General features: G+C 34.7%; 2 protein-coding genes and 1 long non-coding RNA gene across 7 annotated transcripts in view; 2 read left to right on the top strand and 1 right to left on the bottom strand.

Moving 5' to 3' along the window:
- The window catches only part of LOC127877884 (putative phosphatidate phosphatase), an 87647-nt gene extending 37421 nt beyond the window's left edge, over positions 1 to 50226 (bottom strand). Inside the window, exons 1-7 of one of the 3 annotated variants that reach the window (XM_052424202.1) lie at positions 49909 to 50226; positions 29438 to 29589; positions 17977 to 18187; positions 12916 to 12973; positions 12005 to 12062; positions 7046 to 7222; positions 6127 to 6237 (exon numbers count right to left, since the gene is read on the bottom strand). In XM_052424202.1, coding sequence (XP_052280162.1) covers positions 6127 to 6237; positions 7046 to 7222; positions 12005 to 12062; positions 12916 to 12973; positions 17977 to 18187; positions 29438 to 29589; positions 49909 to 50029 — 888 coding nt within the window. In that variant the 5' untranslated portion in view covers positions 50030 to 50226. Of the gene's footprint in view, positions 1 to 3738; positions 6238 to 7045; positions 7223 to 12004; positions 12063 to 12915; positions 12974 to 17976; positions 18188 to 29437; positions 29590 to 42683; positions 42801 to 49908 lie in introns of those variants that run through there. The other 2 variants (XM_052424201.1, XM_052424203.1) reach the window with 2 other exon arrangements.
- Positions 50227 to 73184: 22958 nt separating this feature from the next.
- Positions 73185 to 143355, top strand: LOC127877876 (sushi, von Willebrand factor type A, EGF and pentraxin domain-containing protein 1-like). Of its 3 annotated transcripts, none has more exons than XM_052424187.1 (2): positions 73185 to 73419; positions 132495 to 143355. In XM_052424187.1, exons 1-2 carry the CDS (start codon positions 73362 to 73364, stop codon positions 133961 to 133963), a joined length of 1527 nt encoding a protein of 508 aa, XP_052280147.1. In that variant the 5' UTR covers positions 73185 to 73361; the 3' UTR covers positions 133964 to 143355. The 3 variants fall into 3 exon arrangements, with proteins under 3 accessions (XP_052280147.1, XP_052280148.1, XP_052280146.1); XM_052424188.1 differs by lacking the exon at positions 73185 to 73419 and adding an exon at positions 89333 to 89897 and having other exon boundaries at positions 133063 to 143355; XM_052424186.1 differs by lacking the exon at positions 73185 to 73419 and adding an exon at positions 121278 to 121545.
- LOC127877896 (uncharacterized) lies at positions 73629 to 74797 on the top strand. The gene is made up of 2 exons (XR_008048655.1): positions 73629 to 74060; positions 74621 to 74797. It is a non-coding gene; the product is annotated as an uncharacterized LOC127877896 (long non-coding RNA).
- Positions 143356 to 144179: the final 824 nt, after the last annotated feature.

Genomic DNA, 144179 nt, shown 5'->3' with positions numbered 1-144179 from the left:
TTTTATTTGTTTTTTGACCTTTGACCTTGAAGGATTACCTTTACCTTGAAGGATGACCTTGAACTTCCACCACTCAAAATGTGCAGCTTCATTAGAACGCCACTTTGAATTTTTTAATTTTTTTTACCTTGAAGGATGACTTTGACGTTGAACTTCCACCACTCAAAATGTGCAGCTTCATGAGATACACATGCATGCCAAATATCAAGTTGCTATCTTCAATAGTAAAAAAGTTATGGCCAATGTTAAAGTTTTCGGACGGACAGACGCCATATATTTGACATTTGACCTTGAAGGATGACCATCACCTTCATCTTTCACCACTCAAAATGTTCAGCTCCATGAGATACACATGCATGCCAAATATCAAGTTGCTATCTTCCATATTGAAAAAGTTATGGTCAATGTTAAAGTTTTCGGACGGACAGACACCATAAATTTGACATTTGACCTTGAAGGATGACCTTGACCTTTCACCACTCAAAATGTGCATCTCCATGAGATACACATGCATGCCAAATATCAAGTTGCTATCTTAAAAAGTGAAAAAGTTATGGCCAAATTTTAAAGTTTTTTTCGGACTGACAGACAGACTGACTGACATACTGACGGACAGTTCAACTGCTATATGCCACCCTGGGGGGGGGGGGGGGTATAGTGTGAGGGTGTGGTGGTCATTTATTAGATGATCTTTAATTAAAAAAATAATAATGGGGGGGATTGAGGGGGGGATTCGGGGCGGGGGGGGGGGATTTGGGGGGGGCGTGGGGGACGGTTTGGACGGAGTCAATTGTCGTATGTCAGGTAAGAGTTGTTTTGTCAAAGTATCAATCGAATCTAATCATAAATAAAGAAGTTATGGCAATTTTAGCACAATTTAATAATTTGACCTTGAGAGTCAAGGTCATTCAAAGGTCAAGGTAAAATTCAACTTGCCAGGTACAGTTCCCTCATGATAGCATGAAAGTATTTAAAGTTTAAAAGCAATAGCCTTGATACTTTAGAAGTAAGTGAATCTTAACACAAAATGTAACCATATATTCAAAGTTACTAAGTCAAAAAAGGGCCATAATTTGGTAAAAATGACAACCAGAGTTATGCAACTTGTCCTTTACTGTCCCCTTATGATAGTTTGAGAGTGTTCCAAGTATGAAAGCAATATCTATGATACTTTAAGGGTAAAGTGGACCAAAACACAAAACTTAACAAAATTTTCAAGTATAAAGGGCCCATCATTCCGTCAAAATGCCAGTCAGAGTTACATAACTTTGCCTGCACAGTCCCCTTACAATAGTTAGTAAGTGTTGCAAGTATGAAAGCAATGGTTTTGATACTTTAGGAAAAAAGTGGACCTAAACACAAAACTAAACCAAATTTTCAATTTTCTAAGTATAAAAAGGGCACATTATTCTGTCAAAATGCCAGTCAGCGTTACATAACTTTGCCTGCACAGTCCCCTTACAATAGTTAGTAAGTGTTGCAAGTATGAAAGCAATGGCTTTGATACTTTAGGTAAAAAGTGGACCTAAACACAAAACTTAACCAAATTTTCAATTTTCTAAGTATAAAAAGGGCACATAATTCTGTCAAAATGCCAGTCAGAGTTACATAACTTTGCCTGCACAGTCCCCTTATAATAGTCAGTAAGTGTTGCAAGTATGAAAGCAATAGCTTTGATACTTAAGGAATGAAATGTACCTAAACACAAAACTTAACCAAAATTTTCAATTTTCTAAGTATAAAAAGGGCACACAATTCTGTCAAAATGCAAGCCAGAATTATCTAACTTTGCCTGCCCAGTCCCCTCTTGATGATATTAAGTAAGTGTACCAAGTTTGAATGCAATAGCATTGATACTTTATGAGAAAAGTGTACCTAAACGCAAAACTTAACCGGACGCCGAGGCCAAGGTAATGACAATAGCTCATAATTTTTTTTCAAAAAATAGATGAGCTAATAATAAAAATATGTAAAATTTTACAAATCAACACTATATATATACATAAATCACAACTAATTACATTTTTCTTTTTCTAGGTTATGCAAACAAATGACCAGTTTGACAATATATGATTGACTGTTTTTACATGAACAAACAATAAATATGTAAAATAATAAAAGTTACAGTCCAGTTGAAGATTTTTTATTCCCAATTCACTTGAAGAAAATAATCAGCTGAAAAGTATTTTCAACCTGATCAAATTCAATTCAGATTGTCATTGAATCAGGTGCTTTAAAGTTCAACATGATCAAGGTCAAATCAAGTGAAATTGCCTAATTTAAAAGGTACATGCCATCTAAATCTGTTTAACTCAAGAAACTGAGCAATAATTGGTAAAAAGATCAAGGAATGTTAGAGATATCATCTTTAAATACAGACTAGATACATACATTAAATTACACTCAATGTAAATGGTTGGCTAGCCATGTTATTTTAAAAGACAAACAAATAATGGTCAAGTTAATATAATAAATATGATTTAAAGAAATTGAGGTAAAAAATATAGCAATATTCATTCAAGTAGGGCATGTATAACCCTTTGCATGCTGGGAAATTTGTCGTCTGCTAAAGTTGTCTGCTGAATTTTTAAAATTAGCATTTTCTTCTCTTTTTTTTCAAAGAATACTTTCAGAATAGCAAACAGTTTGGAGCCTGATGAGATGCCACATTCTGTGGCGTCTCATCTGGATCCAAACTGTTTGCAAAGGCCTTCAAAATTCGGTTCAAGCACTGAAAGAGTTCATTGCGTTGCTTGTTTCCATAAGGCCAACAGCTGAAGTGTACAATATTTTACTTAAATCTTTACATGCCAATATTATATGCACACAAATGATATGTTTGCTTGATTGTAAACTGTAAAAAACATTGTAACTTACAATAAACAAAAATTACCTGAGACGAAAAACTAAATGTTTGTAAAAACAATTTGATTAGCAACTACATCTCATTGATTGTAGCAGTCTTATTAGCTTAAAGCACATACACACATTTGTCAAATAAAGCACATACTCACAGGAATTTCATTGTTAATATGATGCAACTGGTGTGTTCACTTCAAATAGAAAAATGTAATACAATATTAATAATTTCTATTTGGAGGCCAGTTAGCATTGTTGTCAAATTACCAGAAAGTAATGCCTTACGGCTCACACAATACACTATTGTCCTCATGAGCACATTACTTATTTAAATTTACCAAAAGCATTCTCTTTAAAAGCTCAACAAAAAATGCTCTTTCATAACAATTTAGTTCTCTCCATGTCAACTGTAATTGACATGTCTGTAGCAACATATAAGAGGCAAGCAACATCGCTAATGTGACATATAAAAAATGACCTGCTGCAGATTATATTCATCATTAAGAGAATGAGAAGAAATAAATAATAGCATGAATATGTTAAACAAGAGCACCGCCTTGCAGGTGCAGACCGCTCATCTATTTTTCTTTTTAAAGGTGAAGGGACCTATCTCAATACTTCAATAAAAAAAAGATGGAGGGGGGAGAGGGGGGGGGGGATTCTTGGGTAGGATAGTTGGACGGTCTTTCAAAAATAAAATAATAAAAATATTTTTGTTTTTTTAACCATGTTTAAAAAAAAAATGGGAGGGGGGGGGGGGGGGTCGCGGGGGTATAGTGTGAGGGTGTGGTCATTTAGAAGATGATCTTTAAAATAAAAAAAAATAAAAAAAATACTTTTGGGGGGGGGGGGGGGGATTCTAGGGGGGGGGGGGGGGGGGGAAATGAGGGATGGTTTGGGTGGAGTCTGATGTAGTATGTCAGGTAAGAGTTGTTTTGTCAAAGTATCAATCAAATTTGATCATAAATAACGAAGTCATGGCAATTTTAGCAAAATTTAATTATTTGACCTTGAGAGTCAAGGTCATTCAAGGGTCAAGGTAAAATTCAACTTGCCAGGACAGTACCCTCATGATAGTATGAAAGTATTTGAAGTTTGAAAGCAATAGCCTTGATACTTTAGAAGTAAAGTGGATGTAAACACAAAATTTAACCATATATTAAAAGTTACTAAGTCAAAAAAGGGCCATAATTTCGTCAAAATGACAACCAGAGTTATGCAGCTTGTCATGTACAGTCCCCTTTTGATAGTTTGCGAGTGGTCCAAGTCTGAAAGCAATAGCTATGATACTTTAGGAGTAAAGTGGACAAAAACACAAAATTTAATGACATTTTCAATTTTCTAAGTATAAAGGGGCCATAATTCTGTCAAAATGCCAGTCAGAGTTACATAACTTAGCCTGCACAGTCCCCTTATGAAAGTTAGTAAGTGGCGCAAGTATGAGGGCAATAGCTTTGATACTTAGGGAATAAAGTGGACCTAAACACAAAACTTTACCAAATTTTCAATTTTCTAAGTATAAAAAGGGCACACAATTCTGTCAAAATGCACGCCAGAGTTATCTTACTTTGACTGCCCAATCCCCTCATGATAGTAAGTAACTGTACCAAGTTTGAATGCAATAGTTTTGATACTTTATGAGAAAAGAGGACCTAAACACAAAACTTAACCGGACAACGACGCAGACGCCGACGCTTAGGTGATGACAATAGCTCATTTTTTTTTTTTAAATAAATGAGCTAAAAATAATACTAAACAAGCAAATTTGTTGAATTGATTTCCCCCACCAATATGCTTCTGGACACAAAAATGTTATATTTGACACTCAAAAAAGCATTTTTTCAAGATACAAAGGGCCATAACTCTTTTATTAACAGACGGTGTACAATGCCATTTGATTTGGTGTGCATCATCCCCTTATCCCTATATATACTCATACCAAGTTTCAATGAAATCCGCCAAAGCACTTCCAAGATATGGCTCCAGACGAACAGAAGGACGGATGGAAAGACGGACGGACGGACAACCCCAAAACAATATCCCTCTGTCGATGGCTGGGGATAATAAAATATTGATGTGACCAGTTAACATATTAGTTATATATTAACAGGAACATTAATTTAAATAGCTATATTCCGTGTTTGCTTAATAAGCATAATCTTTTTCTTCTAGTAAATGGGTCCATGAACTTGACCTATCAAACCCCATAAACAACAATGTCTCACTGTACGATATGAGTCACATTCTGAGAAAACTGGGCTTAATGCATGAGCGTAATGTGTTGTTCCAGATTAGCCTGTGCAGTCCGCACAGGCTAATCAGGGACGACACTTTCCGCTTTTATGGTATTTTTAGTTTCAATGAAGTCCCTTCTTACCAAAAATCAAGTTAAGGCGGAAAGTGTCGTCCCTGATAAGTCTGTACAGGCTAATCTGGGACGACACTTTACGCACATGCATTATGCCCAGTTTAGGTCAACAACATTTATTTAATAATTAGTAATGAAATCACTGACCCCATCTAATCCATATTTTAAGGGGCAAGGTCCTGATATAAAGGCCTTCAAAATTTGGTTCAAGCACTGAAAGAGTTAACACTGTTTGGTCGACAAAACGAAGTAGGATTAATCCCACTGCTTGCTGTTTACCAGCTGAAAGTTACATGAAATTGTTTAGGAAATTCAAAACAACATCTGCAGATAAAGTGCATGAGACAGCAGAACTCAAACACTCCATAAAATGCCATTAAATTAAGTTATCACTGGTATGCTTGATTTGTAGAAAATAACATTTTTGTAGAATGTGAAAAAAAAAACATATGGAAAACAAAAGGGCTTCAAATAACAACAGAGAGCTGCATCCACAAGGCCTCAAAGAAAATCTTGAATTATCAGGGCTCAGCCAACTTTCAAATTTGAGGAAGAAGTGACTTCTCTGCTTATTCTCTATGTAAGAGAAACATCTAAATTTCATTCTAAAGTAAGAAACTTATTTCTTGTTTGAGAAACACATTTATCAAGAAATGGAAAAATGATGTTTAAGTTTTTTTAAATTAAACTATTCAAGACAAAATTATATTTAAGTGACCTAACAAAATGCTTATTAATAATTAATATTAATTATTTTAAGGAACTATTATTTTAAGGTTTTTACTACCCTGTTACGTGGATATGAGCCCTTAAATCCCGTCAGCACTGACATTTCTAGCTCTCCACTACAGGCTGCTCTCCCTTATGGGAGGATGTCAAAGGTTTTGTATGTTTGAGACCTGGGACACTGTTGTCGAGCCCTTGTTGGGCGTAGTGTACAAAGGGAGATCACTGCTGCAGTCTTGACACTTGTTGCGACGCCAAGGCAATATATTGGACATGAAGAAAACCTGAAGAAGAAATAATTTTAACATAAAAAAAGTCTGAAATTAAAAAAATGTCTACACACAAATCAGGTAAATTCACTTGTTGCAAAGTCCTAGAAATATATTGGACATAAACAAAACCTGAAATCATTACAAAACAGATTATAAATACTTTTAAGATGACAAAAGTTTTCAATGACCAAGAACCTCATAAAAATCAAGTTTTTTCACTACATGCATTGTTAATTTACAATAAACGTCTTATTAATAAGATGCAGTGTTAAAAACCAGCAGAAGCTTTGTAAATATTGATTCATGTGCCCATTTAAACAATACTAGTCCGAAAGCAGGTCAATATCAAGGTGGAAATGCATTGCTTGCATTATGTGCCTCAGCCCCGCCAAAAAACTTGGAAAATCTCACCCAACCTAGCAACATAACTTGCATAACGCTCCCCGGCCTAGCAAAATACTTGTATATCAATTGTAAAACACTTCAGCCCTGTCATGAAATAATTTCAAGAGACAATAATGAAACAAGAGATTGCCAAGCAATATTGTCCCTTACCGGTGAAAATTCACCCTTGTCAGTAATTTTTTAATTTATTTTTATATTTTTTGCCATAGAAACCACAATTTTTGAAATTGGAACAAAATGAATTGACGTGTATAATCTCCATTTTGCCATCTGTCCATGTTTCAAGTTTCATGAAAAAATATGAAGAACTTTTTAAGTTATCACAGGATCCAGAAAAGTGTGATGGCCAGACTGACACACGGAGGGCAAACCACTGGTGGGGACAATAGGCTAACATAACCAAACCACTACTTACATCCAGTAAAGCCACAACAATGCCTATGACAGCTCCAGAGAGGACATCGCTCCAGTGGTGCATGTAGTCTGAGATGCGAGACAGTGCCGTGTAGTAGGCCAGGTAGAATGCTATCGCCTGCAGGACGGGCCGTACCAGCCAGTACCGCTTCCATGTGAACTTGTATTGCAGGAATACCTGCACAAACATGTATACAACTCTGCACATACATGTATACAACTCACGCATTCAACCTAAACACATGTATGAAGCTTCAATTGAATACTAGAAATATAAATACAGAGTTTTTGTGCATTGTTACTACAGTATTGTGCTGATGGTGACAAAAGCTTAAATAGATTTGTTTAAGTTATGCTCAAACAGCATGTATTCAATTAATAACTACATGATTGACTTTTCAATTGCGAGCAGTTCAAGAGGGTATAGTTGTTATTGAGTCATTCAAGCTATCCAAAGTTTTCATGTTCAGTCACCTTTCTAGGAGCATTCTCAGGCTAGTCTTTTAAGACAAAAAAATACTGGTTATAACCAGCAAACTGACTAGAGAGGATTTCAATAAGCCCACGATATAGGTTAAATATACAAAATTAAACTATTGACGTTTTAAAATGGCTATAAAGTTAGAATCCTGCACAGATTTTAGTCTGACACAAAAATATAAACAAATGCATTGTCTGCTGTTTGTTCATTTGCATTTCTGTGTTTATCTTAGACAATGCAGATCTAAAAAGAAACTAAAAATCACATTGGCGTAGATTATATTACCGGGTACATAACAAGAATGTGTGTGATTGGGGTTGTTAAATTTTAATATTATCTCACAGTTGACTAGAAGAACAGCTGCATTGAATGTGATTCACCGGCTTAAAAATGTTTTTTACTTACACATTTTTAAAATAATTATTTTGTTTTTCATCAGTATATGAATAGCAATAATGTAAGGTTCATTAAATGCACACAGAATAATATTATTTGCATGGCTTTCATTTATATTTGATCCATAACTTTCTATGATGGACCCTTCCTAAATTGTATTTAAATGGGTGCTTCTGACAATACACATTAACTTGATGATAATATTCTTACATGTTTATGTTGAAAATGTCTATCCTGAATGACATTACATAAAACAAGGGAGAGCATTCAAATGAATCAGTTTAAAATTAAGCACATAATTCTGTCCCTTTACATTCTGCAATGTAGAATTACTTCTGTAGTCCTGCTTGTCTAATCAAAGATCTTGCTAATACTTTTACTTAACAATAACTTTTATTTAGTTTTTACTATATACAGGAAGGATAACAAGTTACTTACTGCAAGGGCTTTTAGAACTCTATACAATGTAACATATCAAATACCAAACTTCTAGTTAGTTGAAGTTTCAATGCAGTTGATGTTAAAGGTCCTTTATCTATTAAAGTCTAAATATACCATTTGATCCATGGGTTGTAGTCAGTTTTGATTTGTGGGTCATAATTTTAACAAATTATTTAAGGACTATTAATAGTTAAGGACCACTTCAAGTTGCTAAACATCAAATATATTGGCTATTGACTTCATAGTTATCCCCATGCTTTTCGAAGAAAGCGTGGGGATTATGTGATTATATCCGCCATCTGTCCCTCCGTCCTGGCCACTATCTCCTCCTACACTATTAGCACTAGAACCTTCAAACTTACACACATGATAGCTATTAGCATATGTGCGACAGTGCACTATTAGGAATATTGATCTGACCCCTGGGTCAAAAGTTATGGGGGTTTGGGTGGGGCCGGGTCAGAGATTTTTACTAATTTTTCTAACAACATTTGGCGTGGGGATACGCGTCTGCCTCTGCCAAGCCATTTCTAGATTAGAATATTTTTTCATATAAAAATACATTTAACAAGCAAATTCATTGTTTTGATATCCCCCGCCAAATAAAGTTTGTTGCAAATGCCTTGATAAATGGTAAAATCCTAAAAAATACTTAAGTGAAGGGCAATTGTTTGTATGCATAGCAATTCTCCTTATGGATATCTATACACCCATCCAGTCTCATATTGAAATATATAGCTCAGATATAGCCCTAACAAGAGATGTGTTTGTCAGAAACACAATGCCCCCTATTGCGCCACTTTGAAAAAAAAAAAATTGTTTTGTTTTTTTTACCTTTGACCTTGAAGGATGACCTTGACCTTGAACTTCCACCACTCAAAATGTGCGAATTTCATGAGAACGCCGCTTTGAAAAAAAATAAATTGACCTTTGACCTTGAAGGATGACCTTGACCTTGAACTTCCACCGCTCAAAATGTGCAGCTTCATGAGAATGCCGCTTTGAATTTTTTTATTTCTTTTACCTTTGACCTTTGACCTTGAAGGATGACCTTGACCTTGAACTTCCATCACTAAAAATGTGCAGCTTCATGAGATTCACATGCATGCCAAATATCAAGTTGCTATCTTCAATATTGAAAAAGTTATGACCAATGTTAAAGTTTTCGGATGGACAGACGCCATATATTGACATTTGACCTTGAAGGATGACCTTGACCTTCACCTTTCACCACTCAAAATGTGCAGCTCCATGAGATACACATGCATGCCACATATCAAGTTGCTATCTTCAATATTGAAAAAGTTATGGCCAATGTTAAAGTTTTCGGACGGACAGACGCCATATATTTGACATTTGACCTTGAAGGATGACCTTGACCTTTCACCACTCAAAATGTTCAGCTCCATGAGATACACATGCATGCCAAATATCAAGTTGCTATCTTCAATAGTGAAAAAGTTATGGCCAATGTTAATTTTTTTTTTGACAGACGGACAGACTGACTGACATACTGACTGACGGACAGTTCAACTGCTATATGCCACCCTACCGCGGGCATAAAAAGTTACACAATACAAAAACAACAAAGGGCAATAACTCTTATCTTAAAGAAAGTGTAGGGTTATGTTTATTGTGCATGGCACTACTCATCATTCATATCAATACATCCACAAAGTTTTATGTTGAAGTCTTGTATTTTATCTGAGATATATCTCTCACAAGTTATATCATACAAAAACAAAAAAGGGCAACTAGAGTTTTGTCACAGACGTGATGAATACCCCCACATGCCGCGCTGACACAGAATATTTTGCATGTTGTCTACACACAAAAACGGGGACAACAAGCTGGATGTTTAAAACACACTAAGTGACACCCTGACCTAGTTTTTGACCCGGCATGACCCATATTCAAACTTGACTTAGACATCATCTAGATACAACTTCTGACCAAGTTTGGTGAAGATGGGATGAAGACTACTTGAATTAATAAGCGGACACCATGCTCAATGTTTAAAACGAACTAAGTGACCCTGTGACCTAGTTTTTGACCCAGCATGACCCATATTCAAACTTGACCTAGACATCATCTAGATTAAGATACAACATCTGACCAAGTTTGGTGAAGATCGAGGAAAACAACTTGAATTAGAGACCCCCTAAACTTCGTTTGTGTGGGTATAATAAGTCTTATTTATGTGTGGGGTTATGGCTCATGTGCATGGCACTTCTCTTCTTTGATATCTATACACCAATAAAGTTTCATGTTGATATCTTATATAGTTTCTGATGTATAGAGATGAAAAGTTTTGTGACAGACGAACAGACTGACAGAATGACAGATTGACGTATGCACAGATGGACAAAACTAATTTGATATCTCTATGGCCGGGGTTAACAATTTACACACAGGAAACAAGTTACCCCAAGTTCATGGCCAATTTTGACCTCAGGGGCATGATGTCGACAAACTTGGAAGAAACCATCATATGTTGCTTACAACAAGAAAATATACTCTGATGCCCAGAGTGGGAACCTTGTCAGTATTGATTCATTAGCCCATTTGAATAAGTCTAACACAAAATTTAGTCAATGTAAAGGTCAAATTGAAGTCAATTTGGATTACCCAACCACTGGTTTACAACGGAAATGGGTATATTTTGCAAAAGCCCTCCACCAAAAAAATCTCTTTGTTCTTAGGTGAGCTCACAACAAGGAAATACATAATAATCATACATGGATTTTAATAACCAATGATGTAAGAATAAAGCATTAAGGCTTCTTTGAAAATGGTATTGTAATGTTAATTATATAATATTCCATAATGTATAATAAAACCAAAGGTACCAAAACAAAATGTTATTAATTGTTTTATAATTTACATTCTCCATTAAAGGGGCCTTTTCACAGATTTTGGCATTTTTTTAACATATTCATTAAATGCTTTATATTGATAAATGTAAACATTGGATCATAAAAGCTCCAGTAAAAAATCAAGAAAAAAATTTAAAAAAGGAAAAGAACATTGCCCGGAGCAGGTTTCGAACCAGTGACCCCTGGAGTCCTGCCAGAGTCCTGAAGTAAAAACGCTTTAGCCTACTGAGCTATTCTGCCGAGTACACATTCTTGACGTATTTTATACCTTATATAAGCAATCTTCGTAGTTTTACAAAATTTAACGACAAAAACAGAACTCTCCAAATTATTCAATCGTTTCGCGTTGCAACGCTTTATAATTTTTAGGTTTTAAAATCGTCAAAAGATGCATATAATGGCTATATTAGAGCATGGTTAATGTTCAGTATTACTGTTTCCTCACAAATATCATAACCAAAACGAAAACTTACGAATCTGAAACAACTTTTTTCAATTTTGTCAATTTACCAAAGCGTGAAAAGATCCCTTTAAGTCCCAATCAATAACTTGCAACAAGTTCTGGTTAACTTTAAACTTATACTGGCAGAATTCCAATTAAGTGGCCTGTTAAAAACGAATGATTATATGACCTCAATTTTAACTGACTATTAATGGTTAGTATTGTGGTACATGGAACTATTTATGGACCTCATTGGATTTTGTATACAGGCTGATGGAACTTTTGCAAAGACTGTGGGTTTATAGGAGACAATATTTTACTTACCATGAGCCAGATCATGCAGTAGAAGGACATGGAAGAGTGGCCTGAGGGAAATGACAGTCTGAAATACAACAGTTTACATACCTTTACACTTATATTGGCCTTATACAAGGTTGCCAGATATATTGTTTAAATCAGGTTAGTAAGTGATTATATCAGTCAATGTTAAGAGGTAGGTCATATTACCCATGACAAACTATGAAGTCATAATTTTCAGAAAATACGAACATGTAACATATTTTTTACCTCAAAAACAACGAAAAAAGCCACAGGCCTGTTGTCGCTCATCCGAAACGGTAAGTAACTGAACAATTTTGATGTTTTTAAAACCATTTTCGAAATCATCCCAGATATCATAATAAGAAATGCTCCGAGCAGTGCCGTGATGTTTGGACAAAGAAATGCTCGAAGCAGTGTCATAATGTTTGGACAAAGAAATGCTCGGAGCAGTGTCATGATGTTTGGACAAAGAAATGCTCGGAGCAGTGTCATGATGTTTGGACAAAGAAATGCTCGGAGCAGTGTCATGATGTTTGGACAAAGAAATGCTCGGAGCAGTGTCGTGATGTTTGGACAAAGAAATGCTCCGAGCAGTGTCATGATGTTTGGACAAAGAAATGCTCGGAGCAGTGTCATGATGTTTGGACAAAGAAATCCTCGGAGCAGTGTAATGATGTTTGGACAAAGAAATGCTCGGAGCAGTGTCATGATGTTTGGACAAAAAAATGCTCGGAGCAGTGTCATGATGTTTGGACAAAGAAATTCTCGGAGCAGTGTCATGATGTTTGGACAAAAATATAATGCCTAGAGTGTTCACAAGGTATACAAGTCCAGAATAATTATTTGTATTATTATTTTTTTATTCAAATATAAGCTACATGTATTGTTTTATCCAAAAAGTATGGTGAGCTTACCTGGCCTCTTCAATGGCTGCTGTGTCTTTCCCTGTGCAGATATCTTCAGTTATGTAGCCTGCAACACATGGTGAACAGTAAAGAATAGTAAATGAACATCCACCTACAAACTTTAGAATGATTAAATAATGTTTGCTGAAATTGAGAATATTTAATAAATATTCACGGACACCAACAAACTTCAAAATTATTTTATGGCACATCAATTTCAACTATTTCTGAAGAACAAACTTATATTCAAAGATAGAACCTTTGTAGAACAAATGAATAGAAACAGGATTATAGGGATAATACACATTTTCGAGGGCATGATCATCTGCGGGCACTCGAAAATCCGTTTCGGATTTTGAGTACGCCCGCAGATGATCATATCAGAAAATGTGTATTTTTGCTATTATTGCATAAACAAATTACACATATGTATACCAAAATTAATTAAAATAACATTGAAAAAAATATGTCTTGTTCATTCGACATCGACAAAATAATTTGATTATTTCAAAATGATGTCACACAGTTCAAGGTTGTGTTTTACATATGCGTCACTCGGTAATCATCAGAAATGACGAGGCTTTACCTTCAGATAGGCAGTTTTCGATTCAAAATGTGTTTAAACAGTGGATTAATGCAAAGTTAAAATGCAGCCGCGCAAAGTAAGAAATGAGGAATTATTTTGGAATTTACAAAAGGAATGTTGAAGGTACATAAACACTTAAATTTACAGCATAGTCTTTTGAAAGTGTTGAGTAAAAAACCTTAACTTCATTGACGTTGCCAATAAAATAAAGCTGTTGTCAAGAGAGTGCAGATGGTATAATTTAACAAGAGGGACATGATCGCCCTGAATCGCTCACCTGACTAACCAAATACAATCCCAACCCAGTTTTCATCAAGATAAACATTCTGACCAAATTTCATAAAGATTGGATGAAAACTAAGACCTCTATTGACTACACAATGTTTTTCTAATATTTGACCTTGTGACCTAGTTTTTGACCCCAGGTGACCCAAATACAATGCCAACACAGGTTTCATCAAAATAAACATTCTGATCAAATTTTATAAAGATTGGATGAAAACTGTGACCAGTCTATTGTCTACACAAGGTTTTTCTATTATTTGACCTAGTGACCTAGTTTTTGACCCCAGATGACCAAAATACAATCCCAACCCAGATTTCATTAAGACAAACATTCTGACCAAATTTCATGAAGATTGGATGAAAACTGTGACCTCTATTGTCTACACAAGGTTTTTCTATTATTTGACCTAGTGACCTAGTTGTTGACCCAAGATGACCCAAATACAATCCCAACCCAGATTTCATCAAGATAAACATTTTGACCAAATTTCATAAAGATTGGATGAAAACTGCAACCTCTATTGTCTATACAAGGTTTTTCTATATTTTCACCTTGTGACCTAGTTTTTGATATAGTGACCTAGTTTTTGACCCAAGATGGCCCAGATACAATCCCAACCCAGATTTCATCAAGATAAACATTTTGACCAAATTTCATAAAGATTGGATGAAAACTGTGACCTCTACTGTCTACACAAACAAATTGTTGACGGTTTTTCTATTATTTGGCCTAGTGACCTAGTTTTTGACCTCAGATGACCCAAATACAATCCCAACCCAGATTTCATCAAGATAAACATTGTGACCAAATTTCATTAAGATTGGATGAAAACTGCAACCTCTATTGTTTAAACAAGGTTTTTCTATTATTTGACCTAGTTTTTGATCTAGTGACCTAGTTTTTGACCCCAGATGACCCAAATACATTCCCAAGCCAGATTTCATCAAGATAAACATTCTGACCAAATTTCATAAAGATTGGATGAAAACTGCGACATCTGTTGTCTACACAAGGTTTTTCTATTATTTGACCTAGTTTTTGATCTAGTGACCTAGTTTTTGACCCCAGATGACCCAAATACATTCCCAAGCCAGATTTCATCAAGATAAACATTCTGACCAAATTTCATAAAGATTGGATGAAAACTGCGACATCTGTTGTCTACACAAGGTTTCTCTATTATTTGACCTATTTTTTGACCTAGTGACCTAGTTTTTGATCCAGATGACCCAAATACAATCCAAACCCAGATTTCATCAAGATGAACATTCTGACCAAATTTCATAAACATTGGATGAAAACTGTGACCTTTAATGTCAAAACAAACAAATTGTTGATGATATTTCAATTATTTGACCTAGTGATCTAGTTTTTGACCCCAAATGACTCAAATACAATCCCAACCCAGATTTTATCAAGATAAACATTCTGACCAAATTTTATAAAGATTGGATGAAAACTGCGACCTCTATTGTCTACACAAGGTTTTTCTATTATTTGACCTATTATGTGACCTAGTTTTTGACCTAGGGACCTAGTTTTTGACCCCAGATGACCCAAATACAATCCCAACCCAGATTTTATCAAGATAAACATTCTGACTAAATTTCATAAAGATTGGATGAAAACTGTGACCTCTACTGTCTACACAAACAAATTGTTGACAGACGCACGCACATACGGACACCGGACATCACATGGTCACATAAGCTAACCATGTCACTTCGTGACAGGTGAGCTAAAAAGTGGATTGAAATATTCATTGCCATTATCCCTGCATGCATGAGGAAACTGGTGCTTATTCAGTTCCCCATTTATGCTTGGAAAGTCGTCAAGGGCTGGAGAAGGGAAGTAACTGCGCGGGACCCAGTTTATGGATATGAAAAACACATAACACTGGCTTGAACAGCAAGTGAATCGCCTTGTTCATACACGATTTCTCCCGTTAAAGCCCTCCATTTGCCAAGTTTCTGCACCCCGCCAGAGGGCATTATAGATAAGAGTTTATGCAAAAATGAAAGATGCAGACCGGTTTATTTACCCAAGACTTCCTTTGGGATAAATTATAGTTCAGATCTTATAGATCAATAGATCAATTTATCTCATGAAATATAACCTATGACATTGTCAGACAGGCAGATCTAATTTAAGTGTAGTTGTTGTTTTTCATAAACCTGTCACATTTTCTTTAACCAGGTATGGGTTATGACAAGAACCCATTTACACATTTACTTGTATGCAAAGCTATGTCCCTGGACGAAAAGATCACAAGTTTTTATTCAACAACTCTGCAGCTTGAGGGAGACTGTGTGGATGCATTAGCCAGCTCTGTGATGGATGATAATAGTGTGTGACATGTGTCCATAAGGCATGCATGCTCCCACACTCCACTTTTAATGTTTCAAACTCAACTTACATGTACAGCAAAGTAGAAATTTTTAAAGTCATCAATTTATAGCATAAATATGAGTGAGAAAAGAGTTTTCAAGCTGTTTAATGGCAAAATGTAACTTTAAACCTTTAAGTCTGACCTTAACCTTTGAGGACAAAAGGGAAGCAACAAGGGGTCTCATTATGGTGGTCAATTGTGGTAAGTTAATTTTAAATTGCATGGTGAATGATAGTTACAGCTTATGCTAGTTTTTCATAGCCAAATTTTAACTTTGACCACTAAATCTTCTTTATATTGACCTTTCAGGTAGGGAGACAGGTGCTTAATGCAAAACATGGTATTATATTTGTCTAAATTGTTACCAAGTTAATATATAAATCCATCAATGTATGGCACAATTATGGATAAGACAGGAATTTTCAAAGGATTCATTATGAAATTTTACCTTTAATCTCTTAAGTTTTACATTGACAGTACTTCTTACTGTCACACAGTATTTAAAAGCAAGTACGGGTATACACTATTTAATGTCAGCATGTCAGCATTATACATTCACAATCTTAAAGCATGAATATAACAAGGGACAAAATTGTCACAAAACCAGGTTTTCATTGTGAAAAAAAAATCTGATAAAGGGAGAAAACTCAAACTGAACTTTTAAAATGAACAAACAAAATTAACCCCCTTTGTAAGTTTGTTTTTAAAAAAAATCTATTTTTAGTCGTGGCGACCTTGACATTGGAGATATTGACGTGATTCTTTCGTGCGACACACGATGGTGAACAAATGTGCCAAATGATTTTAAAATCTCACAATGAATGACATAGTTATGGCCAGGACAAGCTCATTTATGACCATTTTTGACCTTTGAACTCAAAGTGTGACCTTGACCTTGGAGATATCGACGTTATTATTTCGCGCGACACACAGTCCAATGATGGTGAACAAATGTGCCAAATGATTTTAAAATCTGACAATGAATGACATAGTTATGGCCCGGACAAGCTTGTTCCGCCCGCCCGCCAGCCTGCCAGCCCGCCAGCCAGCCAGCCAGCCAGCCGGCCCGCATTCGCCAATCTAATAACCAGTTTTTTCCTTCGGAAAACCTGGTTAAAAAATGCATGATAAATTAAGTATCTTAACTATCTTCTACTATAATAAATCAAATGTTGCTTACTTCAATAAACTTGAAACTACCAAGTTTATGCTGAAACTGACAAGATAACTCTTATATGTTGTTCATCTAGAAATTGTATCTATGTGTTGTATAAATAAGTCTGCACAGACAAATGTGATTTTCAGAATAGTGTACACAACATGTTTTTGTACAGCAATGAGTTTTGGACTTTTAAAGAAAACTATTTGCAATTGTAGAAAAGTCCAATTTATTTGATTTTTTACCACTTTTTCTAAGTTTTTTTATCTAAATATTTATTCATCAACATTTTGTTTGTCTTGAAAATAATATTAATAAGATATCATGTACTCCCTTTTAGATAGTGGTCTTTAGCCTGCATACCAGATGTGATTTAACAACAAAAAACTTATTAATAGCGTTAAGAGGGCTACTTCTTCAGTATGTTATTTTGTAACATGGAAAATGTGACCTTGGGGGTTTTACTGACCAAATTTTCCTAAATCAAATATCTTAAAATGTAGGTTTGAACAAATCCTATCCTAAAATTGGCATCAAAGTGGCCACAGGATAAAGCTACATAAAGCAAGCTATATACAAGTTAAAAAGCCACTTACAGCTTGAAAATAGTTAGTTTCCCAAATGGTGTAGAATAAGGCATATGAAATTACCTGTAGAGGCAGCACATTTGGCTGGGTCAGGTACACAGACTGTCAAGAAGTGGGGCCGTAGCCTCCCAATGGTGTACTTTCCAATGTCCGTCGTCAACTGGGTCAACCCAGCCCCAAAGAAGAACGGGATAACCAGTTGGTAGACAATGCCGATGTAAGTCACCATCTTCAACTCAGCTTTGTGTGCCTTGATGCCTTCTATGGTAAGGATCTGAAATAAATGTGAAAGACAGGTGTAAGGTTATCAGCAAGGTCAAGGAACAAATATAATAAATCACATAGCATGTACTTGCATTAAAATGTATTTATAATAAGCATCAAAAATAATAAATCAATTACAACAAGACAGTTCAAGAGACAGTTTTATCCACTAGTGACATTGACCATGCGCCAGCATGTTGGACCAATGCTTTCAGTAAAAATTTTAAAGGACATTAACTGTTCATCAAAACCCATCAAAGAGTACAAGGAATGAAAATCATACAAGAAAACATAGGTTCAAACATTTGACATATTAGTTTTCTCTTGATTTTGAGTCAGCATGATTAACTTATGCTGACTCAAAGTCAGATGATCAGAATATTTCAGCAAAGTTTCAGGAAAATCTTGAAGATACTATTTTTGACCACAAAGTTTCAGGAAAACCTTGAAGATACTATTATAACAACAAAATTTCAGAAAAACCTTGAAGATACTATTATTCAGCACAAAGTTTCAGGAAAACCTTAACAATACTATTATTAAGCACAAAATTTCAGGACAACCTTGAAGAAGATACTATTATTGACCACAAAGTTTCAGGAAAACCTTGAAGATACTATTATTGACCACAGAGTTTCAGAGAAACCTTGAAGATACTATTATTGATCACAAAATTTCAGGACAACCTTGAAGATACTATTATTGACCACAAAGTTTCAGGAAAACCTTGAAGATACTATTATTAAGCACAAAGTTTCAAGACAACCTTGAAGATACTATTATTGCCACAAAGTTTCAGGAAAACCTTGAAGATACTTTTATGGACAACAAAGTTTCGGGAAAACCTTGAAGATACTATTATTGACCACAATTTTTAAGTTTCAGGTAAACCTTGAAGATACTTTTATTGCCCACCATATTTCATGACAACCTTGAATATACTATTATTGACTACAAAGTTTCAGAAAAACCTTGACGACGCTATTATTGACCACCCTTCTCAAAATAAAATGCACTTTTTAACAAAATACGCTTTAAAAAGTGTATTTTTCTGCATTTTTACCAAAAAGTGTATTTTTTCTGCACTTTTTTCATAATTAAGTGAACTAAAGTGCATTTTTTCTGTATTTTCATTATCTTTAAGTGTATTTTACTGTACTTTTAGTGAATCTTCTCTAGACAAAGTGCATCTTTTTATGCAATAAGTGCATTTTTTTTAATGAAGTGCATTTTTTGTGCATATTAGTGTATCTTCTGATTTGCAAAGAAAATATTCTTTCTGTACAAGTGTAGTTTTAGTGCATCTTCATAAAAAAGAGCAACACTATAGCAACTAACTGAAGTTAAAGGACAGAGATGTAGTGTTTAATAGGAGGATTGTACTGAATTCTTTTTTATCTTCACATAATGTTTATGGTCTTATTGTTGCAATTTGTCTGCTCATAAAATATGTGAATCAGTAGAGCAGCTTTTAAAGGGAAAAGTACAACTAAATCAGGCTGTGGGTAACTAATTAAAAATAATGAAAGTGTCAAAAATATTATGTGGGCGTGCCAGAATCAATTATATCTCCACAACATAAAAAATAAGTATTTGAACTTTCTTACACTGATATTTAACCCAAATTCAATTAATGTCTACCACATTGACTATTAACATACATTTTAAAAGACAATTTAAATAATTTTTATAATATTATTATTATTTGCTTACACCATTCAGTATGTTATATTGAAATATTAACAATTAAATATAATGTGCTAAGTGTGCTGTGTATTATTCAATATTATTATTATTCAATAAATATCAGATAAGATCAGGATCAGATAAGAGATCCATTAGCATCATAAACACTAATCCCTATCAGTGCTCCATCTAGCCCAAACAAAGGGGTGTTTATAGACTTTTGATTGGTTCTGGCACCATCTATTTTAAAACAAACCACTTTTGATTGGTTGGAGCTCAGCAAGTTATTTGGAGCACAGAAAGTTATTTTTTGTAAACATGTGTATATCAACAATAAGTTTGTTGCAAAGAAAATTCAAAGTGGGTGGTTAAAGTGATATGGTCTCATAGTTCAACAACTGCCGTTTGTTTGGAATACTGAAGAACAGCTGTAACAGGTTTGTATTTTCATTTCTGCATATCTTTTTAATTTAATTAATTATGATCATTATCATATTTATGTATTGTCACTGGGAAATGTAAATGGATAAGTAAATGTAATGCAGTTTTAAGGAAAAAAACACCATTTGAATTATTATGGCTGTATTTTATGGTTATTGTCATCTTAAAATTTATTTATACCTATTTCTTGTCATTAATTCTTTCCCCCATATTTAATAAGAACTTTTATATTTTATATTTGAAGGTTAAACCCCAAGGTGAAATTTACATTGATCGGAAGATCCATAGGACAGAATGTGCATCATCGCCTGCCAAAAAAGGGAGCAAAAGGGGGACTACCTGATGTATGGACATTTATACCAGGTTTTACCCTGCACGAGCAGGCCAACTTGAGGGGAACAGGAGTGGGAAACCGCGCCCTGTAGCTTGTCCTTGACCAAGAAAAGATGGATTTGTTGAGAGGTAAAACTATATAATAAAGGTTATTGCATTGTAAAGACGTCACACTTCCGACCAGTTCACACAGCCAAAGGAGACCACATATATTAGTACATTTATAAACAGTATTTTCTACCAAACGTTATTTCTTTAAATTATTTATGAAAAGCGTTAAGTCACATATGATCACGAGATTAAAATTGCAAAAATAAACAAACAAAAACAACAAGCCAACAAACTTGTTTTGATTTAAATTTATGATATTTATAGCAACTGTTGAACAAGATTACCATAACAGCAATATTTAACACTTAAGTATTCAGATCTGATCAGCTGGTGAACTGCTCTATAAAGGGTGGTTTATGAATGCATTCTTTGTAAGGAACAGTGTATAACAACAAATATAGTGACAGGGGCTAAGCTGCTAAATATTGTCAGCATGTATGCAGTGATTTTCCTTGGAAATTCAAAACAACCTGTATATACTGGCTCTCAGAAGGGCATATTTTAGCCCAATAATGAACAAAAAAGGAAGATCTTAAAAATAAGGTATAGATTTATATAAATTTCATGAATACGGTTCATTTATCATATATAAGGATCCAGAATATGATTGAATTGAATGTGCTGCTTTTGTCCATATTAAAAAGGGATTTGGAATTAATGTAATATATAAAAATCTAGTAAATGATAGGGAAAACATTTCAGCTTAAGGAGGGGAAAACTTTAATATTTTTGAAGCGAAAACCACCTGTATTTGGCTGTTAATCAGTAACCGGTAATCAGAGGGGAGAAAAATCACTGGTTTGAGCTTGATATTTAAAGTTGTTAATTCCAGATAGGCAATAGCCCGTTTGAATCCTCTCTTATGTAGATATGTAACCTTTGTTTTTGCTTTTAAAGGTTTAACATTCTAATAAAGTGTGTACTTATCTATTGAATTGTACTTTTTGTTTTTTATGTATGTGTTTACACAAACCTTTCATTTAAAGAATGAATGCTGGCTTCAAAATGCTGGGATTTTTTAAAAATTTGGTAAATTTTTAAGCATACTAATTTGAAGTGATGAAAAGTACACTTGAGCGAATAATGCGCTTAAAAAATTCACTTCCAACCAGGGCTCAGCCTAGGTTCAAACTTGAGGGAGAAGTGACTTCTCCCTGAGCTGAAATTAGGGAGAAGTGAGGCCACTAGAAGGAGAAGTGATTTCTGTTTGGCGTTTAATAAAATTTTCGCTTGTTTTATACCTCTCATTACACCAAGCCTAAGTATCATCATAAATGACAAACAAATACTATTTTCAAATTCAATAAATCCTTACATATTAAGTCACATAAATCAATTCATACAAATAAAACGTGTGATTTCCATGTGCATCATAAAAATAAACAGTACTTTAATTATGCAATGACAATCCAAACCCTATTTACATCATAATGTACATGATAATTAGTAAGTGATAACATGATAATTAGTTAGTGATTTTTTTCACCCAATTGGGAACAGGTCCGGTACCAATGCCATTGGAAATTCTTCGCGTCATGAAATCACCAAATTGTGGTAAAAACAAGTCAACAAAACACAATCTTAATGCATGGGACATATAGTATATCTATTACTGTTTATCCGAATGTATACATATCCGAAATATGTACACTTGAGAATGCCTTACCTGTTTCATTTAATAATCCAAATACTCCTTGTTGTTATCTGGTTTAACAAACCTTATTACACGTACATGTTTGTTAAATCCAGTTAATGCTTTCTCCATTATTAAATCACCATTACTTGTAATTTGAATCGCCAGCTTTGAATTGAACGCGGGTTAAATGTTACAATACATCTGCCATTTGCAATGTCGAAGGTCATTCATGAGTCATGACGTAGCAATTTTATTCTACTCGGATAATTTATATCTAATCGAGGAAATGTGTTTTCTCAATGTCTATTGTGTAGTATTAGGACTTGTTAGTATAAAAATGAACTGTGATTCCAGTTTATATAAGATGGGTGTTACTCGTAATTATCGGTGGATTAACAAACGGACAAAACTCGCTGGACTTTTACAGTAGTGGATCTACGTAATTAATAGACCTTTGATCAATTTTGTTTTTCTTTAATAAGTTTTCCGACTTTCTTTAACCGTGCCGTCTGCCAAAAACCTGTAATTATCGAATGGTCAATGAATTATCACGAAATCATTAGACAACTTACAGCACGCGCAAAAAGGTTGCGGTATATAAAATAAAGTCGTTTACGTATGGATACTGTAGATAAAATTATGGAAATTAGCACTACAGTTTGCACGGGTGGGTTGTTAGTTTTCGTTTATATGGTTATAAATTAATGTCTGACAAAATGAATTGCACATCGACTGGATAATTAGTGTCTATGAGTTTTGAAACACGAAACAAGTAAACAGTAGAACATACTAGAATAAATCGTATTCATATTTACTGTTGGGAATGTGTTGCGCGTGTAAACTTTTTTTTGCGTAAATACATGTCTATAACGACGTCATTTCATCGCTCAGATAAACTACTGCATATGTATATACAATGCGCGCGTTCTCATTAGTAACTATCATGTTAATGTACCGCTTAACTCCGCCTACAAGGCGTGTACTAATTGGGCTTGCAGAACAGAGAACTATCCAAACTGTCGGCGAAATGACACTCGCTATGATCTTTTGATCGAAACCGTTATTGTTTGGAGTGAATGCCCATGTATGCTAGTTGCCTGGATAAGCTTTCACAGCAGTCGATCTTTTGCTGTGATAATAAACTGATAACATAACAAGCGTCATCGGTGACTTTATGACATGTGAAAATATAGAATTTTTAGATGAAAAAGTTGAGAGAAAAAAACGTCGATGTTGTAAAAAAGGAGGCGAAGTCAACTTCTCCTTCATGTAATTTAAGGGCGACATTATTATGTCCCAGGCGAAGATGTCGCCCACGTCGCCCTCACGGCCGAGCCCTGCCAACACTTCATAAAGTGCATCATTTGTATGACTGAAAATGCACTCAAGTGTATTAATGCGCTTAAAAATTCACTTTTAATACTGTAAGGTGTATTATTTGTATGACTGGGAATGCACTCAAGTGTATTAATGCGCTTACAATAATTCACTTTCAATTTTGTAAGGTGTATTATTTGTATCAGTGGAAATGCACTCAAGTGTATTAATGCGCTTACAAAAATTCACTTTGAAAACTCAATGAAGAGTTTTATTTGTATGTCTGGAAATGCACTCAAGTGTATTAATGCGCTTAAAAAATTAACTTTGAATACTCCATGAAGTGTATTATTTGTATGAGTGTATTAATGGGCATTAAAAAATTTACTTTGACCATGAAGTGTATTATTTGTATGTCTTAAAATACACTCAAGTGTATGAATGCACTTAAAAATAAACTTAAGCGCACTTATTATCATAATAAACGCACTTTAGTGTATTATTTCGTGGAAAAAATACACTTATATGTGTAAACACACTAGTAAAAAGTGTTTTTTTTAACAGAATAAAATGCACTTGTTAAGCAAAAAATACGGTGCCAATAACATGCGCATTAAATGCGCATTTAGTGCACTTTTTCGAGAAAGGCAGTCACAAAAATGAAGGCTCAACTTTGTGACATTCCAGACCTTAAGCAAGTATGACTGACTAATGCCCTTTGCGCATTGTCTGAATAACCATAATATTCTAACTAAGAGTTTATGAGATATTGATTTGACATTAAAATAAAACGAGGGCTTACACTTTGACCTCAAAAGTATGACCTTTACCTTTAGCCAGCTTGAATGACTCTAAATTTCAGCACATGGTCGAAAAGAGGCAAACTTGAGGAAGTTTTAATGCTTATAAAATTATAGCACATAATGACTGGAGACAAGTGCTACAGACTATCTGAATAATGGACATATTAAGATCATTGCTATTATTCCACTCCCACTTTGTGATGGGGGATAAATAAGGTAGCATTTGCTATGGACTTATTCCACAAACACATTTTTTTCCTAACTACATGTAGTAAATTAATAATTCATCAAAACTATTGGCAAAAACCATGTGTTTATATTATGGATATTATTTAACAAGAGCCCCCTGAATCGCTCTACTGCTATAAACACTGTGCAAGTTTGGAAAAAATCAGATGGAAACTGTGTACTTAAAGTAATAATTACTATTCAAATAAATGAAAATGTCGTACAATTGTTCGTAAAATAAACTTAACGAATTAAAAATCAGTGTTCCTTATGGCAATTGCCGAAATTTCAACGTCAGATGTGGTCTGGTAAAATAGATGTTTGAAGAAACAAAATGATCCTTTTCATTATTGTTTTGCATATCTATTCATACGACACATGGACACTAAAATGGTGTTTGTGTGTCGTATGAATTGATATATTCGCGGGAAATATAAATGGAATTAAGACTTATTAATTTCTAAATATAAATTAATAATATTTATTTTCGTGGAAACGAATGTTGTTTACTGGTTTCTATAGATACGATTACGGATGTAACGTTATGTACGGAATGCTTCGGTTGAGTTCGTTAAAACAATGAAATTACGCATTTCCGTACCACGTGATATTACGTCATTCCACCTTTTGCAAACTGCCTGTGCTTTTGTTCGGATCGTCAACAATCTTAATTTAATTTAAATCTCAAATCATCTAAAATAATGCAGTGTGGAACAAAGCGGAAATTACAGGAAAATGTGGAGGAGGTTAGAGAGGACGATACCCGGCTCTTACAGCCGGACCCAGGTAGAGGCTTTATTGATTTTGAGAAGATAATAAGGGCATCTAAAATCGTGTACCCTATTAATACACGTAACGTTAAGGGGTGCGGTGCTAGCGGGGAATCAGCGTCAACTCTAAGTTACCCGGTAATCGAAAATACACAAGTTCAATCTCTTGCTTCGGCTATTAATCGGGGTCAAAACATGATCAGTTGTCAGGAATTAACGCGCTTATCAAATGATGACTTGGCTGCGCACGTGCCAACCGCATTGAAACAACAAATTTCTAGAGGCGAATATGTCAATTTGGCTTTACTGTTAAAAGGTGCCTTCGAATTATCCGCTTTTTGTAATGTTAGTGTTTTGCAACTTTCGGCAGAGGGCACTCTTGAACAGCACCCTAAGGAGTGTAGGGATAAAATCCATAACATCGAACGGTGGTCGGACGCTTTCTTGATTTATGCCTCAATCTACCTTAGCACGCGACCCGATAAAGTGCAGGAGATTTTGCATTACATGTGGACAATTCCAAGTGTGCGTCACGTCAGGGGGGATTTGCATGGCGAGAGTATGATGAACAGTTTTGTCTGCGCCAGGCCTTGCACCCCAAGTCTTGGGCGTCAATCAATAATGATCTTTGGTGGCGATGCGTGCAAACACGGCCCCTGAGCGACAGGGGACGCCAAAAGCTAATAACTTGTGTCACCACTTTAACGAGGGACACTGCATGTGGCCCAATTGTCGGTTTACACACGCATGTTCAGAATGCGGATCTCAAAATCCAGTCATTAACTGTCCTTTGCGCCTCCGCCCTATCAGTGTCGCGGGGGCGCCTCGTTTTCAAAGGGGACGGGGATTTCATCGATTTAGACCATGGCCCCAATGGCTCGGGAACAACCGTGGCACCCCAAATAGGTTCTAAATCGATCGCTAATTTTCCCTGTAATCATGACCTACTTAATCTCGCACCATCTCCGGTGAATATCAAAATATTACGTGAATATTTAACATCGTATAATTCTACAGATAGAAATGACCTTTTAAATGGTTTTACAAATGGGTTTTCAATGCATTATAACGGACCCAGAGTCAGTAGATTTAGTAAAAACTTGAAGTCTGCAATCGCAAATGCGGACATAATTCAAGATAAGATAAATAAGGAGATTTTGGCTGGGAGGTTGGCTGGGCCTTTTAGCGAACAACCTTTTTCTAATTTCATGGTTTCCCCAGTTGGCCTGGTGCCAAAAAAGACACCAGGTGATTTGAGGATGATTCATCACCTTTCTTTTCCTGAGGGTTACTCAGTTAATGTCTTCATTGATAAAAAAGACTCATCCTCTCAGTACACAAATTTCGATGAGGCGGTTCACATGGTTCAAGATTTAGGGCGACACTGTAAACTTTTCAAAATGGATCTTAAGAATGCATTTCGCCAACTACCAGTTCAGCGAGAAGATTTCAAAATACTTGGCATACAGTTTAATTGCATGTTTTATGTGGAAAAAGCCTTACCATTCGGAGCTTCAGTCAGTTGCAAAACATTTGAACAGTTTTCCTCATTCAATGAATTCTGCCTTAAGAGTAAAATGTCATCGGGCAAGCTTATACACTATTTAGACGAAATTCTGGGTGGCGATAAATTTGAGCTAGGTTGCCGCATAAATTTGTGAAATTTATTGTGGCAGAAAATTCTGTTTGCCGGGGGTCAGACGGGCATGCGCATTTATTCTAAAACATTTATCTGAATGGACTCTGTGACTACTTGCGTAGTTTATAATCCTTGTCCTTTCGGGTAATTCCAAGTTCTTAAAGTTTAAGCTTAAAAAATAGTAGCAATACCATAGGGTAAAAACATTAAGGTGTCAAATCGCTGGTTGAGCGATAAGTTGTATTTTAATGTCCCATTAAGTATGTAAAAAGGTACAAGTAATATTATCACAAGTGTGGCAATAAAAGTGTGATCACAAGTGTAGTGATCAAGTAAAAGTATTATCTCAAGTGCAAAAAAAGTGTGATCACAAGTGTAGTGATCAATGTCCAATTAAGTATGTAAAAGGTTCAAGTAAAAGTATTTGATCACAAGTGTAGTGATCAAGTAAAAGTATTATCGCAAGTGCGAAAAAAGTGTGATCACAAGTGTAGTGATCAATGTCCGATTAAGTATTGAAAAAGGTACAAGTAAAAGTGTTATCGCATCACAAGTGTAGTGATCAAGTAAAAGTATTTTCGCAAGTGCGAAAAAAGTGTGATCACAAGTGTAGTGATCAAGTAAAAGTATTAGTGTGTCATTAAAGGTGTCATTTAAAAGTGTGATAGCGCAAGTGTAGCGATTATCATGTAAAAGTGTGATCCAATGGTCAAGCGATTGGTAGAATTAGGTTTAGCCCAGCAAAGCATATGGTTCTTCCTAGTTTGGTCGCTTGATGAGCAATAGCATTTTTTATTTTGGGCACGCGGTGTTGCTACTATAACGGTGTTACTTCACATTTGGTAATTTTAACGTGTGCTCATCCACCTCCAGTAGGCATATTTTCAAAGTAGCAGGTTTCCACGAGTGAGTAGCCGATCTTTCGGGGCTCGTGGTTACCACCGGCTGTTTTTTCTTTGTGTAACGCTGCGGGCTTTTATATCCCACTTTTTACTCGTATAATATATTAAAGAGATCTGTTAGTGAATACTTTATGCATTCTATTACCTTTTTTGTGATGTTTATTGGGAGGTAAAATATATTGGAATCGGGTCATTAAACTAGTTAACTGGAGTAATGTGTTGTTTTATCGTTGCACTAGTCATAAAATAATTGTGGCCACAAATAAATAAAAATGAGCATTTTGTATCTACAAAAATCTATGTTATCATACCACATCTAGCCTTGAAATTTTGGCTATTGCTATAAGAAACACTGATTAATAAGGTGTTAACTTTATTTTTCGAAATACTTAACGAAATTTTCGTTGATTTTGAGCGTTATTGAGTCTTTAATCGCGCAAACAAGAAGAATTTTCTCAAATTCAAGGGGAGATTTTTATGTATTTCTTTCTCCGATACTGCTCATATTCAATAGGGTTCAAGTCCTCATTGATATAAAGAAATTGTGCAAATTTGGAAATAATTGGATGAAAACTGTGGAATTAATTGCGTAAACAAGCGGGATTTAAAAATTTTCTCATATTCAAGGGGAAGTCATTCTGGACGTATTGCTTCAATATTGCTCTTTTTAAAAAAGGGTTTGAGTCCTCATTGATATAAAGACACTGTGCAAGTTTGCCAAGAATTGGATGAAAATTATGGACTTAATCACATAAAAAAAAATGAATTTTCATTTTTTTCTCAAATTCAAGGGGAGATCAATCTGGACTCCGATATTGCTCATTTTCAATAGGGTTTGACCCATCATTCAGATAAAGACACTGTGCAAGTTGGGAAATGAAGCACGCACACACGACGGAAACCACGCCATGACATAAGCTCTTCAGGGCTTCGGCCAGTAGAGCTAAAAACTGGAAAGTCGAAATCTAAGTTTTCAGTTGTATGTGAAAAAATATGACAGTCGATTACAGCCATACAATGACAAAAGTCACTTACAGCAACAATAGGGCAAAAGTCACTTACAGCCATACAACTTCAAAATCTACTTAAAACTTTACAAGGTCAAAAGTCATTTACAGTCTTTCAAAGTCAAAAGCTAATTACAGTCACAAAAGAACACAAGCAACTTTCAGCCATACAAGGTAACAAGCAACTTTCAGCTAAACAAGGTTAAAAGCCACTTACAGCTTTATAAGGTCAAAAGTCATTAATAGCTATTAAAGCTCAAAAACCGCTTAAAGATATACAACATCAAAAGCCATTTACAGCTAAAACAATGTAAACAGCCACTAACAGCTACAAACAGTCAAAAGCCACTTACAACCATACCTTGTACAAGGTTAAAAGCCACTTACAGCTATACACGGTAGAATGATGCCCACAAACCCTGCCACCCATGTTGGTACTGTGTTCGAGAGGTAGGGGTGCATCAATGTCTCGTCATTGCAGTAGAAGCCTCGGTGGTACGGCTTGGCATAATAGTACAGGATCAGCACAGGCAAGGCAACTGGGACACCACAAATACAAGGAGTTTAATTGAAGCATTATTCTACATTTTGGGACAAGCATTTAAATTGCACAAAGTTTTGACTCTTGCAATTTACCTTCCTTCTATCATGTTTAAGCAACTGTTGCAAAATATACACAAAGGGTACCTTCAATAACATCAAAATATACTTTATATCATACTATATTTGTGTTTGCATGGTTAAAAACTAAAATTTATGCATATTAGTATTGACAGGGCTTTTAACAAATATGCAAAAACAAAAGAACTATGTAGTTGACAGATGTTAAGTAATGCTGTTTACAATGTTATGTAGATAACCGATGTTAAATAATCATGTTCACGGTGCCTAACCAATACGGATAATACTGGAAACATTTGTACTATTCCGGATAATACGCAAAATGGCAACGGATCACATCGGAAAATAAACAAGGTAAAAAGCAGGATGCACCTAGTATTGGAAGCAAAATTGGCCACAAAACCACATTAAAATGCCAAATACTATTGCTCATGAAACATTATGGTATTTCAGCTAATGATGTACTTCAAAATTCATTATGTAAATAAAACATTTTATCAAAACGAACAAAAACAAATGAACCATACCAACCTCATAGTCATGAAATAGTTTTAAATACTTGTTTTTTTGTTACTGGAGAGAAAAAACATATGATACTACTACATGTACTTTACATTGTTGATATAATCATTAAGAAGTTTAATGAAGTTGTAGGAAATTACTGGCAACTTCGAAAACGTGAGTATTTGCATTTTAAAAGGATCGCATATTAATTTCACAGGCACAACACACGAAACCACAAAATACTGGCACCGGATAATGTCCGGAAACACAACACTGTATAATACACGAAATCAATTGATACATGTGCAGATTATTACGTGCTTTCCAGCATGTTTTATAAACAACATGTTCACATCGTAGGTTCAACGTTTAATATAGTAATGAAGTTGGTGACGAATTTTGAACTTAACCAGTATGGCTGCAATTTCCAGCCATGTGCTTGAAACTCAAATATATTCATAACGACATGTGTATATAGGTTTCTACATTGTGTGAGACAAAAATCGTACCGTAATCATTAAACGCAGATATTTGTTACGCGTATTATTTCTTGTAAGAAAAGCTTATGATCTTAACTTCCAGGTATTGCGCAATAGACATTAAAGCACCCATGAAATGTCATTTCACTAGTACCTCCTGTTGTATATTTAAATTCAAATTAACCGCTAGATTAATTTACATTTTACTCTGATTTTTAGCAGATGGCTGCATTAATGTAATTTGTTTGGGTGTGTATTTCTTTGTTTACAGAAATCATGCATTTATTTCACCATCGAAGCGCGAAAAGCAGAAACTAAAATCTAAATGGTCCGATATAAGTAAACCGAATGAAGTCTCAAGGGGCTGTTTGCCATTACGCTGCAACCACAAATGTGATGAATCGAAGATTCTGCCGCCAACCACTCGTCTAGGCAAAACATTGCAGGACAATAGGATAGTGTACATTTTATTCTGTCAACCTAAAAAGAGACATTGAAGCTAACTTAATTAGGTTGAGTCAGTGTTCTAACCTGCAACTACCACATTAAGACACCAAACTGTTCAACACATTATAGAACGAACTATATTTGACACTGTAAAAAACAATTTTATTCAGTACAATGATTTTGGTTCATTCATGCTTGCATGGTTTATACCAAAAGTTCATTACTTTACAAACACTTCAAGAATGTTAATTAAATATATAGAGAAATTAATACGCCTTTATTAAAATATTTCAGAGTTCATAACATTAATTTTAAAATTATGTCATTTAAAATTAAAAAATATCTGAAATGGTAACAATTATGTACATTGTAAACATGACAAGTTAAGGGATGTCATCTATTTATGTTGATATATTTTTTATCGATATGAACACTGTCTACTAACAGTATTAAGAAAATAATTATGAAACTAGACAAATACAGGATTCCAATAAGTAGTACACTGTATACGACTGTCTGCACAGCTTCACTATTTTCATAAGAGTGATAAATGATTCGGTGTCATACATGCCAGAATTTTTTAGGTCCAAAGCAGGACATTCCAAAAAAAATTGTCGGGACATTTGACCAAAAAGCAGGAAACCTAAAACGATCTATCATTCCACCTTTACTGTAGTCAGTATAGTACTAACAAAAACTCTTGATACTTTTATTCAAGACATAAAACATCTGATATGAAGCATGAAATCTAAAACCTAACAATAACAGTTTTATTAAATAAGACAATAGCAAAAAACGAAGATAATATTCATCTTTTTAGAGTACAAAATCTGGAACATTACGACAAGAATACTCATTATATTACTTTCAATGGCAAACATTAACGCAGGGGAGGTTATCCAGTACACTGAAAGTACGGGTTACAGTACTATCTAACGAACTGTTACATCAGCTTGACACGGAATGCGCGGCCGTACACATTTCCGAGGTAGGATTTTGGTGGAAGCAAACCGTCTTTGTGTTCATTTTAACTGCCAACAACTTAATTGGAGTAGGGTCAAACTGTCATGCATAGCACCTCGTTGTTTTTATTACAATTACACCCAATTACTCTAGACAGGATGGGTATCACTTATTGGACTGTTTGTTGCGATTTTGGTATATTGCACATTCGGATTATCCCGCTATTTTGGAACTAAACATTGAATGTAAAAGACTCATTAATGACGTAGAGTTAATTTTACAAAACAATTTGTTAAACGTTTCAAACAAAGACAAAAACAAACACATTTTTAACATTTATTTCATTATAATACAACTATCGAAAGCAATAAGCGACCACTATCTTGAAGACCACCATGGTCTGAATGCCTGATAAAATCAATAATTAGCCGATAAATCGCTGATAAGGTGTCATAAACAACACAGGTACACACGAGAAGTAGAATCGGATTGTTAATTGGGGGCAATAAAGGGATTAGCAGTGGCAAGTGTTAGCGAAACAGAGCTTGAATAGCGCATTTTATTGGGAACCTATAGACCTTACATCGTTTTTTAACGAATGTCGGGACAAATCGTCTCATATCGGGACGCCGGGACAAAGGGCCCAAAAGTGGAACTGTCCCGCCGAGATCGGGATGTCTGGCATGTATGTTCGGTGTACCCACATGCACATAATCAATTACATATTTCCAAACATAATTGAACTACCGGTAAATCTCTATAACTTCAGTAACATTGGCCATGACAGACTTCAACAAAATCTATAGACAATAACAATACACAACAAGAATTAAAATTATGTTTTTTGGTATCTACAACAAACCTTAAATTTTGATGCAAACAAGAAATGTGTTTGTCGGAAACACTATGTCCCCTTCTGTGCCGCTTTGAATTTTTTTTTTCCTTTGACCTTGAAGGATAACCTTGACCTTTCACCACTCAAAATGTGCAGCTCCATGGGATACACATGCATGCCAAATATGAAGTTGCTATCTTCAATATTGCAAGTTATGGCAAAATGTTAAAGTTGGAGCAAACAAACCAACAGACAGACCAACAGACAGACCAACAGACAGGGCAAAAACAATATGTCCCACACTATAGTGGTGGGGGGCATAAAAATGTTTTTACAAGCTAAAACAAATATCTTCCAAATATTTGGCTAACTAAATATCGTTTGTAGCAAGTTTTTTTCCTATATTTGTTGTCACATATTTTGCACTCATATAACTATTATTGTCGACAACAATTTCAACTGAACATTCTACATGTAAACAGCTATCTAATGGTTGCTTGGTGGCCTTTTCATGTTCATGATTGTTGCAGTCCACCTCAAACAATAAATTATCAACTCCAGACTCGACATTGTGAGGGAACAGTTACAGATAAAAACACACAACTTTCCTGCTTCTTTTCAGTCTCTGCAGTTTCAAACCCGTAAAAAACATCAGTCGGTCGTGTCATTCTGAAATAAATTATCATAATTATAGCAATTGACATGTGCTTGTGTTCCGACGTCATGGGTTTGAGCTTATCAATTGGCACACTTTCCTCCGTGGTTACTTTACACATGCCATGGGCATAGCAGTTAATCAAAGCAGGATAAATTGTTCCAATAAAGTTTAAAGTTAATGATACTCAGAAATTGTACAATTACTCAGTCCACTGCTATATCCAATCCAAGAAATATCGAACAGTAACCATGAGTCCATTTAAGTAACTTATCAACTGAGACTATACTTACCATATTCTATCTCAAACTTCAAAGTAAGATGCCAGGGCACTGAAGTCTGAAACAAAAAGAATACAGTAATGAGTGAATTATGAAATGAAAACTTGTGTATGTTAAACATACATTGTGTACAAATAAAAGAGATACTAACTATAAATGTTGATAATGAATTACATGTAATCCAAAAATGACAAATACCTAACTTTGTGTGCACTTGAAGAGTACAATTGTAAACAAGTATCATGATTGGGGAAGTATCTCTAAATCTTAAACTGTAGGTTACACAAAACTTATTTCCCCTAATATTAAATATAATAATCAATTATAATTATAATCCCACAAAAGTAAACAAAAATGGTTAAAAAAGACTTATTATACAACAATCATATTTTACAATTAACTCGGCTAAACTGGTCTTTAAACTTTCTTTTTCAAATTGTTATCGAATCGTGTATATAAATTTTATATTTAAACAATCAACAGGTTCTTATATCTTATAAATATTATTGCTGAATCGGTCTTTCAACAATAGCACGCGTTCTACATCAGATTTTTTAAGAACCAATACCATGTGTAACCTTAAATGCCTAGTTTTAATAACCTTTTTTAGTGTAGGGTCAAGACATCTTTCATGCGTTCAGACAATGGTCAGGGCAGAGGGAGGAAAAGTAACAGACCCATTTAATTTAACAATATAAAATCAAGAAATTCTTAAAATGATTACCATATCAGCAGAATCCAATACATTCTATAAACGTGCTATACATGTACTTCAATTCATTAGTCTCGGCTATTATCCGGTGCCTACTTCATGCATTATCCGGTGCCAGCAATCGACACATAAAATAGATGTTTTTTCTACAAACTAAACTGTCACTCATAATGGCAATGATTTAACAATAATTATGCTGCCGTTTCATCAGAAAACTAGCTCCGAAATTTGAATTTCATTGTTAATATGGACCAATATCTTCATTTTACTTCTGTTTCCACAGGTTTTGTTCATAAACTGTTGGACAATATAGGTTCCCACTGCATACTTACGTTTTTGATACTGAGCACGAGTATAAAATTTACTGAATGAATGTCTTAGTTGTTCCATGGAATATTGGTTTGGTATAAAATGTTACAGTAAAAAGAGAATACTGAAATAAAAGAACACACTTACCTCAAAACAGTCAATATATTTCTGATATGATCCGGTGCCGTTTCGGGTATTATCCGGAAACGTTCAAATGTTTCCGATATTATCCGTATTGGTTAGGCACCATGATGTTAACAATGTTATGTGTTGCCATTAACTGAAGTAAAGTGATGCTGTTAGCTGATGTCAAATGATGCTTTAAACTGATGTAAAGTGAGGATGTTGACTGATGTAAAGTGATGCTGTTAACTGATGTAAAGTGATGCTGTTAACTGATATAAGTGATGCTATTAACTGATGTAAAGTGATGCCATTAAGTAAACAGATGTAAAATGATGCTGTTAACTGATGTCACGTGAGGATGTTAATTGATGTAAAGTAATGCTGTTAAATGATGTAAAATGATGCTGTTAACTGATGTAATGTAAGGATGTTAACTGATATAAAAATGATGCCGTTAACTTATGCAACATGAGGATGTTAACTGATGCAACATGAGGATGTTAACTGATGTAAAATGATGCTGTTAACTGATGCAAATTTATGCTGTTAACTATGTAACGTGAGGATGTTAACTGATGTTAAATGAGGCTGCTAACTGATGAAACATGAGGATGTTAACTGATGTAAAGTGATGCTGTTAACTGATGCAACATGAGGATGTTAACTGATGCAACATGAGGATGTTAACTGATATAAAATTATGCTGTTAACTAATGTAAAGTTATGCTGTAAACTGATGTAATGGGAGGATGTTAACTGATGTAAAATGAGGCTGTTAACTGATGTAAAATGAGGATGTTAACTGATGTAAAGTGATGCTGCTAACTGATGTAAAGTGATGCTGTTAACTGATGTAAAATGATGCTGTTACTGATGTAACGTGAGGATGTTAACTGATGTAATGTGAGGATGTTAACTGATGTAAAGTGATGCTGTTAACCCATGTAAAATGATGCTGTTAACTGATGTAACATGAGGATGTTAACTAATGTTAAATGAGGATGTTAACCAGTGTCCGACAAATCGGTTGCCCGGAGCCCGGGGGCTACCGAAATTTTTCATCGGGCTACTGAAATTTTCCAGCTCACGCCCGCTGGGCTACTATAAATCTATAAGAGCGGGAGCCCGGTTTTTTGACAGACAAAAGTAGAATAAACAAGCTGACCATGTGTTTGTACACTGTGTATTGCTTATAATCCATTAACAAAGTGCAATCAATTATCTAATCAGTCACTGATCACTTGTGGTAATGTCGATTGTAAACAGTAACTGTGTATTTTAATCATCCAATCAGAATCAACATTGTCGTCTGCTAATAATATAATGAGAGCCGGTTAGATAGTTTGTGCACACGATGCAACGTCATTTCGCAATTTAGAATTCTTTGTTAACAGCAACAATGAGTAATAGCGACAATGTTTTTGATGTCGTTAAATATTCAAGGACGCCGAACATTAAATAAATCAAAACAATTGCGGATTCTTCAAAACGTCAAAAAAAACGAAAATGAATATTAATTACAACGGTGTGAACGAACGCTGCTAATTAGTGTGCATTGTCAATTAATGATTGGATTAAAGGAGCGCCTGTTAATCGTTAATCCTATATATGCCCAATTTATATTTTTAAAACCAAATTATGGGTGGGTAATATAGACGATAAGATTTATAAACACAAAAGTTTGAAATTTTCGAAAGTGTCAAATGAATTTTGGCCTATGGTTCTATTTAAAGATATGATGAAATAAGCTCCCAATCAGGACCGTTGTATTGCAACATGCGTAAATCACCTGACACGGTTTGTACGCGTCGTGTACAGCTATTTTAGGTTGCAAATTCTACATTAAATAAATGAATTTCTTTGTCCAGATAAAAAGCGCGCGAAAATTGGCGTGGGTGTATTTATTTGTAAATAAAAATTTCGTAGCGGGTACAACATTGAGATCATTTAAGTTCCATTAAAAGTTTCGTTGTGAATTTCAACTAAAGTACCGGGGTATCTCGCGAATTATTTGGCATTGACATTTCCTCTTGATAAAATATAATGTAAACATGCTGTATCGTTACCGTTACGCTCTATCAGTTCTTTCATTATTGAAACAATTATTGTATTGTATACTGACTGCACACTAGTGTCGTAACATACAGATGCAATACATTAATTCAGACAGTACTTAAAGTCAGACACAAGTAAATAAATGATTTAATATTCTCTTGATTTCTTTGAAACTCTGTATTTATTGTTAAAAAGGGCAATTGCATTGATTAACACCATAAGAGTCATTGTATTGATCGTCTAAACGCTTTATTTACGTTTCCGACTTTACGTACTGTCCGAATTTAAGTACCCCCCCCCTACCCATCAGGAAAAGTGAACACCGCGGACAGACGTTTTTGTTTAAGTACACGGTGCCTGTACTGTAACATTAATTTATGATATTGACATATTATGTATATGTAAATGAAGAAATAAAATAACAAGAGCACCGCCTTGCGGGTGCAGACCGCTCATCTATTTTCTTTTTAAAGGAGAAGGGACTCTCATTTTCAATCACAAAGGAGGGAGGGGTGGAGTGAAGAGGGGTGCATTGTGTGGGGGTGTGGACATTTATTACATTATGTTCCAAAAATGCAAAAAAAAAGGAAAAAAAAAAATTCGGGGGGTGGTGGGGGGGGTGGGGGGGTGGGGGTGGGGATTCTTGGGTGCGATGGTTGTAGGGTATTTCAAACATAAAATAATAAAAATAAATATTTGTGTTTTTTAACAGTTTCAAAAATAAATTGGGGGGGGGGAGGTGGGGGGTATAGTGTGAGGGTGTGGTGGTAATTTGTGAGATGATTTAAAAAAAAAAATAAAAAAATAAATAAAAAAAATTAGGGGGGGGATTCGGGTGGGGGGAGGGGGGGTGGGGGGGGATTCTTGGGTGCGATGGTTGGACGATATTTCAAACATAAAATAATCAAAATAAATAGTTTTGTTTTTAACCGTTTAAAAAAAAAAAATTGGGGGAGGGGGTGGGGTGGGGGGGGGGTATAGTGTGAGAGTGTGGTGGTCATTTGTGAGATGATCTTAAAAAAAAAAAAAAAAAAATAGGGGGGGGGATTCGGAGGGGGGGGGGGGGGGAAGGGGGGGGGGCACAGGCGATGGTTTGGGTGGAGTCTATTGTGGTATGTCAGGTAAGAGTAGTTTTGTCAAAGTATCAATCAAATCTAATCATAAATAAAGAAGTTATGGCAATTTTAGCAAAATTTAATAATTTGACCTTGAGAGTCAAGGTCATTCAAAGGTCAAGGTAAAATTCAACTTGCCAGGTACAGTAACCTCATGATAGCATGAAAGTATTTGAAGTTTGAAAGCAATAGCCTTGATACTTAAGAAGTAAAGTGGATCGAAACACAAAATTTAACCATATATTCAAAGTTACTAAGTCAAAAAAGGGCTATAATTCCGTAAAAATGACATCCAGAGTTATGCAACTTGTCCTTTACTGTACCCTTATGACAGTTTGCGAGTGTTCCAAGTATGAAAGCAATATCTATGATACTTTAGGGGTAAAGTGGACCAAAACACAAAACTTAACCAAACTTTCAATTTTCTAAGTATAAAGGGCCCATAATTCCGTCCAAATGCCAGTCAGAGTTACATAACTTTGCCTGCACAGTCCCCTTACGATAGTTAATAAGTGTTGCAAGTTTGAAAGCAATAGCTTGGATACTGTAGGAATAAAGTGGACCTAAACACAAAACATAACCAAATTTTCAATTTTCTAAGTATAAAAAGGGCACATAATTCTGTCAAAATGCCAGTCAGAGTTACATTACTTTGCCTGCACAGTCCCCTTATGATAGTTAGTAAGTGTTTCAAGTATGAAAGCAATAGCTTTGATACTTAAGGAATAAAATGGACCTAAACACAAAACTTAACCAAAATTTTCAATTTTCTAAGTATAAAAAGGGCACATAATTCTGTCAAAATGCACGCCAGAGTTATCTAACTTTGCCTGCCCAGTCCCCTCATGATAGTAAGTAAGTGTACCAAGTTTGAATGCAATAGCATTGATACTTTCTGAAAAAAGTGGACCTAAACGCAAAACTTAACCAAAATTTTCAATTTTCTAAGTATAAAAAGGGCACATAATTCAGTCAAAATGCACGCCAGAGTTATCTAACTTTGCCTGCCCAGTCCCCTCATGATAGTAAGTAAGTGTACCAAGTTTGAATGCAATAGCATTGATACTTTCTGAGAAAAGTGGACCTATTAAACGCAAAACTTAACCGGACGCCAACGCCGACGCCGACCAGACGCCGACGCCAAGGTGATGACAATAGCTCATATTTTTTTTCAAAAAATAGATGAGCTAAAAATGAAAACTTGTCTCCTATCATTTTGTAGGTAAATTTTATGGGCTACCAAATATTTTTATTGGTAGCCCAGTGGGCTACCTGAAAAATAAGAAATTTTTAGGACACTGTGTTAACTGATGTAAAATGATGCTGTTAACTTATGTAAAATGATGATGCGTAAAATGATGATGTTAATTGGTGTGCTTAATTAAGTGATGCTGTTGAAATATCTAAAGTGAGACTGCCAGCACATGAAAGACTTAAAGCTATATATAATGCTCCAATCTTTCACTATGTCACTTTCATTTGTATAAACAATAATTCAGCAGTCTGTTCATTGAGTGCACTTCAATTTTGATGAAAAAATTGTTTTCTATTTAAAGCATCAACACAAAAATGAACAACAAGTTTTTAGGTGTTTCAATTACTCAAATACCAATACTTCATTTTTAATATGCACTTAAGCTCTATATATATTTACTGTTAATAAAAAGCAAAATGCCTGAGGGCTTTATCGGTAGGTCAGGCAATATTAAACATGTTCAGCTGTAAATATTTATAGATAGACCTAACATAAAATGTCTAAATTGGTATACAAGTAACCTTTCAATCTTATCATTAAATAAATCAAATTATATAAATTTCAATACAGAAAAAGGTTTTACTCTTTTTATCCCCTCATTTTAACAGTTATTTACGTTCAGTGTCTTTAAAAAAGGTGTGCTCAATAAGGTTTAAAATCATTACTACTGGTATCTGTATGTTATATTCAAACAGTATACCATTTTAAAATTAAACAATTGGCTTTTTATAAAAAAATTACATTTAAAAAAACTTTTCTAAAAAATATCATAATATATTAATTTTTATTGAAAAAAAGAAATGCACTAAATGTTTAAAATATAACATTTTTAGGAAATTAAATTCCTAAATTTAAAAATAGTTATTTCAATACACTTTGTCCTTTATAGCATAGTGATTATGCCTGGTACATTGTATATTGTTAGGTTGAATTTTTTTAAACTTGACACAAACAGGATAATATTATGTTACAAATGTTTGGCTTGTAAACCATTGAAATTGTTTATAAATGATATAATAATATGGTGGGAGAATAATTCTCATTTCGCTCTATCTTTTTATCCCATATTTAGCTTGCAGTAATAAGTGACCTGTTTATGCACCGACAGAAATATTTAACAATTTAAACACAATTTAAAGACTGATTGTGACAACTTGAGATGCCATGTTCTAAATGAGGCTTTCAATGCACCATTTGATTAATTGTTAAGATACAATTTAAAGATGCCAATATATACTTATTAATTTCCATAACAATAAAAAATGTAAACAAGGGCTGTTTGTAAAACATGCATGCCCCCTCCTATGGGCTGTCAGTTGTAGTGGCAGCCATTGTGTGAATATGTTTTTTGTCACTGTGACCTTGACCTTTGACTTAGTGACCTGAAAGTCAATAGGAGTCATCTGCCAGTCATGATCAATTTACCTATTAAGTTTCATGATCCTAGGCCTCATTATTCTTGAGTTATCATCAGAAAACCATTTTACTGTTTCGAGTCACTGTGACCTTGACCTTTGACCTAGTGACCTGAAAAATAATAGGGGTCATCTGCCAGTCATGATCAATGGGCCTATGAAGTTTCATGATCCTAGGTGTAAGCATTCTTGAGTTATCATCCGGAAACCATTTTACTATTTCGAGTCACTGTAACCTTGACCTTTGACCTAGTGACCTGAAAATCTATAGGGGTCATCTGCCAGTCATGATCAATGCACCTATGAAGTTTCATGATCCTAGGCGTAAGCATTCTTGAGTTATCATCCGGAAACCATTTTACTGTTCGAGTCACTGTGACCTTGACCTTTGACCTAGTGACCTGAAAATCAATAGGGGTCATCTACCAGTCATGATCAATGTTCCTATAAAGTTTCATGATCCTAGGTGTAAGCATTCTTGAGTTATCATCCGGAAACCATTTTACTATTTCGAGTCACTGTAACCTTGACCTTTGACCTAGTGACCTGAAAATCAATAGGGGTCATCTGCTAGTCATGATCAATGTACCTATGAAGTTTCATGATCCTAGGCCTAAGCATTCTTGAGTTATCATCCGGAAACCATTTTACTATTTCAAGTCACTGTGACTTTGACCTTCAACCTAGTGACCTGTAAATCAATAGGGGTCATCTGCTAGTAATGATCAAGTACCTATAAAGTTTTATGATCCTAGGCCTAAGCTTTCTTGAGTTATCATCCGGAAACCATCTGGTGGACGGACCAACCGACGGACGGACTGACCGACATGTGCAAAACAATATACCCCCTCTTCTTCGAAGGGGGGCATAAAAATACTCAATTATAAACATTTGATGCGTGATATATTTTATTAAAAAGGATTTCACTATATGTTACATTGAAAGAAGATGAATTATTTATTGTGGCACTTCTTTTAACAAATACATTTTTAATTTCACTAAAACTAATGTTCTAATTTTAATGATGCTATTTATCTGTTGTTTTCTTTTTTATAAGAGAATTAAAATAGCAAATGATCTATTGTTTTTACGACACTTAATATTAATGCACCTTTGACCTAGTGACCTGAAAATCAATAGGGGTCATCTACCAGTCATGATCAATGTTCCTATAAAGTTTCATGATCCTAGGTGTAAGCATTCTTGAGTTATCATCCGGAAACCATTTTACTATTTCGAGTCACTGTAACCTTGACCTTTGACCTAGTGACCTGAAAATCAATAGGGGTCATCTGCTAGTCATGATCAATGTACCTATGAAGTTTCATGATCCTAGGCCTAAGCATTCTTGAGTTATCATCCGGAAACCATTTTACTATTTCAAGTCACTGTGACTTTGACCTTCAACCTAGTGACCTGTAAATCAATAGGGGTCATCTGCTAGTAATGATCAAGTACCTATAAAGTTTTATGATCCTAGGCCTAAGCTTTCTTGAGTTATCATCCGGAAACCATCTGGTGGACGGACCAACCGACGGACGGACTGACCGACATGTGCAAAACAATATACCCCCTCTTCTTCGAAGGGGGGCATAAAAATACTCAATTATAAACATTTGATGCGTGATATATTTTATTAAAAAGGATTTCACTATATGTTACATTGAAAGAAGATGAATTATTTATTGTGGCACTTCTTTTAACAAATACATTTTTAATTTCACTAAAACTAATGTTCTAATTTTAATGATGCTATTTATCTGTTGTTTTCTTTTTTATAAGAGAATTAAAATAGCAAATGATCTATTGTTTTTACGACACTTAATATTAATGCACTCCAAATGTAGACAATGATGATTACCGCATAGAATGGAGAGCAAATCCACCACCACCCGAACACCAGCCCTTTTCCGACTGACCAACATCTTGTTGAATCCTTAACACTTACTTTGATACACTCAGTACAAGTTTTACACACCAAATGCACAATGCTGTTACTTTATTTGCAACAAATTGTAGAAATGTCTGTCTTCATTTAGAATTTAACCTATATAATAGCCAGTTAATTAATTTTTTCCTGTCAAAATGTCGAGGAAAATGCAGAACAATTGCACGTTGTTAATTTCCTGTGAAAAGTTAGAGTAATTGTTCTCTGTGATGCATTATATGTCAAGTTTCTATTGTTATTCTTAATAATTAACATACATTTTATGTATTTACACTTTAATAATAACGTGATCATGCATAACTTATTTATGTTGTCATCTCTGCAAAAATTGGCTCAGGAGAACAACATTGCTAACACTTTTGTTAAACTAAACCATCACAAAACATCATTATTATTGAATGCAACCATATTTAAAATGTACATTATTCTATCCATGTTCCTTTGATTTCCAGAATCTATGTTGTATTTCTTCATTTATTTTTTCGCATCAAATAAAGCTAATAAATGTGTTACTTTTTTAACATTTGAACACTAGTACATGTAGCTGTTAACACAGATTGTGTCTACATGTATCTCTGAAAATACTGAATTCACAACTGCTAGATCCACATACTGGATTTAAAGTGTCAACGGATATTTATGATAAAGGAAGTATGAAACATTGATTGATACAAAGTAAATATAAGTGTTATTTCCTTCGCAACTTTGTCAATAAATATATGGTCAACAATAAGATAGATGGCATCAGGTCATATTGTGGTATTATATTTTGAGCCTGATAAGGGCTGATCGAAGGGTTATACACATGGGTTCTCTTTAAATGTTCCTGATCAATATTAATGACTAGCTCTCACTTTTGACATTTTGGTGGCATATGTACATTGATTTATTGTAATTCTGTTTTTTGGCATATGTAAAATATTTACGAAATTAATAGACTTACTTTTTTGCAGATTTTCTAAAAGGCCACTAATATGTGGAAAAAAGCTACAATCTTTGCAGTTTCAAAATCACATACCATATCAAACGTTATCATTGAAATGCATTGGATAAAATGGGTCAGTGTTGTTTGTATCTACGGATTATATACCAGTAGATGTTTTTTCCCCATAACTGCGGAAATCCCAATAACTCCTGTTGACCCTTCCACACATTTAAGTCAGTAATTTAAATTTAAATTAAATTGTACTGTTAGACAATTATTGCTTCTGGAAATTATGTGTTCAGAGGTTCACGTTTTCATGTTTTTAATACGAAATTGCATATGAGTTTGTGTGATTTCAAAAAGAGCATTTGGTGATGTTTGTGATTTGGGGCGAATAGAAATCTATTCTTAAACAAAAGCTGCAGTGAGCACTGGGTAACTTGTCAAAAAAGAATTGATGTACATTTCTTATTTCTTTGAGTGTATGCAGTGTTCTCATCACATCCTTAGCATATTCACTCCGTTAATACTGCAATCCCTAGCTCTGCGCTCACATGGCAATCATTTGTGACCCCCCCCCAGTGTCCACACTAAATTGCTGGCGTGTTTACACAAATACAAATGCCATTTGCTGTGCACTCACACCATACAAAATATGCATGAGAGCACAAGAGGTGATTTATCTTTTAATGATGCAAATCATGTTTGACAAGTTCTTTATGTTAATTTTCTAAATAAATCCCAAAGATGCAGCACATTAACAACTGACCATCAGAACTTTCATTGCACGCCCCATTTAAAAGGGCTATAGTGCATGACACACAGGGTCTGCTGCACACTAGTCCATATGGTAGGTGTCAACAATAATCTGACTATTATTGAAAAAAAATTAGTTTCATAACACATAAATAAAAACAAGAGGCCCATGAGGGCCTATATTGCTCTACTGCTATAAACACTGTGCAAGTTTGGAAAGAATGAGATAGAAACTGTGTACTTAATCGCGCAAACAAGGAGAATTTTCTCAAATTAAAAGGGAGATTATTGTGTACTTATTTCTCTGATACTGCTCATATTCAATAGGGTTCAAGTCCTCATTGATATAAAGATACTGTGCGAATTTGGAAATAATTGGATGAAAACTGTGGAATTAATTGCGTAAACAAGCTGGATTTCAAAAAAAATTCATATCCAAGGGGATGTCATTCTGGACTTAGTGCTTTGATATTGCTCTTGTTAAACAAGGGCTGTTTGTAAAGCATGCATGCCCCCCATATGGGCTGTCAGTTGTAGTGGCAGCCATTGTGTGAATACGTTTTTTGTCACTGTGATCTTGACCTTTGACCTAGTGAGCTGAAAATCAATAGGGGTCATCTGCCAGTCATGATCAATGTACCTATGAAGATTCATGATCCTAGGCCTTATTATTTTTGAGTTATCATCAGGAAACCATTTTACTGTTTTTGAGTCACTGTGACCTTGACCTTTGACTTAGTGACCTGAAAATCAATGGGGATCATCTGCCAGTCATGATCAATGTACCTATGAAGTTTCATGATCCTAGGCCTAAGCGTTCTTGAGTTATCATCCGGAAACCATATGGTGGACGGACCGATGGGCCCACATGTGCAAAAGAATATACCCTCTCTTCTTTGAAGGGGGGCATAAAAAGGGTTTGAATCCTCATTGATAAAAAGACCTTGTGCAAGTTTGCCAAGAATTGGATGAAAATTATGGACTTTATCACATAAAAAAACTGAATTTTCATTTTTTTCTCAAATTCAAGGGTAGATTATTCTGGACTTATAACTCCCATATTGCTCATTTTCAATAGGGTTTGACTCATCATTCAGGTAAAGACACTGTGCAATTTGGGAAATAATTGGATGAAAACTGTGGACTTTATTGCGTAAACAAGCCTTATTTCACAATTTTCTCAAATTCAAGGGGATATAATTCTGGACTTTTTACTCTGATGTAACCCATTTGCAATAGGGTTCGAGTCCTCATTAATATAAAGAAACTGAACAAGTTTGAACGAATCGGATGAAAACTGTGGACTTTATCGCGTAAACAAAAAAGTCTAACGCACGCACGGACTAACGACAGAAACCACGCCATGAAATAAGCTCTTCAGGTCTTCGGCCAGTTTACAGCTAAAAAGGATAAATACCTCAACAAATGTGTAAAATTTTAACAGTAACAAAAAACTGTAATCACTAAAAATCTGTTAACAATCAGTATATTGCTATTGTGCATATTGTCAGCCTTGGGTAACAAATAAATGTGAAAACAAATTAGAAAAATTTAAGCATACATGTACTATTTCATTAATGTTTACATAAAGACTCACACGTTCCACCTGGTCTTTGTTGCAAACATATTGTTAAATTACTTATTATTTTATGTTATGTTCAATATGGACATTTAACCCTAGTCCAATTGGACTATGCAGTTGCCAGCCATGGCCACTCTGTGTTATTTTGTAAAATAAATTATGTTCATTTAAATGTCATTTTAATGTCAATATTTTGTAAAATGGACTTAATACACATTTATTATTGAAATTCATACTCAAAAAAAGAATGTTGAGGCAGCTAGATTTTGTAAAAGAATTTTCTTTTGTATTCTGAAGCGCATTTTATAGCAGTCTTATTGGCAAGGTAAGTTTTATTATATTTTCAATACCCAGGATACATTTAAGTGTACGTAAGAGTACCAGGGATACATTTAAGTAGTACCCAAGCCGACAATTACCAATCGAGCCCTTATGACGGTAAGTCTCTTATAGATGCTGCTGGTTGAGGACGTTGTGTCTTTGTCTTCAGTGTCTTGCCTTACATTCCTTTCACGTTGCTAGCGGGTCAAAAGCAATGTAGCAAATCATGATGTTATAGTATGTTAATTTAATATGCTGTAATGACCAATAATGGTGAGAATACCTTGAACCCTGTAACGACCCTGTTATTATCCTGAAGGAGCACAACCAGGATATTGTAAGGATCTTCTGAGGATGCAATGAGAGCTCCATGGAATACCAATTAAATATTTTGTTAACATCATGTTGACAGAAATGTGGAAATCCAATGTGACAGCCCCATTAACAAGTAAAATATAAGAGATCGCAAAAATATGTTAGTATTATGAGTAAGTCCATTTATCCTCTATTCCTATAACTTCGTGCAACCTTATAAGATCGTGTACTTTTTTATGATGTAAACTTCTAAGCAACATTCGAACGCATGAGCCCGAAAACTTTCACTTTTGTAACGCGAGAATTTACACAGCCGATAAGACAACAATCATGAGGAATGTTTAAAGATACGTAACTCCATTATTATTCAGGGGTTTCACTGGCCCCAAAAAAGTTGTCGCCACTTTTTCGCGGCGTGAAAACTGTCCGTTATTCCAACACTATTCATAAGAACAATCATTTTAAGAAAGCTTACTGCATTAATGTCATTGACTATATTATCACTTTCAAAAGTATGTTATTATATAAAAAACAATAAGTACCTTGAATAAGTCATACGTTCATAACTCTTAATAATCTTTATTTGTTTTTTCAACTTGATAAACATCACAGATAACCAAAATAATATAATAATGTTAACATCAATGTATTTAAACAGTATGCTGCACAAGTGTTTCAAAATTAATTAGTTCAACATAGAATCACACTAATGCACATCATTTGAAAGGGAAAAAGAAATATAAAACATCAGAAAATAAATCATCTAACTTCAAATTGTTAAGCAGTTATATTTGGTCATTTGGACATGATATACATCAGCTTCTGGTGTTAAAACGTTTTCTGTTAGTGGTGGATGATTTCCAGGTTCAATTAAATGAATGTTTTTCACGCCAATAGCGATCAACAGCGAAACACCTGATTATTACCTGACAACCAACAGTTTTCACTTGTTATTTGTTAAACAAAAGATAAATCATAAAGTATACATCAAATTTAGTTCTAGTCTAATGATTTTTCATGAAAGATATGCCTTTGAAGTTTAAAGGGACTGGCAACCACGACGACGAAGAAAAGAAAAGTTGTAAAATACAGTATTTTTTTACATTTATTAGTTTATATTGATTAAAATATCACGACTGGTATATTACATTACTTGAAAAAAGTTGTTAAGTTTTCATATTTTGAGTATATTTGGTAATAAATTTTACTGGGTATTTCTACCAGGTACATGTAACTACCAGTTAACTATCAATAACGCCAGTAAATTGATCATCATCGTCACGTGGTAAACCCAGGAATGCAATTTGTGCATGCGTAGTGAATTGTATATATTTTATATATAAAATGATCTATCTACTTGCGTTATTTACAGTACAGCCAACGCGACACAAACATAATCCGCGGCTACGCCACGGCCAGATTATTAGTATGTGGTGGACGAATCGTGTTCATGCGGCGTATCGCCGTGGCACTCGGCATCGATCCCCGCAACGACGCCGAGTCTGAATAAGTAAATCCGCCGCATACGTACGCTGCGGATCGAGTGAAAAGATATCCACCTACATGTACATACATGTATGTGTAGCGTAGAAACTAAGATTTACGCTGGTTTCATAATTATTATTTCCATGTTTTAATAAGCAAAATGGCATGTAATGCGCTTTAACAAATTATCGTTAAATTAATTACGTGAAACTGTTAATGTTTCGTTCGATTATCAAATTATCATTATTAAATTTGTAATCCGAAACGCACTTCTGAATTTAATGCTAACGTGACCTTTGGCAAATTCTAGTGTCAAATAAACAGTGCTCAAATATCCTTTGTTTCATAAAAAGCGTGCGAAAATTATGCAGACATGTAGAACGTCGTTTGGAAAGTGTGGGTGTATTTTGTGTTGTAAAAATACATGAACATCACGTCAGGCGTAAATCGTGTGTTCAGTGAAAAAAACCCGCCCCGATTAGATGTTATTTCATCATCTCTTTAAATAGTAACAAATGCCAAAATGTTTTTGATACTTAAGGAAATATGGAGAATGTTTATGTATCGTAAATATTTACCAGCATTTGCTTTAAAATTGGAATATACGGGATTATCGGGTAATTAGTAGCGATATAAACTGTATAATATGAACAAAATAAAATGTGTTTATATATACGCATATTCAAACAATAGTTATAATAAGCTGATAATTGACAAAACAACAAATACGTCTTCACCGTCTTGATTATTGATGTGGCTTCAAACTGCTAATTTTCTCAGCTTAAATATAGTAGCAAAATCAACATGCAATTAATTTATAAATCCATCATATGCTGGAGCCTTAACCACTTGTATGTGCGAAAACATAATTATGTGACCTTGTTTATGTGTGAAATACATACGCTACGGGCGGGAAACAAACTTAATTGGCCAGACACATTAACTATACTTACATGTATATGCTAATACAATCCGCGCACAATAAATTTATTATGATTTTAATTATTATTATAATTGTTCTTTCAAAACTTGTTAACTACATGTTACTAATAATAAGATTGTTTATTTCATGATGCGCATCGACTCGGCATCATGTCGCGGATCGCGGCATGCCTCGGCGGACAGATGCGAAGCTTCGCGGCGAAATGCGACTTGCCGCCGCATACTGACGCGGCTTCAACGACTGCCGCGGCATCGACTCTTTTCGCCTTGCCAACGCGGATCGCGAAATACGTTTGTTCCGCGTGGCTGTACTGTATAGTGTGTATATCGTTATGTCACCTATTTTCGCGATGTACTTTCGATTTCACATCACAAATTTTTTTACCAAATATACTGAAAATATGAACTTTTTTCAAGTAATGTAATATACTAGTCGTGATATTTTTAATCAATTTAAACTTACAATTGTAAAAACAACGGTATTTTAGAACTTTTCTTTTTTTCGTCATTCGTGGTTGAGGTGCACAAACTTATAGGTTTAGAGGCTACATGTCAACAAATGTATACATAAGATTTAATTGATATACAATCTTTTATTTTCGTTTGGTTGGGAAAAAAAATGAAGTTGTCAGAACAAATGTCTGACCATTTTGTTGAACTCTTGGAAGGTTTAGTAAAATTTATTCTTGTAAGTAAATTACCAATTTATTGATATAATAATCACATGTGTCAGATGCACATATGCAAATACATATAAAACTAATAAGGTTTTATGATTTTATTTTTAATGTTACAAACTAAGTACAACTTACCACATGCAACTGAAATGACATCTAAGACCACTCTCAGAATCACTTTCCTCTTGTCTGGTGTCATTGTCGCCTCTTCAGAGACCAAAATGTAGTGATAGCTATATGTTCTGATACCTCGCATGTAAGATAAGTCCTAATTTTTTGCACTATCAATGGCCTGCTTTTTACAAAGAACTGACTGCTTTTTCAATTTCATTGACTTGTGTATAACACTTTTTAACAGGTTTAGGAATTAGCATTTTTGACACACCTGTAATTTCGGTAATCGTTTCAAAATGCCCTACTCCTATAAATATGAGGTCGATTTACATCGACGCGGGGTAGCTTACGTCTAATTATTTGGACTACAAAATGCCCATGAAATGTGAAATCATGATCTAATTATTTGGCATGGAGAGCCTAATTTAATTATCTGAGAGTTTAAATAAATAATTTATTATAAAACTCAAATTAGTAATCATTAATAAATCGATAATTAATTTTATTTTGACAGTTCTCTCCGTGTTTGATAGTTTCTTTTTGACCGAAAGAAATTTCACTAACTGAAAGACTTATCTATTTAACCAAAGCGTATATGGAAGAAAGAAAGTTTGCATTTGTTAATGAAAATTCTGATTTAACATCGTTTATTCCAATTTAAAGCATAACTATTATTTCTATACAAAATGTGATTAAATCATTGTTGATTTTGGTCGTTTTTGAAAGATTTTGGTACGTTTGTGTAAATTTTGCCACCGGAAAGATAACCGTTTACTGTTTACTGTACGAAAATCACAAACGTTGCTAAAGAGTGCAAGGGTTATTCCTCTTCCATTAGCAATATTCCGTGTATCGGTCAGTATTTTTTTTCTGTCTCTATTAAAAGCATCATATTTCAACTGCATTCAACTATATATTTTTTTAAGTTGTTCAGAAAGGTTTCATTAAAATATATATCAATTTTCAAATTTATCATAAATTAATGATGTTGTTTTCTATTCGGCCGATTGTTATTAAATTGAACGATATAATAGAGCTTTATTCTATTAAAAAAGATTTTGTCGTGTTGACCTTTGCGATTTCTGCTTTTCCATTAGCGCAGAGGTGGTATACTCTAGCTTAAATTCTGTTTGACAAAGTTTAAAGTTTCTGTCTCCCGACGAGTTTGTTTTGTTGCCACTTTCCCGGAAACGGTTACTCATGTGCTTCTTCCGTGCACCCCATAACAGAATACATTAAGTACTTTATATATGCATTTCATTCATATTTTATAGCAGATAAATCAAACTATGAAAACTATTCTCAACATACGTGAATATATGTTGGTGCGTGGGAAACTACCAAATTTGCCGCGAATTCTGTACATACAATCAGACAGACGTTGACTCTTGTATCTTTAAAACATGCGTTATATGTTATTTTGTATCAACATTATGTACTTTATTAGCTGCTATGATAGAATAAATGGCGATTCGCAATACATTTTCACAAACTTGAAACACGTTTCTGTTTGAGATTCTTAATTCCAAATAAACGTTTCGAAAATTGAAAGGTGTGGGTAAATGATGCAGTGCATCAATAGCGAACTTTATTGTTGGAAATATATGAAAGTTCCGCGCTTTTTAGATTTCGATTTTTATGAAATGTTTTATGGCGATGTTGGCATTGTTTTTTCGCGGAAAGTGAAAGTTCCGCGAAAAATAAAAATCCCGATAGTTACTATATAAGTATATGTATTTTAGCGAGGGTCCCCGAAGGCTTTCCATCATAAAATTAGACTGTTTTTCAGCGTTTGAAAGTCAAACTCAAATCATACTAGTTGCAATAATCCAACTCCACGCTATTGATTCTCCGCGTCGATTGGAATTGTACGTATATGTATTCATAAAATCGTTGAGCATTCTAGAAGAACTAATAAGAATAAAAGCATATTTTGATTTGGAGTACTGAATCTGGTGTCGATTGCGGGTCGGTTAGCGCTGTGCTCAGCAGTATAGGCGTTTCTAACTTAGGTGGAGTTTACTCCGGGTACATCGGTCTCCATACAAAAACCCAAGACCACGTCCAAACTTAATATATTTCAGTAAAATTTAAATAACAGGAAATGGCACATATATTTTACAAATCGTTCAAACCTTCGTGAGTCTCTGGGTCATCATATAAAGCAGTGTTTTGCACAGAATGACCGCATAACCTACAATAACAATCACATACATATAACAAGCGTTGTTTTTTCGGCATAGCTGTTTAAGCAAGCTTTTCACCTGACCTGACCTTTGTAAGTGTCCAATAAAATTCAAATAAAATTTCCCGCGGCTAGATCCGAGTGAATACACTTCATTTATTCCATTGGCTGATTTGAGAATAATTCCCCATAACATCGGCAACACGACCGCGTCTTTGTAACGATGTTAAATGCGTGTTCAGCATGAATCTACTTTATCTCTAAAAAAAGGCTCGAGGGATAGAACAGTTTCACACTTAACTATACATATCAATACAGCTTGTGTGTGGCCCTTTGAATTTAGAAGATTGTCAGCGCCATAGCGTCTGTACTTAAAGGCTGTGTTCTCATATTTAGTTATTACTACCATATTGCATTTTGTGATCACGTATATTTTAGATCATATAAATATTGTTGTTCCCTATCCTGATATTCGTTTTTGCTCAAAATATGTCGCGTTGTTTTCAAAACACTGAAAAAAACATGTGAGGGTATAAAACTTTTTATCTCATCATAAGACGTGCATTGTCGAAATAAAACACCGTGGAATAAATTTTCCTCTATTTCGGCAGTGCTGAAATATAGCTGTCACGCGCGGCGGAGAATGGTCATATTACTCGGAATCAACTATAAAGTAATCATTTTTAGTAAAATCGAATCAGATTCAACAAAACAAACAATTTGATACCAAGATGCAATATATTTTTAACAAAAATGCAACTCAAAAAGCAAAATAACATTAGATTCTATATAAATTTACAAATATTAAGTGCGCGTACTCGTGACGTCATTATTTACACCTCATACGACACAATGCATGTTCTTTCCCGGTTCTTTCACGCTAAAGCTGCAGTAGTTTAGTGTTTTTTTTTATTATTTCTTAAAAATCGGGGACGTAGAGGTATGATAAACAGAAAAACAGGTTAGTTACTGATCTTTTTGTTGTGTATTAGGCTCGGCACGATTAAAATAATAAGACAATGTTTGCTTAAAATAACTTTGGGATTTTCCGTGTAGTTCAATTTTCCAATTCTATTTTTAAAGAAATAATTTTCGACTAAGAAAATTGATGGGATAAATCGAATACTAGGTCGGTGCCGAATAAAGCAAAGTTTATTTTGCTCGACACGAAAATCTGAACCAAGGCTCGTGGTTCAGATTTTCTAAGCCTCGCTAAATAAACTTTGCTTTATTCGGCACCGACCTAGTATTCTCTATAAACAAACCGTCGTTCCAGCAGTGGAATCGTGACCTCACTTTAATGCACTGCATTCCATCTCGCAAGGTATAAAGTTCAGTTCGCGGTCAGTACAAGACTCATTATATAAACTCTATCTCGTTAACCCGGTGAACATGCCCAGAAATATCTTTATTGCAGATATTCGGCGATATAATTAAAGTATGTAAATAAGACATTTTTGTTCAATAATTCCATGATAAGTACTAGTTTTGATTAATTTAATAATAATTCTTCCAGCATAGCGACCAATTTATTAAGCATGAGCGCGATGATTCGCGATACTATTAACAATCGAATCAAATAACTATGTTCTTGTGTATTTTTGTTCTATATCTATGAATATATGGTCAATAATATCTAATAATGCGAACTAAGCCACGAAATCTGGCGAAACGTTATTGATTTGCATGTGATGCTGCTAAGAACAGCACAGAAAAAGTCATTTGCTGTCTCATTGATATAACCTTTTATCTTACATCAACCACAACCACAATCAACGCCGTATACCTTTTTAGCTCACCTGATTGCTCAGGTGAGCTTTTGTGACCGGTCTTTGTCCGTCGTATGTCCATCCGTCCGTCCGTTACCATTTGCTCGTAAACACTCTAGAGGCCACATTTCTTGTCCCATCTTCATGAAACTTGGTCAGAAGCTTTGTCCCAATGAAATCTCGGCCGAGTTCGAAGCTGGGTTGTGCACGGTCAAAAACTAGGTCACTGGGTCAAAAAAAGAAAAACCTTGTAAACACTGTAGAAGTCACTTTTCATGCCCAATTTTCATGTAACTTTGTCAAAATGTTTGTCTTAATGATATCTTGGTTGAGTTCAAAAGTGGTTCCGATCCGTTGAAAAACATGGCCGCCAGTGGGCGAGGCAGTTTTCCTTATTTGGCTATAGAGAAACCTTGTAAACACTCTAGAAGTCACAATTTTTGCCCAATCACCATGAAAGTTGGTCAAAACATTGGTTCGATTGATGTCTCGGACGAGTTCGAAAATGGTCCAGATCGGTGAAAAAACATGGCCGCCAGTGGGCGGGGCATTTTTTTCTATATGTACATAGTGGCAGTTTTCCCTATTTTGCTAAAGAACAACCTTGTAAACACTCTAGAAGTCACAATTTTTGGCCAATCATCATGAAAGTTGGTCAAAACATTGGTTTTATTGATATCTCGGACGAGTTTGAAAATGGTCGGGATTGGTGAAAAAACATGGCTGCCAGTGAGCGGGGATTTTTTCTCTATATGTATATAGTGAAAACATGTGAACACAGTAGAAGTCACATTTTTGGCCCAATTTCCATGAAATTTGCTCAGAACATGTGTTGCCTTGATACGAGAGTTGAGTTCAAAAATGGTTCTGGTCAGTTGAGTAACATGGATGCTGGGAGAGGGGCAGTTTTTTCATTATGCCCCCCCCCCTTTCGAAGAAGAGGGGGTATATTGTTTTGCTCATGTCGGTCCGTCCGTCCACCAGATGGTTTCCGGATGACAACTCAAGAGCGCTTATGCCAAGGATCATGAAGCTTCACAGGTACATTGATCATGACTCGCAGATGACCCCTATTGATTTTTAGGTCACTAGGTCAAAGGTCAAGGTGACCCAAAGCAGTAAAATGGTTTCCGGATGATAATTCTAGATCGCTTATGCCTAGGATCATGAAACTTCATAAGTATATTGATCATGACTCGCAGATAACCCCTATTGATTTTCAGGTCACTAGGTCAAAGTTCAAGGTCACAATGACCCGAAATAGTAAAATGGTTTCCGGATGATAACTCAAGAACGCTTATGCCTAGGATCATGAAACTTCATAGCTACATTGATCATGACTCGCAGATAACCTCTATTGATTTTCAGGTCACTAGGTCAAAGGTCAAGGTCACGATGACCCGAAATAGTAAAATGGTTTCCAGATGATAACTCAAGAACGCTCATGCCTAGGATCATGAAACTTCATAGGTACATTGATCATGACTCGAAGATGACCCCTATTGATTTTGAGGTCACTAGGTCAAAGGTCAAGGTCACCGTGACCCGAAATAGTAAAATGTTTTTTGAATGATAACTCAAGAATGCATACGCGGCCAACAGGGCGAACTCTGAACAATATAACTGAAGCAACTGGTCTGTAATCCTTAATCTATAATTATCTGTCCAATGAAACATCATCATTTGAGTAAAATAAAGTGGATCAGTAAAAATATTATCAGAATATGAGATTTTTTGTATATTTTTTATATTAAATATTGCGTTAATGTTTACTTTGTTGATTAATATAAATATAAGCAGGACAGGGGAGGTAATACACTAGTATATCTTTCTTATATACAGGGGAAACAAATGCAATAAGTTTAAATTTCATGTTTAATAAATAGAGGATATTTGTTCATGTCAGTGTGAGATCATTTGTTATTTTTTATGATCACATTTTATTATTACTTTGACAAAACAACACTTGAATAACTCAATGGATTCCACCCAAACAATACCCCACGCCCCTACCAGAATCCCTCCCCCCCCCCAACCTCGACCCCCCCCCATTTTTCTTTAAACATCATCTAATAAATTACCCCACATTATACCCCCCCCCTCTCACCCCCTACCCCCCACCCCAATTTTTTTTTAAACATCTAATCAATTAACACACCCCACATTATACCCCCCTCTAACTGTTCTAAAAAAAAAATTATGCCCCCATTTCGAAGAAAAGGGGGTATATAGTTTTCGCACTGTCCGTCGGTCGGTCTGTCGGTCACACTTCGTGTCTGCTCTCTAATTCAAATAGTTTTCATCCGATCTTTACCAAACTTGGTCAGAAGTTGTATCCAGACAATATCTAGGTCAAGTTCGAACATGGGTCATGCCGGGTAAAAAACTAGGTTACGGGGTTACTTAGTGCATTTCAAGGATTTAGCATGGTGTCCGCTCTCTAATTGAAGTAGTTTTCATCTGATCTTTACTAAACTTGGTCAGAAGTTGTATCAAGACAATATCTAGGTCAAGTCCGAATATGGGTCATGCCGGGTCAAAAACTAGGTCACTGGGTCACTTAGTGCATTTCAAGGATTAAGCATGGTGTCCGCTCTCTAATTGAAGTAGTTTTCATCTGATCTTTACTAAACTTGGTAAGAAGTTGTATTAAGACAATATCTAGGTCAAGTTCGAATATGGGTCATGCCGGGTCAAAAACTAGGTCACGGGGTCACTTAGTGCATTTCAAGGACTAAGCATGTTGTCCGCTCTCTAGTTTATGTGGCTTTCTGATTTATTTTGATATTCTAAGACTTTTTTATGCCCCCTAAGGAGGGCATATAGTGATCGGACTGTCCGTTCGTCTGTCCGTCCGTCTGTCCGTCACACTTTGCGTTTAGATTTCGAAAAATGCTCATAAGTTCTATGTCGCTTCAGATAGCAATTTCATATTTGGCATGCATGTGTATATGGACAAGGCCTTTCCATACGCACACAAATTTTGACCCCTGTGACCTTGACCTTGAACTTAGGGTCCGCGTTTAGGTTCGAAATCTGCGTTTCGGATTTGAAAAAAGCAAATAACTTCTACCAAACGTTTACACAGTTATACTTTTATGTAGTGACAAAGTTACTGTTGGGGGCATCCGTGTCCTGTGGACACATTTCTTGTTTTAAACATCTAATAAATTACCACACCCCACATTATACCCCACTCTCACTCCCCCATACCCCCACCCCCCAAAAAAAAACAATTTTTTTAAACATCTAATAAATTACCCCACCCCACATTATACCCCCACTTACCCCCCACCCCCCCTACCCTCCCCCACCCCACATTATACCCCCCCCTCTCACCCCCCACCCCGCTACCCCCCCAAAAAAAAAACAATTTTAAAACATCTAATAATTTACCACACCCCACATTATACCCCCCTCTTACTCCCCCCTATCCCCCAACCCCGATTTTTTTTAAACATCTAATAAATTACCACAACCCACATTATATCCCCCTCTCGACCCCCCCCCCTACCCCCCCCCCCCCCAAAAAAAAAAAACACCTTTTTTTATTTTTGAAAGATCGTCTAATAAATTATTGAATATGAACAATTTCCCCATGATGGCTTACTTTATACTGTCAAGCACTCGAATAGTCGAGTGCGCTGTCCTCTGACAGCTCTTGTTAGGTCACAAGGTCAAAGGTCAAGGTCACATTGACTTGAAATAGTAATATGGTTTCCGGATGATAACTCAAGAATGCTTACGCCTAGGATCATGAAACTTCATAGGTACATTGATCATGACCCCTATTGATTTTCAGGTCACTAGGTCTAAGGTCAAGGTCACAGTGACTCGAAATAGTACAATGGTTTCCGGATGATAACTTACATTAGGTCAAAGGTCAAGGTCACAGTGACAAAAAACGTATTCACTCAATGGCTGCCACTACAACTGACAGCCCATATGGGGGGCATGCATGTTTTTCAAACAGCCCTTGTTAAAAATGAGTCTTCTTGGAAAACTTGGCATAAATTTTGTGTGCACATGTTGAAGACAAATATCTAGGCAGTGATCGAATTCACAGTCACGTGCGTCCAAGAACTAGGTACTTGGTCAAATCTTACCCCTCTAGAAGCGACATTTATGTGTCAATCTTGATACACCATGGTTGGAAAAGTTATCTTGACAATACCAAGACAAAGTTAAAATATATGTTTAGTGTGGTAACAAACAAGGTAGGCAGATGAAGTCTTCAACAACTGGTGTAGCCTTAACTCATGGGTGCGCTTTATGGCCATGATGGCCGTTTTGGTTAGTATCTCACAGTAAGTCAAGAGGTCTGTAATACCAGTTGTAAATAATACGTATGATGGCCTTCTTGGTTAGTATCTCACAGTAAGTCGCGAGGTCTGTAAAACCGGAAGTATAATATACGTATGATGGCCTTCTTGGTTAGTATCTTACAGTAAGTCGCAAGGTCTGTAAAACCTGAAGTTTAATATACATATGATTGCCTTCTTGGTTAGTATCTTACAGTAAGTCGCAAGGTCTGTAAAACCTTAAGTATGATATACATATGATTGCCGTCTTGGATAGTACTGTGAAACCATTATTAATCGGCAGGCATTAATTTTCATAAATTTCGTCAGTCGACCGATCGGCGAATTTAAGATCCTAACGAACAATCATGCTCTATGTTTGAACAAAAACAAACACTAAGTTGAACAATATTTTAAAACTTTACCGTATACATTAGGCATTAAATTCCAACATAATCTATGCACACATTCACTGCTGTATCGTAATCAAGATTAATCCGGTTTTGACACAAAGGGATGTAGATTACACAAGGTACTTAACTGACACGTTACACTTCTTTAAAACGCGTGTGCAGTAATGCGTTGACTTCGTTTATGTAGAATGGTAATGCATTAGCGCTAATTGTTTATAACTTTATTACCAATTAGGTGCATTGTGTTTTTCAGGGGTGTTGCATATTAGCCATTACGCAGCGAATGCCGATGAAAGACAATAAACCAAATGAAAAGATGACGATGTGTGATCAACATGCCTATTTATCACAAATTAATAAAGAATATTTTAATTGCTGTTTGTTGTTTGATTGTTTGCCCATAACCACACTTATTACTATTTTATATGTATCAATTTATTTATTTTTAAATAATTGACATTTTGATTTATATACCGGTAGTTTACTTTTTAAGAACAAACACACACATAGAGTTTATAATTTTAATGTTGATATCAGAATAAAAAAGCATTTTATTTGAAAAAAAAACAGTGACATTTGAGACCAATTACTGTTCTTAAAATTATCAAAAATGTACGTTGCAAAACGCTTGAAACTTTATTGAAAAGTGACAAAATAATTTCTTAACACTAGTTATAACCCATATTGTTCGCACCTTCCCTAATTGGTGCCGATAAAGGTACGATTGTTATCAGTATGGCAATTACAATAATAGAATAAGACTAATTGGCAATTGGCTTCGTTGTTACAAACACTCGTTAACGGTTAATCGATCCCACTTGTCCGCTAATCATAACAATGAACGTGTGAATGGCATACATTAAGAGGGTCCATTACTGTCCCTTGAAAACAAAACTAGTTAATTGGCATGTGACAAACAGGCCCCACCTCCTGAAGTGATTCTCAAGTGTGCTCCCGCATTCGAACCACGATTTTTCGCAACTGCGATTGATCGCGAATATGTATTACACACAAATCGGATATTGACTGACGCATTTTTTTAAATTCAAAATCAGAAATCGGCGAATTTAAGTGCTGACGAAATCGTAATTTTTATAAAAATGACGAAATTTTGTGCTGTCGAAAATAAATGGTTTCACAGTATCTTACAGTAAGTCTAGAGGTCTGTAATACCGGTTGTAAATGATACATATGATGGCCTTCTTGTTTAGTATCTTACAGTAAGTCAAGAGGTCTGTAATATCGGTTGTAAATATTACATATGACTGCCTTCTTGGTAAGTTTCTTACAGTAAGTCAAGAGGCCTGTAATACCGGTTGTAAATAATACATATGATTGCCTTCTTGGTAAGTTTCTTACAGTAAGTCAAGAGGTCTGTAATACCGGTTGTAAATAATACATATGATGGCCTTCTTGGTTAGTATCTTACAGTAAGTCAAGAGGTCTGTAATGCCGGTTGTAAATAATACATATGATTGCCTTCTTGGTAAGTTTCTTACAGTAAGTCAAGAGGTCTGTAATACCGGTTGTAAATAATACATATGATGGCATTCTTAGTTAGTATCTCACAGTAAGTCGCGAGGTCTGTAAAACCGGAAGTATAATATACATATGATGGCCTTCTTGGTTAGTATCTTACAGTAAGTCGCGAGGTCTGTAAAACTGAAGTATAATATACGTATGATGGCCTTCTTGGTTAGTTTCTTACAGTTAGTCGAGCGGTCTGAATTACTAGTAGATAATTATTCGTATGATCGCCTTCTTGGTTAGTATCTAAGAGTTAGTGGAGAGGTCTGTAATACTGGTTGTAAATTATACTTCATAAGCAGCACTGGTGCCATATTGTGTAAGTTTGTTTAGAATTGAAATGCATATTGTAATCAATAATAAAGAACTTGTATTAGTTATAGTATCAGGTATATAATTACATTTAACAATAGTGTGAGTGAACAATATTTACTTTAAGAAACAAAATAAAGTTTTATATTATATAAACATTATTACTTGTAAAGCATATAATGCAAATTCATTGTTCATTGTGCATTAATTTTGATAAATCTCTCGGAGATGTAGTAGTAGCATGTAAGTATTATCATGATGATTCTTAAAGCTACCTGTAAATATAAACATTCTTGACTCTACAATGGTTCAAGGAGACAAGGAAACTTAAAACTGTCAGATTTAAGTTTTTAAGTGTTTCTGGGTACATTATATATAAAACATGAAACAAGTTGAGAGTTTTTTTATGCAGTTTAAGAGTTTCCATGAGATCACAGGAAACAGAATTTTGTAAAATTTTACATTCACTACAATCCCCACCTAAATACGACTCTGTTGCAGGATTTTGTATAGAGAGAAGTCAACGTTAATCTTGCAGCATTTTTGTACTCAAACACATTTAATTGAAATAAAGTAGCTGAAAAGCGGCTCTATATTTTTTCAATTCTTTTGTTGTGATCCCAATCGGTGACATAGCAGCTTTAACATAAAAGATGGAGGTCAGAAAATGTGGTTCATTCTTTTGAATTTTACACATATAAATACATGTATTAGGGTTACATGGATAAAAAAAATTAATTCCTGACCAGCTTTTGGTAGAGGATTAATTTCCAATCATCCAAAATCACAAACAATGCAATGTCAATGCTAAAAAAGGCGACTTGTCACCCAATTGTAAACATGATTACTAACTGTACAAAATACCTCTTTTTCTAATATTAATTATATCAAACAAATAATTTAGATATAATAGCAAAATACAAACAAAATATTTGTTTGCCTATTTGCGGTTTCATCTGCATTAAAGGGGACACCTTTTACTGTGGCAGCTGTTTTTTTCTGGATGTCTGAAACAGATATGGTGACATGCTCAACATGCTTGTAAGTACGTATACAGAAGGTGGTTGTTTACTATAAAAAGCAATCAGATATAAATGCAGTCTTTAGAAGTATTATTGTTATATTAAAGGTAAATATTTAATTATTAGCAACTACATTTATGACCATTTATAGTAAGCTTTGTACGTACATGTATATAATATATTTCATAGTAAATGTTCAAGATTTACCGGTAATAAACCTTTATAAAACACATGCAATTTTATTTTGTTAATGTTGTTATGATATATTGTTAATGTGATTGAGATTACAAACTTTGGATTTAAAGAGGAACTGAAGAACTTAGTTACAGAGCCATACACCCTGCAAATTTATCTGCTCGCTCTAATTTTGTTATAATGAAAAAATACACTTTGTTCTAGATGATAAGCAGCCATGACCTTTTTAGTGAAAACACTCTTTGAATAAAAAAAGAGTAAATTTTAGACAGTATGATTAGCATAAATTATCTGTTTCCATTAATAATAAAACATATTTGTAAAGATACAAACATACAGAACTTTAATTAAACTAGTTACAGGCAAAAGAGAATGTGGACGTATTTTCCTAAACATATAACAGTTTACGTTGAGTTACCGAAAAATCTACTGAGAGAGTGACTCCAATATATGCCCTCTCAAAAAGTTTGGTGTAAAGCAATATTCAAACTCAACAAGCAGTACTTGTAACTTCTTTACAGTGGAAGTCCCCAATGAGCTGCCTTCCTCTGATATGGTGTCAATCGCACGGCGGTGTTTGTACTTGCTTCAGTTAAATTCACACATTTATTACTTCCTATATAAGAAACACTGTTTACATGTGTGCAAAATGTGTGTTTACATTAAATGTGTTATTTAAAATTGCATTTAAGAAGACAATTAAAATAAATAATACTTAAACTCAAATATCGCAAAAACAGCAAATTAAAAATATGATAACAAAATAAAATAGTTATATATACATACAACATTATATTATCAGGATGTATTTACTAGTTTAAAAGAGCATACATCACTAGTATAATTATTCAAAAGACAGCTATTAACATTTGGGGAATTCCTTAACAAGAATAACACAGCTCAGGGAAGGTAAAATAATAAAATTAGGTTTTCATGTGCAGACGATTTGGCATATGATATTAAGACTTCATCAATCGCCAAAAACCAAAGACCAGGATGTAAACGCAAGCCCTGATGTACAGTGTGGGTCATGAGATTGTGACGTACAGTTTTTATAAATATATGCAAGCCCTGACAAACAGTGTTGGTTAGTAATTAAGACATATAGTCCCAATATGTATACAGTGTATACAATTTTCGGAACTATTTTCAAACACATCCACAATATAATTAGAACAAATGTTCTGACCAAGTTTCATGAAGATTGGATAATAAATGTGACTTAAATTATTACAATTTTTTACTATAGCCATATAAGGAAAAATGTCCAGCCCCCTGGAGGCTATGTTTTTCAACCAACTGGAAATATTTTTAAAACTTGTCCAAGATATAATTGGGACAAATTTACAAACCAAGTTTTCACGAAGACCGGACAAAAATATATGGCCTATATACATATAGTGTTAACGAAGTGTTTCTATAGCCATATTAGGAACAATGCACCGCTCCCTGGTGACCATGTTTTTTAAGCAACCGGAACCATTTTCGAAATCATCCAAGATATAAATAGGTCAAACCTTCTGACCAACGTTTTTTGAAGATCGGACAATAAATTCGCCTCTAGAGTGTTAACAAGGTTTTACTAAAGCCATATAAAGCCATTTAAGGAAATGACCTGCGCCTGGCGGCAATGTTGTTCAAGCAACCGGAACCATTTTCGAACTCGTCCAAGATATCATGGGGACAAATCTTCTGACCAAATTTCATGAACATCGGACAATAAATGTGGCCTCTAGTTTGGTAACAAGAGCTAATTATAGTCATAAAACCCAACTGTCTTTCCACAATGTATAAACTTTGAGACTTGCAGAAACACAAACACAAAACTCACTCTCACAGTAGAATATGATTGTATCCGACATCAAAGAAGCACACATGTTGGAACTAAATGTGGTCGATTTAAGATTCACTGAAACCCACACAACTAGCAATCGCGTATTCCAAGTCACTAATAGTTATATCCAATAAAAAAAATGCCCTCTTTATATTTCAAGACAGTCCTTATTATTACTTTGCAAACAGCATTGTTGTCTGGTTGAGCGTGTTACCTTATTTATTCTTTAATCACGCCAAACTGTGATACCGTATGTCTTATTAATTAATCTGTGACCAGACAATCAAAGCATGCCGGCATAATTATTTTTGTCAATTCACACGTTTTCAAAACATAACTGACACATTATTCCATTATTCTTCAATTAAACCAAACTATCATACAGTATGTCTAACTAAAAAATCTTTAAACAGAAGATGAAAGCATGCAGTCAAAATAAAAGTTTAAGCACGTTTTCAAAACAAGACGGACTAAATGGCTCTTATTTTAATAAACACAATTATAAAAAAGCTAATAACAATTTCTTACTAAAAGCAATCCGGTATGTAAACAATTAATTAATTACAAAGTTTTACTGTATTAAATGAAAAAAACAGATCATACAACTACATTTCCTTCACAACAATCACGAATATAATACGGGCAAAAGCCCGCGAAGCGGGCGTTGACCGTTCATACATATGGAAATTTAGACCATACAATTACATAAGAATACCATATAGGGATGCGTCTCAAAAAAATTTGCCACGCGACATATATATGATGGATTATACTTTGTAGTGGTCAGACGTGTTTTGGGGGAGCGGGCTAAATTTAGGATATCAAAACATTGGATTAACCAAATAACGTATATTTTATATCATAAGAAAGTGAATTTAATGAGCATTATTGTGACATAAAATGGAAATATAATGACTGGTAGAAATAGAAGAGAAAAGAAGAAAAGGAGGAAAAGTGATTCGGATTCAAGTGAAAATAAACGAACACATATTAAAAAAACGCCCGAGGGATTAAATTCAATTAGCCAGGTTCTCAGCGAGGCGAGTGCAGTTTTGCATGACGAGGGGATTAACGTTTCAATCAGCAACCTATTCGAGCAACTTGATAACGTGAGCGATACTTACCATGATCCAGTCATAACTATGGCAGGGCGTTCGAGCCATGACGAACCAACAAACTCGGACATTGTAGCAATGTTGGGGAGAATTGATTTAAAACTTAAGAATATGGATAAAAGTTTGAAGTGTATTGAGTCACTCGAGAAAAAAAGTGGATAACTTTGACAAGGAGCTGAAAAAGGTATGGTTACACCTCGACAAGTTTACGAATGAGATCAGTGATCAAGTAAACAGAGTTGAACATAAGGTGGACTCAGTAGATATAGAGTTAGAGGGTGCCAGGAGAAGGATAGCAGATCTTGAACGGGATAAAGATAAGCTCAAAGAAGACATGAATTATGTGCAGTCTCAAAGCATGAGGAACAATTTAATTTTTGGAAATATACCGGAAGTGCAAGACGAAACACCTGCTAAGACAGAGCAAATTGTGCGAGAATTTATTGTGAGTAATCTCAAGGTGACAAAGGAATAAGCGGACGGTATGCGGTTCGAGAGGGTGCACAGAATGGGCCAGAAGCAAAATCAATCAGCAGGGCAGGGTCCCACCCGGGAAGAAAATAACCAGCGCCACCGCAGCATTGTGTGCAAATTTTGTTTTTTCGGCGATAGGGAGAAGGTTCGTGGTAACAGCAAGAACTTAAAAGGTTCACAGTTCTACGTCACAGAACAATTCCCACAGGAATTTGCGCCGAGGAGGCGATTATTCAAGTGGGTCAAGGAGGAGAAACAGGCCTGACGAAGAGCTTGGGTGTCTTACGACACTCTGTACATTGAGGGTAGACCAGTAAAAGACGCGTAGGGCGGGCCGGATGGGCTAAATTGTTAAGTTTGGAACTGCAATGGTTTAAGTACTTCCAAGAGAAAGGCCCCACGTTTTATTTCATTTATAACAAAGTATGATGTAATAGTTTTAACTGAATCTTGGACTGGTAAAAATAGCAAAATTGATCTTTCAGGATATCACTGTCATAATTTGTATAGAAAATATAGACACAGGAATGCTAAACGAAACAGTGGTGGAATAGTAATTTATGTGCGTGATAGCATCAAGGACGTAATATCGATTGTAAAAAATACACATGACACAATTATATGGTTTAAGTTGGATAAGCACTTCTTTAATAATGACAACGACATATATTTTTCTGCAGTTTATATGTGGAGTGACAATTCACCTATTGCTAATTTGTTTGATGCAGACTTATTTACGATTCTTTTAGAGGATATTACCAATATCAATCATTAGGCATAGTCATGATAGCTGGAGATTTTAATGCTAGAACTGCTTGTAAATCAGACGGTATCATTTATGATTTATATATACCTGATATTGATTCCGAAGACTATATAATTGACACCCCATTACAAAGATATTCGATGGACAGCGGTAATAACTCTTACGGGAATAAGTTGTTAGATATGTGTAGAGGTACCAGTTTAAGGATTGCAAATGGCCGACTAGGATCAGTCTTTGGACTAGGTAAATATACATGTTTTAATAGGAACGGATCTAGCGTGATCGACTACTTAATTCTAAGTGAGAGTAGTATTAAGGTTGTTCAAAATTTCTCTGTTAATGACTTCATGAACTTCAGTGATCATGCCCATTGTCATTTGCTATTGTTTTTAATAGGCATGTTGTTAAAGAAGACCCTTATACAATTGAATGTTTTAAGTGGAGCGATGATGAAAAAAATACGTTTCGCGAGGGACTGAAAAGTAAAATGGCAGATTTTGACAATGTAGGTGATAATGCTGATGAACACTGCGATAATAAGGCTGATTTTATGGTAAATAGATTTTCGGAAATTGTACGTGAGGTGGCAGATCCATTATTCGTTAAGCACACTGTATAGTACCCACAGTTTCAAAAATGTGTGATATCTGACTCAGATAAATGGTTCGACCATGACTGTAGAGAGGCTAAGCTTTTGTATAAAAATGCCCTATATGTGTATAATAATTTGCATAGTGATATAGATAGAGTTGAACTATGTAGATTAAAATGTCTGTATAAAAAAAACATTGTTTAAAAAAATCGCAGAGCTTTTAAATTCAAACGTTTTAAGGAATTTGAAAATTTGAAACATAGTAGACCATAAGATGTTTTGAAATATTTTCGGTCACAAAAAACAAATAATAACGATAGTAATATACGTCTTGAAGATTTCAAGAACCATTTTGAACAAATGTTTGCTGATATAAACCAGGCTTCAAATGTTGAAGCTGAGGATTTTAATAGTAATTACGATTTTAATGATTTTTCGCATACATATGGAGAGCTAAATAATCCAATCACATATGACGAAGTTTGTAAAGCTATTAAATTAATTAAAACAAGGAAATCGACAGGTACAGATAAATTATTAAATGAATATTTCATAGAAGCTAGTGATATTTTAGCTGGTCATATTACAGTAATATTAAATTTTATTTTGAACACGGGAAATTTCCCAATTGCATGGACCAAGGGTATAATTGTTCCCTTTCATAAAAAGGGCGACAAGTCTGATATAAAAATTATAGAGGTATCACTGTAACTGCCAAGACGAAAAACGAGTGCAGTTAACCCTTTATTCAACTGCATATTGAATGTTGTATGTTTGGTAAAAAGCTGAAAATATACAAAGAGAAAAGAAATACATTAAAACCTTATTATTAAATTCTAAACCATACAATGATAGTGCAGATATGCATCATATTATGAAAATAAAGTAGCGAAAACGATGAGTACATTAAAACCTTATTATTAAATTCTAAACGATACAATGATATTCAAGTAATGCATCACATTATTAAAAATAAAGGAGCGGAACGATGGGTACGAAATCAGGGTACGAAACATTTTTGGTACTGCAATATTTGTACTGCACTCAATTATTGAAAATTATGTTACTTCGAATAAACGTTTGTATTGCTGTTTCGTAGACATGAAGCGTTGTTTTGATTCGATTTATCTCAATGCCCTATGGTTAAAATTGTGTAAAGCTAACGTGGATGGTAAAGTGTTGCGTATAATACGCAGCATGTATCAAGCTGTTAAGTCATGTGTTAGACATTGCGAAAACTATTCTGATTACTTTAATATAGCAGTTAGCTTGAGGCAAGGGGAGATAATCTCCCCGATCTTGTTTTCTCTTTTCGTAGAAGATCTAGAGATGTATTTGCAAAATAGAAATAGCAAAGGTATAGTTATACAGGATATGTGTTTGATTCTTTTGTTATTCGCAGATGACATGGTTGTTATTGGTGAAACCCCAGAAGATTTACAATTGTCAAAAGATCATTTGCATAATTACTGTGAAACATGGGGATTAGAAGTAAACACTGCGAAGACAAAAGTTGTAGTATTTCGCAAACGAGGTGGTTTAAAATATAATGAAAAATGGATATATGCTGATGAATACTTGGATGTTGTTAATGACTTTAACTATTTAGGTGTTACATTGAACTACACTGGTAATTTTAATCTTAATTCTCAGACGTTATATGGAAAAGGCTTAAAAGCATTGAATAATTTATTGTCAAATCTGAAAAATACGAATGTAAACCAAGAGTAGCACTGCAGTTATTTGGTGCTTTTGTTTCTCCTATTATTACGTATGGGTTTGAAGTATGGGGGTTTACCAAATCATCACAGTTAGAAAGGCTGCATTTAAAATTTTGCAAAGCTACGCTTGGTGTTAGACAATCTACAGCTAATGTAGATGTATACGGTGAACTGGGTAGATTGTATATAAACCGATATGTACGTATTATAAAATACTGGTTAAAGTTAAAGGATAGTGATAAAATTATTACCAAGTCAGTTTTTAAAGATGCTGTGTGCGATGTTAGTATAAATAGAACGAATTGGTTTAGTAAAGTTAAGAACCTTCTTACACGTTACGGTTTTTACTATGTTTGATGTAGTGACATACCTATAAATACCAACCAGTTTATTTGTACATTTCGGCAAAGGCTAATTGATGAATATTTGCAACAATGGCAAGATAATGTTACAGATAGTGGAGTTTTAACTTTGTATAAAACACTTAACTTGTCACATGGATTTGAATCTTATCTAGATCTCATTGTGTCGAGAGATCTCAGAGTTGTATTTACGAAATTACGTATATGTTCCCATAACTTGAGAATACACACTGGTAGATACGAAAAATTGGATAGACATTTACGTATTTGTCAAATCTTCCCTACCAATGAGATCGAGGACGAATTTCATTTGATGTTTAAATGTACAGCATATGCTTATTTAAGACCAATTTATTTGAAATATTATTATAGAAATAGACCTAGTATGTTTAAGTTGATACAACTGTTTAATACAAACAACAAATCTGAATTGTTTATGTTAAGTTAATATATATCTGAAGCTTTTAAAATTCGCAACGTAGCATTGACGGATTTATAACACTGGTATATAGACACCGTATACAAGACTCAAGACTAGTCATTGAAAGAATACATTACAATAACAGCTAGTTATTTGATTATAAGCTATTTTTGTTCCAACAATACATATTTATTACCATATGAAATTAATCATTGTACCAAATAAGCATGAATATTGATTGTATATAAGTTCATCCTGTTAAATAGATTTGTTAAATAATGACCCATACTTCATTGTATAATCTTGTTGTATTAATTATTATATGTATGCATACATATATAACACAAAAAACTGTAAAGTTTACGTGAATAAAATATGTTCTGTTCTGTTCTATATTTTCGCGATGCTATTTATGACCTTGAACAAATCAAAAACACTTTGACATATGCTAAATCACATGTAAATACATACCTCAGGAAAAAAAATATCAATGACATCATAATTGTGTAGCGAATTGCACTAAATATTCTTGCATTGTTTGTTTTTCTTCGCAACCGTTCCAGAATTAAGTCATTACTCAATTATCTCCCCTGAATGCTCTTCTTCAGTGGGTATAAGCCGAAGACTGGTTCACTACATATAGTGACAGTCTTTACCAAACACAAATTAGGTGAATATAACGCGTCTTTAATATAAATATACTGTCCGAAAACTTAGAGACATTAATTATGAACAAAAACTCGTGTGTCCGAAAATTAAGAGTCACAAAAAATAATTATTTTTGCTAAAAAAGGGGGTGTCCCAAAACTTAGAGTGTCCGAAAACATAGAGTTATTACGGTATTGCCGAATCTCAGATTTCTGTCGAATTTATTTGCTTTGATCTTTTCGATATCTTATTGTTATTATTATCCTGACAAATCACAAACGCTTGTTAAAAAATTATTTGTTTTAAACATTATAGTTGGCATCTCTATTCTTTCAGTATTCTCGCGGTATTTCAATAACGACACCCTACTGTTTATTTGTCAGAATTTGTGACGCATTTTCCATTCGCTCTCAGAAAGAAGTTTTACGTGTGATCATGAGCAATATTCTGGTAAGTTGTCGTTGTTATCCACCAGAAACACATTTATTCACAAAATTTAAAGATATATTCCGATCTAACTTTTTAGTCTTTTAGCTTTAATTTTTAACGTATGTACACCTCGTCTGCTCGCACTTTACCGATATCCCGAAAGGTTACATATCACTATAATTAGTTTAGGCCTAAAACCACAAAATCCGATACCGTTGGATTTTCGTACCACAATCTTACGTATAAAATCTTCGAGATTCGAAATCAACAAAAAACAAGACATTTATAAATTGTCTGCATTATTGATCAAATTTTAAGATATTTGTTGGTTTTCCGTTTTTAGAAGCTGTTCTGCCAAGGCAAGAGCTGGGCATCATACAAGCCATTCTATCCAGCAAAACTGACAGTTTTGGTTTACAGAAATCAACAAAGGAGGGATTCCTGAACTATCAAAATTTCCAAGCTATACACACAGTTATTTTCTGTGGTGATCTTTATTGGTTCTGTTTGTTTACTTGGATGGAACATGTGTGAACTTTTATAGAACTTTGAAAGGTCTATATATGTCTATCTTTATCTATAAACAAAAATCAGCTATGGTATAATAAGATCAGATGTGCAAACAATGTCAAAGAGTTGTTAAATTAACAATTTGAAGGCAATTATGCTGAAAAAATATGAAAGTTCCCATGCAAATTTTGTCTGTATATCGACAAGTGTCTGCCGATAATTGTCAAACTAGTAATACAAAACTTACCACAAGTATGTAAAAGCACTAAGTACCTGTGATCATGTTTAGTAAGATAGTTTAATTCTAAACAGTAGCAAATAGCTTGTTTAGTAAATGCATAATGCAAATAATATAATTTCCGTTCTATTGTGTAATTAATAAATTGGTTGTTACTTGTTAATCCATGATAAATGTTTTATGGCTAGTACAAAACCAGCAATGTTAATTTTGTAAAAGGTAATACAATAACACCACTTTGTAATTTCATATACGTAAATATTCTTGAAATGGAGGTTGATGACAGTGTTTTAGTTTTACTTATTTTGTAACTATTATTTTATGTGCAAATAAATGATGTGAAGTGTTTTGTATCTCCACACAATACCACATACCTTTTTATATATGTACTGTGTTATGTGTTATTTGAATGTTTAAATAAAAAAAATATGGATGATATAAAATGATGCATTCTAATATTTGCATTCAAATTGTAACTATAGAACTAAGTGTATGCAGTTTAGACTGTGATTTTAGAATTGCTACACAATGGCTAGTTTTTTAGTGGCGACAAAATTTAAACTATTCAACAATAATTTGCGAAAGAAAATTAGAAACCTGCAAGATACCTGTATTTATTAAATATTTTAATTGAGAAACAAGTATGTTGTTATGCTGTTACACATAATTATACATTGATAATAAATAAGAAGACAATTAGTGGTGTTAACGTTTCCCAACAGTAGAAATCATTCTTCTGATGAAGTCAGTGATATACAGACGAAAGCTCCAGGTATGGCTTTCAATACGTAGTGTGTGTTATTTGACAGTCTAAAACTTATTGGATTAAAAAAATCCTGTCAAATTTGTCAATCAAAATTGATTTGACACATCACATGATTTTGATTATGTTAAATCAGTGTACTGTATGCTAAATGCAACTGCTTTAGCAAGCTGTCAAGTTGAATTGAGACATTTGATGAAACAAACTGTTTCCTGGGTAGGACCAGTACTTAGTGTCTATATGACGTACCATGACGTCGAAAGTCTACAAGACCTACTAGGTAGAACGAGAAATGTACTTCGACGTACAATTTTCACCGACCCTTAAGTGTTAGCCAATCAGAAGACACCTTACGTCTGTTGCTTTTAGAGATAGTTGACATTGAACATTATTATTATTATTATGTATACCGAATTATGCGACTATCGACCGCTTACTCATAGATATTGTGCGTATTTATTAAACATTTTTATTATTATAATTTATACCAAATTATGCGACTATCGACCGCTAACTCATAGATAGTGTGCGTATTTATTGACCTGGCGTGGCGGAATTAAATTCTGACTTATGCAAGTTATGGTTATCACAAAATACGACCAACGGGGAGGTTATAATACATTATTTATCCCGTTAATGCTTGGTAACTGTTTGGTTACCGTTGGGAATTTCATACACAGTAATGCGTTGGACGGTCGTGATACTCCGCCCCGCATGATCAATAAATACTCACAATATGCTGAATAATTTTAATTTTAAAAAGGTAACAATTGAATCTTCTTCAAATTTGTATATAATCTATTTCAATGCATTAAATAATTAAAACTTCTATGTGTTTTTTTTGTTGCCATTCTGATATTTTTATTCATTTTGTCCTCAATTAAAAAAGAGATTTTAAACATTTATTATGAATAAATCTGAAGGAAAAGCGGCTCAAGAGACTAGTGTTTTGATTGGCTGTTCAGAAAATGTGTACCTAGAAGTACAAACATGTATGTCGAATTACAAATTGTACTTTGATGTACAAATATATACTTCGAAGTGTATTTTATATTTATGTCGACGTACAATTATTGTACTTCGACGTACATTTCTCTTTTTAACTTGTAGGTCTTCTTGACTTTCAACCCAAATGGTACGCCATAGTATGTCTTTAGGGTTATCTAAAGAATGCTCCCACTTAAGGGATCAATACAGAGACATCCCACTGACTAAGCCAGTTAGCAGACACCCCATCCACTATACCACAGACACCGAACCAGCTATAAATTCCTGTGGCTAGAAAACAAAAAAAATAAGATGCTAGCTCTTTAAGCTTGGAACATGTAACTCGTTTTAAGATTGATTTTTTTTTTGGATGCATTACTTAAATATTGCAACAATTATAATATTTTGAACACAATCATGTCCATATATTTATTAAAAATATATGGTTATCAAAAAAAACTTAAAAAGCTTTTGCCCGTAAATTAGGTAGCACCTATAATCATATTACATCAAACTTAACAAAAAAATATTTCATTAACAAAATACTCAAGATAAAATATATTAGAAACACATTTTGGGCGAGTTTTATTTTGGTTGGGACGAGTTGACCGATATAATTGGGGTGAGTTAACCAGAATTTTGGGGCGAATTGTCTTTGGGGTGAATTGTCTGGCTACGTCTGGCTCCCGTAATGACGCAGGTGCGCATGAAGTCACGCGTCAAATTCCCAGAAATCTGATCAAATTGAAATATATGTTTCAGTGTTTCGTAAAAAATATAGATACAAGGAATGTAAACTTCTGATTTTCTAAAAAATGAATCCAATCAATGTTTAAATCGGGATCCCATTGGGTCCGAATTACTAATTGTTGCCAGTTTCGATTTAACGGATGTCAACCAAATCAACAAAAATGGACTTAATGGTCGCTTTTGCTTTTCATTGTGCTTGTGAGTATCTAAAATTTGTATTCATATTGAATATTTACATTAAAATTAACAATGTTTTTTGGCGCAAATTCTTGTATTTGTGCGTTGAGACCTTTCAAATATTCCACATTAGTAACAGTTTCCTAACCCAGCTTTTTCGCCCAAAGTTATTTCGTCTCTGGTCGGTTCGCGCCAACTACAGTCGATTGGTGTATAACGGATAGCCAGGGTTCCCGCTGTCGATCGCCATTGGCGCCAATTGCGACAAAATAAAAAATCTGGCGACAAAATTTCGTAAATGGCGATTTTAAAAAAATCGGCATTTTTCTGCGTTCATATTTTCTTAAAATGACAAAAGACGCTGTGTTTACCAGCCGCTTTACGGCAGTCGTAATACTATAGATTTCCATGGTGTAAGCGATACAGCTGTAATCAATGGAGCGTGGTGCTGACTGCCGACTACCGCAAAGTGGAATGTTATGGTGATAATTGCGATTATTTGGGGTGTTGTTGCAAGTTATCTTAATTGGTCGGCAGTTTTATTGCTTCAGAGATAAGGCAATATTGAAATATACCGACTTTGCGCTTAAATGTGAAGTGTTTGTCACAGTGTTCGAAGCAGATTCAAGACCGTTAAATTGACAACAATGACAATCAAAAAGGTAAGTATCGATTGTTTTTAGAAAAATCGGTGTAATTATAGAAAATAGTAAAACATTTTACATCTATTGGTTCTATTTAAACGGTGACATATTGCTGTTTCACTCGTCAAAATGGCAAGTTCAGAGTGTAAAACGACTTTTAGAAAGTGAACATTAGATGCTGCTTATTTTGAGACTCATTCAAAATGCAAACGTTCCCACCGCTATTGTTCACCAGCTAACAAACAAAAACCAAACAAAGACAGTTGTTTATCAGAATTTCATTTCCTTCAATATGATTTCCAACACACAATCTATGCTGTGTGAACTCTTTATATCCTCAACACTTATCAATTCATTCACTACCGGATGTACCTTAAAAAAAAGGTAAACATAGTTTAGCACATGGAAATCAATTTGACATTTGATATACACAAATGCTTATTTTATTTGACTGTTGTGTTAAGGGCTCTATGTAGTAGATCATATGCTACCACACATTTATATTATTTATATACTTCACATTCATTGATTATTATTAGTATTATATTAATATTATATTTCCCTTTTTGTATTTTCAGAATACCACAAAGCTTCTGAAGCACCAAAACTGTGGCAACATATTCAGGCTGCTAAGAAGGTGTCAATCAACAAGAGTTACAACTGATTGAATGTGCCTTTATTTAATTAACAATGTTAAATGTGTTGTTATTATTAATACTACTGTTATTAAATCAATTCCTTTAACATACTGTAAATGCTCAGTTTTTGTTTGTATTATAATAACATGATCTTCATTGCCCAAATGTAGCCCCAGTGTGGCGACAACTTTTTAAATTTGGCGAAAGTAAGTGGCGACAACTTTTGAAAGCCCAGAGGGAACCCTGGGATAGCTAAGGACTTCGAGTCTCATTTCAACGTGAAAACCATGCATTCAGAAATTAAACCATAAAACCTAGATAGACACATGTTTTTCCTATTGAAAAATGCCAGCGGTTTTACATTTCCGAAAAAATATTATTTGTCTTGAATTCTGCTTTTCATTTGAAAGTAGGTAATGTTTATTCCAGGCCAATATTATGATTAGCATGTCTATCCATGGTAGCTTTCGGCCCTCTAAATGAATACATAAGAATTTTGCAAGTGAACAAATACAAAGACATGCTTGTGTTATTTGTCAATCTTTACAGGGGTGTCAATTTTCCAGATTATTCTGGAAATCCGGATTTGAGCCGTCAAGGGTTGATTTTGAGGTGAATGTAAATCGGATGAGTTTGTTTAAGGCGGGTGGGGGTAGGGACAAAATTATTTTAGTGCGGGATCATTTCAGAACGAATATTGTTATAGCATCGTCGGCATTCCGGACATTTGCGCTTGGTACTGATTTTATTAATGGATTTCTGATTGGTAAGCGGCTGGCACTGACATGAGCATTGACTGGCTAAGTAAAACACTGCAATATCATATTTTAAAACAATATGTTAATCAAATTATATATTGACTGCGTAATTGTTAGGTTACTGGTTACTGGTTTTCATTTTCTGCAGTCAAACGATATGCATATTTTATTTCATTTGCAAATGATGTTTTGCGACATGTTTTCGGACAGTCGTTTTCGGATACGCTGGTTTGTCGATTTTTATTTAATTTCGAAGTTCTTAATATCATTTGTTTAGAATGACAAATACACCTGCGGTGTTACGGATGGTTTGGTTTATAATATTTCGCATTGTACTCACCAGAAATTGCACTTAGAAAGACTATAAAAAAAGAACAATAAGCTAGGGCTCGGGGGGTTGAGCCCTCTCTTCCCTTTATCCTACGGCTTTATTTTCTGGATTTCAAATTTGGGAAAATTGACACCCCTGCTTTAGTCAATTGTGTATTCTTGGACATAACGACGAAAACTGCATTTACATTTGCAATGTTTTGACTAAATACTGGCTAGACCTAGAAACTATTAATAAAAAAAAGAGCATGCGCATAGTAACAAACCTTAGCAACCAATCAGAAGGGCCGATACTATGATAAACAGTGTATATGATAAGGATTACTACATGGGGCTTAGTCTTGTCTGTATTTTGGCAAAACATAACCGATTTTAATGCAGTTTTTGTGGTAATGTCCAAGAAAACACATTAAACTAAAGATTGTCATACATGTACATGTATGTTTTTCAATCTTTTCATTTGAATGTTTAGATGTTTTTATGCTCCCCTAAAATTTATTTTAGGGGGAGCATATAGACTAGTCGTCGCTTCGTCTGTCCGTGTATGCGTCTGTCTGTCCGTCCTTGCACAATTTTTGTCCGGGCTATTTCTCAGCAACTGATTACCGGAATTCAATGAAACTTTATGGGAAGCTTCATTACCAAGAGGAGATGTGCATATTATCGCGGGTTCTGGTCGGATGATTTATCACAGAGTTATGGCCCTTTGAAAATTTTTAAATTTTTCATAAACTGTACATTTAGTGCAATTCTTGTCCGGGCTATTTCTCAGCAACTAATGACCGGAATTCAATGAAACTTTATGGGAAGCTTCACTACCAAGAGGAGATGTGCATATTATCATTGGGTTCTGGTCGGATGATTTTTCACAGAGTAATGACCCTTTGAAATTGTCTATAAAAAAATTCTTGTCTATGTCCCCCCAACATCTGTTGCATCAAGATGTTTCCTTTTATCTGAATATATAGTGCAATATTGTGGAAAAAAAAACTTTGGGGAGCATCACCTGTCTCCGACGGTTTCTTGTTATTAAAAGGGCCGATAGAGTTTGTTTTTTTCTCAGCAAAATATGTTCACTTTACCTTGTTTACCTATTTGTATGGCCCCGTTAGTGTGGCATATAGCAGTTGAACTGTCCATCAGTCTGTGTGTCCGTCCCAAAACTTTAGCATTGCCCATAACTTTTGCAATATTGAAGATAGCAACTTGATATTTAGCATGCATGTGTATCTCATCAACCTGCACATTTTGAGTGGTGAAAGGTCAAGGTCATCCTTAAAGGTCAAAGGTCAAATATATGGCTTCAAAGCGGTGCAATACGGGGCATTGTGTCACTGACAAGACATAAAACTCCAAATCAATATTGAAGATAGCAACTTGATATTTGCAGTGTTGGCACGAAAAACCCGCCCCCGGGAAAACCCGTTTTTTCCCGCCCTGGGCAATACTCTGAAAGTGGGCAATACTGGGCAATACTATTTTTTCTTCATTAAACATGCAGTTGTAATTGTTTTTTATCATCCTTACTTCTCTGCTAGCCTCTATTGTAAAGAAAAAATTATTAGCAAATGCTGTAGAATTGTTGGCAATAATATTGAAATAAAAGTAACATATAGTTACTGTATGATATCAGGGTTTTTTTTCCTTCTTTGGGACCCGCCGAAAATCGGCCCTTTCCCCTCGGATTTTTTTTTCCCCTCAGCTGGTAAAATTTCCCCTAGATTTCATTTTCCCCTAAAAAAAAAAAAAAAAAAAAATTTTTTTTTTTTTTTTTTTTTCCTTTAAATATATAAGTTATCCTGATCCACTGTAGAAACTAAAAAAATCTTGCATAATTAAATTATCTGTTGCCTTGAATTTGTTTTAAAAACAGTAAAATATGTTAAATTGATTATTTTAGACTTTGCTTATTTTCCCCAAGATCCAGCTTTTCGCACAATTTTTTCCCCCAAAATTCGACGTTTCGCGCGATTTTTTTCCCCTCAAAAAAGGCCAGGCCCTTTCCCCAAAATCAGATAAAAACCCCTGGATATATAAAATTTTACTGCAGACTTCAAAGTGACTGTTGTTTTATAAATTACAATATCTAGTCACAGTTTCTAAGAAAAAAACATGATGTAAATAACGTAAAGCAATCTGAAATTGATAAATGGACTTTAATCATGATTTTAACCTAACAATATGAAAATAAATATAGTCTCTTCCTATTATTAACACAATAATATGTATTATTTATAGACATTCCTTAAACAGACTCTGGCATCTTTCTTACATTGACTCATATATTTGGTCTGTGTTCATCATAAAACTTTTTGTTTGCATCAGTTACATAATGGGAGGGCCCTAATTGGCACTAGTCTGTGTATCTTTTATGGCCACAAATAAACAGTTAGAGGGCCTTTGTCTGGCCCTTATAGGGCACTTATGTGGCCCAAATAGGTCCAATGTTTATCTAAGTGGCCCAGTGTTATTGTTAGTTGTACAAACTGTGTGAGTGTCATAAATGATGACACAAAACTGTGTCAATAATTTAAAACACTAAATTGGGGCATGAGTCTTAATGCAACATGAGATCAACTAAATTATTTGAATGATAACAAAAAGATATATTACTTGTATAATCCCTCATGTCTCTACCCATTTCCCTTTTCCTTCGTAAATACCATTCTGTTACATATCATATATTTTTAGAAAAATAATGTGAGTTAATAAAATGTGAATCAGATAAAGCAAAGACACACATGCCAGAATTTTTTAGGTCCAAAGCGGGACATTCCATAAAAAATTGTCGGGACATTTGACCAAAAAGCAGGACACCTAAAACGATTTATCATTCCACCTTTACTGTAGTCAGTATAGTACTAACAATACTCTTGATACTTTTATTCAAGACATAAAACATCTGATATGAAGCATGAAATCTAAAACATAACAATAACAGTTTCATTAAATAAGACAATAGCAAACAACAATCTTCGTCTTTTTAGAGTACAAAATCTGGAACATTACGACAACAATACTCATTATATTACTTTCAATGGCAAACATTAACGCAGGGGAGGCTATCCAGTACACTGAAAGTACGGGTTACAGTAAACTATCTACCGAACATTTTTTTAAGCATGTATCCATGCGCAGTTTGTTACTTGTCAATTGTCGCGGCTTAATTGGAGTAGGGTCAAACTGTCATGCATAGCACCTCGTTGTTTTTAGCTTAATTGGAGTAGGGTCAAACTGTCATGCATAGCACCTCGTTGTTTTTATTACAATTACACCCAATTACACAAGACAGGATGGGTATCACTTATTGGACTGTTTGTTGCGAATTTGGTATATTGCACATTCGGATTAACCCGCTATTTTGGAACTAAACATTGAATGTAAAAGACTCATTAATGACGTAGAGTTAATTTTACAAAACAACAATTGTTTTGTAAACCGTTTCAAACAAAGACAAAAACAAACACATTTTTCAACATTTATTTCATTATAATACATTTATCGATAGCAATAAGGGACCACTATCTTGAAGACCACCATGGTGTGAATGCCTGATAAAATCAATAATTAGCCAATAAATCGCTGATCAGGTGTCATAAACAACACTGGTACACACAGAAGTAGAATCGGATTGTTAATCGGGGGCAATAAAGGGATTAGCGGCAGTGTTTTTTTTCTTCAGTTTTGGGGGAAGGGGGTCGGGTCCCCTGAGGGGGGGGGGGAAATTCGCGCTTAAAAGGGGAAAAGGGGGAAATTTCTATGCTTAGCTAGTAACAGTACAAAATCAAGTTTTAACACTATAATTCACCATACAGAGGGAGAAAAACATAATTCAAACTCTTTTATTCATAAACATGTTCATGTTCAAAGTTCAACATTTCTGGGCTTTTCAGCGAATTTATCAATTATTCTGGTGACCTCCTTTTCACCAAGTCTCTCAGTGTGCAGACAAAGTCTGATCAGGGACTCCAGTGTAGCTTCCCCAAGCCTGTTTCTCTGTGGCGTGCAAAGCAGGTTGAGAAAACTAAACAGTCTTTCAACACTCTGTTGACCGGACGTTTCTGGCGTTTCACTGCCGGTATTTGAAGAAGACTGACTTCTAAGTTGTACTTGTTTGAAAAAAATATCAATTTAAAACAGATTTGTCAATTTTTTTACGATAGCTTTTGTTGTTGTGCGACATGTTGGAATATGTATGGTTTGTAGTAGATGTCGTAAAGCGAAAGTCGTGATAGTGAACTACGTACGGTTTGCGGTAAAGGCTAAAATAAAGTAAACATGCGGATGCAGTTCAGGAAAATTGTAGTAAATTCGTAACGAAAGACGTATTTAAATCATAATGAGGTATTGATTAAAATTGAATAACACTTCCGAGAGGGGAATTTTAAAAATATTTGGGGGAAAAATATATACTCTAAAGATGGGGGAATGGGGCCGAATAACGCCAAATATTTCATCCTAAAAAAACACTGAGCGGTGGTAAGTGTTAGCGAAACAGAGCTTGAATAGTGAATTTTATTGGGAACCTATAGACCTTACATCGTTTTTTTACGAATGTCGGGACAAATTGTCTCATATCGGGACGCCGGGACAAAGGACCCAAAAGCAGGACTGTCCCGCCGAGATCGGACGTCTGGCATGTATGAGCAAAGATACCAAGTTATACCCAGTATTGTCCATAAAGACCATTAAATTGAATTTCATTTATGTAAAAATACGAAAGTAATAATTAAGATTCCAAACTTTCCACATGATGTAGTTGGTTAAAATGTAACAAATAGTTTCTAAATATTAATAATTAATGGATATGTTTTTATAGAGACTAATAATTATATAAGTTATATGATTGTGTAATATCTTTATTACCCGTAAAGCCCATCCAAACCATCCAAAACAAACACAAAATAAATTGCACTTTTTTTGCAGAAAAAAGTAATCATTAATATGCATCCACATGAAGTAGAAATTAACAGTGTAAATAATAGAATAGAATTGCTAAAATTAATAGTTATTATGCCCCCCTTCGAAGAAGAGGGGGAATATTGCTTTGCACATGTCGGTCGGTCTGTCGGTCCGTCCACCAGGTGGTTTCCGGATGATAACTCAAGAACGCTTGGGCCTAGGATCATGAAACTTCATAGGTTCATTGATCATGACTCGCAGATGACCCCTATCGATTTTGAGGTCACTAGGTCAAAGGTCAGGGTCATGGTGACCTGAAATAGTAAAATGGTTTCCGGATGATAACTCAAGAACGCATACGCCTAGGATCATGAAACTTCATCGTTAGATAGATCATGACTCGCAGACGACCCCTATCGATTTTGAGGTCACTAGGTCAAAGGTCAAGGTCACGGTGACCCGAAATAGTAAAATGGTTTTCGGATGATAACTCAAGAACCCTTATGCCTAGGATCATGAAACTTGATAGCAGGGGGTTTTTTTAGAAAGAGGGGAAGACGCTGGACGCTGGGAAAAAGGGGAAAATCGAGCGCGAAAGAGACATATTTGGGGAAAAAATAAAAACTGTTAATTTCAATGTCTATAACTCACCTACAGACTTCAGGTTTTTTTTTAAGAAAAAGAGGCATGTCTCTGGCCTTTTTGTTCTTAAACACATGAACAAGTATGATATTAAAGTCAAAGTCCTAAATAAAGTTGCAGGTGTAGATCTAATAATAGGAAATGTTTTCAACTGGGACCGGGGAACGATGTCAATATTATGATTTCAATTTCATGATGAATGGGTTGACGATCTAGATCAGCTACAGTATTGGAAGGGAAAGGTGCGGCAGCTGCCGATTGTCTACTTTCACTTTCACAATAATCCGACAGTATTAATCGATGTTGATTACATGTACCTCCGAATCCTGCTGGGTTTCAACGGTTTTTGATGATTCATTCTTAAAAAATGCGTCAACTCAATTAATATTTTCCGAGTCCGAACGTTTTATTTTGTTCGTGTATCAACGCCAATTGTGAGACTTTTTTCTGTTTTAACGTTTATATCTTGGCTTTCACATAACCCGGATAAAAATTCGACTGGTTTCCGGTAATTAATTGACGAAACAACCTTCTCGCGCAAGACAGGAATCCAGTAAAATAGTCACATGATTAATACGATTAGTTGCCCGGTTTCCATGACGTAATTTAAGAGCTATATATAGAATCACTGGGATTCCCAGATTTGAGTGTTCGTCGGGAGAGTGCGAGAGAGAGAGCGAGATCGTTGTACATGTACATAGTACAAATTGGATAAGTGTCGACTTCCCAAAAGAAAAAAAAACATTTCTTTGAGGGTAAAATATTATATTTTGGTGAAAAATTATATTTTTGGAGGGGAAATGGTATGTTTAGGGGGAAAATTCTGGTAGGGGAAGACGCCGAATATCGGCGTTACTTTCTTAGTAAAAACAAGAAATATCTTTAAAAAAGATATACGGCGTTGATTGTGGTCGATGTTTATGAACGATCAAAAGTTATCTCTATGAGATAAAAAGTAGCGGATGCCTTTTTTTCTGCGCAGTTCTTAGCTACATCACAAGCAAATCAATTACGGGGTGTTGCGCCAGATTTCGTGGCTTATTTTGCTTTATGTGATATTATTACTCAGATATCTATATTTACAGAATAGAAAAACACAAGAAACATGAAAATAAACGAGTGCATATAGGTCAACCGGCAATACTCGAATCTTAATTTAATTGCATAATTATAGTATAGTGAATTATTGTGCTCATGCTTAATAAACTGGTCTAAATGGATAAATATTTCTAATTGATTTTATCAAAATTGGTCCTTATCATGCAAATGTTGAAAACATATTAAAAATCGATGATTGACATACCACAATAATATCGCCGAATATCTTTATTTAGTATCTTTCTGATCAAAACAGACTTCAAGTGCACAAAGTTTACGAGACGGCGTTTATATAAAGATTTCTGCAACTGACCGCAAACTGACCTTGATACCTTGCGGATTGGAATGCAATGCATTAAAGTTAGGTAACAATGCTGAACGACGGCTTGTTTACGCCAACTGTACACGACCAAGGCAACAGCTGTGCCTAAAATATTGATATATCGACAAAGCGACTAAACGAACTATTTACTCCATCAGACAAAAATAGCATAGATTCCAATTTTTTCCTTCAATGAAAAGATCGCAACCCCTTCTGCGAACTCCGGTGATGAACTGTATATAAACTCTGACTTTCACACACTGGCCGCGAATTGACCCGAAACCTCGCGGGTTGAAATGCAATGCAAGTAAGTACTAAATATGAGAATATAGCCTTTAGTATAAACGCTTTTGCGCTGGTAATTCTCTGAAAATAAAAGGTGAACGCACAAACTGTATTTATGTCGAAAATTGATTGTAAAACTGTTCTATCTATTGAGCCTTTTCGTTAGAGATAAAATTGTTTCATGCAGTAAAACAGTGTTACAAAGACGCGGATATGTTTCCAATGTTCTGGTGTTAAACTCAAATCAGCCAATTGAATAAATGAAGTGTATTCATTCGTACCTAGCCGCGGGAAATTTTATTTGAATATTATTGGACACTTACAAAGGTCAAGTCAGGGTGAAAAGCTGGCTTAATACAGCTTACGCCGAAAAACCCCTGGATAGGTAGTTTGATCATTACTGGCAGATGACCCCTATTGATTTTCAGGTCACTAGGTCAAAGGTCAAGGTCACGGTGACCCGAAATAGTAAAATGGTTTCCAGATGATAACTCAAGAACGCTTATGCCTAGGATCATGAAACTTCATAGGTACATTGATCATGACTGGCAGATGACCCCTATTGATTTTCAGGTCAAAGGTCAAAGTCACGGTGACCCGAAATAGTAAAATGGTTTCTGGATGATAACTCAAGAATGCTTATGCCTAGGATCATGAAACTTGATAGGTAGATTGATCATGACTCGCAGATGACCCCTATTGATTTTGAGGTCACTCGGTCAAAGGTTAAGGTCACGGTGACCCGAAATAGTAAAATGGTTTCCGGATGATAACTCAAGAACGCTTATGCCTAGGATCATGAAACTTGATAGGTACATTGGTCATGACTGGCAGATGACCCCTATTGATTTTCAGGTCACTAGGTCAAATGTCAAGGTCACAGTGACCCAAAATAGTAAAATGGTTTCCCGATGATAACTCAAGAAAGCTTATGGCTAGGATCATGAAACTTCATCGGTACATTGATCATGACTCGCAGATGACCCCTATTGATTTTCAGGTCACTCAAAGGTCAAGGTCACAGTGACAAAAAACATATTTACAAAATGGCTGTCACTACAACTGAGAGCCCATATGGGGGGCATGCATGTTTTACAAACAGCCCTTGTTTCATCAAACTTGATACATGGATAGATGGCAATATGGACATTATGCACGTCATTTCATTTTGTTCCTACGTCAAAAATTCTGGTTGCTATGACAACAAATAGACTAGAAATACTGCTGAAAATGGTGGTTTTCTGGATCCTGCGATAACTTAAAAAGTTCTTGATATTTTTTCATAAAACTTGAACATGGATAGATGGCAATATGGACATTATGCACGTCATTTCAGTTTGTTCCAACGTCAAAAATTTTGGTTGCTATGGCAACAAATTGACTAGAAATACTGCTGAGAATGGTGGTTTTCTGGATCTTGCTATAACTTTAAATGTTCTTCATATTTTTAGCACACCTGAGCTGTGCTCATGGTGAGCTTTTGTGATCACCTTTTGTCCATTGTGCAGCGTGCGGCGTCAACATTTGCCTTGTGAACACTCCAGAGGCCACATTTATTGTCCGATCTAAATGAAACTTGGTCAGTTCATTTGTCCCATTGATACCTCGACTGAGTTTGAAACTGGGTCATGCTGGGTAAAAAACTAAGTCACTTGGTCAAAAAAAGAAAAACCTTGTGAACACTGTAGAAGTCACATTTGATGCCCAATCTTCATGTAACTTTGTCAAAATGTTTGTCTAAATGAAATGTTGGTTGAGTTCAAAAATGGTTCCGGTCCGTTGAAAAACATGGCCCCCTGGGGGCGGGGCAGTATTCCTTATATGGCTATAGAGAAACCTTGTGAACACTCTAGAAGTCACAATTTTTGCCCAATTATCATGAAACTTGGTCAAAACATTGGTTTCATTGATATCTCGGACGAGTTCGAAAATGGTCCAGATCGGTGGAAAAAAATGAACGCCAGGGGGCGGGGCACTCTTTATGTATATAGTGAAAACATGTGAACACTCTAGAAGTCACATTTTTGGTCCAATCTTCATGAAATTTGGTCAGAACATGTGTTTTCTGGATATGGCGGTTGAGTTCGGAAATGGTCCAGATCGGTTGAAAAACTTGGCTGCCAGGGGTGGGGCAGTTTTCTCTATATGTATATAGTGAAAGCATTTGAACAGTCTAGTTGTGATAAGCCATAATGTTAAAGAAAGATAACCTGTACATACTTTCCAATAGTTAACTAATAGTTAACTCCCTTGTATAAACCTGGGACTTCTTTCATACAATGTGTTGTACATAAAGACATAAAAACAACTGTACATGTACTAATGCACTGTAGAGCCTTATCTTTGATCTTTACTGATAAGCCAAGTTAACCTACTGTGTTTTGGTGTATTTAGCAGACTACTGTGCTATGAAACTGTTTCCATGGCAACCTTGTTATTTGGCATTTTCTAAATTAGAAAGACTCTTTTGATTGAAATAACTGTAAATTCTTCATTTTTTTACATTTGAGTCACTGGAGTTTTCCACTCTCAATAAATTGTTATCTTTAGATTAAGTTAGACTTTTTTATAAACAAAATTTTTGAAGCAACTTCTAGACTAACAGTAACTAATATTTATATCAGTTTTTTTGACAGATTGTGAACTTCTTTTTACATTCATTAAGGTATTTGCTGTATTTGTTCATTTTTAACGATGCATAGATTCTTTAGACTAAAGTTAGTTATTTTCATTAAAGCTGCCCTGGTTTTCACTTAAAGATTATTTCTTTGAGTGTATTCAGGCGTATCTGACTGGACGCCTTAAGTTAATTGAATTACAACAAGTAAGTGTGTTAGAAATAAGCGTTCTTTAATTAGATTTGATAAATATTTCCGTATTACTTAAGTGCTCACACAGTTACATAACTCGTAACCGTCCCGTGACCGGTTCACTTGCGTAAGCGAACGAGACCGCACAACCACAGTTGTTTTTAGTAAAACATTGTGAATACTTTAAGTCACATTTTTAGTTCAATCTGAATGACACATGCTGATCTTCACACATGGTGACAATCTTTATGTGCATAATATTTTTTGCTCATGGTGAACTTTTGTGATCACCTTTTGTCAATTGTCTGTCTTCCGTTGTGCGTCATGAGTATTTGCCTTGTTAACACTGTAGAGGCCACATTTATTGTTGGATCTTCATGAAACTTTTTCAGAAGATTTGTCCCAATAATATCTTGGACGAGTTCAAAAATGTTTCTAGTCTGTTGAAAAACATTTCCACCATGGGGCCATTTGTTATTCATTCTTCATGAAACTTGGTTAGAACATTTGTTCTATTGATATCTTGGGCTGCAAAGAACAGGTCATTTCTTTTTATGTCCCCCACTATAGTAGTGGGGGACATATTGTTTTTGCCCTGTCTGTTGGTTGGTCTGTTGGTTGGTTTGCGCCAACTTTAACATTTTGCAATAACTTTTGCTATATTGAATATAGCAACTTGATATTAGGCATGCATGTGTATCTCATGGAGCTGCACATTTTGAGTGGTGAAAGGTCAAGGTCATCCCTCAAGGTCAGAGGTCAAATATATGTGGCCAAAATCGCTCATTTTATTAATACTTTTGCAATATTGAAGATAGCAACTTGATATTTGGCATGCATGTGTATCTCATAGGGCTGCACATTTTGAGTGGTGAAAGGTCAAGGTCATCCTTCAAGGTCAGAGGTCAAATATATGTGGCCCAAATCGCTTATTTTATGAATACTTTTGCAATATTGAAGATAGCAACTTGATATTTGGCATGCATGTGTAACTTATGGAGCTGCACATTTTGAGTGGTGAAAGGTCAAGGTCATCCTTCAAGGTCAGAGGTCAAATATATGTGGCCCAAATCGCTTATTTTATGAATACTTTTGCAATATTGAAGATAGCAACTTGATATTTGGCATGCATGTGTATCTCATGGAGCTGCACATTTTGAGCGGTGAAAGGTCAAGGTCTAGGTCATCCTTCTAGGTCAAATATATGGGTTAAAATTGCTCATGTAATGTTACTTCTGCAATATTGAAGCTAGCAATTTTATATTTGACATGCATGTGTATCTCATGGAGCTGCACATTTTGAGTGGTGAAGGGTCAAGGTCATCCTTCAAGGTCAAACGTCATATAGGGGGACATTGTGTTCCACAAACACATCTTGTTATCTCTTCTTTTTATCTCAGGTGAACGACTTTGGGCCTTTCAGGCCCTCTTTTTTCATGAAACTTGAAACATGGATAGATAGAAATACAGGGCTAAGCCTAGGTTCAAACTTGAGGGAGAAGTGACTTTTCCCTGAGCTGAAATTAGGGAGAAGTGAGGCCACTAGAAGGAGAAGTGGTTTCTGTTCGGTGTTTAATAAAATCTTCACTTGTTTTATACCCCTCATTACACCAAGCCTATCATCATCAATGACAAACAAATAATATTTTCAAATTCAATAAATCCTGACAAAATTAAGTCACATAAATCAATTCATACAAATAAAACTTGTGTTTCCATGTGCATCATAAAAATAAACAGTACTATAATAATGCAATAAAATCCAAACCCTATTTACATCATAATGTACATGATAGTTAGTCAGTGATTTTTTTCACCCAATTGGGAACGGGTCCGATACCCATGCAATTGGGAATTTTTCAGGTCGTGAAATCACCAAATTGGGGAAAAAAACGAGTCGTAACAAAACACAATCTAAATGCATGGGAAATACAATATATCTATTATTGTTTATCCGAATTTTATACATGTCAGAAATATGCATTATACTGTAAAGCACTGAAATAGTCAAGCGTGCTGCCTTCTGACAGCTCTTGTTGAAAGATCTAATTAATGACCACACCCCATCATGATACCCGCCCCACAACCCAAAAAGATTTTTTTTGAAACATAGTAAAAAAAGACACAAATATTTATTTTATTTTTTGAAGGACTGTCAAACCATCCCACCCAAGCTATTGCTATCAGACTTGAAGTAAAATATTATTAGTTTGTTTTGTGTCTTAACAAATGTTCAATAGATTGTGGAAAATATACCTGAATCATCTATTAAGTACAACTTCTTTAAAACATAAGCGATTAATATATTTCAATTATGGTCCTCTTCCACTAAGAATATGACAATATTACCTTGACCTTCAGGGCTATCCTTTGTCCCGAGCTCCTGGCGCTTGGAAAATAACAGAAGACCCTTGTTTGACTAGTGAGAAAAGGTCCTTATTGAATATTAACAATTTCCCCATGATGGCTTACGTTATATACTGTCAAGCATTTAAATAGTTGAGCACACTGTCTTCTGACAGCTCTTGATATGCTGCTTATGGCAATGTGAAATACATCAGAATTACTGTATTTAATAAGCATATGTCATGTACGTTGTACACAGTTAATGGCCGGATATGTTTCACGCAACGTAAAGTTGTCACCGATTTTAAACATTATTAATTCAAGGATGTTTTCTCATATCTTAAGATATCGGCACAAACTGTACTATGCACTGTAGATTTTTGCAAATGTATTTCATTACTTGAGATATTTGGAAAAATATAGTTCTTAACGGTGTGATTGCATTTTGTCCAGCCCGTATTTAAACCCCTAAAAACCCATTGATTCTGCACCATGAATATTTCACATGGTCTTTACCAATCTGTTCAATACTTATTTTCCTCAAACATTTAGTTCATTTACATACATGTAAATTGTAATTCAATGTATAGAAGTATATCTTGATATTGTCATTATTTTTAAATACTGATATTCGATATTTTACATGACTGTCCCAGTCCTCTAAGCCGAGCGGAACTGTCTTTTTTATATATAAGGATTGGAGTAAGTGTTCGTTTGTCGTATGAATAGATATCGTTTCAGGAAATTAAAATGATTCGTAAAACAAAATTGTGTCAGTGTCATATGAACGAATCTGCACTAAAACTACATTAAGATTCACATCGTACATGCATGATCAGTTGTCAAACGAAAGTACGGTTGAAATTCAAATGCATTATTTTTCTTTTTCCGGGATATTGCTTTAGTATGTTGATGCTGAATTTACAAATTTAAGTGTATATGAAGTGAAAACAATAAAATTAAACAACGGTTGCCATAGACAGCTGTAAACATTTAGCAGATGCGTCTTATATAACTTTAAACATCAATGTTCTTTTTCTTTTGAAGATCTGCCTTGAAGTTGAGTAAACATGTTTTATAATTCATAAATATATACAGCACATTCAAAAGAAATTGCCTTTCTTCGTACGAATTTCTAAATTTTTCATTTGTTTTATAGGTTTAGCATTAGCTCTTGCGGACTGTCCTCCTCCTGCGGTCCAGAATGCCGCCTTCACTCCAGTCCAGTCATCATACACTGATGGTGCAAACGTTACATTCACCTGTAACACTGGTTATGGACTTCAAGGTAGTCGGATACATTATTGCAGGGGAAGCAGTTGGGAAGGATCCCTCACATGCTATGAACAGTTTTGTGAGACAATGAATAATCCTAGAAATGGTATAATTGTTGGAAACCCATCCTACAAAATTGGCACTTACATCACATTTCAATGTAATACAGGCTACACATTGAAAGGAAACAGCCAGTTGCTGTGTCGTGTTGATTTGAAGTTTGATAGGAACCCACCAACATGTGATGTCAATATGTGTCCAGATTTTGGGGCTATAGATCATGCACGCATTTTCCAAGCCACAGATGGAGGAATAGAAAATGATTATGGAAGTGTAGTTAAAGTAACCTGTGAAGACTCATATGTCCTGGATGGTCATGTGTCCGTGTTTTGCCAGGGAGACGGAACTTGGGGCCCTAAACCGACCTGCAAACCTTTAGATTGTGGTAGGTTCGATGGGATGAATTCAAACTGCGTGAAAGACTTTGTACTGCTTAATACTCTGTATTACATGGAATGTATGAGTGATGTCCCAAATACAAGAATTGGAGCGGACAGCACCAGTGCACCTAATGAATGTGAGGAAAGATCTCAGAAATGGATGTATTCACAGTTTGGATGCTTTTGCCATTGTAAAGTTATGTACAATAAAATCATTGTGGGAACATATAACCTTGATCCAAATGATTATCTGCCTCACAACACTGATTTGAGATGGAATTGCACGAGGAAGGGTTGCACGAAAAACCAAACTAATCCTCTGAGATGCATGGACGGACAGATGGAAATGCCATCTTGCACCTGCAATGCAAACGTACATACTGGTGAACCTCACACGACTGACATTACTACTAAATCAAGCCCTAACGGTCAAACAGGTGAATCTTACACAACTTACAGCACTACTAATCCAAGCCCTAAGCCCGATCACTTTATCATTTTAGCCGTAGTTTTGGCATTGTTAGTTGCGGTAGCCTTAATAATTGTGATATACATGTGCAAGAAGAAGAGATGGTGTTGTGTGTCTGTTCAAAATGTGGAAGCCCCACTTCCCATGATTAAACCAACTCATGAGAAAGGAGGCAATCCTTTCAACGGGAACACTTCTAAACCAAATGATGATAACAATATGAAACATATTGAAGAGATAGAGAAGTTATTGTCTGAAAACAAATAATTAGGTCAGGACAAACAGTTTCCTTGAGAATTTCCATGCTTTAACTTATACATGTATTGGAACTAGTATAATGTCAGAGAAAACATTGTAGTTAACAGTTTTCTTGAGAATTACCGTGCTTTGACTCAGCATGTTTCAAGCAAAGTATGAGAAGGTAGCCAGAACATGTACAAACAATTTTCTTGTTTAGTGCCGTGATTTTACTTAAAGTGTAACTAGTAAAATGATACAAATATATGAATGAAGTCTGATAAAAACAGCGAAACAATCCAACTAAACAAAAAAGTTCTGTGCACTTGGACTTACACTACGTGGCCCGCAATTTTTGCCTAAATCATCAATCACCGCATTTGGGTAAACGTGGCAAATCGCGATGATTCGCCGCAAATCACGGTGATTCACTGTGATAACACTCTACTTTACTAATTATTGAAAACATGTCGAAATAAACAATATTGATTTACTTAAACTTAAAGGCATATAATGACAAATTGAACAACATTTTATTGCTATATTGAACATATTCTCATCAGAACATTGTAGTGCCTCTATAAAAGAACTCTGAACGTTCACATTGTCAGCCTCGTTCTGGAGTCGTTTTATCAGAAGAGGAGGATCCTGCAGGACTCAGCGTCAGGATCAAAGAATATTAAATATATTGGCTTGACACCGGCTTATAGTAGGCTGTACAAAAATAAAATTGATTGGCATCAAGCTTACATTATCCTTCCATGTGTCATGTACATGTACATGTAGTATGACAGGAAACTTTTTTTTGATACATCTGATTAACATGAAAAGGGAAATCCTGCCAATGTACAGTCATGGTTTGTTTATGGTTATTGATGTTTCTGAATGGTGTGAGTCACGCCACTTCCGCAATATAAGTGGATCATTGTACAATAGGATAGATGTTGTGAACATAAACTATATTGTCACTGTGCAAACGTTTATCATTTAACTTACAAGTTTATTTTATGTACATGTACATAAGTTATAAATGTCTTGAAATCCCTTGTTACAAATAAATAGTTCTTATTTCAAAAGTTAAATCCTGGTTTTAATGTACAGAGTAAACATTTTGTAATAATGATCCATTAAATGAGAGAAATAAATATTAATAATACCTCCGGTGGCATTTATACTACAGCCTGCCAATAGGATCATGCACATATGTTAGAAGCAATTAGAAGATTGGTTTGATCTCATGCAGTCAGCCATTTCCTAGTTGCTTGTAATTTTGCAAACTAATCTTTAATGTTGAATAGCCTTTTAATGTGTATATTTTATGTATTAAGGTGTTTATATAATGCAATATGGACTAACTTTTGGCACCTAAAATTTGGCTGTGAGCAACATATACAGATTATTTTTGCGTTTAATTTCAGTGCTACATGTACATGTATCTTTAATCTAAATTAAACAAAGATTATTGTTAAGTCAAAGAATAAAGGTATGTGTGGCTAACTTGACTTAGTATCATGGTATTTGGAACATATGTAATTCATTCAAATATATAAAAGCTGAATTACTTACCAGGCTTGAAATGATTACATTTTATCCTTTAATTTTATAATAAAATTTGTTTTGTGTTTTCTCCCAAATTAACAAATCAACCTAGAACATTAGCTGAATATTGCTTTAGAAAATTATTGATTACTTGAATTTACTTCTCTATTTTGCAGTATAATGTTTCAGTGCCATTCACTGTTTTGTTTGTTTGGCTTGGAGTGTTTTATTTAGTACTGTGTGTTTCATTGAATTGCTGCAATATATGATTTATATATTTTGTTCTGTATGACTATGATATTCACGTTAAATGTCATTTGTTGTAAGTCTTGTGACCATAAGGAAAAGGTCAAAGAATGCTTCAAGTGGCTGTTGCTATTTTGTATTGTATACATTTTCAATGGTACTTTTACTTTGTATCGTGCATTTAACTTTACTTGTGCCATATAAGATCATTTTGAATAATAATATTGAATGTTGCTTTAATTTGTTTGCACCTATGATTTGTTTTAAATACAGTATATTGTAGTTATACTGCCTTTGAATGTCATGATTGTTATAATGATAATTATGGGGTTTTGTGATTTATGACATTACATGAACATAGATCTGAGATATAATTATGTTTATTGCTTGATTTAACATGAACACAAATAACCAATTACAGTTATGTCTTAGCAATACTAATTGTTTAATTTTGATCCTTATTTATTATTCAATATTGATTTAAAGAGCTGTCAAAGGTTATCAGTAGAATGAATGAATATTTACATATACCTTATTTTTATGCACCCCCAAAAATTTTTGGGGGGGGAGCATATAGTCGCCGCTTCGTCTGTCCGTGCGTGTGTCCGTCTGTCCGTGCACAATTTTTGTCATGGCTATTCTCAGCAATTAATGACCGGAATTCAATTTAACTTTATGGGAAGCTTCACTTCCAAGAGGAGATGTGCATATTATCAGCCGGTTCTGGTCGGATGATTTTTCACAGAGTTATGGCCCTTTGAAATTTTCCATTAACTGTACATATAGTGCAATTCTTGTCCCCTCAACTACTAGACTTTTCCTTTTATCTGAATATATAGTGCAATATTGTGACAAAAAAAAACTTTGGGGAGCATCACCCGTCTCTGACGGTTTCTTGTTTATTGTTGTTTGGAAACACATTACAAAGGAAGTTTTAAACTGTATTTATTAACAAGTCATCTATTGAACAGCAAAAATGAAAATTAAACCAAGAGGAATGTGAATAGTGACACACTGGCTGTCCGGGCAGTGCGGTGGTTGGTACCTTTGTTACTTTCTTAAGTGACCCAGGATTAATCCCCACTCTAGTTAATGTTGGCTTGTGTAGTAGTTACTTTACCAAATAATTGGGTTCTTTGTATTCTTGCTGGCCCCAACTGCACAAAACCATTTACAAATTTTAAATCTTTCAGTAAAAATTAAGAAGCTGGAAGTTGCAGATATATTTCAAACTTTTTCCCAACTATTGTTGAGTCTAGAACATGTAAATGAATTGGGAATGAGTGCTGGGACACACAGCCTGTGGCTTGAAGGGGCCTCATAAACTTTTAAATACAAACATGCTAGTCACAAACTAGTCGAATCTTGTTAAGGAACTGTTGTCAAATCATGTCATTCAGTTTCATGTAAAATATTTGATCAGATATTTGAAAACATTGTGAATAATTATATTATGTCAACATTACTATGATTGTTTTATATTTTGTATGTTAGCCAAAACGAAATTTCTAAATTTTCCAAATGATTTTGAAAAAGTTGCTCTATATTTTATAAAAGCATCAAACCAGTTTCTGTTAATAGCTCGACTATTGGCATGGTCACCTTTATTGTTGTATTATACATTTTCATGTTTAAGTGTATGTTAACAATACCACATATTTTCAACTTCAAAAAAGTGTTTGTGGTCATTATATGAGGTCACTGATAGACTGATAAAAAACATTTATTATACAAAGAAAGCAGACAAATAGTCATGCGAATTGGGACAGGTCCTTTAAATTTGGAATATTCCTCATTAAAAAACATATATCTGTACATTTATATCATTTGAATATCTGAAAATATAATACAAGGATAAAGATATGCATACTCTTGAACTTTTATAAAAATTGCAAAGTATGAAAATTCTTACCATCTTTATATTTTATTGTACATAATTGTGCATCACAGACATTTATTCTGTGACAAAATGAAATAGGTTTTAGTTACGTTCACCATAAACGTTTATTTTCATGTTGTTGTCAATAGCAACTTTATGAGATTAGATTTTTTTTTATTTTGTATGTTTTGTTCGAATTTATCATGCATCAATTGTATCCTTGGTAATTGTTAGGTTTCTAGAATAGTACACTATAAATATTTAATGTTGGTATTGTAAAAATCATGCTTTGATGTAAATATTTTATGTGTGTTAAAGCACTTTTCATCATATCTTTAAATGAGTCTTCTTGGAAAACTTGGCATACATTTTGTGCACACAGGTTCTAGACAAATTTCTAGGCAGTGATTGAATTCACAGTCACGTGCGTCCAAGAACTAGGTACCTGGTCAAATCTTACCCCTCTAGAAGCGACATTTATGTGTCAATCTTGATGCACCATGGTTGGAAAAGTTATCTTGACAATACCAAGACAAAGTTAAAATATGTGTTTAGTGTGGAAACAAACAAAGTAGGCAGATGAAGTCTTCAACTATTGGTGTAGCCTTAACTCATGTGAGCGATTTATTGCTATGTTGACCTTCTTGGTCAGTATCTTACAGTAAGTCGAGAGGTCTGTATACCGGTAGTAAATTATTATATGTCATTAACAACTAAAGTGCCATATTGTGTAAGTTTGTATATAGTTGAGATGCATATTGTAATCAATAAAGATGTTGTATTAGTTATAGTATCATGTATATATTACATTTAACAATATTGTGAGTGAAAAATATTTACTTTATAAAAATACTTATAAAAACATAATAAGCTTTTATATTATAAACATTATTACTTGTAAAGCATATAATGAAAATTCATTTTGCATTTGATAAATCTCTCGGAGATGTAGTAGCAGCATGTAAGTATTTTCATGATGATTCTTAAAGCTAAATATTAACATCCTTGACTCTACAATGGTTCAAAGAGACATTTCATTCAGATTTAAGTTGTTAAGTGTTTCCTGGTACATATTATATAAAATATGAAACAAGTTGAGCGTGTTTTCCTGAAGTTTAAGGGTTTGCATGAGATCACAAGAACAGGATTGGGTAAAATTTTACATTCAATACAATCCCCAGAGTTTAGATATTTACATGTGTATATCAATATCCGTAAGGTAAATGACATCCTACTGGACAAAAACAAATTCAACTTTTTAGAATTTAAAAGACAGATAAAATCCATTGTTGCTGTCTTTATTCTGATAATAAAATGTAGTTGTAACAATTGATGTCTACTGGAAGTTTGATAAAGGTACGATATTAACTCAACTATTCAGTGCAGTCTGCTACTGTGTCCCATAAAACTCAATGAAGATTGTGGTGATCTGATTTTTCATATTTGTTATGTTGCTCTCTGACATTTTTTTTTCAAATGTTTAAGTATACATTTTGGCAAATGTTAATGTATTGTTATGGTGTAAGGATGGCAAATTTGTACCTGTATTCACAAACTCTTTCTTTGAATTTGAATGCAAACACATGTTGGTTACTAATGATGCTCATTCATTAAGGACTCATTCCAATTAAGATGTTGCCTTTAGAATTAGCACATAATTTATTCATAAATAAAGTTCTACAAAATGGTGGATGATCCTTTATTCTTTCATTCATGTACATTTATGACAATATATTATAGGTCTATGAAATAGTGGAAGAATACGGAATACAAATGCACTGGTATGTTTTTCAATAAATAGAAATGCATTTTTAAGTTTCCTTTATTATAATTAAGATGTGATATGTTGTTGTTTGTGCTTTTTGTCCCCTACCGGTTTCACCGGAGGGGACTTATAGTTTGCGCTCTGTGTGTCAGTCAGTCAGTCTGTGAGTCTGTCACACTTTTCTGGATCCTGCGATAACTTTAAATGTTCTTAATATTTTTTCATGAAACTTGAAACATGGATAGATGGCCATATGGACATTTCATTTTGTTCCTACGTCAAAAATTCTGGTTGCACTGACAACAAATAGACTAGAAATACTGCTGAAAATGGTGGTTTTCTGGATCCTACTATGGCAACAAAAACAAAATTCTGACAATGCTGGGATTTCTGACAATGGTGGAGCCAGTAGGGGACCATATTGCTTGACAATAGTCTTGTTGTATATTGAAATAAATTTCTGTAAAAAATACCATGGTTTGATTTCTTGCCAAATATTTATACTAGGATGCAGGATCAATTGGGTTAACAGTGATTTACACACGGGCTGGAAAAAATGTAAACACACCGTTGAGAACTTTTATTTTTGCAAATATATAAAGTTATTGAAATAGATTTACAAAAATCTTTAGTGCATAAATGAAAGTTTTTCTTGCATTTTGTGTCAATATCTTCAGTATTAAGAAAAAATCATTGAATACGTCTGGAATACGTATGAGTGCAGCATAACCATGAACATGAATGCATAACAGTTTGAATTTTTGGCCACAGTCTAATAAAATAAAGTAATATTGAAGTACTTCACATTGCCAAAAGCAGCATAAAAGCTGTCTTTTATGCACTACTTAAATGCTTAAAAGTCTAAAGAAAAATTGTTTTAAAAAGTTATTTCAAGAAAAGAATCACATACTGGTGTGTTTAATTCTGAACCCCCCCCCCAAAAAAAAAAGTCATGTGATCATGCACCCTGATACTGTTCTGTGTTGGTCAGTTTTTATTAATCTTTCATTTAGTTAAATTACTGCCGAGGACTTACTAAGGAATAATACAATATTAGAAATCTGCAATAAAAATGAACTCAAACTGAGTGCTTACACTGGGAAACGAAATAGAAGTCAGATTGTATAAAAGGCGATAAATATGATTTGACAATACATAAACTATTGTAAATACAACATTTTCATAAAAAATATCCTGATTTGTATGCCCCCCTTCAAAGAAGAGGCGGTATATTGTTTTGCTCATGTCGGTCGGTCCGTCCGTCCACCAGATGGTTTCCGGATGATAAATCAAGAACGCTTAGGCCTAGGATCATGAAACTTCATAGGTAGATTGATCATCACTGGCATATGACACCTATTAATTTTCAGGTCACTAGGTCAAAGGTAAAGGTCACAGTGACTCAAATAGTAAAATGGTTTCCAGATGATAACTCAAGAATGCGTACGCCTAGGATCATGAAACTTAATAGGTACATTGATAATGACTCGCATATGACCCCTATTGATTTTCAGGTCACTAAGTCAAAGGTCAAGGTCACAGTTTCTTAAAACAGTAAAATGGTTTCCGGATGATAACTCAACGCTTAGGCCTAGTATCATGAAACTTCATAGGTAGATTGATCATGACTGGCAGATGACCCTATTGATTTTCAGGTCACGATGTCAAAGGTCAAGGTCACAGTGACTCAAAATAGTAAAATGGTTTCCGGATGATAACTCAACAATGCTTAGGCCTAGGATCATGAAACTTCATAGGTAGATTGATCATGACTGGCAGATGACCCCTTTTGATTTTCAGGTCACTAGGTCAAAGGTCACAGTGACTCAAAATAGTAAAATGGTTTCCGGATGATAACTCAAGAATGCTTACGCCTAGGATCATGAAACTTAATAGGTACATTGATCATGCCTGGCAGATGACCCCTATTGATTTTCAGTTCACAAGGTCAAAGGTCAAGGTCACAGTGACTTGAAACAGTAAAATGGTTTCTGGATGATAACTCAAGAATGCTTACGCCTAGGATTATGAAACTTAACATGTACATTGATCATGCCTGGCAGATGGCCCCTATTGATTTTCAGGTCACTAGGTCAAAGGTCTATTTTTTATTGTTATATTTTTTTGCTCATGTCAGTCCGTCCGTCCACCAGATGGTTTCCGGATGATAACTCAAGAGCGCTTATGCCAAGGATCATGAAACTTCATAGGAACATTGATCATGACTGGCAGATGACCCCTATTGATTTTCAGGTCACTAGGTCAAAGGTCAAGGTAACAATGACTTGACTTGTAACAGTAAAATGGTTTCCAGATGATAACTCAAGAATTCTTACGCCTAGGATCATGAAACTTCATAGGTACATTTATCATCACTGGCAGATGACCCCTATTGATTTTCAGGTCACTAGGTCAAAGGTCAAGGTCACAGTGACAAAAAACGTATTCACACAATGGCTGCCACTACAACCGACAACCCATATGGGGGGCATGCATGTTTTACAAATAGCCCTTGTTAAGATCTCTGTTGGGAGAATAGAGCGCGACCCAGATAACATTTTTAATGATGTCTCTTTAGCTCACCTTATTGCACAGGTGAGCTTTTGTGACCGGTCCGTCCGTCCGTTAACATTTGCTCGTAAACACTCTAGAGGCCACATTTCTTGTCCCATCTTCTTGAAACATGGTCAGAAGCTTTGTCCCAATGAAATCTTGGCCGATATCGAAACTGGGTTATGACGGGTCAAAAACTAGGTCACTAGGTAAAAAAAAGAAAAACCTTGTAAACACTGTAGAAGTCACATTTCATGCCTAATCTTCATGTTACTTTGTCAAAATGTTTGTCTTAATGATATCTTGGTTGAGTTCAAAAGTGGTTCCGATCCGTTGAAAAACAAGGCCGCCAGTGGGCGGGGCAGTTTTCCTTATTTGGCTTTAGAGAAACCTTGTAAACACTCTAGAAGTCACAATTTTTGCCCAATCATCATGAAAGTTGGTCAAAACATTGGTTCAATTGATGTCTCGGACGAGTTCGAAAATGATCGAGATCGGTGAAAAAACATGGCCGCCAGTGGGCGGGGCATTTTTCTCTATATGTATATAGTGGCAGTTTTCCCTATTTGGCTGTAGAGAAACCTTGTAAACACTCTAGAAGTCACAATTTTGGGCCAATCATTATGAAAGTTGGTCAAAACATTGGTTTTATTGATATCTCGCACGAGTTTGAAAATGGTCAGGATCGGTGAAAAAACATGGCCGCCAGTGGGCGTGGCATTTTTCCATATTTTCATGAAATTTGCTCAGAACATTTGTTTCCTTGATACGAGAGTTGAGTTCAAAAATGGTTTGGGTCAGTTGAATAACATGACTGCTGGGAGTGGGACGGTTTTCTCATTATGCCCCCCCCCCTTTCGAAGAAGAATGGGTATATTGTTTTGCTCATGTCCTTCCGTCCGTCCACCAGATGGTTTCCGGATAATAACTTAAGAGCGCTTATCCCAAGGATAATGGAACTTCATAGGTACATTGATCATGACTCGCAGATGATCCCTATTGATTTTCAGGTCACTAGGTCAAAGGTCAAGGTCACGATGACCCGAAATAGTAAAATGGTTTCCGGCTGATAACTCAAGAACGCTTATGCCTAGGATCATGAAACTTCATAGATACATTGATCATGACTCGCAGATGACCCCTATTGATTTTCAGGTCACTAGGTCTAAGGTCAAGGTCACGGTGACCCGAAATAGTAAAATGGTTTCCAGATGATAACTCAAGAACGCTTATGCCTAGGATCATGAAACTAAATAGGTATATTGATCATGACTGGCAGATGACCCCTATTGATTATCAGGTCACTAGGTCGAAGGTCAAGGTCACAGTGCCAAAAAACGTATTCACACAATGGCTGTCAAGGTCACGGTGACTCAACTTAGAAAAATGGTTTCCGGATGATAACTCAAGAATGCTTACGGCTAGGATTATGAAACTTCATAGGTACATTGATCATGACTCGCAGATGAAATAATGATGAAACTTGACCAGGATGTTTGTCTGGACAATATCTAGGTCAAATTTGACATTTGGCAAAGATTAAATGAACCGACTCCTCTCAGGTGAGCGAACTAGGGCCATCTTGGCCCTCATGTTTTGCTTTGGGAATTCCTGTATTTTCCAGTGACGCAGACAGTGTTGAAAAAACCCTGAAATCAGAGTAGATGAGTTATAGACATTGATTAAAAAAAGTTTTTATTTTTTCCCCAAATATGTCTCTTTCGCCCTCTATTTTCCCCTTTCATCCATCGTCTTCCCCTTTGTCTAAAAAAACAACCTTATTGTTACTAATTTTGGTGTAAAATGTATGCTTGTTTCATTAAAACAGCAAAACAAGGCATATAAGATTTGGTTTTCAATTCTATATACTATTGTGGCCAAACTGTTACAATCTTACCTTTATTGATGCCGATTAGAGAAGATGCAAACATTTTTGGTTATAATTAGTGTTAGCAAACTACTGTCTTTGGTTACTTTTCAATAAAGTTTCAAGAGTTTTGCATCGTAAATATTTGATCATTTTAAGAACAGTGATTTGTTTGAAATGCCACTTTTAATAATGTCAAGGAATTTAACAAATTAAATATTAATACACTGTAACTCCAATATAATATAACTTGTAAATTTGTTGAAAGTGCAACCGGTTTCACATATATATTATAGTTAAACACAAACAACCAAGCACATATCAATACGTTCTTTATTAATTTGTAATCAATGCGCAGAATATTTATCAGTCAGGACTGGTGTTGATAAAAAGTCGTCGTCTTTAAATTTCGTTTATTGTCTTTGATCCGGATCCGCTGCGTGTTGGCTGTTACTAATTAATCTGCAACAACACTGAAAAACACAAAACACACAATGGGTAATAAAGTTGTTAACAATTAGCGCTACTGTCATTACTTTTTACCTGATAGAAGTTGAAACATTCGATACAGCTTTACTGCATTGGCATTTTACAATGTACAGCAATGTCAGACGTATGTATGCATGGATTACGTTGGATTCTAATGTATCATGCCTACGGTAATTCAGTGTTAATTTTGTTTAAACATTGGACATAATTATTCGTTAGGATCTTAAATTATCCAATTGGTCAACTGACTTAATAGACAAAACTTAATCCCTGACGAAGAATAATGGTTGCACAGTATTTTGGTTTGAGATAAAATGTCTTTTATGTATTGTCCTCGGTGGTAATGAAAAGGTCATAGACCGGACGGACTTGTATGACTTGAATGTTCATATTAAACTTTTCAATTTAATTAACTTGTTTTTATCAAAAGGATACGATGATTATGTACTTAAAAACACGTGTTTGATGGTTTTCGATTCACTATATCTTTCTTCTCTTAAAATTTGGAATCATAAGTGATATTATAGGCATTTTTCACTGTTGAACAAAATTGTGTCTTTGTGTCGTATGAACAAATCTGCATGAAATCTACATTTGGACTCAAATCGTACATCAAATCATTTCTGTCGTCAGTTGTCAAAACACCTATATACTGTTTGATTCCAATAATGTCGCTTTAATGGAATTACTATTTTTTTTATATATTTGATTCTTAATATTTAATCAACTAAACTTGTTTTATTAAGGCATTTTTCACTGTTGAACAAAATTGTGTCTTTGTGTCGTATGAACAAATCTGCATGAAAACTACATTTTGACTCAAATCGTACATCAAATCATTCTGTCGTCAGTTGTCAAAACACCTATATACTGTTTGATTCCAATAATGTCGCTTAAATGGAATGACTATTTTTATATATTTGATTCTTAATATTTAATCAACTAAACTTGTTTTATTAGTAGTACAATTTTGCAGTAGCCCCCCATTAATAGTTTTATTATTACTTTACAGTACCGCCCCTGGATTTTTTTCACGTCATTGTGTCTTCGCCTGTCAATTACGTCATAACTCTTTCTCTGTTCCAGTTGTAAGCTACATGCATAGGTCATTGGGTTTATAACGTTCAATTTTATTTATATTTTCCCTCTGATAGGCGTTTCTTTTTTGATTTAATTATTATTAATTTGATTTTTAGCAGTCACATAAACAACCAAGCAATGTTATATGGAATTTTTACACCCATTATTGCTGCTTCTTCCTGTATTTGCGCGATGATTATCTGAAATATTAACTAAATGACGCTATATTTTTAAATCTTTTTCTATAAAGAAGGAATGTAGTTGACACTTGTTTGTAGTTTCATTTTATCGTTCGTCAAAAAGTTGTAACTCTGTTGCTCTGGTATCTTCAATACCATTGAGTAATTAAATTGTAATTAAATTGAATGCGTTTTAATTCCCTTTTATTATTGTTTGATTTGAGTTACAATGCTATGACGTTAAACTTTATTTACACTTAAATGTATTATGAATATTGTTGGGCCAAGTGTGAGGTTGAGCGCTCTATAACCGGTTTAAACCCCCAATGCTTTGCATTGACCGTTCCAAGGCGGTGACCCCAGCTTTATTCATATTTTGTGTTTATGTTGGTTTGTATTGTGCTGTAGTGTGCTGTTTTGTATTGTTTGCCATGTTTGGGCAATTGGTCACTTGCCTTAAATAAAGGACCAACTAATTGTTTTTAATGATAATTCAATACTGCTCCAGCAGCTGGAGTTTCACTTCTTTATATTGAAGGAAAGAACAAACACAATATTGTTGATTGAAAACGGGCATTTATTATAAAATGCCATAAAAAAAGATAAAAATAGAACAGATTATTTCCAGAAAGGCATAATGGGTGTTAAAAACACGCCGATTGAAAACGGGCATTTATTATAAAATGCCATAAAAAAAGATAAAAATAGAACATATTCTTTCCAGAAAGGCATAATGGGTGGTAAAAACACGCCACACGCATATACACATACAAAAACATGAATTTGTGAAGTTGAATGTGATGACGGCAGGAAAAACTCGCCCAAAAAAAGTATAAAAGAAAAATATTTGATGCGTATAACAGTAATATAAGAAACAAATGTGTTTTACACACAGGTAAAAACATACATAGTACGGGAGTCAAAACCTTACGGCGGAGAAGGGGTGGAGGTGGGTTGTTAATTTCGACCATATTGGATTGCCACGTTAGTCTAGAAGGATCCAAAGGGCCACAATGGCCAACACTGAATTTGATTGGTTAAAAGAGCCCATGTGACCCCACACTGAGGTTATACACAAGTAATTAAATATGAGGCTTGAACCAATATAATGTTCAACAATTAAGAAATCGTACAATGACATAAAATCTTTTATGTGTGCATAAAATATTATTTATGTATTGTCCTCGGTGGTTATGAAAAGGTCATAGACCGGACGGACTCGTATGACTTGAAGGAAAGAACAAACACAATATTGTTGATTGAAAACGGGCATCTATTATAAAATGCCATAAGAAAGATAAAAATAGAACAGATTCTTTCCAGAAAGGCATAATGGGTGGTAAAAACACGCCACAAATGGGACCGGAACGTGAACTCCGCCGCCCATGTAGTACGGGAGAGGACCGCAATTCGAAAAGGGGGTAATTGCCCCTGAATGAATATAAACGTAGCCTTACGATTATGAAGCTTTTAAGAATATTGAAATTACTTATAGTTTTTAGTAGTTACATACTTAACAAGGATATGTTGATGAAAATATTACAACCAAATAATTGTTATAAAGAAAACATTAACAACAATAGCACAACAAAACACATCGCAAGAATTTTAAAATACACACGTTGACCATATAAATGAGGTATGGTAATATAGACTAAAATGAAAGGGTGTTTTATTGTTTAATTCATAAAAACGTGATGACATCTGTTAATGTGACAATGGAAAACCCAGCTAAACTGATAATACAAATGTGTCGTAAATATTCATAAAGTATAAGCCCAGGCTGAACTTAAAATTAAATAAGACAATAATAAATATACAAGATATATAGAGCTGACCCGAATTGATCATCATTCTTAAAAAGGCAGAAAAAATAATAATTTAAACAGCCAGAACTTAAAGTCAGGCACAAATGTTAACACGATATTTAAATACTTATCTCAACTGAATCAGTATGACTGATACAGGGCAGCGACAACTGTGGAGCTGACCAGCATAAAAAGTGACTGGCGATATGCGCTAATTACGCTGTGGGCGCCGCCATCTTGGAAACCTTTCACGGTAGACTGCGTATACGTCGCAAAGTTTTCTGCACACGGCACTGATAAGCATGTGTACACGTTCAACTGCCCTTTAAACTTAGTATCACACGGGATAACACCATTGATGTAAGTCTTCGTAGAACGAGAGATAATCCTTCACATAAACGGAATGAAACGGCATAATATCATATTAAAATTAATCCTTGGAAGTATCGCTTAAGAGCGTAATTGTTAATTTCGACCATATTGGATTGCCACGTTAGTCTAGAAGGATCCAAAGGGCCACAATGGCCAACACTGAATTGGATCGGTCAAAAGAGCCCATGTGACCCCACACTGAGGTTATACACAAGTAATTAAATATGAGGCTTGAACCAATATAATGTTCAACAATTAAGAAATCGTACAATGACATAAAATCTTTTATGTGTGCATAAAATATTATTTGTGACACTAACTAATTAAAATGATTTGTTTTGAACGTAAACTTGTGAGAATTGCTCTTAGTGATGTTTGAAACATTCTGGAGACTCTTGCATGCTATTGTTTTCATGTATAAATAATTTATCAAAAAAATCATGAACAATAAATATCATTAGCTTAATTCAGTGTGTTAGACCTAGAGCTGCAACGATTCGATCCGATGCATCGAAAATCGGTTCGAAATGCGTCGATTCGATTACGATACCAAACCTACCAAATTCGATTCGATTCTTTAACATACAGACATATGAAAAACATAGATACGTAAAGCTCGCTTTATTCTGACTATTTGTGACATAACCATATTGTTTATTCTTATGATAGAAATTTAAGTACAGATAGATTTAATAATAGGGAAATATTTCAATAATATGTTTGAGTAATTAATTAGTAACTGTTATAATTACTGATATGTAAGAAAATGTTGAAAGGTTATTTACATCAATATTTCTATCTTATACGTAAACAGAAGTTAAAAGTTTAAAGTGATCAAACTATTTGAGAGTTCATCTTGTAAAGTAGCTGTATGTTGTGGGTATTTAGGAATTAACATAACATATGTCAGTTCGGATAGGACATGTAATGAAGTTTGAAAAATTGATTATGGAAGTATGGTTTCATCTCTCCAATGTAGTTCAATTATCGGGAACATATGTTGATTTGTCTTAAGTCCTTGATTAACAATTCGGCTCGTACATAACAAGCCCCAATTCAGATATGGTATATAATGAAATTTAAATAATTGAAATATCCAATTTCCCAATGTACATAACAAATGTAAGTTCGGATTGAGTGTGTATCTTATGGGTATCGGGGTTTACGTAATCGATTAAAGGAGTGTTAGGTTTCACACTACTAATGTGGTTTGTCCATAGAGAGCATCTGTTTGTATGATCAAGTATGCAAATGAAATGAGGTTTCCTGTTCCCAAAGTGATAATGGTATATTGCACTCTTCTGCTGTGACATGTGGTAGGTGTATAAGCGATCCATCCAATCAACAAGGGTTATTCGAAGGGGTGGGTTTAGAAAATCGGGGTAAGAGAACAGTTAACCAACCAAGAATGAGATAGGAAATATCTAAATTTTATGTTCATGTACCTTGGAATAAAATGCTGTGCTTTGTTGTAAGAAACAATTCTAGAGTCCTAGTTTGACAATCGAGTAGAGCAGTCACGCTTTCTTGACGTGGCGGCCAATTGGCCGCCGCGCTGTAAAATTGTACTTCATGAACATTAGAAGCGTTGTGTTAGACATTATTTAACAGAAATAAATCTCGATGAAAACAGAAATGAACTTTGTTTGTTACTGTGTGTTATCCACGAACGATACATAATTACGTGACATATTTGATATGGAAAGGTGTAGGTTTTATCTTTACCTGTAATTACGATGCGCGCGAATGGCTGCTTATTACTTAAGTCATCCAATCAATAAGCGCGTTACGGTCTACTTTCGGAAAAGCGTCAAAATGGCTTAACAAGTTGTGGCCTACAAATTGAAATTATTAGATGCGCCTAAAAAGCTAAAATCAAAAGTGTGGCAGTATTTTGGGTTTCGGGATGGTAGCCCTCCCGATAAAGCAAAGTGTAAACTGTGCTTCACGGATGCAAAACATAATGTTGATTTAGCAAGACTAAGAGGTAGCACAAGTGCAACTACTCAAGTCGCCAGCAAGAAAAGTAGTTCTGTTTCTGTTTGGAATTTGTTAAGTTTATTAGAGAATGTGCTTTGTCTTACAGGTAACAGGTGATGCTGTCACGGCACAATGGTAGACATGATTGTAGCGATTTTGGATATAAGTATAATAGTGATAGTACTATAACTCCACTGATTCCAGATGTTCTTATGATTATTTATTTAATTTTATATTATTGTGTATTCAACACAATCTTCTAGTCAGAAGTTTTTTTATATTAAAATTAAGTCCTAATTTGCTATTCTTTTTATGTGTTTTATTGAAATATTGACATAGTTTGAAAGACAATTGGCAGTTTCTTGCAAAATATTTCTTACAAATGTTGAATTAACACACTTTCAACAATTTTTAAAACACTGTTGAACCAACCAAACTATATATAACAAACACACAATTTGACTAATGCCCAAGATTTCTAGGTATGCAACACTTTTTAACAGAAATGTTTATTTTGAGGTAGAAGAGTGAATATATGATAAAACTAGACCCCATCCCCCACCCTCCCTAACAGGACAGTTTGAAATATAGACCAATCAGAAACAGCTTTATAAGTAGATTAACTTTATATCAAGAATAGTGTGATACAACACTGGATATAAAACACTTCATAAGGGTGATGGATGTTTATATCTATAGATACTTTTGAACTCATTACTATAAGTACCTGGATTTTTTCAAATTTATGATAATAAATTTAGGCACCTTTTTGAATTAATTTCTCATAAAATAAATGAATTTCTGTATTTACCAACTGAAAGTCCATGAACCAAATGTTCATAAATTATAGTAAAGTTTATTTACGTTGTGTAGTAACTGTGTAGTAACTGTGATTTACTATATAGCCTTATAATGGACTACCGATTAATAAACAGTTCATTAATAACAAAAATACTTTCATGAACCTTTTTTGGTTTCATTTAGAGTTCATGAGTTGTTAATTAACTAACACAATCGTTTATGAAAAAATCATGTCATCATTAACTCTTTTTTGCCATGACTTTGACCAGCCTAGGCTGTCAGTGTTACAAATGGTGGTTAATTGAGTTTGTTGATGTTGGTAATTCATCTTTACAGCATTCTTAAGATTTGCTTTATGTCACAAAAATATTTGGGTATTTTGTTTCGCCTCTTAACAGGTGCAGATTTGTATAATCTGATATTTGATCAATTACATCCTGACCTGAATATGTCTTAAAGGAGCGGATAACTTTGCGATACAAATAAGTGTAATTTATATAAATAATGTAAATTTATACAGTTTAGCTGACAATGATGAAACACAATATGCAGTATAAATTAGAGTAAGTAAGTGGAAAGCCTTTGTTAAGTTTATTTTAATTTCCATAATTGAAATTTACAAAATAACTAGGTTAAAATAGGTAAATTTATTTTTCCCCTGTATTCATCATTTCAGCGATCTTGTACACTATATATGACAAACTAAATTGTCTCACAGCATATTTTGTTCAGGTATGCATAAATAATATACTCTGAAGGCAAATGGTTCACATTTTAAGAGCGCAATTTGACATCAGTCTCTTCACTGTGTCATCAACGCCTACTATCTATTTCATGTGTTTTGCATTAAAGTCACATGCCCGCTTGTTGTTAAACCACCAGTTTTATTATATTATATCCATTACTTAAAAGCGGGTCATCATAGTTGAAACTAGCATATCGACTATATATCATTGACCTTAAAAACCCATTGACTTTCTTATCAACAGGGTCAGAGTTTTTTATATGTTCTATCAAGTACCGAAAAACGGGGTTAGGACTTACCTTTTCCTGATCATCATACGACTGTCCAACGACAACATGGGACTGACCCCTGGGTGTTTATGTCTGTTGATGCATAATAACTCATTATATAATATTTGCTAAATGTATGCACAATTATTGCATTCGGTTCTTATTAAGTAAATAAATTTCGTATTTACTGAAAGTTCATGAACCAAATGTTAATGAACAGTATAATGGTAATGTTCGTGATCTTCTACACAGTTAATGCGCTTTTTAGCCCATGAACTACATATTTATAAACAGTTCATTAGTTAGAACAATGCTCTTTATGAACTTTTTTAAACGTCTCTTTGGGGTACAATAATGTTTAATTAACCTGTTATGGAATTCATGACTACTTCATTAACTTTCACAATGGCTCAGTTAATTGAATTTTGGATGTTGGTTAATTATCTATACCGACTTGCAAATATTTGTTGTATGGCATAAAGGAAGTCACATTTTGTGACCCTTCTACAGGTGTAGGTTATAATGAACAATCTGACATTTGATTCAGCACATCCTGCTCTAGCTGTTTCAGTACTAAAATACTGTGAATACAGAAAAGTGTAATTTGATATGAATAATGTTTATTTATGCAGTTTTGCAGACAATTGATTAAATATGGTATGAAACTTCATAGGTACATTGATCATAACTCGAAGATGACCCCTATTGATTTTCAGGTCACTAGGTCAAAGGTCAAGGTCACGATGACCCGAAATAGTAAAATGATTTCCGGATGATAAATCAGGAACGCTTAGGCCTAGGATCATGAAACTTCATAGGTACATTGATCATGACTCGTAGATGACCCCTATTGATTTTCAGGTCACTAGGTCAAAGGTCAAGGTCACGGTGACCCGAAATAGTAAAATGATTTCCAGATGATAACTCAAGAACGCTTATGCCGAGGATCATACAACTGCATAGGTACATTGATCATGACTCGAAGATGACCCCTATTGATTTTCCGGTCACTAGGTCAAAGTCACGGTGACCTGAAATATTAAAAATGGTTTCTGGATGATAACTCAAGAACGCTTATGCCTAGGATCATGAAACTTTATAGGTTCAACGATCATGACTCGCAGATGAACCCTATTGATTTTCAGGTCACTAGGTCAAAGGTCAAGGTCACGGTGACCCGAAATAGTAAAATGGTTTCCAGATGATAACTCATGAACGCTTATGCCTAGGATCATACAACTTCATAGGTACATTGATCATGACTCGAAGATGACCCCTATTGATTTTCAGGTCACTAGGTCAAAGGTCAAAGTCACGGTGACCTAAATTGTAAAATGGTTTCTGGATGATAACTCAAGAACGCTTATGCCTAGGATCATGAAACTTTATAGGTTCAACGATCATGACTCGCAGATGACCCCTATTGATTTTCAGGTCACTAGGTCAAAGGTCAAGGTCACGGTGACCTGAAATAGTAAAATGGTTTCTGGAAGATAACTCAAGAACGCTTGTGCCTAGGTTCATAAACATTCATAGGTATATTGATCATGACTCGCAGAAAACCCCTATTGATTATCAGGTCACTAGGTCAAAGGTCAAATTCACAGTGCCAAAAAACGTATTCACAAAATGGCTGTCAAGGTCACGGTGACTCAACTTAGAAATATGGTTTACGGATGATAACTCAAGAAGGCTTACGCCTAGGATTATAAAACTAAATGGCTGTCAAGGTCACGGTGACTCAACTTAGAAATATGGTTTACGGATGATAACTCAAGAAGGCTTACGCCTAGGATTATAAAACTTCATACGTACATTGGTCACGACTCGCAGATAAAATAATGATGAAACTTGACCAGGATGTTTGTCTGGACAATATCTAGGTCAAGTTTGACATTTAGTAAAGATTGAATGAACCGACTCCTCTCAGGTGAGCGAACTAGGGTCATCTTAGCCCTCTTGTTTTAAAGATATTTCTTGTTAATATTTAAATTTAAATCAAGAAATGAAAACAAACAGTATAGTGCATATTTTATGTTTACGTCGATTTAATTTTCAAGAGACAAAATGAATATAAACACTTAAGTGCATGTTCGCATGTTTACAGTGTTAAAATATGAAAAGGTTGTATGGAAATACACATAAATAATTTGAAAATCTAAACACGACGGTTTCTATAATCATTTAAACATTGTATTTTATGTCGACTGTCGTGCGTGCCTGTCATAGGTGTGGTTCCAATACGGGCTTTGTACAGGAACCATACAGTTTTCATGTAATCAACAAGGAAATATTTGTTAAAACCGCCAGATGACTGAACACAGACTTCGCGTTGAAAGCACGGTGCTTTGAAATTGACACAGAGTCTATGAAAACTTAGCCTTATAAGAAATAAATAATAATGTCAATAATAATAATGCTAATTCTTGTGATAATTATATTATTATTCATAATGGTGATACTAATAATAGGCAAAATAATAATAAAACAATATTGTCATACCTATATCTTACCGGTAAACTATTGTTCCATCATTACAAATCTTATAATGTTAAAACGCTCAATAATAATAGAAAGTTAAAGCAAATCGGTAGGAGAATGGCGCTTGTTTGCCGCTGTCCCGCTTGGTACGCGGCCTGGTTGTTGGTCAGACAATGGATGGGAATGGGCAATTGCGGCTCCGGATGGGGTCTGTGGGGCTCCTTGGTCGATCTTGGACTATCTGTTGTCACTGGCACCGAGAAGGTGGAGCATTTTGTTGGCGGTTGGGGGTTCGGGATGGGGTCGTGTTTGCAGGCGGGCCGGGTTTGGCCTGGTCGGCGGGGTGCGATTGCGTGGGGCGACGGGCTCTGATCAAAGAAGTTCAAAATTATTTATGTGGCGAATATTCGGAAAGCCGGGGTAAATTTGACCTACTTTGGCTCAAAATTAAATATTTACTACTGAAAGGTCATATGGGGCAAGACGGTACATTGAAATGTATGTCGTGAAGACGAAGAGAGGACCTGTCAATAAACTTAGTGATTTACACATAGTATAGAAAGTTACACTAATCCCTGCAGGGAAATGCAGACTACTCTCTGCATGTTCTTTTTTGCCTAGTTACAATAACGCATTACTGACAAAAATCCACCCACGACCTTCGGGGTCACTGCTGGGTCAGTAAATCGTAAGTAGAAGACCACGACCGTTAATCACGGGCGCCACCTCTTTTGTGCGATGCAATAATAATAGAGCCAATGCTACTTACGATGTGGCGCTAAGGACCGGATGTTTTGAAAATGTACGGATAATTCTTCAGCGTTAGTAGGTTTTATATATATTTTTCCAACATATTTCGCAATATTGTAAAAATCGAACAAAATGAAGTGCGATTCAGCGAAGATTAAGTCATTGACAAATGTACATTAACATACAATCACAACCAATTTGGAAACTTGAGGATCTTTTTAAGTTGTGACATGGAGTTTTTGAAAGCAAGACTATGTACTTTTCCTTGGCAAAACATTGGCTTCTTGCAGATCTAATGTTGTATTTTCCCGAAAGAGATGGAGCCAATGCCAAGCAGGCGGAGCTAAGGGCATGAGGTGGCGCCAATGCACGATATATGAATCATCACTTGTTCCTTTCTATATTTATTTTTCTGTTTTCAACGTAATTACTGAAATCCAAATCTATACAGAACATACATGTATACACATTCTATAATCAAAGTATTGACAGTACTGGTGTGGCGATGCTTTTGAAAAAGATGGATATAAAAGCATCAATTTAAGTTTATCTACATCACCACAATTGTGTGTGTGGGTACGAACATTTTGGGTAAGAAAACAAAATGTGTACGAAAATTTTGGGTACAAAAATTATGCAAAAAAAAATGGGATACGAACAAAAATTTTGTTATGAAAAAAAATGAGTAGGAAAATAAATTTGGGTACGAAAAAACATTTGGGGGTACGGGGAAGTAGTACCCGTGGGGAACTTGACCCATTCAGCGAATCTGGGAGGCGGGTTTCATTCTTGATCAAATAGAACAAGAAATATCTTTAAAAAAAATAGTCGACGTGTATTTTCTGTACCACTTATCTTGAAAAACTTTCTGTTACAGTCAAACATTTGTGGGTAATAACATTACGTTTCAGCAGATATATTCAAAACTTGACATTCTTTTTAATTACAAGATGCTCTTTAATTTCACAAGAATATCATACCAAACTTTATATTTCGTTGTTTCCTTTCCTAAGTTAATGATAATTGTGTACGGATGTGATTTCACATGCCCATGTGTATGGACATATATTTTTTTTGCTCTTTTGATTATTGCTTTTTCTCTTATTTAATAAGCTTAGGCATGTTTGTTCGTTAAGTATGACAATACTTGTATGATGATTCCCGAAAGTAGGTATGAGCACATAGTCGTAAGAGCACTTGAATACGTGAGTTCGCCCATGAACACATGGTAAGGTTAACTAAATCTCCGCGATATGAACTAATATATGTTTAAACCAGCAAACAATATCCAATAAACGAATGAATTATCAAACATAGTATGTTCACTGATGGGGCTCTGTAATTTCTGTTTGAAAGTTTATTAAATAAGCAAAATGAGAAAGCACGCATAAAAGCGAGTTTCATAGATATCGTACGGATATTATGTTGTTTATATACCATATTTGCTATAACGTTTACAAATGGCAGGTTCGAAATAATACGTTTTCTTTACACTCATGATCGTGTTAAACGTTAATTATACATGTTTTATTCGCAATTTATTTAAAAATCACGACAAATGTCAAATACAATACAGAAAATGCATAGTTGTTTCATTGATCTATAAACATATAATGGATTGAATATAACTGATTTAAAATTAATGTTTTTAAACTATTATTAAATCTTTTCCCCAAAATATGCTGTCCTATGTATAGCTGAGATTCCTTTACCTGTATCAATGATAATCAGCGAGGTATGCCGATTAGAAAAATTGAGCTATCTCAATCGGACTGGCTCGGTATTTTACATAGGTCGCCATTGTGAAGAATTTTTTCATGGTATGATAACTTAGACGAGCTGCTTCGCAGCATCGTCAAAACCCCAAGATGTAAGTATCAGAGGCGTCGTAAGCAAATTGACATTGGGGCGGCGAAGGGAGTGGGTGTGGGAGGGTATATGTTTTCAAACTATTATTAAATCTTTTCCCCAAAATATGCTGTCCTATGTATAGCTGAGATTCCTTTACCTGTATCAATGATAATCAGCGAGGTATGCCGATTAGAAAAATTGAGCTATCTCAATCGGACTGGCTCGGTATTTTACATAGGTCGCCATTGTGAAGAATTTTTTCATGGTATGATAACTTAGACGAGCTGCTTCGCAGCATCGTCAAAACCCCAAGATGTAAGTATCAGAGGCGTCGGAAGCAAATTGACATTGGGGCGGCGAAGGGAGTGGGTGTGGGAGGGTATATACCCCTCCCGTTGGTGGGGGTCCGGGGAGCCTCCCTCAGAATTTTTTTCAAATTGTAGCATCAAATGGCGCATTCTGGTGCGTTTTTTAATGCCTGATACCTGCTTATACACGTCTATTGCGGGCATATTCTGAATGACAAAAGTTGTAACAGACAGACAGACGCTGGAGATGTGATCTTTATATTTCGCAGTTTGTACTTTGTAGCAGGCGACACATCAATAGGGATCAGGTGGGTTGAAAGAACGTTCTTCGGGAATTTTTTCCCGAAATTCCGTTTTGGAAATTTGAAATTCGTTGGTTGGATTGGAGAAGACATATTGAAATGACACAAAAAAGTGGTAAAAACATTTATAAGTTTTTAGAATTATCGATTTACTTTAAGTTATTACAATTAATTCAGGTATCTTGAGGTATCTTTAATTTTGTAATAATTAAGGACTATCGGATATCGGCACATTTGTTTCATGTAATACTTTCCTTTTTATTAATAAAAAGAAGCAAAGACTAAGATCATACCGACAATTAAAGATTCCCAGGTTTAATTACTCAAAAAGAAAGTGATTATCGTTATAAAAGAGTCCGATCAATTAAAAACATAATTGACACGTACATTACCGCGGGCGGGTGATGACAATCCACAATACACGTGTCATATCCGCGAAAGCGTGATTACCGTGTTTCTTGGTAAAGATATTTTCAAATATACGGGTATTGAAATGAAAAAAAAAACAATGAAAAAGGTCTTTGCCGAAATTTCATTTTTGCTGAAAATATTGGGGCGGCGGCCGCCGCCCCTGCCGCTCCGGCTCCGACGCCTCTGAACTGTATGTAAATATATCAGTAACAAACTCAATTCAAAAGTCAATAACTGAAAAACATATTGTACCAAATAAATCTAAAGTTTTTTATATTCAATAACTCCAATATCTAAATTCTCAACATTCTCAAACCATTAACGTTCAATTGTGAACCTCACAAAGTCGTGAGATCCTGCACCCTGATACTGTTCTGTGTTAGTCAGTACTTATCTATCTCCCATTTAGTTGAACTACTTCCGAGGACTCACTTTTGTACTTAGGAATAATACAATATTACAAATTTACAATACAAATGAAAGTCAAACTGAGAGAAACGAAATAGAAGTTAGATTGCAAAAAGGGCGATAAACAAGTATTTTTTGACAATACATTGATTATTGCAAATACAACATTTTCACCAAAAAAAAATCTGTATGAAATATGGAGCTGATACTCTAACAGACGGACAGAGGTTAACCCTTTAGCAATACAAGGTCAAATATAAGATATTCATCCTTAGCCGCACTTTCGCTGAAAACATACATGTGTAACATGGACGTATTTTCAAATAATATGGCGCATGAGGTGATAAGCAAAATAAGATGGAGTGCAACAAGCACATACTAAGGCCCTACGTCAATACCTTAGACTATGTCCTTCATGGATCAATTTAAAAATAACAAGAGATTGCAAAGCAATATTGTCCCCTACCGGTGAAACTCCACCATTGTCAGTACTTTTTTTCTGGGTTGCTATAGCAACCAGAATTCTTGACGTAGGAACAAAATTAAATGACGTGCATAATCTCCATATTGCCAACTATCCATGTTCCAAGTTTCATGAAAAAATATTAAGTACTTTTAAAGTTATCGCAGGATCCAGAAAAGTGTGACAGACAGACGGACTGACAGACAGACAGACAGAGCGCAAACCATAAGTCCTCTCCGTTTTCGACTGTAGGAGACAACTAGTTAAAATCAAATAGATAAGTGCGATGACGTCATACACAAGGAATCATAGCTTCATAAATAGGTTAAAATTTATGTATGCTCTTTATTGATTGTAAAAAAAAAATCAATAAAATTTCATGTACAAAAAGACAGAACACTTGTTCATTGTCTCATTGTTAACACTCTTTTTACAGCTTAATTTGGTCCAGCATGAGTGTTGTTTTTTTTTAATATTAACATGGCATTAGTAAAGGATTATTTGGAATATTTATGGAATTTATAGACACGATGAATTTGTAAAAACATATTTCAATAAAGAATCTACAATACATTTTAATAGTGTATGTTTAAAGAATAGCCAAATAGCTTAGTGAAAAGGTCCCTCAGGCAAGGTGACAAATCAATAGCAAATACAAAATCAATTTCCATGTATCATAGGTGATATATATGTGACAATAACACTCTTGAGCACATATGTACATATAAAACATAAAACACAATTCAGTGATTTATATTAAAATTATTTTATAAATAATTGGCCTCACATGAAGAATAATTTAAACAATTTGACAAGAATGCCTATAATAAAACCCAAGCAAAATAGTTCAGGTTCAGCTAATAAATATTTGTAATGGATCACATGTTTGGTATGCCTGGCTTTTGCAATCATAATATTTATTATAAAAGAACAATAAAATAAACATGTATTATAATGGATTATTGAACAACAATCCGAACTTGTCACCCATCTTATTACTGTACATCAAAATTTCCACCAAAGCTTATTTTTAATCTGAATCACAGCTTGCACTTCAAAAACATTGCGCATGGCTAAAGTAATAAGAAAAAAATCAAGAGTTTTTCCTTATTGTAGCCTGTAACAATTCAGACAATGTATGTCCGTGACAAGTCTTTATAATTCTCAGGACTATGTAGTTAACTAACAGTGTGTACTTAATGAGATATGCATTCAGTACATGTAATTAACAAAACATGAACACATAATTTAATAAAAAAAATAATGTGTCACATGCAAAGTTATTTACTAACATAAATTGGACAAATACCATATGTACCAAAATCTAATAATGCAAAGAGATGAACTTGTAGCAGAACAAGATCTATACAGATAAAGCCCATAACAGTTTTTGTCTTTTACATCTAAACAAATGAGTACATATGTTTAGTCTAAACATGTTTTTTATTAAACTTTATTTACTACGCATTGCTTTTTCTAATTAAATGAAAGTGTTCAATTACAATTAAATAATAGTGTTCAATTACAATTTAATAATAGTGTTCAATTACAAATTAATAAGAGTGTTCAATAACTGAAATCTTCCAAATCTTCATTTTTCTTATATTTGAAAGTTCATTTTGCAAATATGATCAAACATAGCCAAAACAAAGTTTGATACAACAAATAGGGTAAAAGAAAACAAACTACTTTTGGGGGCATTAATGGTATTAAAATGTAAGTATAGATTCAGCGAGTATGCTGCACACAATATGATATTACAGGGTTTGTTTAACATTTGGAAATTGCTATCTTTTGTTCACAATCTTTTACAAGATTCTGCGAATGTCACTTATTGTGCTGCATTCTGGGGTTGTCACTTCTATCTCTTCTCCAGCATAGGCAACGATTGTCTGCAGGAAGTAATGAAATACCGGTACTAAATGAGCCTAGCTTTGGGAAACAGGGTTTTATGCATTTCTGCCTTTAGTGATAAGTTTATACCAGTCCACACAGACTATTCAGGGACGACTCCTTCCTCTTTGACTGATTTTTTTACTAGAAGAGATTTCCTTTAAACGAAAAAAATATATAAAAGCAAAGAGTGACATCCCTGGGGGTATTGCATGCAACCGTTAACCTGAATATAAATTACAATATGCTTTGTTTTAAAGTCATCCATCTTTAAAATGCGCCTCATATTCTGTAGTAGTATTTTATGTATTTCAGTCACCGAAATTTGACCAAGCAAGCATAATCTGAATTTTGATACTATTACAAGTACCTAAGACCGCGATAATATTTTAAACCCGTAAATAAGAAACAGCGAATATGAGCCAGCAAGGTTCAAACTATTACATTGCATTGCTTGTTATCCTTTGATAATTTCGACCACTGAACTGTATTCTTAAAAAATTATTTATATTTCCAAAGAATGAATAATTCCATACCGTTTTCCGGTTAATTTTGACAGGACTTACGGCCATTGACGTGATTAGTTCATCAGGTTTTGCGTATCATTTCATAACACGGTGATCGAACTTTGGTTTAAACATCAACATGACCATCGGAGTTTTTCTCCATCACAGCATTTACATGTTACGGCAACCAGCCGCAGGCGTTACAAAGCTGGAAACCAAACATGAAAAGTTTATACCATGAGCCGATTTCAGGGAAAACTGGGCTTAATGCATGTTCATGGTGTGTCCTCCCATATTAGCCTGGGCATTCTGACGACGACTATTGTTTTGTTTAAATAAAGTCTCCACTTAGAGAAATCTAGTTTAGGCGGAAAGAGTTTCTGCAAGAGATTGAACTAAACAGGATGATCTTGGTGACACTTTACGCATATATGCATTAAGTCCAATTTTCCCAGAACAAGGCTCACTGTATTTTTGAAATCTGGTATTGACTATAAAAGCTTGCCAATTTTAAAATGACACCCTAATGCATAAATATTATATAAGTACAATTATGATAAGTACACAAGGTCCCAACAGTAATTGAAAGATTCAAGAATATCACTCTAATTCAATTCATGAAACAAATGCAGAAACAAAACAACACCCGCACGAACAAAGTGAATGTAAATACAGGTCTCAATTCAAGTGAGTAATTTATTGCTAAGAGAGTTCATAAGTATCAGGTAATGTTGGCCAGCTATACTTGCATGCTGTTGGCGAAATTTAAGTTTTTACTAAACTGCAGGATTTTGTATAGAGAGAAGTCAACGTTAATCTTGCAGCATTTTTGTACTCAAACACATTTAATTGAAATAAAGTAGCTGAAAAGCGGTTCTTTATTTTTTTTCAATTCTTTTGTTTTGATCCCGATCGGTGACATAGCAGCTTTAACATAAAGATAGAGGTAAGAAAATGTGGTTCATTCTTTTGAATTTTACACATATAAATTCATGTATTAGGGTTACATGGATACAAAATTTAATTCCTGACCAGCTTTTGGTAGAGGATTAATTTCCAATCGTCCAAAATCACAAACAATGCAATGTCAATGCTTTAAAAGGCGACTTGTCACCAAATTGTAAACACGATTACTAACTGTACAAAATACCTCTTTTTCTAATATTAATTATATCAAACAAATAATTTAGATATAATAGCAAAATACAAACAAAATATTTGTTTGCCTATTTGCGGGTTCATCTGCATTAAAGGGGACACCTTTTACTGTGGCAGCTGTTTTTATTTGGATGTCTGAAACAGATATGGTGACATGCTCAACATGCTTGTAAGTACGTATACAGTAGGTGGTTGTTTACTATAAAAAGCAATCAGATATAAATGCAGTCTTTAGAAGTATTATTGTTATATAAAAGGTAAATATTTTATTAAAACCAACTACATTTATGACCATTTATAGTAAGCTTTGTACGTACATGTATATAATATATTTCACAGTAAATGTTCAAGATTTACCGGTAATAAACCTTTATAAAACACATGCAATTTTATTTTGTTAATGTTGTTATGATATATTGTTAATGTGATTGAGATTACAAACTTTGGGTTTAAAGAGGAACTGAAGAACTTAGTTGCAGAGCCATGCACCCTGCAAATTTATCTGCTCGCTCTAAGTTTGTTATAACGAAAAAAATACACACTGTTTTAGATGATAAGCAGCAATGACCTTTTTAGTGAAAACACTCTTTGATTAAAAAAAGAGTAAATTTTAGACATTTTGATGAGCACAAATTATCTGTTTCTATTAATAATAAAACATATTTGTAAAGATACAAACATACAGAACTTTAATTAAACTAGTTACAAACAAAAGAGAATGTGGACGTATTTTCCTAAACATATAACATTTTACGTTGAGTTACCGAAAAATCTACTGAATGAGTGACTCCAATATATGCCCTCTCAAAAAGGTTTGGTGTAAAGCAATATTCCAACTCAACAAGCAGTACTTGTAACTTCTTTACAGTGGATGTTCCCAATGAGCTGCCTTCCTCTGATATGGTGTCAATCGCACGGCGGTGTTTGTACTTGCTTCAGTTAAATTCACACATTTATTACTTCATATATAAGAAACACTGTTAATATGTGTGCAAAATGTGTGTTTACAATAAATGTGTTATTTAAAATTGCATTTAAGAAGACAATTAAAATAAAAAATACTCAAACTCAAATATCGCAAAAACAGCAAATTAAAAAAATTAAAACAAATTAAAATAGTTATATATACATACAACATTATATTATCAGGATGTATTTACTAGTTTAAAAGAGCATACATCACTAGTATAATTATTCAAAAGACAGCTATTAACATTTCGGGAATTCCTTCACAAGAATAACACAGCTCAGGGAAGGTAAAATAATAAAATTAGGTTTTCATGTGTAGACGATTTGGCATATGATATTAAGACTTCATCAATCGCCAAAAACCAAAGACCAGGATGTAAACGCAAGCCCTGTTATACAGTGTGGGTCATGAGATTGTGACGTACAGTTTTCATAAATATATGCAAGCCCTGACAAACAGTGTTGGCTAGTAATTAAGACATATATTCCCAATATGTATACAGTGTATACAATTTTCGGAACTATTTTCAAACACATCCACAATATAATTAGAAGAAATGTTCTGACCATGTTTCATGAAGATTGGACAATGAATGTGACTTAAATTATTACAATTTTTTAACTATAGCCATATAAGGAAAAATGTCAAGCCCCCTGGAGGATATGTTTGCAACCAACTGGAAATATTTTTAAAACTTGTCCACGATATAATTGGGACAAATTTACTAACCAAGTTTTCACGAAGACCGGACAAAAATATGGCATATATAGTGTTAACGAAGTGTTTCTATAGCCATATTAGGAACAATGCACCGCCCCCTGGTGACCATGTTTTTCAAGCAACCGGAACCATTTTCGAACTCATCCAAGATATAATTAGGTCAAACCTTCTGACCAACTTTTTTTGAAGATCGGACACTAGATTCGGTCTCTAGAGTGTTAACAAGGTTTTACTAAAGCCATATAAAGCCATTTAAGAAAATAACCGGCGCCTGGCGGCAATGTTGTTCAAGCATTCGGAACCATTTTCGAACTCGTCCAAGATATCATGGGGACAAATCTTCTGACCAAATTTCATGAAGATCGGACAATAAATGTGGCCTCTAGATTGGTAACAAGAGCTAACTATAGTCATAAAACCCAACTGTCTTTCCACAATGTATAAACTTTGAGACTTGCAGAAACACAAACACAAAACTCACTCTCACAGTAGAAAATTATTGTATCCGACATCAAAAAAGCACACATGTTGGAACTAAATGTGGTCGATTTAAGATTCACTGACACCCAAACAACTAGCAACCGCGTATTCCAAGTCACTAATAGTTATATCCGATACAAAAAAATGCCCTATTTATATTTCAAGACAGTCCTTATTATTACTTTGCAAACAGCATTACATGGTCAGAGCATTGTTGTCTGGTTAAGCGTGTTACCTTATTTATGCTGTAATCACGCCAAACTGTGATACCGTATGTCTGGGCCTTATTAATTAATCTGTGACCAGACAATCAAAGCATGCCGGCATAATTATTTTTGTCAATTCACACGTTTTCAAAACATAACTAACACATTATTCTATTGGGGTGAATTGTCTGGCTCCGTCTGGCTCCCGTAAAGACGCAGGTGCGCGTGACGTCACGCGTCAAATGCCAAGAAAACTGATCAAATTGAAAGATATGTTTCAGTGTTTCGTAAAAAATATAGATACAAGGAATGTAAACTTCTGATTTTCTAATAAATGAATCCAATCAATGTTTAAATCGGGATCCCATTGAACCTAGGTCCGAATTACTAGTTGTTGCCAGTTTCGATTAACGGATGTCGACAAAATCAACAAAAATGGACTTAATGGTCGCTTTTGCTTTTCATTGTGCTTGTGAGTATCTAAAATGTGTATTCATATTGAATATTAACATTAAAATTAACAATATTTTTTTGGCGCAAATTCTGGTATTTGTGCGTAGAGACCTTTCAAATATTCCACATTAGTAACAGTTTCCTAACCCAGCTTTTTCGCCCAAAGTTATTTCGTATCTGGTCGGTTCGCGCCCAGTAGTCATATTCACAGGAGGGAATCCCATATTATTATATATATATATATATATGCTATAATATTTTTTATTATAGCATATATATATATAAATATACATATATATAATACGTGATTCCCACCTGTGATCATTTTGAATACAGTATTAATTTATTATCCGCCCGCCATAGGCGGAGGGATATTGTTTTGGTGTTGTCTGTCTTTCCGCCCGTCTTTCCATCCGTCCAGAGCCATATATTGGAAGTGCTTTGGGGGATTTCATTAAAACTTGGTATGAGAATGTACATGTATATGAATAAAAGGATGATGCACGCCAAATGGCATTGTACACCATCTGTTATAGCTAAAGAAACTTCAGCGTACAGTTTATATAGTATTGACATACCTGTACGCTGAAGCCAACCCCATATCAAAAGTCAACCAGAGCTGTAACATATTTATGTCACGCTATAAATCAAACAAAGCTAATTTTCTTGGATACATTTCTATGTATATTGGTGAATGAATATAAATTACTGCATCGGGGAATATTTTAAGGTTCGAATGTTTCAAATGCATCTTACAATAGATGAAAATAACTCTCATCGGTCTGAAATTCACAATTTTGTCACTTTGTCACGTGACGTCCTTCATTTGGATACTTTCGGATCGACCTTGACATATTTTGCTTAAATTGTAAACATTACTTTCCTTTTCTGAAATCTATTATTTGAGATTAACACCTTACTATTGGTGGATTATAAGACTGATTTCAGTGTGAATCAGGTAGTTTTTAATACTATTTACCTTGAGTTTGTATTTACACTACAATTTGTTTACAAAACAAGTCAGAATAATCTAAAATACTGGGAAATGTCATTCTGAATTTGAAAACACTTGAGCACATGGTATGTTACTAAAAATAGAAATAACATCATATGACCGTGAAATCTCGGGAGATTCGCATGTCAAGAATGTCTGTCACATCGCTGTTTTTCTCGATATGTAAGAGCAGAATAGATAAATTTTAAATGTTGAATATAGTATTTTGTGAAAGAATATATCAGTTAAATGTGAAAAATCTCAATCTTTCCATCAAGTGGTTGATTTGGGCCAATAACTGCATTTAAAAGCTGTTTTGGACCGGTCTTTGTTAACTGTCAACTTTTCGGGAATTTCTGGTTGACTTTCCTAATGGGGTTGGCCCATAACTATAAAGTCGCGCCTGTCAAAAATCATAAAAAGCGACATTTAAAGTTATGGTAGCCAAAACTACATCTGTTAATAACAGAGTTATGGCCCTTTGTATCTTGAAAAAAAATGCTTTTTTGAGTGTCAAATATAATACTTTTTTGTCCAGAAGCATATTGGCAGGGGATGTCAATTCAACAAATTTACTTGTAAACTCCAAATTCATAACATGTTTGTGTTTTTATTAAATTAATATTTATAATATTTAAATAATTTTATTTGTGCAAATTCTGATATTTTAATTTCTGCATTGAGACCTTCTGAATTTTCCACAAGGTTGGCATATTGACGGGTCAATTGAGCATTGACCGGGCCAGCGGTCAATACCTGGTTAAAACCGGTCAATACTGGTCATTACTGGTCAATACTGGTCGATTGAAAATTGTAGCATTTCAACATGACAAAGGAAGAATTTAAGCTATTCTATTTTAAATCAATCATTATTCTGTAATTGATAAACTTTTTTGAGTTATCTATTTAAAAATAAAATCTTTAAAGCTGTAAAAAATACGTCTTAATTATTTATGGAAACGGTCTCAAATACAAAAGAACGAAGGCAATACCTTTATCTCAGTGTATCACAACTGTTACTGAAAGTATTATTACTATTGTAGTTACCATAGTATTTCACTGATCTATTGATATATCTATTTGATAAGCTGATGGACAAACAGAACTCTTGTGGTTTCTAGGGTCATAAATGATCTGGCCCCTAAGCCTTAATTGGTAATAAAATGCATGCACTGGTATGTCTCTGATAGTGACAATGAAGCAAATCTGCCCTTAGGCTATATCATTTCACTCAAACGAAATGAGATAACTTGCTATTAATGTTATTAATTTAATAGTTACTTCTAACTTGTCTCCTTTCTATATTAAAAGGGTTTTCATATTTTAAAGTTTAATTGGTCTTCAAATGAATAAGCAATCAAAGTTCTTGATTTTGGCAACAAATAATGTTTACCAATTGTGGGTCTACTCTAGACTCTTCTTTTCAATTATTTCTTTCTTTTAATAATTATTTCTTATTATGTTATTTTTTATATCAATGGAAAATAAAATATTTTTTCACTATTTTGTTTAAAAAGTACTTCAAGAAATCCAGGCAAGAATACATGACAAGTAAGGGTTGTGTCAAAGGTACCATTATCAGTTTTGGGTGCCCTAACCTGTATAGGTGAAAAGACTGTGAAAGACTGTGGAGACAGTGGGGCATCAGGAACAACTAATACACAGTAATTGACAGGTTCTTGTTGAATCAAGCACAGAATTTTCTGAGCATTCATAATTCGTTAGAATTGAAAAAAAATTAAATCGACCAGAAAAATCCAATTGACCAACTTGCCTCATTTGCAAAATTTTGAGAGATTGGCCTACAAATTGCATGAACAGGTATAAAATAGTGGGTATTAATAGCTTAAGACATTATTGGCAACATGTCTGTTTAATTTATATTATCAATATTGTTTAATTAAGCATGGAATATTAATCAAAATTGGGGGTAAAGTTCAATCGACCAGTAATGACCACTTTGGGAGTATTGACCGGGGCGGTTTTAACCGGTAACAGTGTTTTTTTTTCAGTTTTTGGGGAAGGGGGTCGGGTCCCTTGAGAGGGGAAAATTCGCGCGTAAATGGGGAAAAGGGGGACATTTCTATGCTTAGCTAGTAACAGTACAAAATAAAGTTTTAACACTATAATTTACCATACAGAGGGAGAAAATCATAATTCAAACTCTTTTATTCATTAACATGTTATGTTCATGTTCAAAGTTCAACATTTCTGGGCTTTTCAGCGAATTTATCAATTATTCTGGTGACCTCCTCTTCACCAAGTCTCTCCGTGTGCAGACAAAGTCTGATCAGGGACTTCAGTGTAGCTTTCCCAAGCCTTTTTCTCTGTGGCGTGCAAAGCAGGTTGGGCAAACTAAACAGTCTTTCAACACTCTCTTGACCGGACGTTTCTGGCGTTTCACTGCCGGCATTTGAAGAAGACTGACTTTTAAGTTGTACTTGTTTGAAAAGAACAGCACTGAACATTAACCTAAAAACCAACTTGCCCTCCTGGGCAAGTACTTAGAAAATCTACTTGTCCTGAATGTTAAGCCATTTGCCCAAACATGAAATATCACATTAACTGTAAACCTCATATTTTTTAATAAAGATCAAAATGATACACCAAATAAACTTTTTTTTATTTTTGCATATTTAACAATATGATTACAGCAATTAAAGTCTAATTTAAGTCTTTATTTAATGCTCTTTGTTACTTTTTGCACTTGCCTAGGCGGACAACTAGATTATAAAATAACTTGCCCGTACTCAAATTTTACTTGTCAGGGGCAATAGGACAACTGTTAATGTTGAGCCCTGAAGAATATCAATTTATTTTTAAGTTAAAACAGATTTGTCAATTTTTTTACGATAGCTTTTGTTGTTGTGCGACATGTTGGAATACGTATGGTTTGCGGTATATGTCGTAAAGCGAAAGTCGTGATAGTGAACTACATTGTACATACGGTTTGCGGTAAAGGCTAAAATAAAGTAAACACCCGGACGCAGTTCAGGAAAATTGTAGTAAATTCGTAACGAAAGACGTATTCAAATGCGGTATTGATTAAAATTGAATAACACTTCCGAGAGGGGAATTTTAAAAATATTTGGGGGGAAAATATATACTCTGAAGATGGGGGAATGGGGCCGAATAACGCCGAATATTTCATCAAAAAAAAACACTGGGTAAAAACCGCTGGTTAAAACCGGGGGCGGTCGATTGGTGCCAACCATGATTTTCCACATTTGAAATAGTTTCCTACCACAGCTTTTTTCCTAAAGTTATTTCGTATATCATAATTAAACATGTTTGTGTGTGATTTTCAATATAAGTATTTTGTGTAACTTTGTCAATTTGTGAACTACCTGACCATAACAATTTTGTTTCTTGGAGTTTCAAGTGAGCTTGTTTTATAAGTATCCCTTATTCTCATAGCACAGGGCCCTCAATCTATCAAATCTGCCGCCGAATTTCGGCGGCAGTCCCCCACCTGAAAAGTATACTTTTTTCCACTTTGGGGGGGGGGGGGGGGGGAAATTCCCCCTAAAAAAATATTTTTTTATTTTTTTTTTAGAAAGATGTGTCTCATGATTATTATATCTCAATGCTATTTCAATTTAATATTTTTAAACATACTTATGAAAATGCAATGAATATAGTGCAAACATGTACAAATTTAATAATGAGAGAGTAAGTAAAAAAATCCCCCAAAAAGGGAAACGCCGCGAAAATTCCCCCTCCTAAGGGCTGCGACCCCTTCCCCCAAAGTAATGTGAGGGCGTAGTAGTATCAGCCCTCCTCACTGACACTGTATCATGCCCTTGAAAACCCCTTAAAAAGTGCTGGACAGTAAATGTTTTTATGCCCCTGGATCGAAAGATCTGGGCCATATTGTTTTTGGCCTGTCTGTCTGTCATTCATTCTTTCATTGTGTTTGTCCCAAAACTTTAACCTTGGTTACAGTTTTGCAATAACTTTTGCATTATTGAAGATAGCAACTTGATATTTGGCATGCATGTGTATCTCATGGAGCTGCACATTTTGGGTGGTGAAAGGTCAAGGTCATCCTTCAAGGTCAAAGGTCAAATATATGGCTTCAAAGCGGCACAAAAAGGGGCATTCTGTTTCTGACAAACACATCACTTGTTCCATTTTTTAACAGTTTTAATTTATTTGCTGTTTATTAACCCATTTAAGCCTAGTGGACTATCCCATCCTTCAAATTAGATAAATTAATTTCCAAAATAAGGGATGTCTAGTATATTAATTTCTATATTTAGAATATTTCTTACAGAAATTCCTGTAAGCAAACAGCGCAGACCCTGATGAGACGCCGCATCATGCAGCGTCTCATCTGGGTCTACGCTGTTTGCCAAGGCTTTTTTCTAGACGCTAGGCATAGATGGGTTGAGGACTTTTACAAGGAACTTTCTCATGAGTTCTGCTTTTCATTTGAAAGTAGGTAATGTTTATTCCAGGCCAATATTATGATTAGCATGTCTATACATGGTAGCTTTCGGCCCTCTAAATGAATACATAAGAATTTTGCAAGTGAACAAATACAAAGACATGCTTGTGTTATTTGTCAATCAATAGTCAAATGTGTATTCTTGGACATAACGACGAAAACTGCATTTAAATTTGCAATTTTTTTACTAAATACTTGCTAGACCTAGAAACTATTAATAAAAAAGAGCATGCGCATAGTAACAAACCTTAGCAACCAATCAGAAGAGCCGATACTATGATAAGCGGTGTATATGATAATGATTACTACATGGGGCTTAGTCTTGTCTGTATTTTGGCAAAACATAACGGATTTTAATGCAGTTTTTGTGGTAATGTCCAAGAAAACACATCAAACTAAAGATTGACATACATGTACACATTACACTGTATTTAACATGTATGTTTTTCAATCTTTTCACTTGAAATGTTTAGATGTTTTTATGCTCCCCCAAAATTTATTTTGGGGGGAGCATATAGTCGCCGCTTCGTCTGTCCGTGTGTGCCTCTGTCACAATTTCTGTCATGGCTATTTCTCAGCAACTAATGCCCGGAATTCAATGGAACTTTATGGGAAGCTTCACTACCAAGAGGAGATGTGCATATTATCAGGGGTTTCTGGTCGGATGACTTTTCACAGAGTTATGGCCCTTTGAATTTTTCCATTAACTGTACATACAGTGCAATTCTTGTCCGGGCTATTTCTCAGCAACTAATGACCGGAATTCAATGAAAATTTATGGGGAGCTTCACTATCAAGAGGAGATGTGCATATCATCATCGGGTTCTGGTCGGATGATTTTTCACAGAGTTATGGCCCTTTTAAATTTTCTATAAAAAATTCTTGTTTATGTCCCCCCAACTACTGTGCCATCAAGACGTTTCCTTTTATCTGAATGTATAGTGCAATATTGTGACAAAAAACCTTTGGGGAGCATCACCCTTCTCCGACGGTTTCTTGTTATTAAAAGGGCCGATAGATTTTTTTCACAGCAAAATATGTTCACTTTACCTTGTTAACCTATTTGTATGGTCCCGTTAGTGTTGCATATAGCAGTTGAAATGTCCATCAGTCTGTGTGTCCGTCCCAAAACTTTAACATTGCCCATAACTTTTGCAATATTGAAGATAGCAACTTGATATTTAGCATGCATGTGTATCTCATTAACCTGCACATTTGGAGTGGTGAAAGGTCAAGGTCATCCTTCAAGGTCAAAGTGCAAATATATGGCTTCAAAGCGGTGCAATAGGGGGCATTTTGTCACTGTCACAAGACATAAAACTCCAAATCAATATTGAAGATAGCAACTTGATATTTGGCATGCATATGTATCTCATGAACCAGCACATTTTGAGTGGTGAAAGGTCAAGGTCATCCTTCAAGGTCAAATAAATGGCTTCAAAGCCGTGTAATAGGGGGCATTGTGTCACTGACAAGACATAAAACTCCAAATAAATTTAATTTAATTAAGCTTCTTAACATCTTATCGCTATTTAATAAAAAAACAACATTTAAATACATACAAAAATCTAACATCATTTAAATGCATACACAAATTTAACAGGCAATGGGTACCATCTGTACCCAACCACTTCCCAATACCGGGTTATAAAAATTGTGTGGAATTGTGTGAACGGTATTGATATATTAGGGATAACATGACTTATTGGAGTTCCACTTTTTAATTTTATAGGATTTGACACGATGGTAAGTGGTGCTTTATTTTAAATAACTTGTTTATACAAGATTTTTAGCTCAACTATTATATATGAAATATATAAAGTGAAGCTATCCTACTAGCTATCCGGCTTCATGAGCCTGAGCGTGAGAGTTGGAATGTTAAAGTTTGCGTACAACCTCAAATATTTTCTATGTCCCTTACCTATTGCTTTCATATTTTGCATACCGGTACTTCTTAACCAACATGACCTCAATTGAAAAAAAGAGCAGACATCTGCAACAAGCATTTTGTAAGAATAATGGCCCTTTTTCCACTAAGAATATGCATATTATTGATAAATCTATATTAAAGTTTGCATACCACCACAAATATTTTTTATGTCCCTTGACATATTGCTTTCATATTTTGCATACTTCTTAAGTTCTTTACCAACATGACCCCAATCTATAAACAAGAGCAGACAACTTAATTACTTTATCAAGCATTTTGTAAGAGTTATGTTCCCTTTTTATATGGTACTTACATGTATGCAATTTTAAATTTGGTTAAGTTTTGTGTTTAGGTCCACTTTTTTTCCTAAAGTATCAAAGCTATTGCTTTCATACTTGCAACACCTAATAACTATAATACAGGGACTGTGCAGACAAAGTAATGTATTGTTAAGTAATGTTACTCTGATTTGCATTTTGACAGAATTATACCCCTTTTATATTTAGAAAATAGAAAATTTGGTTAAGTTTTGTGTTTTGGTCCACTTTACTCCTAAAGTGTCATAGCTATTGCTTTCCGAATCGGAACACTCGCTAACTATCATAAGGGGACACTACAGGAAAAGTTGCATAACTCTGGTTGGCATTTAGATTTTGACGGAACTATGGCCCTTTTTTGACCTAATAACTTATAATATTTTGTTTAATTTCATGTTTACAGACTGTATATCCACTTTACTTCTAAAGTATGTAGGCTACATGTATTGCTTTCAAACTTCAAATACTTTCTAAATACTTTCTAACTATTATGAGGGTACTGTACCTGGCAATTTGAATTGTTACCTTGACTTTTGAATGACCTGGACTCTCAATGTCAAATCTCCCCCCCCCCCCAATACATTATCCCCCCCCCACCGTCAACCCCAACCCAAAAAGAAAGTATTTTTTTATACATGGTAAAAAAATACTTATGGTTTGTGCTCTGCGTGTCCGTCAGTCTGTGAGTCTGTCACACTTTTCTGGATCCTGCGTTAACTTTTTAAGTTCTTAATATTTTTTGATGAAACATGGATAGATGGCAATATGGACATTATGCACGACATTTCATTTTGTTCCTACGTCAAAAATTCTGGTTGCTATGGCAACAAATAGACTAGAAATACTGCTAGAAATGGTGGTTTTCTGGATCCTGCGATATCTTTTAAACTTCTTCATATTTTTTCATCAAACTTGATACATGGATAGATGGCAATATGGACATTATGCACGTCATTTTATTTTGTTCCTACGTCAAAAATTCTGGTAGCTATGACAACAACTAGTCTAGAAATACTGCTGAAAATGGTAATTTTTTTGATTTTGCGATAACTTTAAAAGTTCTTCTTATTTTTAGCTCACTTGAGCTGTGCTCATGATGAGCTTTTGTGATCGCCTTTTGTCCGTCGTGCGGCATCAACATTTGCCTTGTGAACACTCCAGAGGCCACATTTATTGTCGGATCTTCATGAAACTTGGTCAGAACATTTGTCCCATTGATACCTCGACTGAGTTCGAAACTGGGTCATGCTGGGTCAAAAACTAGATCAAAAAAAAGAAAAACCTTGTGAACACTGTAGAAGTCACATTTGATGACCAATCTTCATGTAACTTTGTCAAAATCTTTGTCTTTATGATATGTTGGTTGAGTTCAAAAGTGGTTCTGGTCCATTGAAAAACATGGCCGTCAGTGGGCGGGGCAGTTTTCCTTATTTGGCTATAGAGATACCTTGTAAACACTCTAGAGGCCACATTTTTTGTCAGATCTTCTTGAAACTTGGTTAGAACATTTGTCCCAATCATATTTCGATCGAATTCGAAACAGGGTCATGCTGGGTCATAAACTAGGTCACTAGGTCAAAAAAAAGAAAAACCTTGTTAACACTGTAGAAGTCACATTTCATGCCCAATCTTCATGTAACTTTGTCTTTGTCAAAATGTTTGTCTTAATGATATGTTGGTTGAGTTCAAAAGTGGTTCTGGTCCATTGAAATACATGGCTGCCAGTGGGAGGGGCAGTTTTCCTAATTTGGCTATAGAGAAACCTTGTAAACACACTAGAAGTCACAATTTTTGCCCAATCATCATGAAAGTTGGTCAAAATATTGGTTTTATTGATATCTCGGACGAGTTCGAAATGGTCCAGATCGGTGAAAAAACATGGCCGCCAGTGGGCTGGGCATTTTTCTTTATATGTATATAGTGAAAACATGTGAACACTCTAGAAGTCACATTTTTGGCCCAATGTTCATGAGAGTTAAATTCAAAAATGGTTCCGGTCAGTTGAATAACATGGCTGCAGGGGGGGGGGGCAGTTTTCTTATATTTGTATAGTAAAAAAGCTTGTGAACACTCTGAGTCACATTTTTTGCCCAATCATCATGAAACTTAGTGAAAAGATTGGTTTTATATATAGCTCAGATCAGTTAGCAAATGGTCCCGATCGGTCAAAAAACATGGCCGCCAGGGGAGGTGGGGCAGTTTTCCTTATGTGACTAGAGAGAAACCTTGTGATCGAACACTATAGAAGTCACATTTTTTGTCTAATCATCGGGAAACTTAGTCAATACATTGGTTTTATTGATTTCTCAGACAAGTTTGAAAATGGCTCAGATCGGTCAGGTTTTAGGATTGGTCTTTGTCCGCCGTCTGTCCACATTTGGTTTGTAAACACTCTAGCACTCACACTTTTCAAGCATTCCTTATGAAAGTTGCCGATAATCTCAGTCAAGTTTGATAATGAGCAAATCACAAAATTAATGCCATAATTGTTGCCCGTAGATTGTCCAAATTTTCATTATATTATGCAAAATCCTTGTAAACACTCTAGAGGTCACAATTTTGTTTCAGATTTTATGAATCTTGGTCAAAATATTTATTTTTGTAAGCAATATTTGGTAAGGGGGGTCAACTCAAAATATAGGTCACCAGGTCAAATCTTACAAAAACAAAAACAATCCATACGCCAGACTTTTGGTTCTGTAATGATGAAACTTGACTAGGCTGTTTGTCTGGACAATATCTAGGTCAAGTTTGACGTTAGGTAAAGATTGAATGAACAGACTCCTCTCAGGTGAGCGAACTAGGGCCATCTTGGCCCTCTTGTTTAATATAAGGATTGGAGTTAGTGTTCGTTTGTCGTATGAATAGATATTGTTGCAGGAAATTAAAATGATCAGTAAAACAAAATTGTGTCTTCGTGTCGTATGAACGAATCTGCCCTAAAACTACATTTAGATTCACATCGTACATGCATGATCAGTTGTCAAACAAAAGTACGGTTGAATTTCAAATGCATTATTTTTCTCTTTCCTGGATATTGTTTTAGTATGTTGATGCTGAATTAACAAATATAAGTGTATAGGAAGTGAAAACACTAAATTTTAACAACTGTTGCCATAGACAGCTGTAAACATAGCAGATGCGTCTAATATAACTTTAAACATCAATGTTCTTTTTCTTTTGAAGATCTGCCTTGAAGTTGAGTAAACATGTTTTATAATTCATAAATATATACAGCACATTCAAAAGAAATCTAAATTTTTCACTTGTTTTATAGGTTTAGCATTAACTCTTGCGGACTGTCCTCCTCCTCCTGCGGTCCAGAATGCCGCTTTCACTCCAGTCGAGTCATCATACACTGATGGTGCAAACGTTACATTCACCTGTAACACTGGTTATGGACTTCAAGGTAGTCGTATACATTATTGCAGGGGAAGCAGTTGGGAAGGATCCCTCACATGCTATGAACAGTTTTGTGAGACAATGAATAATCCTAGAAATGGTATAATTGTTGGAAACCCATCCTACAAAATTGGCACTTACATCACATTTCAATGTAATACAGGCTACACATTGAAAGGAAACAGCCAGTTGCTGTGTCGTGTTGATTTGAAGTTTGATAGGAACCCACCAACATGTGATGTCAATATGTGTCCAGATTTTGGGGCTATAGATCATGCACGCATTTTCCAAGCCACAGATGGAGGAATAGAAAATGATTATGGAAGTGTAGTTAAAGTAACTTGTGAAGACTCATATGTCCTGGATGGTCATGCGTCCGTGGTTTGCCAGGGAGACGGAACTTGGGGCCCTAAACCGACCTGCAAACCTTTAGATTGTGGTAGGTTCGATGGGATGAATTCAAGCTGCGTGAAAGACTTTGTACTGCTTGGTACTCTGTATTACATGGAATGTAAGAGTGATGTCCCAAATACAAGAATTGGAGCGCCGGACAGCACCAGTTCACCTAATGAATGTGAGGAAAGATCTCGAAAATGGATGTATTCACAGTTTGGGTGCTTTTGCCATTGTAAAGTTATGTACAATAAAAACATTGTGAAAACAGAAAACCTTGATCCAAATGATTATCTGCCTCACAACACTGATTTGAAGTGGAGTTGCAAGGAGGGTTGCACGAAAAAACAAAATAATGCTCTGAGATGCATGGACGGACAGATGGAATTGCCATCTTCACAGTTTGGGTGCTTTTGCCATTGTAAAGTTATGTACAATAAAAACATTGTGAAAACAGAAAACCTTGATCCAAATGATTATCTGCCTCACAACACTGATTTGAAGTGGAGTTGCAAGGAGGGTTGCACGAAAAACCAAACTAATGCTCTGAGATGCATGGACGGACAGATGGAATTGCCATCTTGCACCTGCGATGCAAACGTACATACTGGTGAACCTTACACGACTGACATTACTACTAAATCAAGCCCTACCGGTCAAACAGGTGAACCTTACACGACTTACAGACCTACTAATCCATGCCCAGGCTTCTGCATAATTGCTACAATAATTGGAGCCGTAGTTTTGGCAGTTGTAGCCTTAATTGTTATATACATGTACAAGAAGAAGAAATGGTGTTTTGTTCAAAATATGGAAGCCCCACTTCCCATGATTGAACCACCTCATGAGAAAGGAGGCAATCCTTTCAACGGGAACACTTCTAAACCAAATGATGATAACAATATGAAACATATTGAAGAGATGGATAAGTTATTGTCTGACAACAAATAATTAGGTCAGGACAAACAGTTTCCTTGAGAATTTCCATGCTTTTACTTATACATGTATTGGAACTAGTATAATGTCAGAGAAAACATTGTAGTTAATAGTTTTCTTGAGAATTACCGTGCTTTGACTCAGCATGTTTCAAGCAAAGTTTTAGAAGGTAGCCAGAACATGTACAAACAATTTTCTTGTTTAGTGCGGTGATTTTACTTAAAGTTTATCTAGTAAAATGATACAAATGTATGAATGAAGACTGATAAAAACAGCGAAACAATCCAATTAAATAAAAACGTGCTGTGCACTTGGACTTACACTACGCAGCCTGCGATTTTTGCCTAAATCACCGATCATCCCATTTTGGTAAACGTGGCAAATCGCGATGATTCGCCGCAAATCGCGGTGATTCACCGTGATAACACTCTACTAATATTTGAAAACATGTCGAAATAAACAAAATTGATTTACTTAAACTTAAAGGCATATAATGACAAATTGAACAACATTTTATTGCTTTATTGAACATATTCTCATCAGAACATTGTAGTGCCTCTATAAAAGAACTCTGAACGTTCACATTGTCAGCCTCGTTCTGGAGTCGTTTTATCAGAAGAGGAGGATCCTGCAGGACTCAGCGTCAGGATCAAAGAATATTAAATATATTGGCTTGACACCGGCTTATAGTAGGCTGTACAAAAATAAAATTGATTAGCATCAAGCTTACATTATCCTTCCATGTGTCATGTACATGTAGTATGACAGGAAACTTTTTTTTATACATCTGATTAACACGAAAAGGGAAATCCTGCCAATGTACAGTCATGGTTTGTTTATGGTTATTGATGTTTCTGAATGGTGTGAGTCACGCCACTTCCGCAATATAAGTGGATCATTGTACAATAGGATAGATATTGTGAACATAAACTATATTGTCACTGTGCAAACGTTTATCATTTAACTTACAAGTTTATTTTATGTACATGTACATAAGTAATAAATGTCTTGAAATCCCTTGTTACAAATAAATAGTTCTTATTTCAAAAGTTAAATCCTGGTTTTAATGTACAGAGTAAACATTTTGTAATAATGATCCATTAAATGAGAGAAATAAATATTAATAATACCTCCGGTGGCATTTATACTACAGCCTGCCAATAGGATCATGCACATATGTTAGAAGCAATTAGAAGATTGGTTTGATCTCATGCAGTCAGCCATTTCCTAGTTGCTTGTAATTTTGCAAACTAATATTTAATGTTGAATAGCCTTTTAATATGTATATTTTATGTATTAAGGTGTTTATATAATGCAATATGGACTAACTTTTGGCACCTAAAATTTGGCTGTGAGCAACATAGATTATTTTTGCGTTTAATTTCAGTGCTACATGTACACTACGCGACCCGTGATTTTTGCCGCGATTCTCGCATCACCGCAATCGATGCAACGTGACAAATTGCGGTGATTCCGAGCGACAAGAAAATTTGGGTGATGTCTCGGCGACCGTCGCGCGATGTATCTCGCTGTTACGCAATCAGCGCGAATCACCGCAAATCACCGCAAACCGCCGTGGTTCACCTTTTTAAGAGATTTACATTAAGGGTTACACTACATTACATGTACATGTAACATATATGTATACACTTACATTATATATTGCAATAATAAAGCTTTTGTTGTTGTTGTAAGCAATGGGCGTATTAGCTAAAATACTCCCGTTCCGACATGAACGTGATGAAGTAATGTCGGAAGCTTTAACGGCTCCAAATTAATATAACAGCGCAGAAGAATGATCATGCAATAATTATTTAACATAACATGTAAACATTATTTAACTTATTGCATTAGCAGAATGTTTATTAAAACTTACAATCAATTATATTCCAGGCCCGAATACACTACCACTGTTCAAATTCCATATTGTTGCAATATACATGTAGCGTAGCACTGTGTAAATTGAAAGTTGCATAGTGTTTCGTCATTGGTCTGTTATAAATACCTTTTTTCTCTACATGGTATTTGATTTAGACGAAACTAATAATTTGGTAATTTACGATAAATATGATATAAGTTTTCCATTTAAACTTTGATCTTACCGTGTGTGTTAATTGACATTATTAATTATGTTAATACTTATTTTTGCATTTCATTAAGAATTATAACATGTAGCCCTTTTGTTAACAGTGTTTAGCAAAATATTCGCGCCTCAAAACACGGGAAATTGTTTAAGTAACGCTTTCATTTAAAGGTTAAATGTAATCGGTAGATTACATCTAATTATTTGGACTAAAAGATGCTATACTTATTTATTTTCTGTTTCATGCTCCAATGCGGATAACTCGTGTTACTCGCGTTACTTTCCGAGCGTTGTACATACATTCATAACGTTTGATAAGCCGGAAATCGGAAATACATTACTGTTCTATTTTTAAGTACATGTTATTATGACATCGTGGTAAATAATTTGTTGTTATTACATCATTGCCTATATATTAAAGCCGTTAAACATTGTGTTTGTTTTGCTGAAAAAAAAAACACGAGTATATCAACGTAGCACTTAGCGTTCGCAGAGTTCAATAAATTTATGATGATGTATAATGCACATGCATTTCTCTGGGTTTCACGCCAAAAACAAAAAACCCTCAACATTTGATTATTTAGTGTGTACTGTCCAGCGGGTGATAGTGTTTGTTCAAGTGTCTAATTGGCACTCTTTGTACGTGTTCAAACTGTTAAAAGATGTGACAATCACAGAAACAACAGGATGGCGCTGCCAATTAAGTGCGATAATGGATCAAATGGCATTGACAAAAAAATTACATTTTGGATATATTTTTCGGCGTTTACTCAGATGGTCTCTCACAACAAAACAACTATACAAGTCAAGGTATTATGTTTTACTTCTATCAGTAACGATACGGATAAGGCGTGTTTGATTTGAATTGACATTATAAGAAATATCAAATTGTTGGCGATATAACTGTTTTAAAAATACCAAAGAAACATTTAACCGAAATCAACAGAATTCAATGTTCTCTGCGCTACGCAGTTTGTATAAAAAATCAATACTTGCACACTCGTATACCTTGACCTTGTACATTGCCGCATAATTTTCGCGCTCTTTTGTCGGGAAATATACATGTACATGATGACTATATTGAAAGCATTTGTAAACGTCGTGTTAACATTAAAACATCGGAAGTGTGTTTCGGATTATAAATTTTTATTCTCATTTGGGAATTTAACGGAACATTTATACTTATGGTATATTTGTTTTGAATTGTATATTAATTTGTTACAACGCTTTACGTGTGAAAAAAATGTTTTGATAATATTATGCATTAATAGCACAATTTCCAGGAGGAAAACGTTTTTACATGAAGGCGTATGACGCAATAAAACGTTTTTTTGTAAGATCGTATTGTATCAATCTTAATTTAAATACGCTAGTCCAATAAAAGCTGTGTCCCACATTATGCGCTGTACTCTATACACTTCTGAAAAATGGCGTAGTCATATGGTTGTTTTAATGAAATTCTCAAACATATTTACCGACATAAATGTTCAAGATTATTTTTTTGATGTTGGATTATCGGATAATTGTGAACATTAGAAGCATTATGTACATGTATAAAGTTATCGATACGATTCGGTTTCTATGCATGAATTGGCGAGTCATCGTTGTCACTGCGATCACGGCGAATTGCGGCGAATCGCAGCGAATCACCACAACATTGAGGGGATTTAGCGCGAAGATTATCTTGCTCTCGCGCGACGTCGGAGTGACGAGTCACGTGAAATCGCGGTGATTTTCCACCCAAATAGCAAAATGCCCGCCTTGACTTCGCAAATTAGGCAAAAATCACGGGTCGCGTAGTGTACATGTATCTTTAATCAGGTCTAAATTAAACAAAGATTATTGTTAAGTCAAAGAATAAAGGTATGTGTGACTAACTTGACTTAGTATCATGGTATTTGGAACATATGTAATTCATTCTAATGTATAAAAGCTGAATTACTTATCAGGCTTGAAATGATTACATTTTATCCTTTAATTTTATAATAAAATTTGTTTTGTGTTTTCTCCAAAATTAACAAATCAACCTAGAGTATTAGCTGAATATTGCTTTAGAAAATTATTGATTACTTGACTTTACTTCTCTATTTTGCAGTATCATGCTTCAGTGCCATTCACTGTTTTTTTGTGTGGCTTGGAGTGTTTTATTTAGTACTGTGTGTTTCATTGAATTGCTGCAATATATAATTAATAATTTTTTTTCTGTATGATATTCACATTAAATGTCATTTGTTGTAAGTCTTGTGACCATAAGGAAAAGGTCAAAGAATGCTTCAAGTGGCTGTTGCTATTTTGTATTGTATACATTTTCAATGGTACTTTTACTTTGTATCGTGCATTTAACTTTACTTGTGCCATATAAGATCTTTTGAATAATAATATTGAATGTTGCTTTAATTTGTTTGCACCTAACTTTTGTTTTAAATACAGTATATTGTAGTTATACTGCCTTTGAATGTCATGATTGTTATAATAATCATGATGGGTTTTTGTGATTTATAACATTACATGAACATACATCTGAGATATAATTATGTTTATTGCTTGATTTAACATGAACACAAATAACCAATTACAGTTATGTCTTAGCAATCATAATTGTTTAATTTTGATCCTTATTTATTATTCAATATTGATTTAAAGAGCTGTCAAAGGTTATCAGTAGAATGAATGAATATTTACATATACCTTATTTTTATTCACCCCCAAAACAATTTAGGGGGAGCATATAGTCGCCGCTTCGTCTATCCGTGCGTGTGTCCGTCTGTCCGTGCACCATTTTTGTCAGGGCGATTTCTCAGCAATTAATGACGGAAATTCAATTAAACTTTATGGGAAGCTTCACTACCAAGAGGAGATGTGTACATTATCAGCCGGTTCTGGTTGGATGATTTTTCACAGAGTTATGGCCCTTTGAAATTTTTCATTAACTGTACATATAGTGCAATTTTGTCCCCCCAACTACTAGACGTTTCCTTTTATCTGAATATATAGTGCAATATTGTGACAAAAAAAACCTTATGGAACATTACCCGTCTCTGACGGTTTCTTGTTTATTGTTGTTTGGAAACGCATTACAAAGGTAGTTTTAAACTGTATTTATTAACAAGTCATCTATTGAACAGCAAAAATAAAAATTAAACAAAGAGGAATGTGAATAGCGACACACTGGCTGTCCGGGCAGTGCAGTGGTTGGTACCTTTGTTACTTTCTTAAGTGACCCAGGATTAATCCCCACTCTAATTACTGTTGGCTTGTGTAGTAGTTACTTTACCAAATAATTGGGTTCTTTGTATTTTTGCTGGCCCCAACTGCACAAAACCATTTACAAATTTCAAATCATTCAGTTAAAATTAAGAAGCAGGAAATTGCAGATATATTTCAAACTTTTTCCCAACTATTGTTGAGTCTAGAACATGTAAATGAATTGGGAATGAGTGCTGGGACACATACAATGTAGCCTGTGGCTTGAAAGGGCCTCATAAACTTTTAAATACAAACATGCTAGTCACAAACTAGTCGAATCTTGTTAAGGAACTGTTGTCAAATCATGTCATTCAGTTTCATGTAAAATGTTTGATCAGATATTTGAAAACATTGTGAATAATTATATTATGTCAACATTACTATGATTGTTTTATATTTTGTATGTTAGCCAAAACGAAATTTCTAAATTTTCCAAATGATTTTGAAAAAGTTGCTCTATATTTTATAAAAGCATCAAACCAGTTTCTGTTAATAGCTCGACTATTGGCATGGTCACCTTTATTGTTGTATTATACATTTTCATGTTTCAGTGTATGTTAACAATACCACATATTTTCAACTTCAAAAAAGTGTTTGTGGTCATTATATGAGGTCACTGATAGACTGATAAAAAACATTTATTATACAAAGAAAGCAGACAAATAGTCATGCGAATTGGGACAGGTCCTTTAAATTTGGAATATTCCCCATTAATAAACATATATCTATACATTAATATCATTTGAATATCTGAAAATATAATACAAGGATAAAGATATTCATACTCTTAAACTTTTTATAAAAATTGCAAAGTATGAAAATTCTTACCATCTTTATATTTTATTGTACATAATTGTGCATCACAGACATTTATTCTGTGACAAAATGAAATAGGTTTTAGTTAGGTTCACCATAAACTTTTATTTTCATGTTGTTGTCAATAGCAACTTTATGAGATTAGATTATTTTTTTCATTTTGTATGTTTTGTTCGAATTTATCATGCATCAATTGTACCCTTGGTAATTGTTAGGTTTCTAGAACAGTACACTATACCTATTTGATGTTGGTATTGTAAAAATCATGCTTTGATGTAAATATTTTATGTGTGTTAAAGCACTTTTCATCATATCTTTAATTAAATGAGTCTTCTTGGAAAAATTGGCATAAATTTTGTGCGCACATGTTGAAGACAAATATCTAGGCAGTGATCGAATTCACAGTCACGTGCGTCCAAGAACTAGGTACCTGGTAAAATCTTACCCCTCTAGAAGCGACATTTATGTGTCAATCTTGATACATCATGGTCAGAAAAGTTATCTTGACAATACCAAGACAAAGTTTAAATATGTGCTTATTGTGGTAACAAACAAGGTAGGCAGATGAAGTCTTCAACAATTGGTGTAGCCTAAACTTATGTGAGCGATTTATTGCTATGATGGCCTTCTTGGTTAGTATCTTACAGTAAGTCGAGAGGTCTGTATACCGGTAGTAAATTATTATATGTCATTAACAACTAAAGTGCCATATTGTGTAAGTTTGTATATAGTTGAGATGCATATTGTAATCAATCTAGATGTTGTATTTGTTATAGTATCATGTATACAGGGATCATATTTTCCCGCAACATCAATCGGTCGGGATACAAATGGGGAAAAAGTATCAGAAAATTTATGTCCGAAATCATGAAAAATTACCTTAAAATATATACCATTGATTTTGCCATTCATGTAGGTGGTATAATAAATGTTCAAGTAAAATTCCCTTAGGCATTTTTTTTAAACGGAACGAGTTTTCTCAACTGGTTTTATCATTTGCTATTTTATTGTTGTTTCGTGTGCTGTTTTTATCCGACTTTTTCATAAGTCTATACCGATGTTTTAAATTGTTGTCGACTCGATAAAAGCTTGCAAACATGCACTGAACCAAACAAATGTCTGTGCGTAGGTTGGTTACTGACAATAACACACCAAATAATTAAGAAATAATTCTTGTACATTATAGTTTGTTGTCAAATAACCCACGGCCGATAGTTAAGATGCGTAGGGATTAAATCACGAGAGCGGAACATTTGAAACCACGCATCTAATTTTCCGGTCATGAGTTATTTAACAACAAAGTATAAAGTACACAAATTATTTTGATTCTAGCACGGTTTTACTAAAGATTTATACAATGTATATTATTTTCTTGTGTACTAGTTTATGTGAAGTTCCGCCCATAAAAATAACTTTCGGCTGTTCTGGCGATCAGATCCGCGACTTTCATTCATAATTATATAACCGGATTATTACGCTGGTGGAAAATGTATCGGCATGTTTTGTATAGTTACAGAGCGTGCTTTCAGACGCGTCTTTAAGCATGCGTCTTTAATCAGCTGGTCACAAGTTTTTGATTCTTGGTCTGACATGCAATAAACCGGTCCTGACCGGTTAAGAGACTGCAGCGAATGGTTTATCACACCTAATCGAGATAAGAATGTCATTAGGGTGTGTTAGCATGTACACTGTGTAATCGATTTCATAACATGGGAATTTTAGCAAACAGAATCGGACCGACTGTTTGGGATTTTCAATCGGTCTTTCATGACCCCAAAGGACCGACAAAACCGAAAAAAATATGATCCCTGCATGTATATATTACATTAAACAGTATTGTGAAAAATATTTACTGAATAAAAATACTTATAAAAACATAATAAGCTTTTATATTATAAACATTATTACTTGTAAAGCATATAATGAGAATTTTGCATTTGATAAATCTCTTGGAGATGTAGTAGCAGCATGTAAGTATTTTCATGATGATTCTTAAAGCTAAATATTAACATCCTTGACTCTACAATGGTTCAAAGAGACATTTCATTCAGATTTAAGTTGTTAAGTGTTTCCTGGTACATATTATATAAAATATGAAACAAGTTGAGCGTGTTTTCCTGAAGTTTAAGGGTTTGCATGAGATGACAAAAACAGGATTGGGTAAAATTTTACATTCAATACAATCCCCAGAGTTTAGATATTTACATGTGTATATCAATATCCGTAAGGTAAATGACATCCTACTGGACAAAAACAAATTCAGCTTTTTAGAATTTAAAAGACAGATAAAATCCATTGTCGCTGTCTTTATTCTGATAATAAAATGTAGTTGTAACAATTGATGTCTACTGGAAGTTTGATAAAGGTACGATATTAACTCAACTATTCAGTGCAGTCTGCTACTGTGTCCCATAAAACTCAATGAAGATTGCGGTGAAAAAAATAGAAGTCTGATATTTCATATTTGTTATGTTGCTTTTCTGACATTTATTTTCAAATGTTCAAGTATACATTTTGGCAAATGTTAATGTATTGTTATGGTGTAAGGATGGCAAATTTGTACCTGTATTCACAAACTCTTTCTTTGAATTTGAATGCAAACACATGTTGGTTACTAATGATGCTCATTCATTAAGGACTCTTTCCAATTAAGATGTTGCCTTTAGAATTAGAACATAATTTATTCATAAATAAAGTTCTACAAAATGGTGGATGATCCTTTATTCTTACATTCATGTACATTTATGACAATATATTATAGGTCTAAGAAATAGTGGAAGAATACGGAATACAAATGCACTGGTATGCTTTTCAATAAATAGAAATGCATTTTTAAGTTTCCTTTATTATAATTAAGATGTGATATGTTGTTGTTTGTGCTTTTTGTTCCCTACCGGTTTCACTGGAGGGGACTTATGGTTTGCGCTCTGTGTGTCCGTCAGTCAGTCAGTCTGTGAGTCTGTCACACTTTTCTGGATCCTGCGATAACTTTAAAAGTTCTTTATATTTTTTCATGAAACTTGAAACATGGATAGATGGCAATATGGACATTTCATTTTGTTCCTACGTCAAAAATTCTGGTTGCACTGACAACAAATAGACTAGAAATACTGCTGAAAATGGTGGTTTTCTGGATCCTGCTATGGCAACAAAAACAAAATTCTGACAATGCTGGGATTTCTGACAATGGTGGAGCCAGTAGGGGACCATATTGCTTGACAATAGTCTTGTTGTATATTGAAATAAATTTCTGTAAAAAATACCATGGTTTGATTACTTGCCAAATATTTATACCAGGATGCAGGATCAATTGGGTCAACAGTGATTTACACACGGGCTGGACAAAATGTAAACGCACCGTTGAGAACTTTTATTTTTGCAAATATATCAAGTTATTGAAATAGATTTACAAAAATCTTTAGTGCATAAATGAAAGTTTTTCTTGCATTTTGTGTCAATATCTTCAGTATTAAGAATAAATCATTGAATACGTCTGGAATACATATGAGTGCAGCATAACCGTGAACATGAATGCGTAACAATTTGAATTTTTGGCCACATTCTTATAAAATAAAGTAATATTGAAGTACTTCACATTGCCAAAAGCAGCATAAAAGCTGTCTTTTATGCACTACTTAAATGCTTAAAAGTCTAAAGAAAAATTGTTTTAAAAAGTTATTTGAAGAAAAGAATCACATACTGGTGTGTTTAATTCTGACCCCCCCCCCCCCCAAAAAAAAGTCACGTGATCATGCACCCTGATACTGTTCTGTGTTGGTCAGTTTTTATTCATCTTTCATTTAGTTAAAATACTGCAGAGGACTTACTTAGGAATAATACAATATTAGAAATCTGCAATAAAAATGAACTCAAACTGAGTGCTTACACTGGGAAACGAAATAGAAGTCAGATTGTATAAAAGGCGATTAATATGATTTGACAATACATAAACTATTGTAAATACAACATTTTCATGAAAAGTATCTCGATTTGTATGCCCCCCTTCGAAGAAGAGGCAGTATATTGTTTTGCTCATGTCGGTAGGTCTGTATGTCCACCAGATGGTTTCCGGATGATAACTCAAGA

Source organism: Dreissena polymorpha, chromosome 4, assembly GCF_020536995.1.
Source record: "Dreissena polymorpha isolate Duluth1 chromosome 4, UMN_Dpol_1.0, whole genome shotgun sequence".
Lineage (NCBI taxonomy): Eukaryota > Metazoa > Mollusca > Bivalvia > Myida > Dreissenidae > Dreissena > Dreissena polymorpha.
The sequence above is the reverse complement of the archived record's forward strand: the minus strand, read 5'-3'. Positions and strand labels throughout refer to the sequence as shown.

What these genes read in the sequence shown, in the direction of transcription:
- LOC127877876 (XM_052424187.1), top strand. Translation starts at nt 73,362, where the DNA reads ATGTCAACCAAATCAACAAAAATGGACTTAATGGTCGCTTTTGCTTTT. An exon ending in TTTTGCTTTTCATTGTGCTT is followed by an intron (nt 73,420 to 132,494) that starts GTGAGTATCTAA and finishes CTTGTTTTATAG; the next exon opens with GTTTAGCATTAACTCTTGCG.